Source organism: Ochotona curzoniae, unplaced genomic scaffold, assembly GCF_017591425.1.
Source record: "Ochotona curzoniae isolate NIBS_2020 unplaced genomic scaffold, NIBS_Ocur_1.0 contig_43, whole genome shotgun sequence".
Lineage (NCBI taxonomy): Eukaryota > Metazoa > Chordata > Mammalia > Lagomorpha > Ochotonidae > Ochotona > Ochotona curzoniae.
Window position 1 is genome coordinate 1,967,134 of NW_024466218.1, and position 144,179 is coordinate 2,111,312.

Here is a 144,179-nt window from a genome sequence, read left to right on the forward strand (position 1 = left end):
CTCCTCCCTGGGGACCCGCGGGCACGTGGCTGGGGGCAGAGGTGTCCCTGGCCCCGGCGCTCGCTCACCTGCACGCCGGGCTCGCGGTGCCGACGCGCGGTGGCCTGACCGCGAGGGGCGGAGCGCGGGGCGGTGTCCCTCGGAGGCCCGGCCCCGGTGGACCGCCCCTGGCGTTCCGCTCTGTGAGACGCGCCCGGACCGCGACACCTGGTGGCCGCGCCGCGCCTCGCCGCCGACTCTCCTGCAAAGTTGGCATCGGGAGGTGTCCGGTGAGCGCGCGTGGACTTCTCACAGAAGGCCAGACGCGCAGAGATGAGGCAGAGGCGCGTGCACTTACATACTGCAATTATAATTTTTCTTTTTAACTATTTGCGTTTTTGGTAGCATCTACCTTCAAATGGCATGTGCATCACTCAAAAGCTACAGTCATTTTCATTTTGCAGTTAAAATACAGAGAAGGCTTTCTTTTTCAACGGTGGAGACCGACTTAACATTGAAAAAGAGACTGTCCGTTTGCAACAGTGGTTCAGCCCAGCCGCATATGGGGCAGCCAAGGAGGAGAACTTCCAGGTCCTAGCGTGCGTCACTGTCTGCCTTGTCACTTCGGCAGCCCTGAGATGACCCTGTGGCTGGACCAGCACCGAGAATACAACCATTCCCTCTGCGGGGTCAACCTTAGAGATCTCCCATGCTCGCCTGCTGGCCGCCATTCACCAAACCAGCGAGCAGGCATCTCTAGCAGTGCCTTAAAGCCTGGGAACTGTTTTTAACATAGACGGGCATCTTTTCAAAGAGACATGCTTTTGAGAGACAAATTGAAGGAGTCTTGAAAATTTTCATGAAAAAAAAAATGTAGATATTGAAAAAACTCGAAATGGGTTTAAAAAATGTGCTTGGCCCCTGCAATAGCCTGGTGGCTAAATCCTCACCGTGCATTCACTGGGATCGCACACGGGCTCTCATTTTGACTGCTGCACTTCCCATCCAGCTCCCTGCTAGTGGCCTGGGAAAGCAGTGGAGGACGGCCCCAGGCCTTGGGACCCTGCACCTGCTTGGGAGATCCAGAAGAGGCTCCTGGTTTGGGATCTGCTCAGCTCCAGCTGTTGCAGCCACATGGGAAGTGAGGCAGCAGGTGGAAGATCTATGTTTCCTCTCTGCAAATCTGCCTTTCCAATAGAAATAAATAAATCTTTAGAAAAATACTTCTGTGTTCAATTTATTTTTTTCATTTCGATTTCCATGGGCTAAAGTGATGGAAAATGTGAATATAATACTGCACTTTTAAAAAATATTTATTTATTTTTATTGCAGTCAGATATATAGAGAGAGGAGGAAAGACAGAGAGGAAGATCTTCTGTCTGCTGATTCACTCTCCAATTGGCTGAAACAGCCAAAGCTGAGCTGATCCAAAGCCAGGAGCCAGGAGCTTCTTCCGGGTCTCCCACACAGGTGCAGGGTCCCAAAGCTTTGGGCCATCCTCGACTGCTTTTCCAGGCCACAAGCAGGGAACTGGATGGGAAGCGGGGCTGCCAGGATTAGAACTGGTGCCCATATGGGATCGTGGCACATGCAAGGTGAACTCCTTGGCTGCTACCATGCTGGGCCCCAGTATCTGCTCTTTTAAAAAAAAGATTTATTTATTTTTGTTTGAACGGCAGAGTGACAGAGATGACTTCCATCTGTTGGTTCATTCCTCAGGTTGTTGCAATGGCTGGAGCAGGGCCAATCCAAAGCCAGGAGCCAGGAGCTTCTTCTGGGTTTCTCATGTGGGTGTAAGGACTGAAGCACTTGCTTTTCCAGTCTGTTACCAGGGAACTGGACCAGAAGTGGAGCATGCAGGACTTGAACCAGCTGCTGTATAGGCTTACAGACTGAGGGCTAACTTAACACACCATGGTGCCGGCCACAGCATACACTTTTAAAGCTAGTGGGGCTCCTGCTGTACATTTTTCATCCTGCTTTCTCTAGATTTTAGCAATGTGCTCTTTGACCTCCCCAATTCTGATAGCTGTGTAGGATTTCATGATGTGTGGGTAACAGTTTTGAACCTGGATTCTGGCAGACTAGTCTCAGAAGGGTATCTGGATCAGTTAAATACGGGTTACTGGCAATGAGTATTTCAAAGGAACTCAATTTCCCTGTGAGGGGTGCAGGTGTTCCTGGTAACACCACCTGGGAATTCCTTTCCGTCTTCTTCCTCGTTCCTGAGTTTATCTGGATTCCCCCAGGGCTGTCTCAATGCTGCATGGCAAAAATCTAAAAACTCTTGTATGGTCCCCTGTGGGAGGGGGAGGGGATAGTGGATAAGAGATAAGACAGAGGACAGAACAAGTCAATCAACCACCTCAGCCATATGTTGGCAGTGAAAAACTGGGCAAACAGAGACTCTAAGATGGACTATGTCAATCAGTGGATTCTTCAACGACTTCATTGTACTTAGAGTGGCGAGATTGGCAGCAATTCATAACTGTTGAACTATCAAAACCACTTGAGCAGGACCCTCGGAGCATGCCCCACATCAGGGACCTGGGGTGTGTGGGAGACTGGGTGGGGCTTCTCCTTTAATATCCCCCTTTACCCCAAATACATGAAGGAAACAATATAGAAATAATAGTCTTACCCACTTTTCTGTAGCTCTTGAACCTTTTAAACTATGTAACGATTATCAAAGCTATAATAAAAAAATAAATAAATGTGTTTTTATGACACCAGAAATGAATGTCATAACCATGACACATTTCTTTTTTTCAAATAAAATCCTTTACCTAAAAAAAAAGAGAGAGATAAAATTCTCTTCAGCTGCAAGAAGGAAGAGGAAACCTGCAGGTACTCGAGTTAATGGTTTTTTCTTTTAAAAACCCATTACATATTGCATTTTAGTTCATATATTTTTTAAGATGATTAATTTGTATGTCAGGATTACAGAGAGGGACAGACACACTGAGAGCTTTTCCATCCATTGGTTCACTTCCCAAAAGGCCGCAAAGGCCAGTGCTGGGCCATCTTTTGTTGCTTTTTCCAGGTCATTAAGGATGTCAGTGATACAGGCATTGGCTTAGCTTGCGGTGCCATGACACTAGCCTCCTATAGTTGATGTCTTAGTTGACATTTAGTTGGTCACTTGTTATTGAAAACAGTGATATAATGAATACCCTGTTGCCTGTGTCTTTATTATTTACAGATAGAGCTGTTGGAATTTTTTCTGTTATGGGGGTCACAAGAAAAAATGCATTTAAATCTTGGTGAATGTTGAATTTCTTTTCCTGCAATTTACATGTTTCTCAGCAATGGAGGTTGCCTGATCTCGTTCCTCCCTCCTACCTCCCATGCTGATAATTGAAAAACGGCATCTCTGATTTCATTTCTTAGAGAATATTGGGTCATTATACATCGTATGCATGTATTCAAATAGCACATTGTGTCCCATGACCATGTCAAAGTATTATGTGTCAGAATCAAAATATATTTTAAAAATTGGGGTGCTCTAATGTTTATTTCTTTAATTATATGTAGAATTTATTTTTTATATTCACATGTGACTTTATATCCTCTTCCATTGGGTTGCTTTCAATTTTCTATTGGGTTGCTTTAATTTTCATCTTGATTTGTAAAAACTGTGACAAAAGATGACTTGTTGATTTAGCATATATGCTGGAGATAAACCAGGTTACTAGTTTTGCAGGGTTATAAAATATCATTCCACATTTTCCTGCAAAATCTTGATGAGTTCCAGGCAGGCCACGTGGAGTGACTAATTAAAGCACTACTCAGGGACACCCACACGCCTTATCGGAGGGCCAGTTTGAGTGTGGGCTTCTCTGCTTCCGATCCAGATTCCTGCCAACACATTGTGGTGTAGTGCCAGATTTTGATATCCCCAGAAAATCATCAAGTCTGAAGTTGGCACTAAGGCATAAAGGTGGTTTATTCAGGTTAGCCTAGGTCTCCCAGCCACCTTCCCCAGCCCTGGGCGGGGGAGGGGCAGCCGCAGCTGAGGCTGCTGCAGAATCAGCAGGGAGGGCAAAAGAGGAGGAGAGAGGCCCCCGCCCCTCGCTGAACAGCACAGGGTTCTTACAGATTTTAGGCTATTAATTATTCAGTCATGATTTAGCAGGCTTCTATTGGTGGGTTTGAAGGAAGCAACTTTCAAAAGGTACAAGTTGATGGGCATAGGGCAGTGAATCTTATCAAACACCAGGTACTTCCTTCCTGAGGAGCAGTCTGCCTATATGACCTGCCAGGTGTCCTGCCGGGTGTCACGTATACTATCAGGCCTGGGTTTCATGCAGCCCTCAGCCAAGCCATTAAGGCAGAAGTCACAAAAGCAGAAAACACCTAGGTTCTTCAGTGGGAAGCAAGGGGCAATCAAGTGCCTTGTGTGCTTGAGTCCAGCGCCAACCGAGCTTGGAACTCGAGAAGGGTGCATGGAATAGGTGTAAAGAGAAAAGAAATGGACCACTTCATCATCATAATGAACAATGCAAGAAAGCTGTCCCTTTATTTATACAGAAGCCCTCACAACTCTTGCATAGACTTTTCACATCTGGTCAAGTGGGCATTCCTAAGGATAATTCTGCCAATTGTTTCACCTTAAGGCAGGATATCAACCGTCCTAATCCCGTGGTCAGGAAGTTTTAAATAGACCAATCAATCAGTAACACATTCCTACTGCAATCCTCATTCCACAACTTAATCTTGAATCAGTTAAGGGAGGAAATGCATCCCAGAAAGAGGGACCTTAAGATCAAGGAAAGGATACATCCAGGGACTTAGCACCCTTGATTAGCATAGGGTCAACAGGGACTGCCTAGACAGCATGAATAATAAAAGGCCCTTTTGCAAGGCAAAACTTCCAAGCTCACATTGATAGTAAAAACCAACTCCCGCCAGTGGATTACAGAATTCTCAGCAGGGTGGTCCGGTGTTCCTGCGGAGGGAAGTGGAACTGCCTTCAGGTGGTTGCAGAGACGTCCACCAGGCCCCACCACGCAGCAGGATTCCTTGAGCCTTGTCTGCAGTGGAACAGTTCTCTTCACACCCTCGTGTCCTCCACACACTGCACGGACCCCAGCACTTGGGCTCCTGTCATCCACGTGGGAAACCAAGAAGGAGTGCTGGCTCCTGGCTTCAGCCTGGCTCTGCTCTGGCTGCTGCACGCATGTGGGAAGTGAACTAGCAGATGAAAACACAATCTGTATCCTCCCGTCGAGTAGGTGGAAATGTAAATACATAGGCACCTAAAATTTGTAATACTTTCATGAAAACAGTGGCTACCTGGAATTATTTTGCTGAGGTGTAATGTAGGGTATCCACTCTCCCCCCTCTTTCCTCCACACCTGGGCAGCTGCTCCTACACCTGTTCTTATGCTCATCATGATTTTTGTGTTGCCAAATCCAGCCACAAGTCCTTTGTTTTCATCTCGCTTGACCTCCTTAGCAGCATGCAATGCAGCTGACCCCTGGAAACATTCTTTATGATTCATTCTTCAAGTTGCCTCCTTGGCTAAGCATGGACTATGTTTCATTTTCCAGACACGGGGTATGATTTGAGCAGTGTATTCATGTTCATTGAAAGGAATTTCAAGAGAATAGCTATGATTAATTCTAACATAAAGACTTGGCTCTTTCTGCTGCTGATTCACAGCCTTTAAGGCAACATGCCTCACTGCTGTACAGATTTCAACCTGGCTCATTTCGAATTCAAAGACTCAAACTCAACAACAGGGAATGAGGACAGAGCTGGACCGTCAGGGTCGTAGGATGCTACTAACTTCACTCATGACATCTGAAGCCATTGCTGATGGACCCGACCGCTCTCCACCTTGATTAGGTTTTTGGCTTTTTTTCTTTGTTTTTTGCCATAACCAAATACCATAGACTGGGTGGCTTAAACAATAAGAAGTTATTTCTCCCTTTTCTGGAGGCCAGTCCAGAGGCAGCAGCAGATTCAGCACTTGGTGAGGGCTCGCTCCCTTGTGCCCAGGCGTTGGCCCATTAGGCTCTTAGTGAGAAGGTCTCTTCCTGACTTGCAGACAGCAGTCTTCTCCTTCTTTCTAGAGCGATGCCAATCACATGGGGTTAAATGACCGCATTTAGCTTAATGACCTCCTGAAATTCCTAAATCCAGCCACAGCAGGTGTTAGGCTTTCAACCTATCAATTTTAAGGGGACAGAATTCAGCCCATAACATCCCTCTCCTTTTGCTTAGGCCTGAATTATGACTTCTGGGGCTCACAGTAATAGTTCATCCTTTTTTATTGCTGAGTGTTAATTCATGCTATAAAAATAGCTTGGAGGACATTAGGGTTGTCTCCAGTTTGCACTGCTAAGAAAGGGCTGCACTGAGAATCCTTGTCCTACGTTTCCTATGCGCATCTGGGCTTTGGAGGTTCCACAGTGGACTTGGAAAACCCCTCACTTCAGCAAGTTGAATTTTACAGACATCTTCATTTAGAGGCTCACGGCTCTAACTCCTGACTTCACGACCCATGGTTACTGCTGACTCAGCAATGAGGCACTGTTAGTGACTTCTTCACCCTCAGCAGGGTGCTTCGGCTGGTGATGACCCCAGTCATGGGTTGCAATGGGACTGCCACTCAATGCTACTGCAGCTGGTCAGGGAGGGTCCTGTCACACGACTCCTCCGAAATCAGGGAGTGCAGTTCCAGCCAAATGAAAGCTTTCTAAGACTCTTGTCTGAAGCCTTAACAGTAACGATAACAGCATTTCCTCCTTAAAGATTCGAGGGTTGGGCCTGGTGTGATAGCGTAGTGGCTAAAAGTCCTCGCCTTGCATGTGCCAGGATCCCATATGGTCGCTGGTTTTAATCCCGGCAGTCCTGCTTCCCATCTGGCTCCCTGTTTGTGGCCTGGGAAAGCAGTTGAGGACGACCCAAGGCCTTGGGACCCTGCACCTGTGTGGGAGACCCGGAAGAGCTCCTGGCTCCTGGCTTCGGATTGGCTCAACTCCAGCCGTTGCGCTCACTTGGGGAGTGAATCAGCGGACAGAAGATCTTCCTCTCTGTCTCTCCTCTCTGTATGTCTGATTTTGCAATAAAAATAAATTAAATCTTAAAAAAAGATTGCAGGGTCAAATCCTAATGAGGCAGTGAATAGGGGAAATAATTCCTTGTGTTTATGGAGCTCTCAGGGTATCTGAGCACTGCAGATCTTGCATTGACTTCATTGTTAAAATATACCATTTTTCATGATTTAAAATTATCCTAAAATACATCTATGAATAAGGGCAAGGGCATCAGGAAAAATTTTGAGTTTCCAGACCTGCTACTTCATACAGTACTGAGTACAAATTAGCTTCAACAAGTTTATGGAAAATGGAAGTAAAAGGTGTGCTTATTTTGGTACAGAAAAGTTTTGAAATCCATGTGTAGTTTTTTTCAGTGAACGCCATTTTTTAAAAACTTTTTGAGAACCACTTATACTGATTGCAGAATTTTTTTGCACTAAAATGAACTTTACCTTCTCATGCCATCTGCTATTAACTTTTTGTAGTGCCTCTGTATAGTCAAAGAGCTTGGAGAAAATATCTGTATTACTGGTTACACACTGTGCTGAGTAGGTTAAATAGGGTGAAGGGGCAGGCTGAGCTCTGTTATAGGAAGGTGAAATTTGGTAAACTCATTTGGCCCCGAGTATGGAACTTGGCTTTTGTTTTTGTCTTCCTCCAGGCTTTGAAAAAAGCAAGCACAAGGTCATGAGCTGTTTTGGGACAATGACATGAACAATCTTAACATGGTGTGACAATGTTTTCTCCATGCTCGTATAAGATGGCAATTAATAATAGTGTCTTTTCTAGGGTTGTTGTCAGGAGTAAATGAGAAAACACATGTATACTTTATGAATGCTTACACAAACATTGGCATCATCAGTGTTTTTATGCTCGTAATAAGGCACAGTGGTTAAGACACCTCTTGGAGATAGCTGCATCCCCTATCGCAGTGACTGCGCTTGAGTTCCAACTCTGCTTCCGAGTTCAGTTTCCCATTAACGCAACTGAGGTCTCAGTAGCCCACATGAAAGACCCAAATGGAATTATAAGCGGCTAATAGCAGGGGTTGAGGTTGTGACACTGTGGCTTAAATTATCACTTGTGGTGCCAACAGCCTATATCAGAACCTTGTTCAAGTTCTGGTTGCTGGCCTCCCATTCAGTTCCCTTCCAATGCACCTGGGAAAGCAGAAGAAGATGGTCTGCATGCTTGGGTGGGAACTCCAGATGGAGCTTCTGGCCCATCCCTGGCCATTGAGACCATCTGGGGAGTGAACCAGCAGATGAAAGACTGATTTTTCTCTATGTATCTTCCTTGCTGTCTGCCACAATGCCTTTCAAATACATAGGTAACCTCAAAAGAGTTTTTAAAAACATGGAAAAAAGCAACAGAAAAATGTGGAAAAGGCAAATTCAGTAATATATCAACTTTATTTTGACTTACAACATGGAAAGTGTCAGCAAACAAATATATATATAATGAAAAACTTTACTAGCTCAGTTGAGCCAATGGTTTGCATAGGAATTGCTTATTTTGAATCTTCGGATGTAGGGCCAATGAACTATGAATTAGGTGATCCTAAAACAAAAATCATTTACATGTATGCAAACTAAAAGGCAATTTTTAAAGTATCAGACTCTTTATTCAATCTTGGAAAGATGATCAGTCATCTTTCCTGCTATGGATAAAATCATAATGTAACCTAGATGAAAAGTGACCCTTCTAAGCTCGGCACTCATACCCATACTAAGAAAGACTCCATTAAACAGTATGAAAACAAACAATTGGCTTCATTCCCAGGACTCTGATACTGTTTAGGTCATTATTTACTTAAAAAGTGAACTAAGAACCAAGTCAACCCCACTTTTGTCTTCTAGAACTTAGCGGCACATGAAATACTGTTTGGTTTTATATCAGTAATAAGCAATTGTTTCTTAGCATGAGGACTAAGGGAAAATATGTTAAACAGGTGAGGCCCCATAATTTTCCTTTCCTAAATGAATACTGCTGTTTTCTAATTCCCATAAGGGAAAATGTGTATTTGTACAACTCTGTTGAATACAAGAATGCCAGTGAGGGAATTGACATATTTTTTTAAGCTACCAAAGATTTTCTAGCTGGATGCTACAGTGCTACACAGCTTTGTAATTTCTCATCCTGAAGTTGCATGGCAGGATTTCTGCACAGCCCAGAAGGCTGTAGGCCTCTTGGAGGCTGAGGGCAGCTCATTACTGGTTATGCTGGGATATTGAGCCAAATAAGTCCTCTTTAATGGGATTACTCCTAACACATTTCAAGGGAAGAACTTCTTATTTCAAAAATCATAATATATCATTTACTGAGTTAAAGGCAACACTTTAGTATCAGTGAAAGTTGGTTAGAAATTATGTGGGAATTATGACATTGTCCTCTACTGCAACATGTCTTCACAAAGAACATCAGCTTGAAATAGAAAACAACCTGAGCAAGAAAGCTAAAGATGTGTTCAAGTAACAGAAACGGTCTCTGTTTGTTATGACACAACACAGAAAGGTTCACTTTTGTAGACACTGTTAGGCACTGTCTGAGGCTGCTAGATACTGTTGACCATAAAGTGCTTTGAATGTGAAACTCAACCCTTTCAATGAAGAATTCAGTAACCCTCAGGATTCTTTCTTGGAATCAGTCAACCCAAGAGCATGCATAGATAAATGCTTATTAAACACTAACAGTCTTTTATTACTTGCGCTTCTGCAATTGAACAGCAACACGCAGAAATTGCTGATACTCAAAGTCATTGTATAAAGCGATGCAGTGCTGGAGCTCAAGCCCCCCACAGTACATAAGGTCTACTCCCTTATGGCATGGGAAATACATTCCCAATGTCAGAACCAAAATAAAACCTCAAAGAGGACAAGCTCAAAGACACAGGTTGCTTGCTGAATTTCCAAATTTGCCCCTGGTATCCTAATATACCTATAATATTGATTCTAAGTAATTTTTTTATGTGTCAGGAATACGGTGAAGATCAAATAACAAATGCAGAGTTTGTCTTTTTCTATAGTTCAACAGTCCATCTTTTGATTGGCACATGGTGAAATGTCCAAAGTAGCTTTTTAATAGCGTGTGTTTACACATCATTGACTCACTCTGATTGCAATTTCTGGTCTAGGAGAGCAGAAAACATTCTTCACTAGAGTAACATACATCAATTTATGTCGTGTAGGGTAGACCTTTATGTCTGCAGAATACCCATGTAACACAAACCAAAAGTGCATCAACTTACTCAAGGCCAAGCTTTCAGGCCAAGCTTTCTGCCTCCTTGCCTAGGACCCCAAATTTTGTCCAACTCAGAATTTAACCCAGAGACCCAAATGAGCATAACTTAAAAGAAGTATCGATGGGTCCAGGAATATGCCAGCCTCCCTGCCACCCCGAGATGAATCCCAGAGCATTGTCTAAGAAGCTCACGTTCAGGGAGGGAAATGGAACCCTGAATTGTTCCACTCCTGACCAATGCCCAAAGCACAACTTTTCTTGGCCAGGGACCCACAGGGTGGGCATTTTTTGTTTAGTCTTGTATTCTTTAAAAGAGTCACTGTTTGAAAAGGAACTTCCTGTGGGACCATGTGGTTGAGGTTTCCATCACATATGGTACCATGTTAGTTCTTCCTGTGTCCTTCCTTACTTCGCAGGAGATGTAATATGCGTTCATTTTTGGTTAGTTCTGCGGGGAGTTCATTGGCCTGAAAGAAGCAAAGACAGGTGTTAATGAATTTTTTGCACCTGCGGTAGTTTTTAAGGGACCCCAAAGGCACATCTGACCCACACTTTCTTCTTCACTAATGAAAGAACCCCATGGACTTCCTCTTTAAGCGTTAAACATCTCCTTTAAATGTATACATATCCCATTATTCTCTTATTTCATTCATTGTAAGAGTTACTAATCTGTTCAGCCAAATCCCATACTAAATTATAATCTAGAGACCAACATCCTGCTAATCCTAGTATCTACATTTCCAGCACAAAAATGTCTGTCACATCTAATATATCCCCAATAACACACTGGGCAGTCTGTGATACCTTCAGTTTAATTAGTACATCCTATGAGGTGATTTGTCCAACAGAGATGGTCTGTCAGCAACAGCAATACTGAGCTTGTATATACTGCATATCTCATCCAAGGATCTCAAAGTCAGGAGATTAGCAATGCAAGACAGGTTCTTTTTGTCTTCATAGTCTATATTTTATTATTTTTAATTGATATTTTTAAAAAAGTTATTTGCAAGGAAGCATTAGAGAGAGAGAGAGTCAGTCTTCTATCTGGTTGTTTACTCCCACATGGTCACAACAGCCAGGATTGGGCTGGGCCAAAGCCAACAGTCTGAAACTCCATCCAGGTATCCCATATGGAGGAAGGAGTTTAAGCACTGGGGCCATCTCTCACTGCATTCCCAAGAGCATTAGCAGGGAGTTGGATTGGAAGTGCAGCAGCCAGCACTTGAATGGGTAGTAGCTTATCCATTACACCACAATGCGGACCCCTATTATTATTTTTAAATTGTACACAGTTATTGAGTACATTGTGAATATTTGGTACAAGTATACAATGTATACTAATCACATTGGGTAATTAGCATTTCAACTTTCTTACAAGTTTGTCAGGAGCTTCTTTAGGGTCTCCCCTAGGAGTGCAGGAGCCCAAGGACTTGAGCCATCCTTTGTTGCTTTCCCAGGCCACCAGCAGGGAGCTGAATCAGAAGTGGAGCAGCTGGAACTTGATGGGATGCTGGTGTCACAAGCAGAGGATTAATTTGCTGTGCCACACATCAGCCCCAGGAAGTCAGTTTTTCAGTGTCTACATGTAAATGAAAACATGCAGTACTAGGACAGGTGTCTTCTGATGAGAAGACAGGGTAAAGAAATACCCAAAGCATAAAACAACCTGGAAAGAACTATACATGCCACCCAACTTGATATTACTGTAAGTCATTTCTTTCCATACTACTGCTGAGACACAGTATTCAATGAGCCAGTCCTTACTCTAAGCAATGGGTGCAATGGGGCAGAGGTTCTTGGACTTTTTGGTCTCTAATTAAGGATTGAGCATTTCTGGAATGAGTGTTTGGGACAGAAGTTACAATTCTGTTTGGGAGGAGGTGGCACAGTAGGCTAATTCTTAGCCTTGTGGTGCCACAGCATCACATTTGGGCACCAATTCCTATTCCCCAGCTATTCCACTACTGATCCAGCACCCTGTTAATGGCCTAGGAAAGCAGTGGAGGATGATCCAAGTCTTTGGATCCCTGCACCTATGTGGGAGGTCTAGAAGAAGCTCTGGTTTCCAGCTTTGGAACTGCCCAGCTCTGGCTGTTGGAGCCATTTGGAAAGCGAACCAGGGGATGCAAGATCTCTCTCTTTCTTTTTCCCTCCTCCCTTCTCTCAGTATGTCTGACTATTATCAAGTAAAAAAAAAAAAATCTTAAAAAAAAATTATGAGCCTGGCGCAAGAGCCTAGTGAGTAAAGTCCTCGCCTTCCATCTACCAGGATCCCATATGGGTGCCAGTTTGTGCCCAAGCAACCATGCTTCCTATCCAGTTCTGTGCTTGTGGTCTGGCAAAGCAGTTGAAGACGGCCCAAAGCCTTTGGACCCTGCACCTGTGTGGGAGACCTGGAAGAAGCTCCTGGCTCCTGATTTTGGATGGACTCAGCTCTAGCCATTGCAGCCACTTGGGAGTCAATCAGTGGATGGAAGATCTTCCTCTGTCTCTCCTCTTTGTATAACTGACTTTCCAATAAAAATAAATAAATCTTTAAAAAAATATTCTGTTGGAGATACCTGCACCCCATATTGGAGTGTCTGGGTCCAAGCCCCTGTTCTGCTTCCCATTCCAGTTTCCTGCTCCTGGAGGAATTCCTGGGAGCCAGAGAGGATGGTTCAAGTGGTTGGCTCCCTGCCTCTCTGTGGCAGACCTAGAAGGAGTTCTGGGCTCCTGGCTTTGATTTAGTCTTGCTGTGGCACTGTAGGCATCTGGAGAACGAACCAGAGGGTGAAAGGTCTTCCTTTGTCTCTATCTAACAAAATGAACTAAATATGAATTTATTTATTTATTTGTTTATTTTAAAGATTTATTTATTTATTGGAAAGTCAGATATACAGAGAGGAGGAGAGATAGAGAAGATCTTCTGTCTGATGATTCACTTCCCAAGTGACCGCAACGGCTGATGCTATGCCGATCCAAAGCCAGGATCCAGGAACTTCTTCCAGGTCTCCCACACGGGTGCAGGGTCCCAAAGCATTGGGCCATCCTGGACTGCTTTCCCAGGCCACAGGCAGGGAGCTGGATGGGAAGTGGGTGTGCCGGGATTAGAACTGGTGCCCATATGGGATCCTGGCGTGTTCAAGGCGAGGACTTTAGCTGTTAGGCCATGCCGCCGGGCCCCATCTGAATTTAAACATTATTGCATTCCTCTTGCAGTTTTTAACTTCCTAGAAACTAGAGCATTTCAAAAATACAATTACCTGACATCACTAACGCCCAACTAATTAATGCTAATCCTCAGGGAAACGCGAGGTAAAACCATTGCTGCCACTTCATACTTCTACAGTGGCTGTTCTTGGAAAGAGATTGGTAAAGAGGTGCAGAAAAGACAGCTCTGACTCTTTGTTGGTAGACATGTAAATTAGTGAGGCATCATGGAGAACTGTATGGAGGTGCCTCAGAAATTCAAAATAGAGCTACTGGAAGATCCAGCAATTCCACTACTGGGTAATAGCAAAGACACATGGACAAAACTGTTGAAGAGGCATCTGCACTTCGATGTCTACTGTAATACTAGTCACAACAGCCAAGAATTGAAAACCTAAGTGCCCATGAGTGGCTGGAGGGACAAGGAAAGTATGATGGACATAAAGAGCGAATACTACTTTACCATCCTAGTAAGGTAATATGCTGAAAATCTGTCCTTTTCAACCACAGGCAGGAAAATTGAGGTCATGTTAAAGGTAGTGGACCAGGCACAGAAGACGAGTACTGGACAGCCTCAACTCACATGTGAGTCTAAAAAGTTGGCATGAAAGCACTTTAGAGTAGAATAGAGGATACCAGAGATGGCAGAGCAGCAGAGAGGGAGGGATGAGGCTAAGCCACAGTAGGGGTGGGGGAGCGAAGGTGTGACAGTCCATCATGCTGTCCGGTGATCGGAGGGAACTCTAATGCAGTGTAGAATTACAAAAAACTACAAGAAAGGATTTTGAATGCTTTCTTTTTAATGAGAAACATTTGAGGAGATGAATGTTTATCCTGATTTTACAGTGTATGTATGTCTGTATGTATGTACTGAAAGATCACATGCTGGCTTATAAACATGCATACATTTATGTGTCAATGAAAATAGAAAAGTTTAAATATATGAATTGATTAAAAATGATAAACTCATTACTGGCTAACATAAATATCATATTTACAAAAATCCCCAGGAAAGTCTTAAGAATAAAAAAAATTGTTATAAAAGTTGCACTGGGTTGTTTTGCCTCTTTTTTTTTTTTTAAGATTTATTTTATTTATTTGAAAGGCAGAGTTACAGTGAGAGGTACAGACAGAGAAGTCTTCCATTGACTGGTTCATGCCCCAAATGGCCACAATGGTCAGGGTTGCACCAGGCTGAAGCAAGGAGCCAGGAGCCACCTATGTGGGTACAGGGACCAACCATTTGGGGCACCCTCTGCTTCTTTCCTAGGCACAGTGTCAAGGAACTGGATGGGAAGCACAGCAGCTGCGACTTGAACAGGGCTCTCATTTGGGATGCTGGCACCATTAGTGGCAATTTGAACCACTGTACCACATCATGAGCCCCTGTTGTACTTGTTTCTTTTTTTTTTTTTTTAAGACTTATTTATTTATTGGAAAGTCAGATATACAGAGAGGAGGAGAGACAGAGAGAAAGATCTTCCGTCTGATGATTCACTCCCCAAGTGAGTGCAACAGCAGATGCTATGCCGATCCGAAGCCAGGATCCAGGAACTTCTTCCAGGTCTCCCACATGGGTGCAGGGTCCCAAAGCATTGGGTCATCCTGGACTGCTTTCCCAGGCCACAAGCAGGGAGCTGGATGAGAAGTGGGTGTGCCGGGATTAGAACTGGCGCCCATATGGGATCCTGGCGTGTTCAAGGTGAGGATTTTAGCTGCTGGGCCACGCCGCCAGGCCCTGTACTTGTTTCTTTAACTGTGAATCTTACAAGAAGACAGCTGGATTGTCCTACCTGCTGTTGCATCCAGTCTATTGTGATGAGCTGTTGAAATTGTGATAGGCTACTAAGGCACAGGAAGAATACTAAGCCTCAAGGAGACATGTGGTTAGAACAGGGAAGAGCGTGTTATTAGCTTTAAGGATGCCTGTAGATATTCACTGATGCCATGCCAATCCTTGATAAAGGGTAGTTTCTTTAATTTTTTAAATTTACTTGTTTTATCTATCAGAGATGTAGAGAGAGACACAGAAAGAGATCAAGCACTCTTTAAACACCCACAAAAGCTGGGGTTGGGCCAGGCTAATGCTGGGAGCTGGGAACTCAACTCAGATGGGAGTGGCAGGGAGTCAAGTGCTGCCTCTGAGGGTGCACATGAGCAAGTAGCTGGAGCTGGGAGTGGATCAAGGGGTTGAAGCTAGGCACTCTGATACAAGATACAGCTGTCCCAACCATTGCCTTAACCTTAAGGCCAAACGTGTACCCACAGGGGTGGTTTCCTGAAGGTTAATTTCAGTGTGGGATCTGAAATCACAGCAGGGTGCTTTTTGTACTGTTGCACTGAAATCCACAGCTCTGTCTATGTACGGTTGGATCATGTGCCCATGTCTGACTTCAGCATTGGGTACTGCTCACAGACTTCACTGAGCTACATTTACCTTCCCAATGTTGACACATTCATCTTACAATACCAAAAAGTCACACTCATTAGCATTACCGTTAATTTATTCTCTGGCAGTCAACCCCAGTTGCTCTATCTGGGACCCTGTTCCTAGGTGAAGCTCCTGAAATATCCACGTTCTAGACTGAAGCCAACTCCCCAAGTGCCACCCGCTAGCTAGGATCTTCCTTTTGAGAATTATGCACCTGTCACAGTGATCTGCAATATCACATGGGACCCTACATGTTGCTGCCGGATTAAATCTGAGTGGAAACTGCTATGCTGTGCTATGCTACCACAGATCAGAGGCCCTTGGATGGGGTCAAATTCCACAACTGAAGCAGAGGCTTCACTAATGCAGAGAAATGATCTAGGTAAACAGCCCTAAGCCTACGGAATGACTTATCTGTGGACATAGATCATTGGGCCATGATGAGCAGGTGGCGAGCAGGCAGGAGACAGGAGCTGAGAGGGGTCACTATCAACTGTTAGCTGGCTGCCTTCTGTGACCATCTCCATGAGTGCCCAGATCCTCGACTATCTGATCATAAGCTCTATCCCTTCAAACTGTGTTGTCAAATTTGGATCAATCCCATCACCACTCTGAGTGACACTCATGTAGTTCCAAAGACATGGTCTCCATTCTCTGTATTCACTGAATTCTCAGCACGCTAAGGCTGTGGGTATTGTTCCAATGACGGTGCCCAGGGCTAGCCCCTATTGGTCATCTTGCTTATTGTGTGGCAGGACTAAAGATCCATGCGTGGACAGTGGCAGAGAATCCACTTCCTATTGTCAAGATTTATTTAGCAGTTTCATTGGGAGTCCACCTTTGATGTGGAAATAGAGATGATTATTGCATTGTTTTATCCTCACATCTGGATATGATAATTTCTATTACACAGTTACTATATATCCCCTTAATGAAAAGCCATTAAACAAAATCAATAGCAGGAAGAAAAATAGAAAATGTACAACCATGAAGTTAAATAACATGTTACTAAATGACCAATGTATTGCTGAAAAAAATGAAAAAAATTGTCAAAAGCCTTCTTCAAGCAAACAAGGTCAGAATACACGTAAGCAGCAGAATGATGGACTCGTGACTGTGTACGGAGGACCACAGTACTAGGATAACACAGGGGAAATCAGTGGGGGTGGGAGGAGATTTCAGGAAAGGGAAGGGAAATCCCAGAGTCTGCGGAACTGTATCATAAAATAATAAACAAACAAATAAATAAGTCCATGTGTGAATTTCCTCCTCAGGCCTCTGCCTTGACCCCCAGAACCGAAGTCCTGCATCTCTGGCAGGAGAAAAGGGCTTCCGTGTTAGCTAAGGGGTCACTTTCCCCGGGGAGCCTTGAGAGCCCTGCTCACTCTGTATTGCCATCCCTTGTTTGTCTTTATCTCCCACCCCGCCCCTCATCCACAGTAAAATCTGAGCTCCATGAAAACAGACTGAGAATCTTGGTCACCACTGTGTTCTCAGAATAGAGCACGGTACATGATATCTAGCAGTCTGTTCAGGAAGTATTTGGTGAATGAATGTAGGAATGAAGGACAAAACCATTGGATGGCTTCTGAGTGTGCGGGGCCTTCCTTTGCAGCTACTCCCAGGACTTTAGCAGCTTCTGTTCTATGAGGTTCTATTGTGAATGCCCACACATACATGTTCAAATACTTGTTAGGAGGCACACAAACACCATTGGAAATCTCAACCGTTGTTGCTGATTGTTCTCCCATTGCTCTAGCAGACACACAAGGAACTGCGCTGTTTAGTTCTGGTTTGAAGTTGTCTAGTGTTGCCCCCTTGCCTTCAGTTAGTACTGAACAGCTTACAAACAAGTAGGAAGTTTGTGTACAAGGACTAAAACATGACAAGATCTGAAAGGAAGGCTTATCACTCCACGAGGTCAATGCATGCAGAACAAATCCAAGTATCTCAGGCAGTAACTGAGTGACTGAATGGGAAGTAACACTTCTACATACAATGTAAAATGAGAAGAGCATCTCTTGGCAAGTTGTTTGGCACTTAACACTTTCTTTACCAAATGTCAGTAGCTAACTGCTCTTGTTTTTTTAAAATTATAACATGGCAATAGATGCTTATAAAAATGGAGAGTATATGAAGGTTGCTTTTTCATACCTTTCCTCCTTTTCTTTCTTTTTTTTAAAAGATTTTATTTATTTTTATTCGAAAGGTGGATATACAGAGAGGAGGAGAGACAGAGAGGAAGATCTTCCGTCAAATAGTTCACTCCCCAAGTGGCTGCAATGTATGGAGCTGAGCTGGTGCCCATATGGGATCGTGGCATTCAAGGCAAGGGCCTTAACAACTACACTATTGCACCGGGCCCTCTTTTTTTTTTTTTAAGATTTATTTTATTTGGGTCGGGTGGCATGGCCTAGCAGCTAAGGTCCTGGCCTTGAACGCACTGGGAGACCATATGGGTGCCGGTTCTACTCCTGGCAGCTCCACTTCCCATCCAGCTCCCTGCTTGTGGCCTGGGAAAGCAGTCGAGGACGGCCCAATGCTTTGGGATCCTGCACCTGCATGGGAGACATGGAGGAGGTTCCTGGCTCCTGGCTTTGGATCAGCACAGCACTGGCCATTGCAGTCACTTGGGGAGTGAATCATCAGATGGAAGATCGTCTTCTCTATCTCTCCTCTTCTCTGTATATCTGACTTTGTAATAAAGAATAAATAAATCTTTAAAAATAAAAAATTATTTTACTTGTATTGCAAAATCAGATATACAGAGAGGAGGAGAGACAGAGAGGAAGAGTTTCTGTCTGATGATTCACTCCCCAAGTGACCGCAACAGCTGGTGCTGAGCCAATCCAAAGCCAGGAACCAGGAACTTTCTCCAGGTCTCCTATGCTGGTGCAGTGTCCCAAGGCTTCGGGCTGTCCTCGACTGCTCTCCCAGGCCAAAGGCATGGAGCTGGATTGGAAGCAGGGCTGTTGGGATTAGAACTGGTGCCCATATGGGATCCTGGTGCATTCAAGGTGAGGACTTTAGCTGCTTGGCCACTGCACCAGGCCCCATACCTTCCCTTCTTAATAAGTTCCAGTCCACATCTCCCCACAGTCAGTTGGTGGTTAGATGTCTCCCATCCAAGTACTAACCAGGTCCAACCCTGCTTAGCTTCTGAGATCAGACAGGATCGGGCGCGTTCAGGGTGGTATGGTCGTAGACAGTTGGTGGTTAGATGTATTTTCTCAAGACATTTTTTTTCTAGGCTAGTGTCTTTTCCCCAGTCCATATATTGACAGCTAAAGCAGATATCAAATAGGAGGAAGTGCAATGACAATCTTTTTTTTTTTTTCCTATTGCCACTGTGACTGTCAATTACGAATGTGGAACTAGAATTAAACAGGTTGGTTTTAGAACAGTGGCGTGGACTTCATTCAGCAGAATGAAAGTGACATTTTCCTATAGTTTTCAAAAACAACATGAGTGATTCTGAAGATAGGAATATCCATCCACAGAATGTTTTAGGGAACATGAAAAATGACAGAACAATACTTATTGCCCATAATGATTATTCCCTGGTCTCCCCCCTGCCAGGAGGCTGCCTCACTGTTAAATGAGAACCACTTTGGATACAGGGGTTTTAGTACAGTTCCCTGGGCCCAAATGTACCATGCGCGAGTGCTCTTAGCATGCATAAGAATGAAGAGAGTCTGAGTGTCATCTGAATGTCCCCTAAGGTGTCATATGTTCAGAGTTTGTCTCCATTGGGAGATATGGAAGCACATAAGGCCATGAGGGCAGAGTGCCCACAACTCTGGCACACATTGGGTCCCATGCTCTCTGTCTCTTGACATGTGATGCCCTGGGCTACCCTGGGACTTTTTCAGCAAGGAGGCCACCACTAGCTGAGACTCCGGGACTCTGTGTCTGCCTGAGGTGTTCTGTTGGAGCAGCAAAGAGCTGATGCACGGAGACACAGAGATGCTGATCATTTGACACAGCATGTAGAAGTATTACTTCCCATCCCCCCTTGCGCACAGGGGCCTGGAGGAGGTAAGAGATGCACTGAATGGGTACCTTGTTTCTCAGCGATGGGTCCGCCCCGGCGTCCAGGAGCAGTGCAACTGTTTTGATATTCCCACTGAGCACAGCCGCATGGAGTGCCGATGTCCCGTTCTAGGAGAAAAGTGATATGTGGGTCAGGAGTGAGCTCGCAGCCGGCAGCACTTAGGTTGGCCGCCGTCATGCACCGTCGGAGTAAGCAATCGTCATGTTACAGCCTTACTCTCTGTATCTCCCCTTGTACTTTCCAAAGTCCTGCCTGTGCCTGGGTCAGCGTCCTCAGATACAGAACTGACGCTAGTGTAAACACTGCCCATGTTCTTTTGCAAGTGAAGCCAGGGCTCCGGGCCCAGGGCACCTGTGACTTCATGGTCACACAGAAGTGTGGAGCTGCACACAGAATGGAGCTGCAGAACAAACAGCTACCTTTCCACCTCCAAAGACAATACATATTGTCTCTATACTTCTGGTACCGTTCCAGCAGGGCAGCAGGAAGGGCAAGCTGGCCTAATGGGTCACCCTGTTAGTCCAGCTGCAGGCACCCGGCCCACTCAAGAGGGCAGCTATGCAGTGACTGGGCTTAGGAGGGAAGACCCAAGGGGTGAAGCAACACCCCCAAGAGCTTGAACTGCAGCATTTCTGGGTACAGAAGGCCCTTAGGCTGCTCCTATTCTATAGCATCTGTGTTTGTGGAGATAAGAAAGCAGACACACACGGTATGTGTGGCTGGATCTGGGAAGGGAGGGGCAGATAACAAAATATCTACCATCAGTGGACGTCACAGGGCGTTAGTTCCGTAAGACAGACACATCTTTAATTAGCACATCTTTAACAAGCTTACTTTCCTAAGTATTCACACTTTTTAAAAAAACTCTGACTTTGTTAAAGAGATGATCAAACAAAAAGAAAAAAAAAAAATCCAGCAACGTAGCATTTTTCAACAGTTGCTTTTAGGATATGTCTGATAATTCAGTAATTTGATTAACCCTTTCACTATCTACTTCACCCATTTGCAACATGTCTTAGAATTTAGAAAAATACACTTGATCTTAGCCAAAAGGCTGAGAAGTGATTAGAATTCAGAAAAATAAAGCCTGCTTAAAGTGAGACTACATAATGCCGATCCGTTTCTATACCATGTTCCTTTTGTTCAGAGGTCACTTTCAGAGACAATTTGTTCTTATTTTACAATTTCTTTTCTCTTTTCTTTTTTTCCTTTTTTTTTTTTTTTCCACAAGGGCAGCCTTCTGGCTTTGCAGCTCATGGAAAATTCGAAGCGGCTCATTAGAACAGAAGACAGTCCAATACACTGACGGCAGCACTTCTGACATCAGCTGGCGACAGAAACTCAGTCCAAAAACATAAAAGAGCAGACATAAACTACCCAAAACACTTTTGGGGGTCATTCAAGTCGACTTCATTCTCTGGTAGATCCTGGGTACTGCCCTCAGCCTGCCAAATCTGTATCAATCTGAGGCAGACATTTAAGAAAAGAGCCAATGGCAGCCAGTGAGTCAAATCCAGCCAGCTGCCTATTTAAGTGTGTGTGTGTGTGTGTGTGTGTGTGGCGGAAGCTAAGGATTGTTTTTAAGTTTTTCAATGATTAAAACACAGTAAGCAAGTATTTGGCAGTAAGTGAAAACACAGGATTTCATAGATATGATGTCATAAACAAATAGAGGGTTATGGGCATGCAACCCCCTACTTTTTTCATTTTTTTCTGCCTGTTTTCATGTGATCATGGCAGAACTGAGCCAACTGACATAGGCTATGTGGCTTGCAAAGCCTAAAAGGTTTACTACCTACCTGGTTCTTTACAAATCAAGTGTGTAGACCCTGATATTTACCATGGAGTACTGTTCTTCTAATGCCAAATATTTACAACCTTAAAAAAAAAGAGCCTGGCGTGGTAGCCTAGCAGCTAAAATACTAGCTTTGAAAGGGCCAGGATCCTATAAGGGCATCAGTTCTAATCCTGGCAGCTCCACTTCCCTCCCTGCTCCCTGCTTGTGGCCTGGGAAAGCAGTCCAGGATGGCCCAAAGCCTTGGACCCTGCACCAGCATAGGAGACCTGGAGAAAGTTCCTGGCTTTTGGCTTCGGATCGGCTCAGCACCAGCTGTTTTGTCCTTTGGGGAGTGAACTGTCAGATGGAAGGTCTTCCTCTCTGTCTCTCCTCCTCTCTGTATATCTGACTTTCCAATAAAAATAAATAAATTTTTTTTAAAGGAACCTGGGGGCTCAGGTCTCCAGAATGACATAGTTTCTGAGGCTGCCAGGTGTTCAGGTTTATTTTATCTTGCCAAGAGTGGCAAAAGCTGAGTAGGAATGCAAGCACCTGCTCTTCCTTGATTTCACAAAGCTTCCATACGGTGTCTGCTTTACTTCCCACTCGAGTCACTTAAATTCGTATGTCTCTTTTTTCTTTTTCAGGAGAACTCGGGACTGCTGGCTCTGGTTTCCTCCTTCGTCCTCTTCTTTATGGTGGCCAGTGCTCATGAGCCTCCAGCACCAGGAAGCTGCAGTTGTGTTGTTCAAGGATACAAACTAGCCAGGCTGATTACACCTCCAATTGTACTGAGCCCCCAAGTGTGGACTTCCGGCTCCCAACCTCTCCTGCCTACACACTGGTGTCATTTCTCTGTTGGTCTTACCTTCAAAATACCGAGAGTAGGTGAGAACTTCAGCAATTCCTCAATGACGTCATTGTACCCTTTGTTGGCTGCTTTCAAAAGTGCTGTTGTACCATCCTGTGCCGCCGGGGAGGGGGGGAGGGAGACAGGCTGATAAATAATGTGTGTCGTGTGGGTTGAGAACTCAGGGATGGCTGAGGATTGGGAAGAGCACACTTGTCAGAAATGGGCAGGATTGGCAATCAAGCACAGGTCAGTCCTGTCTTAATCTAGGGGCATTTTGGAGCACATAGATCCCAGACAGCTTATATTGTCTTTGAACTCTGCCATCTGGGAATTCGTATGTAAAACACTGGGTAAAGGACAAGAAGAACTGCAAGAGCATATTTACCGGGCCACTGATGAGCAAAAAGTCACCCTCATGACTTGGCAGAAACAGTCTTCTCTTTAGTGATTTAAATACCTGTGGAACTGTAGTCACTGTTTTAAAAATGTATAGCCACTTGTGCTAGTCTTCCCCCTGTCCCAACCCCTAGATAAGATATCTATCTCTTCCCAGGAGCGGGGCATGGCGCTAAGACTACAGTCTGCTCAACAAGAATGTTACACCAACATTGAGCTTCTGCCGCTAGCGCAAGAGGAGACTTTTCAAATCTCTCTTTCTTTTAACAAATCAATGGCTCTGTTTGAGGATTAGCCCACAGTGCTCTGAGGAGCCTCTGGATGCCCTTAGGACTCACCTGGCATCAGGAAGAAGGAAGGTGGGGTTTTCCTTCAGTGGCTTTAGCCATTGTGGGAAGAAGGAAAAGAGGGTGGGAGCTAGGACAGTGCAGTGTGCCTCGATCTCCCCTTTCTGGTCTCCAATTAGGAGAGGGGCAGGTGGGTGACATCATCCAAGCTCTATGTAAGGGCATGGAGCCCATACACAGCAAATACCCCAGGCAAACAGGATGGTGCTGAGATGGGGGTGAGGGTGCGGACAGAGGGCCTGTTGTTTGGAGGGCACTCAGGCCAAGTTGGGTAACACCAGCAGGGGCTCCTGGAGACATCAGGTGGGTGGGGGACATGCTGGGGATGCTTGAGTGGGAGCCAGTGGGATGCAATGCTTTGCCTAACACCCAGAGGCCAGCAGGAGGCATGCCACCACCCAGGGGATTACCCCTGACTCCCAAGGTCAGCCTGAAGCCAAGACTCCAACCTTTCCCAGTGTGCCCACAAGTCATGTCAGGAGGAGGGGAAGAGAGGGCCAGCAGCACCTGCTGTTTCCACTGAGTGGGACTTTGCTTTCCTGCTTCAGGGCAGGGGGAGGTGGAGAGGAAACCCGGTGATTGGCATGCTGCACTGGGGTCTGGAGGGTGGGCAGTGCTACTCACGTTGCGTGTTGCATCCCGGTCAGCCCCGCGTAGCAACATCACACGTACCACCTCGCTGTGGCCCATTTGGGATGCAATCCACAGGGGTGCAGTGCCGTCCTATGGGGAGGAAAGAGAAGACTCTGGGTCACAGTTGCCCAAACTGAAAGTTGAATCCCTATGTGCTCGCTAGGCACTGAAGGGAGAAGAGGTGTTTTAACCCTTTGCTGGAGACTGGCATCCTTCCATGCCGCAGACAGCTTGAATAAGTGCCAGCTCTTGGCTCAAGAAGCAGCTATTTTGGGGCTGGATCTTTGGCCAGAGTTCCAGGGAAGGCAGTGTGGGCCCCTGATATGCACCTGAAGGCACAATTTCACAAACCCAGAGAGGAGGAGCCACCCCTCGCAACTTCCCTACTCTCCGAGGGGTCACACCATGACCTTGACAGAATACACTCTGCTTAGTAGCGTCCTGTCATTCCCACAGAAAAGTGCGTGGGGCCCATTGCCTTGGAGTCGGAGGACAGAGAACTTGGGATTTTTCTCCTAGTCCTCTGTTTCGGTATCCAGAGGCATATCCCCACCCCTCTCCACCTTCAAGGGAGCTTAAATTCTACGCGAAATGTGATGTTGCCTCTTTCGAGGAAATGCCATGCATTAGGTCAGAGCATTTTTGATCTGATTTCCTGTATAGCATTCTCCAACCACTCTTTTGTCATGGGCCCCAGGTCACAAAGCTAAGGACTGGTGCTCCAGAGAGGAACAGGTGAACTCTCCAAGGCATGGGCAGGAGGCACCAGAAGTGGAGGTCAGCCCCGAGTGTCCACATGTCCTTGTTCCTCCTGAGTTGAATCTGGGCATGAGAGTGGTGGTGGGGTGTTTCCAGATGGAGAGGAGTTCTCGCTTCTTGGGATTAAACCCCTTAGAGAAGCTCTACTCTGGGCTGGTGCTGAGACCCCCACCGCCCGCCCACAACCATCTGGCAAATGTGCATCCAGGAGTCTGACACAGTGGAGAAAGGGCAGGAGAAGGCACAGGATCCAGAAATGGTTCAACTTCATGTCTAAAGTTCTTATGGTAATTGGCCTGATGAGATGCTTTAGCCAGGTGAGGTAGAGTTCCCATAGTAGATGGGAAGGATACAGGATACAGAGTGACATTTTTGAGTTACATTTTGTACTGTCTCAGGCCATCCGACTCTAGACTCTAGCCTTCAAGGCAAGGCAGGCGCGGCACTGCTGCCCTTGGCTGTGCTGGGAAAGGGAGAGAGGACAGAGCTGTTTGCCTGGGGCGGTGGATGTCAGGAAAGGTGAAGGAGGAAGGCAGATGATACTTCTGTCTCATACTTTCCCAGGGCCTCTGACTATCATAACACCTTGGTTGGTACTTTTAGTTTACAAGGCATTTCCACATTCTTTATTTCTCTTAGATTTCTGATTCCCTTAAATTCTAGATTTAATGACTTACTCATTCATATAAGCAAGCAGCCATGGATTTAAGTACCTTTGGAGTCTCAGGCCAAGGACTGAAAATTAGCAGTGGAGAAGAGACATTGAAATTTCAATGCTGCAAAAGAGTCCGCACAGGATAAGCCTGGAGAGGGGTCCTGTCATCCTTACAGGGTTAACTTCACAAATAGGGTGACAGTGGACGTGGGGCTTGAAGGAGGACCTGGATATTGCCAGAGGGGAGAGGCCATTCTGGTTACTAGAATGAACAACTGTGGTTATGGCGGTTTGGACAGGCAGGGTGGGAAAGCAAGCTGCCGAGGTCCAGGGTATGAGGCGTTCCTGGAGAGGCATGGGCCGGCGGCTGGAACCACCCTCCACCCCCAGCTTGTGTGGGCGAGCTTTCTGTGATGATGCCCCAGGTGGCTTTTGTGCTTTGCTCATATCTCCACTAGAGGGCAGGCAGGGACAAGCAGCCAGAGACGACGGGCCCTGGTTCCAGGTACTTTTCAAGGGCTTGGTTGCTATGAATAAAACTATTGATGGATAAAGTGAAACAACAATGAAAACCCAAAAAACCCAAACTAAAAACAATTGCTGAGAGGTGCTGCATTGGGAATTGCTGTCAACATTAGCAGTTTATAACAATAATCCTAACACTGAAGTCACCTTAACTGGAGCAATCCTGTTAGGGGTAGAAGCAGTGACACCTATGCCCATGGCTCTCTGCCTCAGTGTCCCTTACTGTAAAAAAGGACTCCGTTCAGAGATTACTGAATGGAAAGGTATGCACAAGCTCGCAGGTGCCAGCACCAGATAATGGAAGCCTAGGAATGTTAACTGGATCTATCACTTCTCCTGAAAAACACTAAGCACCCTCCTTCGTACTTCTTTTCACAAAGTACTGCACATGCTTTATTGAGTGTGATTATCCCGCAACCCTGTTGGACAACTGATTGGCCAGCAGGTGCAAACAGCTGCTAACACGAGTTTTGGGAAGGGTCAGTCTCGTGTCTTCATCACTGGTAATATTGGAACAGCCTTAGTTTCTGGTGGGTTTTCCATTCCACTAAGGCCTGGATGGGTTAGAAACAGGCATAGAGGGCCCAGCGTGATAGCGTAGTGGTTAAAATCCTCACCTTGCATACCTGGGATCCCATATGGGCGCCGGTTCTAATCCCAGCAGCCCCAATTCCCATCCAGCTCCCTGCCTGTGGCCTGAGAAAGCAGTCCAGGATGGCTCAAAGCCTTGGGACCCTGCACCAGTGTGGGAGACCTGGAAGAAGCTCCTGGCTTTGGATTGGCTCAGCTCTGGCCGTTGCGGCTTCTTGTGGAGTGAATCATCGGACAGAAGATTTTCCTCTCTGTCTCTCCTGCTTTCTGTATATCTGACTTTCCAATTAAAAAAATCTTAAAAAAAAAAAAAGAAACAGTCATAGAAATGCTTAGTATTTTGTAAGTGCCTGGCATGTATTAGCCATTGCATTAACAACCTTGTTGGGAGTATTTCATTTTCCAAAATAGCCTTGTGATAAAGGTACCATTAATAGTCTGGCTTAATAGGTGAAAAAAGAAATCTTGAGATTCAGGGAAAGTGACTGGCTCATGGTCATGAGATTAATAACCAACGCCGGGACAGTGTTTAACTTCCTCAAATGGCCATCTTGCGTAACCACCAAGCTGCTCCCCAGTGAAAGGTCTAGGCTGGCTCCCTGGCTGCCCTGTAGTCTTCTTGGATTGGTGTCTGTCTGTGACAACCCAGACAACAGGAAATGGTGACAGTAAAGCTCAGTCTTCTGAAACATTTCCAGGATGCGTCCATAACCTGACCTTTGCCATAACCTTGGGTTCTTGGAAAGTCCCGAAAGGGGAGTAGGAGGGCTAATTGCAAGGGAATATCTCATTTTGGGATGAGATCTTGCTTTGGTTTCTGTGCATGGAAGAACCTGTTTGCCTAGTTCTGCTGTTCCAACTAGGTGGGATGTAGCTCTTACTGATTAGATAATGAGAAGGCAGGGTGCCTAAACTGATTGGGAATCTGTGTTCCACATCATGACAGCTGATTAGATCATTTGTACTATGCACTGATGCAAGCTGAGTTGACTGAATGATTTCCATCATGAGCCAGTGCCCTCTTAGTTGACTGGATGATCACTGCTTAGGACTCTTTAAACACAGCTGATTAGGGCTGCTCCCCTCCTCCACGTGGGGTGAAATGGGGCAGTCCGCTGGTCGGTGCCAGCCAGTGAATAAAGACTCCTGAGCTTCTAAAAGTCTGCCTCCGACTCATTTGTGGGATAGGTTTGCTCATCTTGAGACACACCCGTGTTCCTGGGTCCTGTGTCTGGAGCCCTTTCTGGTTCCCAGTCACTGATCACTTCGTGTCTGGGCTTCCAGGCCTGACTGGAGCTCCACCTAAGACACAGGGTGGCCCCCTGTGTAGTCGACACACCTTCCCTGAGTGTCTACCATGTGCAGAGGGAAGAAAAATAGCCTTCCTCTAACTGGGTGCTCCCCTCTCCAAACCCTCAGGACACGATGCCTATCTGTTGATTGTGCTTTCTGCCACTGTCCTTCCGGCCTGTGACCTGGAGGACATGGGCCTTCTGCAACTGCACCCATGCACCTTGGGAATTCATCCTGCCCACAAGGCTGCTGTTAGAGCAGGCCTTTTGATCAAGCTTCTGATTAGCATGGGAAAAAGAGATGCAAAGGAACAGGCCAACTTTAGCTCTGGGCAGACAGGGTCAGACTTTGACAAGGTCATATTGAATGAAGTGGATAAGTTGAATTGGGAAAATTTATGTCAAGGCATTTTGTTGACAGAAGAGAGACCACACAGCTATCTCAGCTGGTGATGAAGACGGCTTGATTATTCTCGACTTGGTAAGGAACATATGGAAAGACAAGAACATGAGCTTCCAGCCTGCCTCCCGCCCCCTTCCACTGCTAGTTCACCATTCCAATGTCTGATTGTGGCTTGGAACTATGATTCCTCACCACATGGTGCTAGGAAGGGTTGATTTTAGTTCTCAGTAATAGAGTTACAATGAGAAGTCATTCCTACCATCGTTCACATTCCCTGCAGCTCAGGTCAGACGTCAGCTGAGTAAGGCCAGCACCATTTGATTAACATCCCAGCAAGTACACCATAAAAGTCAGGACTCCACAGAAAGGCAGGGCAAACACTGCAAGTCAAATGTATCTCAAAACATGAAGAAATCAAGTCAGGGAAACAGCCATGTCCTTATTTTGCAAATTCAGGAAATTTTCTAGTGAGAACTCAACATGCTAGTTTCTTAGAAGAAAACACTGACTTTCAGACACTCTACATAATTCACTACTGTGTAGGGTATTTTAATGGAAAATTAAAAAAAAAAAACAACAACTTTATTACAAGTAATGACAAAGCTGGCCAGAACTGATATCATTTAGCGATATTTATGACACTGTTTTCTTGGAACAGAATATGTAAAATTTCCACTTTCATAGAAGTCAGAACTTGGCTTAGTCTGACCCTATTAGATAACAGCCAATCAAGTGCATATCAAGTAGTAAAACTGATCCATTGTGTTTGAGAGCACAATGGGGTGAGTATACTCTATGAAAAGGAGAAACTCCATTGCTTTTGTTCCTCACAGTAATTATTTAACAAACCCTCCTCCCAAACAGCAACCTTTGCTGTGGTAGCTGGACTCCTACAACCCCAAACGAATGCAAAAGACACTGTCTCTGGCAGGGTGTGTCGCTCACTCCTTGACCAGGAGACAGGAGTCCACACTCACTGACCAGGCCCACCCTGAGCAGCGTGTCTTCGCCCATGAGGAATGCCAAACAGCTGGGGCGTGCGGCAGCTCCAACTGCAACACTGGTTACTCTTTAACGTCTTGGCTCCACCATCACCGTATGGTTCTAAATTGGGCTTAAGTGGACACACCCACATAACATTTCTATCAGTGTGGTTTCTTTACAAACAGGTTGTTTGGCATGTGAGTCATAAAGTCAAATAGGCTTGTCAAGGTGCCAGAAGTTATTTTGGAACAATGTCCTGACAATCTCTATGATCTCTGATTTCCTAAGTTCACAGTGGGACCTTCAGCAGCAGCCTCCAATTTTGTGCCATTTAAGAATCGCTTATTTCTTTCTGTTAGTTTTGGTAACATGAGGCCCAGATTCAGAATCAGTCAACATTTTCAAACAAGGAGGACAAACAGGCAGATAATAAACTCTGTCCACAAAAGGCCAATGGTGGCAGCTGTAGAATGATCACTTTTCCCAAACTGTTCCCTTTCCAAGGGCACCTGCTAGGGCCATCTATAGATCACTGTACGTTGTCAGCAGTGTCTGGCACATGATAAGCACTCAGGAAATACCAACTGAACCTTGAGCAAAACAATTGGCAAAACCGTAAGAATGGGGTAGAGATTATAGCACAGCGGGTTAAGCTACTGATGACATCATTTTAAAAATTATTATTATTATTGTTTTATGATACAGTTCCATAGGCTTTGGGATTTCCTGTCCTACTCCCCAAGTTCTCCCCCTTCCCCCATTGATTTTCCCTCTAGTATTACAATGGTACTGAGGCATCCTATATGAGCACAAGTTCATGGCTCTGGCTGCTCCATTTCCAACCCATCTCCCTACACCTGGGAAAGCAGTGAGAGATGGTCTAACTACTTGGGCCCCTGCCACACACACAGGAGACCCGGACAGAGTTCTAGGCTCTCTGAAGCTCTGGAGGAGTCTCAGTTATTGTGGACATTTGAGAACTGAAAAAGTAGACAGATCTCTCACTTCCTTTTTCCCTCTCCCTCTCCGTAACTTTGCTTTTCAAATATTAAAAAAAAAATTTTGTTGTTGTTGTTATTTGAAAGGCAGAGCTACTGAGAAAGGGAGAGACAGAGATCTCTTCCATTTGCTGGTTCACTTCTTAGATGACCTCAATGGCCAGCACTGGGCCAGACAAAAGTCGGCACCAGGAGCTCCATGGGGTCTCCCACATGGCTGTAGGGGCTCAAACACTGGCCTGTCTTCTGCTGTTTTTTCCAAGGCTGTTAGCAGGGAGCTGGATCAGAAGTGAAGTAGCCAGAGCACAAAGCAATGCCTATAGGGGATGCCAGCATTGCAGGTGGCAGCTTTAGCTACTATGCCACCCACCATGACACCAGTTTCTCAAATAAATCTTAAAAAAATATGTAGGAGTGGGGAAAACTTGTCAACCTCATCCTGCTTAGCCTCCTAATTTTCAGAATGAATAAAGAGAGGTCTAGAGACATTAATCTGCTTTTTGTAAATCACACAAGTTATAGGCAGAGTTGGATTTAGAACTCAGGATTCCTGACCTTAAACCCACTCTACCCAACAGCTCTTTTCTCAGATTCCTTATGTATTTAGGGCTCCAAACACCCAAGAACCTGTGGCCAAAGGTTCAGAACCATCTTAAATTTCCCCATAGCATTCATTATGCTCATATATAGGCATTCCTGTGTCTGCCAATACTAGATGGAAACCTGCCTGGAGTCATTATTGGTAACAAACCAGCTTGACTTTCTCCCTAGCAAATTAATTCTCTTAGGATCCTGTTTCCTTAATCTGGACTGTTTTGTTAAAAGGAAATTAATTAGGACAGAAATAATCCCTATAGGAGAGCAACTAATTGGAATGACTTGTGTTTACATTGTTCTCTATCCTGCTTTGATATCTTGCAATTCTGTGCCTTTAAGAGCCAGCTCATTGACTTGCTTTGCAGATGTTAGCTCAATAGTGCTTGGCTGTGAGAGATGAAGGTGCAGGACCTGCCAGGGACTCCAGTGGCACAGGGTTCCTCTTTGGCTTGGAAGAGGAAGTAGCAGGTAGGAGCATATGAACAGAGGGACCTGGTAGGGACAAGGCCACCTGACTCATCTCTGCCTTCCATGTTGGTTCCAGGCCAGCCTGTACTCCTTAGCTCAGCGCAGCCATAGTTTATTTGAACAGGAGATGGTAAAAATGTACACTTGACCTCAGACACCAAACACTCAAGTCTTCAAAGCACTGAATGGAGACGTCGGCTTGAGTTCACAGACATTCAGGAGGAGCCCATACACAGCACAGGGCAGGAAGAATCCTAATCAAAGATCTACTTGATGTGGCAGGGACAAAGCGTTTTTAAGAATGCTGAGAGCTGGGTGGGGATCTTAGGTATGTGCCGCCAGAGGCCGCCAACCCTCCTTGCCTCATGCCCCCAACACTCAGGCCCAATGTCAGCCAGTGACATTACCTGCCTTGGCTGGTTGACTTTAGCTCCGGAAGACAGCAATAATCGGATCACATCCAAGTAACCACCTTGGGCGGCAAGGAACAGGGCCGTGGCTCCATCCTGAGAGACAAGAGAATGTGAAAAAGATCATCTTTCATAATTATTCTAAAAGACAGATTACAAAATTACACATGCTTAATATAATTTGTCTCAGGTTTTCATTCTTTCGTCAATGAAGAATCAGGTGTTAGGTGAGCAAGCACTATCTTGTATGCTTTTATGAATCAGATGTAAATGGTATTCTAATTAGATTTTTTTCCTATGCTTTTCTCTTTCTCATTAAATTGTGTTTCTCCAACATGACGTTTCTGCAGGCATTAAGATTCAGAAACTTGCAGAAAAAAAAGTTCTGGAAAGAACATGCATGAGGTTTCTCCTTGCCAGGGTCTCAGACATCAGGACCCATAGATACACAAACCAATCATGTGCAAAGCACAAAACATTGCTTCATTTCCAATGTTCTTTAGTTTCTCTCCCTATCCTGCCCCCTGGCAAAGTGAATGTCCGTATCATCCAGACATTTGGCTTTGCTTGGGAACAAGTCCCTTGGTTATTTGAGCAATGCACCTGCTGGCCAGCAGCTTGCATTCTCCCTGAGGCACACTTGGGCCGGGCGAGCATTGCTAGTTTGGGACCGCAGTGGAACACCTGAGCACGCTGCAATGGAAAACACCCTGGGAATGCTGCTGATTAGCTCACTGCCGCTGGAAGGCTAACCGCAAGCTGCCACACACAGCATCTTTTCTTGCAGGTCTAAGGGAGTGGGTCACATGGAGCGGACTGGATTTCCAGTGGGCGTTGGCTGAGCTTCCAGACGGCCCTCAAGGCAATCATTAAAAATTAATCACCCCGTACAGATTCCTGAGCAGCTGCTTGATAGGGGAGTAAAATAGCAGCTGCTCCTTAATATGTGGTTTAACGAGCTTCTGCCAAGCCCTTAGTAGCTAACTTGGGAACTACCTGAAACGCACTGTAGAGTTGAAATAAAAATGGAGTAAACACGGCTCAGCAATAACTGCAATACTTTTCGCTGTTGTAACTTCTGCTTTGCTTGCTTGGCTAAGAAACCGTATGAGCTCGCAGGCCTAACAGGCTACATGACCTTTAGCACTGAAGGCTCTGAATCCCCATGAATCAAGGCCCCAGCCTAATTAACCCACAGACAACTCCAAGGCAGAGTCTGGTTATCTTATAGGCGGCTTCAAGGCTGGAGTCTGGTTACCTTAATTACTGGACCAGAGAAGAGCCAGGATGGGCTGCCTAGCCGAGATAGGCAGGGAATGTGTGGCCTTCCCTCCCTCAGCTTACAAGCTATCGTAAATTGCCCCCTTCAGAGCTGTTATATACTGCCTCTATAAAAATTTTCTAAATGTACTGCTAGAGGCCACACTCCAGCAGGGGCTGTCGGTCCTGGCTGGTTGTCTTGCCTCTCATTTATTTTTAAATTTTAAAAAAAAATTTATTTATTTTTTATTTTTTAAAAAAGATTTATTTTATTTTTATTGCAAAGTCAGATATACAGAGAGGAGGAGAGACAGAAAGAAATATCTTCTGTCCGCTGATTCACTCCCCAAGTGACCACAACGGCAGGTGCTGAGCCAATCCGAAGCCAGGAGCCAGGAGCCCGGAGCTATTCGGGGTCTCCCACATTGGTGCCCAGGCTTTGGGCTGTCCTTGACTGCTTTCCCAGGGCACAAGCAGGGAGCTGGGTGGGAAGTGGGGCCACCTATTTTAGAACCGGATTATGGGATCCTGGTACGTTCAAGGCGAGGACTTTGGCTGCTAGGCCACGACACCGGGCCCCTTTTCTCTCATTTATAATAAAACTTTGTTGTGACTGTCACTGGTGAATGTAACATTCTGTTTCAGTGGTCAAATGGATGCTCCATGACTAAGCACGTACTGAGTTTTCCATGAAGTATGAGAAGTTTCAGTTTCTAGGAGTTTTCTTTGCCCTCCGCATACTTCAGTGGTTTATCATGGAAACATCTGTACTGTTTGAATAAAGCTCTTCACATAAGATGAAAAAGTTCAGATGCGGAAATGGAGTCATTTTGATCAGGGAGAAATCGCTATGGGTAGAGGTAGGGTTCTCTTCAAACCCTACATTCATGTTATTTTTTCCTTTAAGGGTTTATTTTATTTGAAAGTTAGAGTTAACGAGAGAGATTTTTTATCTACTGGGTCATTCCCCAGATGGCTGCAACAGCCCACCTGAGACAGGCCAAATCTAAGAGCCAGGATTTGTTTGGATCTTCTACATGAGTGGCAGGTGCCCAAAGACTTGGGCCAGCTTCTAGTGCTTTCCTAGGCCATTAGCAGGGAGCTGGCTTTCAAGGAGAGCAGAAGGAACATGAACTGGTACCTGTATGGGATGCTGGTATGACAGGTGGTGGCTTAACTTGCTATGCCACAATGCTGGCCCCCAAAACTTTACATTTCTAAGCTAAGTCTTGGGGAGAGTGTTATCTAATATGAACAAATTCTATATCCACAATTTGTGTTGCTGATGACTGATACGCATGAGTATTGAAATCAGACTCATCCTATTCAATGTACACACACAGGTATACTGCCAGATACACCCTACCTATATCCAAGTATAGCCGAAGAAATGCCCAGAACTTTAGAGCCATGTTCCCTATACTTGGCCTCACATCAGAACCACCTGTAGCCCAAGCTGTGTCCTCAGAGACTCTGGCTTGGATGGTCTGAGGTAGAACTGGGAACTGGGAGTTTCTAAAGCTCCCAGGTATTTCTACTGGACAGAGTTGAGTTTTAGTCTTGGGTCCTTATTGGTTCATCCAGCATTCCACTGGTAATGCTGCAGGCTCAAAGACTTTGAAGTTCCAGGTAAGAGTAAGCTTGGTTGCTATGGCTACAAAGAGGCCTAGGATTTGTTAATTTTTCTTCTTCTTCTTTTTTTTTTTTAGATTTATTTGTTTTTATTGAAAAAGAAAGATTTACAGTGAGAAAGATCTTCCATCTGCTGGTTCACTCCCCAAATGGTCACAATGGCTGGAGCTGAGTGGATCAGGAGCTAGGAGCTTCTTCTTGGTCTCCCCTGTGGATGCAAGGGCCCAGGGTTTTAAGCCATACTCTACTGGTTCCCATGCCAAAAGCTGGGAGCTGGATGGGAAGTGGAGCAGCCAGGACACGAACCGGTGCCTATATGGGATCCTGGTGCTTGGAGGTGGAAGATTAGCCAATTGAGCCATTGTATTGGCCCAATTTATTAGAGTTTAACCAGGTAACTGTGAAGAGGGTGTTAAAATCAGAAAGTTCACACCTACACAGCTCATTACACATCCATGGGTGTGTTGTGCCCTAGGCAGAAGTGTTCGATATTTAGTTGTAGGATAGCCTAACATCTGGTTCCTAGACAACGTCTTCCTCTCTGCCTAATGGAATTCTGGCAAATTATTTCATTTCCTATATATATTTTTTCCTACAAAATCAGAATAACACTTGCCATATATCCTATGGAATTATAGTGACAATCAAAAGTGTCTTGGTTATATGCAAATTGCCACTTAGCTACAAATAGATAGCAATGGATGTTTTTCAAAATCAGTGTGTATATGTTTTTCACAGATCTTCATCCATTCAATCTTCTTTTTTCTTCTCCACCAATACCTTGATTTCTCTACTTTGTATCTTTTTTCACAAATAGAATATATTTTGACTTTGATGTTTTAGCTTCCGTGGTTTGTCATGGCTTCAGAACTACATATCATATGATTTTTAAATGTTAATGTCACCGATACTTGAAGTGTCTCAGTGTCCAATAGATTCAAAAAGGAGAATAAAGATGGATCAATAAGATGATGGGGTTTCCATTCAGAAAAAGCTCATCTAGTCTATTATATCTTTTCCCCTTGATGTCTCTGATTAAAATCCCACCATTCAGCCAGCTTTTTGAAGCTGGCATTTCTGGTGTTCAAACTTAGACCTCAGTGTTATGTGAATGAGCAGGTGCCCATGCAGTGCCCTCCTGAAATGCACTCACATAAAGTTGGTCATGAATATTGGCTCCATGCTTCAACAAGGTCTCCACCACCTGCATGTGCCCGTACTGACTGGCAGCCAACAGGGCTGTGCCCCCATCCTGTGGACAGATAAAACAGAAACAGACACAATGCTGGTTCTTATTTTACCAACGTGACCCTCCTCAACAGAATGCTTGGAGAGAATTTTCCTGAAGATCCTAAGAAACTCACTTAGTTTTGAGCATCTCCTTTTCTTTCTTTAGTATCATGATGTAGTTTCTTTTCAGAAATATTATGTTGCATTTTTGGATGACTTACTAGAGGTAAATTTTAGTTACCTGACCAAGTTCTTAAAATTGATTTAGAAATTTCCCATGATAACTGCTTAATCATCTATTTGCCTCTCAGTATGGGAAATACAGAACAAAAAGTCTTGTCATTTCTGCCTGGGAATGAACAGAAGGCCCCACCTCCTGCACTCCGATGTCCTGATGACAAATACTGGCTTTTCCTTGGGGTGCTACCCACTGACAGCCTCTAGGGTTAAGGAGCTTTGGTAGAGTGACCCTGTGGGATATCATTGCTCTCATGAGAAGATTAGAAGACTTTAGCATATTCCAGGTGCTTCTCACTCTCCTAGCCAGTGTTTACCTCTGAACGTGTCCCAGTTTTTCCAGGTTTCTTACATGATGGGCCCTAATATGAAACAGAGCATTGTAAAGTGGATGTACTCTCATGTGTAATGGGACATTTCGTCCACTCTACTTTTGCGTCTGCTCCCTGCATTAGAATGAGCTTTTATGTCAACCACATCACACCACATTCTGACTCACTGAGTCTGTGGTCAACCCAAACCTTCAAGCGCTGAGCTAGGACATGATCTTTTCCCATCTAGTGTCGTTGAGTTGCCTGCCTCTCAAATGGATGTAGATATTTAAGCTAAATATAAATAATTTTAGAACATGTAATCCGGTTTACAAATATGAATCACACATATGAAAGAACTTCAAAAGGTTTGTGGAAAAATGACATTAAAAGTTTTTATTTTATTTTGAAGCAAAAAGCTTTGAAATTTCATGAAGTTTTCTCAAAATACTTGTTTTTCATGAACTTTTGGAAGAGTCCAGATTTCCATATTTGGACATAGAGAGTTTGTTCAAAAAACACCTGCCTTTGGGACTGGTGTTGGAACCAGTGGGTAAGCTGCAGGTCAGGATGCCTGCATCTCTCACCACAGTGCTGGGTTCAAGCTTAGGTTTCAGTCTTCGTTACATTTTCCGGGTAATGTGAACCCACTCACAGGAGAGACCTGGATTGAGCTCCCACTCCCGGCTCTGGCCTTGCTCAGCTGATTATGAAACCCAAGTTCTCCCAGCATCTTATCCAGAATCCTATTTGCTAGGTTAACTGCCTGGCCATGTATTGAGATTTATGAAAACAAATGAAACAATCTGTTGAAACAACATCAGTTTATCTGACAGGATCATTTGAACATTCAAAGTGTCCTGGAGTTCTTTTCCTTGCTTGGGAAGCTCTGGGACACCTGCAGTTGACCTAATGGAAACAAGGTTGTCTCAGGTTGCACGGACTGACTCACATACAAAGACTATCTGCCAGTATTAACTGGTTAGCCAAGGAAAGACTGAGGCAGCCACATGGTCATGATCATCCCGACTTAGTTCAAACAGTTGAGATTTAGGTCTCTAGAACTTTATTGTTTTGAGCTGCACTGATTTCATAATGAAAAATAAAACAATACAAATGCCACACATATATTTTATATGAGTATATGTTATATTCAATAGGTCTGGAGGTATAAACCAACTTTGCATCAGGTTTCAGAAAAGTCAAAGACTCTGTGTGAGCCCCAAGCCTGTTTAATAGTTAGCACTTTAACTGGAAACTCCCTTGATATGTGAACATCTCTTATTATGACATAAAAAAGCCTAAAAGTTTCCAACATGGGCAGATTTTCAGCCATTTCTTATTACAAAATTAGGCCAGGAATGAGATATTTATTACAAAAACATATGGCAGTTCAAATTCTTCTACTACAAAACATTATGTAAAACCATATTGTGAAAACAAAACTGATATTTTGTAGATAACATTTCTTATCTGTAAGCCATACATGAAAATGAATAACTTAAAAGAGTTCATCTACTTGTTTCAAAGGCATCGTAATATAGTGACAGAGAGAGGGAGAGAGAGAAAAACAGAGTTTCCATCCTGTTGGTTCACTCTCCAAATGACCACAACGGCTAGAGCTGTCCCAGGAGCCTGGAAACCCCTCCAAACTCTCCCCCGTGGGTGCCAGGGGTGCTTGAGCCATCACCTGCTGTGTTCCCAGGCACATTAACAGGAAGCTGGATAGGAAGTGGAGCAGCTGGGACTCAAACTGGTACTCATTTAGGATGCCAGTGTCAATGCCAGCCCCCTGAATCATTTTATAAAAGAAGAACCATAACTCCTCACTCACTTTATGAACTGTTAATTATGTCATACAGCTCTCTGACCGTAGCGCATGTAAGGAAGCTATCTGCCACAGTTCCCTCTTCAGCAATCCCTTGGGCTTACGAGGATCAGACTAATACTTCCAGCAATTCCTAGCATAGGATCTGAATTCCTTTTGAGGTAAAACAAGCACATAAAAACAGAAAAACTTAGAAAGCCATCTGCCTTCCTGGTTACAAAACTTAGAGTTTCTGAGTAGGAAGTCTCTAGTGAAAGAGTCTTAATCCTTACAAAAGTTTCCAATGGTGGGTCTAGAGTAAACATTTGATGCTTTGAATAGAATCCCAGTGCTTACTCCTGAACTGCCATAGTTCAGCAGGCTGTGACAGCCACTTCCTTAGGCCTGAGAATCCCCTAGACAGAGTAACAGAAATTCTTACTACAGGGGAAGAGAAAACCACCATCCCTGGTGGCTGAAATTCTTCAGCAGGGTATGAAATCAAGAACATTCTCTTACTTTGGTCCTGAATTCAGTGGATGCTCCAAATCCAAAGAGAAATCTCACAACATCGTTATGGCCTTGCTGGGCAGCAAAGAACAGGGCAGTTGTACCTGACTGGGAGAGACAGAGAGAAAGGCTGGCTTTAGAAGGCATTAGGTTACATTCCACTTAATACACACATCTGCAAAGAAAACAAAACCATATCCTCACACAGCCACCTTCCAGTGTAGGAAGGGTTTGCATTGGAATTGATACTATTCCTTGGTTAGGGGAGTGATATGAAGAAAATAAAGCTTTATTCTTGGTGTAGCGGGATGAATGTGGGCTCCCCAAAGGACACATCTGCAAGTTTATTCATAGAACTTGTGAATATGATCTTATTGGGCAAAATATATGATTAAGTTAAAGGTTTGGGGAGAAGAGTGGCTATATGGGTGGGCCCTAAATCTGGAGATGAATGTAAGAGTGAAGCCTGTGGAAGTGGGAAGTGGGGCAGCAGTGAGGCCCAGCATGCGGGTGGAATATATATATACTCTTGGGGTTCAATAAATCTGAGTGATTCCAAGGCCAGTGAGATGATTTTAATTTCTAGTCCAAGGGGCAACCTCTTGCCATACGTAAGAAGAGCCCTGAACGAAACAATCATGGGATTTTTATAGTAAGAGAATCAAAAGCTACGTGACAGTGAGCAAGTACATGATTAGGGGCTAACAGTGACACAAAACAGAAAGCATGCAACAGGAATTCACAGTATAGGCTAGGGGGTCCTGATCATATCACTTCAATGCACACAGTAATAAAACAGCATGCCTTGAAGGTAGCTGTCTTTCCAAAAACTCCAAGATTATCCCTGTCTCTTGTCTGTCTCCTGGTCTTTCAGGAAACAAGAGCTTTTCTCGTAACAGGACGCAGGCGTCTCTTTGGAGATTCCAGACTTCCAGGAGTACCGTCACCTTTACAATTATCCCTTTCACTATCTCGGTTCTAACAGGAGCCTTTAGCTCATGCTACGCCCAGGGGCACAGGTGCCATGGCCAGCCATGGAGACTTCCTATCTGTAGATGCCTCTTCCACTGCTCTCGACAGGGGAGCATGATGGGTACCAGAAATCTTACAGCATACACAAGATCTGGATGAGGAAACTTGCCTTAGTAGTAAAACTCACCTTAACACACTTTACACTTCAGGGACTCGCAAGGTTCCTTTCCAGGAATTGTTTGTTTATTGAGAAAAAGACTTTTTACAATAAGATTTCTTGACACATTGATTATAAAAACCATACTGATGGCAGTTTTAGGCAATTTTGAAGCATATATACTTCTAACCATTACTTACGTTAAGGCAGTGATCTACAGACAATAGGAGCTAGATGTTAGTGAGTTAAGGTCTTCAGCTGTGCTCTCACTACTGAAACCCAGGGCTTCCTGCCAATTACACTTGCAATTCCTAAGCTTCAAGATTGTAATCCGCTAATATTGCAATTCTCTAAGGTAATGTTTTTTTTTCAGCACTGTTAACTTCCACTCTGGAAGCATGCTCCGCGCATTGAGACAGTCAACCAAAGCTAACATCAGCAGGGGCATCTTTGGGAAACACATGTTTTGATTTTGTCAAATGAATTAATAGTGGACCAAGAGTAAGCCTGATTGAAGACTAAGTTTCAGAGCACAGGAAGACACTCTTACTGAAGCAGGTTGGGGTTTTTCAGTGAGTTCTATTGCACAGACTGGCACAGTCCCAAAAAATCTGGTATACTACCCAAAGTTTACTTAGCCTCAGCATTTCTGCCAAATAGCTCATGTCTAAATGGAGTACACTTTGCTAAAAATTCTCAAAGGCTTCCATTCTTAAAGCAAAAGAGTTATCACCTTCAAGCTTAGTTGAGCCACTGGAACCAGATTAAAATAAAACCATAAAAATCATTGTTGGCTGGAAATAAAATATTTCTCTTTTCTCCGCACTGCTTTGCTCAGCTGTTCTAAACAGATACTTGTGCATGTTGAACCTGCCTTTCAGAATAAAGTGCTGTGAGCAAGCATGTCTGGAACCATATTTTCTTTAAAGCTGTAACAAACAAAGGCTTTAAAGCAGCAAGGAAAAATAAAACTGTTAGGGTGATTTTAAGCTATAATACTAAGCATTCTCATTTCAGGTTCAAACACTCTCACATTTTCATTTCAAAAGAAATGGAGTGCAGAAGTGAATATGTCCTACAACGATTGAGTGCTATGGAAGTATCTGAAATGAACTGGTGAGAAGGTTGATTGGATTTGATTAGCTGTCTCACTCAACTGCTAATTTCCTTAGACCAGGCTTGTTGAGCAAGGGTGGTGGGGATCCAGGCGCCAATCAACTGTCAGTCTAGCATCACTCACAATTCATAGCTTCTCTGACATAGTTATTAGACCTGTGACAGCTTAATTTGCTCCAGGTTGGTGGTCCACATGGGAAGAGTAGGGTGTACTGGTTCTGGGTTGGTGGTCCAGACGAGAAGAATAGAGTGTATTGGTTCTATGAAAGGTTTGGCTGATGAATTAACTTTATCCAACAGCTGTGCCAGGACAGGACTGGATCTGGGAAAACCAAGCATCCCAGGCTGGCCTGGGGCTTTCCAAAGATGTTTACCACAGGTCAGGGTGAGCTAAGAGGTCAGACTCTGTCTAGGAATGACCTGAGCACGTGTGTCCAGGAAGGACAGGCCATCAGATCCTGGGTTGCCCTGCAAAGATATGAGGTCCCTTCAGATTTATCCAAGAGTATGTTACAATGCCCTAGCTCCTTATGGCTTCCCTAGGTTGGACCAAGAATGGACAGTCTGGCCAGACGAAAGCTCCCTTCGTTCATGATTGCAACTGAGTGAAGCATGGAACAGTCTCATGTATTAGCCCAGTGTTCACCCACACTGCCACTCAGAGAAGTGTCTGGAAAATGTGGTTGAGTGAGTATAGTTGAGAAGTCCCAGAAGGTGGGCCTCATTACCAGTAAGTTAGTGGTTCTAACCTTCTAAAACCATATCTTGTGAAAATTCATTAAATCCAGGAGCACCTCATAGCAAAGAAGAAAGAATGATTTCAGTTTGAGACCAAGGATTTTTGTGTGTGTTTAAGGACTAAAGGTAAGACATCTGGTGACTGCAGATGTACCCAATGATGCCCCACCCAAGGCACAGAATTTCAAGCACAGAACACGCCCTTGTGGACTTTAATGGAAAGCAATGAAGACTCTTGTCTTCTTTACTAGTTCACTGTTTAACAAACATCCAATTCTCAGGCCATTTTTATTCACTTACAAACCTGACCCACCTCTCTCTGGAGGTTGATGTCTGCTCCTTGCAGAACCAGTTCCTTCACGCAGTCTATGTGGCCAGCATAGGAGGCGACCATGAGGAGGGTGGTGCCGTGCTGCATGGAGAGAGATAATGAACAGTTAGGCCACTGTTACGTTACAGAGAGGGGTCCTGGAATGGAGACAACACAGATGCCAGCTCCACTCAGAACATGATTGCGTACAAATCTCCCTGTTGTCAAAAAAGTGCTTCATTGATCATCTTAGGTGCAGATGCCATGGGAGAACAAAGTGACAAACTGCTGAGGCTGGAATTTCACAGGTCAGGGTGAGCTGAGACAGAGTCCAAAACAGCCACAAGTATTGCAACAGTCATGTAACATCTCACTTTATGGTTCCTATTAGATGATTCCTGAGCCACAACCCTGCCATTAATGCCAATGCTGGTTTTCTGTGGTTAGAAGGCTTTGCCTTCAGAGAGATCTGGGCAAAGATGAAAGGGGAGTCGGGGGCCAAAGGGCTAAATCTTCCTTTGTCACCCACTGTGGAACCTGTGGTGAGCTGCTAATGGTACCAGGGAGCCATTTACTTTGTCCTGAAAATCAGTGGAAATGATGATAGTTAAGGTGTCTTTCAGCTTTAAGATTCAAGGACTTGAAGTATACAGTGGATATGGACTCTTCCAATTAAAACTGGCAATTGAGGGCCTGGTGTGGTAGCCTAGTGGCTAAAAGTCCTCGCCTTGCATGAGCTGGGATCCCATATAGACACTGGTTCTAATCCTGGGGGTCCTGTTTCCCTTCCGGCTCCCTGCTTGTGGCTTGGGAAAGCAGTCGAGGATGGCCCAAAGCCTTGGGACCCTGCACCCACATGGGAGACCCAGAAGAGGTTCTGGGCTCCTGGTTTTGGATTGGCTCAGTTCTGGCTGTTGTGGTCACTTGGGGAGTGAATCAGCAGATGGAAGCTCTTCCTCTCTGTCTCTCTTTTCTGTATAACTGACTTTCCAATAAAAATAAATCTTTAAAAAAAAAAGTTGGCTATTGAAGTTTAATTTAGCCATCTACCTCTCAGGAGTGGATGACAAGGGAGCCAAATGGATCTGCAAATGAGCAGGGCTCAGCAGGTACACGGTGGCTAAGGCAATCTTGCAGGTTTTGGGATCTGTCTGTGGGATTTCACAGGAAGGTAGTTTAGCTGGATGGTCAGACAGGATCATCTTGGGCATGTTCTGTAACCCTCCAGGTTTCACTCTCTTCCTATGTAGAATGGGGCATAAAAAAAGTATCCGTCTGAGTGAACTAGTGAATAAGCTAATCCAAGGAATGTAATTAATGGTGATTTGTTCAGTAACTATTAAATTAATTTGCCAGTAGTTCAATCAATGTTATTTTATCATCTGATTTTTGGCTGACTTCTGCGAATGATCATGCTAGTTTTGGGAAGAGTCTTGTTCACTTGACACAAAAATACAGATAGAGTCAAGAAAAGCGAACATTTTACAGCAGTGCTCCATGAAACTTGTATGTGAGCATACTTCATATTTGGATGTAAGCCCTTTACACAAGCTGTGCCACCCATTATTTGGCTGAAGTTCTCTGCATTCCCTTCACTGGAGTGCAGAATGTACTGGCACCTTGGTCTTGGGTTTTCCAGCCTTCAGAACTCTGAGCAATACACTTCTACACTTCTGTGGTTTATAAACTTCCCAGTCTAGGGTATTTTGTTTGTAGCAACCCGGCTGGGCAAAAACCAAAGTCACTGGACAAACTATGATGACATCCTTTAATACGGAAGAGTGCCATGTTCATTCAGTGGTTACCCTGGTCTCAAAAGCCAATTGTGAGCCAGAGAAACTACAAAGTACTTAGCTTCGAGAATCTTAAACTCATCTGTTTTAAGAAAGATGAATGAAAGAAAAATACTTCATTGCAGACTGTATTTCAATTCTATATCATGGCCAACTGAGAAAATGAGGGATTGAAAGCCAGGAGAACCAGCTTAGAGAAATGTAACATTTAGCCACATGAAAATGTTTCCACCGTGCTTAAAAGCTGTTAGAATGGCTGATTTTAGTTTTCTAAAGATCAAAGTTATTTCATGGAATGACATTAAAATGCATCTTTTTCAAAAAACTGATTTTGAATTGGACATACTTATTTACATAGTACAAAACAGCAACAAAAAGACTTTTGTTAATACATCTAAACAGGCTAAATGACCCTTGTCAGTGTACATCCTTGCGTCAAAAAGATAAGCAAAGTAAAAAATGTAAACATTATGTAAAGACAGGAAGTGAAGATGGAGTGTGGGCAAACCCAAGCTTTGGTGTATAGTGGGTGGTCCAGAGAAGAACTGTCCCTTGCAGAGCTGCATGTTGGCAGGCTTTGATGATGTTCCTCCTTGAGGTTAGGAACAATCCATGTTACAGCCCAGGTGTTCTCTCCTTGCATCTTGAGGTCTCCCATAGCTTCTGAGGGGGATCCTGGGGCTTGGCCTCCTAAGGGAGAGACACCAGTGCAGGCCTGGAGGTTGGTCACCAGCATTTGGAAGTCATCCTGGAACTGGCTTCTGTTCTCAGTTGCACAAGGAGGAGACGAGGGCTCAGCTAGTTGTGTACCTGGGGGAGGAAAGGCTGGCTGCACTGCTCCCTAACACTTCCGGGCAGTCTGACCCACTAAACTCAGGGGCGCTTTCAAAACGCACAAGATGTCTGAAGTGGTCATTGTCTGGAATTGTCCCTTCAGCTTATGGCACCATCTCTTCAGAATGCTCCTGATGAAATGACTTCATTTTAAGTGAGCAGGGGTAACCTAAAAGCCTACTAGTGTTCACTCAGGGAAACAAAACTTTTTTGTCAGATAGTTACTGGTGGCTCAGCAGATACACACAGCATGTTCTGAAGGGACAGAGTGTGGCACAGATGACCTCTGATGTGGAACAGGTCCGAAAAGGCCAAGAGGGATTGATATTGTAGTGTAGTATTGTGGGTTAAGCCCCTTGTGACCAGCACTTGATATCCGAATGCTGGGTCAAGTCCCCACTGCTCCACTTTCCATGCAGCTCCATGCTGATGCACGTGGGAAGGCAGCAGAAGTCCCTGGGCCCCTGTTACCCACAGGAGAGACTCAGATGGAGATCCTGGCTTTTGTTTGGCTCAGCCCTGGCCATTGTGACCGTTTAGGGAATGAACCAAGGGATGGAAGGAAACTCTCTATATCTTTCAAATAAATCTTTAAAGGAAAAAGCAAAGCTGCTTGCGTGTGTGTGGTGTGTGGCCCTGGGAAGCTACAAGCCAGCAGGAAGTCAGCAGTGTCTGAAAAAGGGGTGACTTCAAGAACAAGTAGTCATCAGAGTGGTCAGTGGGGGAGACTGCAATGCAATCTGGCCTTGTGAAGTGGCTCACCAGAAAGGTCAGCTCACAGATGCCCCAGCCCCTTGTCAGTCTGGGTTCTGTCAGGGAGAAGCTGGTGCATATACACCCTGGACACTGGAACAAAGTTCCATAAAGAGATTACTGATACCACTGTGGCCCAGAGATTAGGGAACTGCAAAGAACAGTGTAGTGCTGGGATCCAGGAATGACAGGGCTCTGCGATGCACAGGCAGGCCTGAAGGTTCAGGGGAAGGCAGTGGCTCCTAGGAAGCAGATTCCACTACCGGAAGACCAGGATGGCAACATTGGCCCCTCTCTCCCCACCATCTGATTGCAGCCTATGCTCCTAATGGCTGCACCCTGGAGGGCTGGAGGTCAGAGGGAAGCAAGGCCACAGGGCCATTTCATGTTGTTCAGACTTTGGGGTGTGGAAGCAGATGGGGAGGGAGGCAGAGTGGATCTGGCAGTGTGACTGGAAGTGATCCTGTTTCGATGCCCTACTGGGTCACCTGCAGCAAACCGCTACTCTGCTTTTTTTCCTCATCCAAGGACCTCCTTCGCTCCAGGGTGGTGCTGAAGTCCTGCTGGGCACAAAGAAACCATGGGCTCCAGCTGGAGAGGAGCCGGGGTTCTGGAGCCTGCCAGCAGCAGCAACATCTATTTTTAGTCCTCCTTCTAATTGCCAATTAGTATCTGTGTCTGCAAAAGGCCATGAAAAGAACAAGAAACTGGGAGGAAGCTTCCTCAGTTTTCTCATTCTTTGTAGAAAAAACAGACCGCCTACATCCACAGCAGCCCACGTGTGTTCTAGATCATCTTCATCTTTCCATGGAGGGGGAGGTTTGAATTCGTCTACTGGACAGGCTCCTGTCCTTGGCACCTGCCACTTCTGACACCTAGGGACGTGACCATGCCCTGACAGTGGCAACCCTCTGTCTCTTGTGTGAAACTGTTTCCTTCCCCACCACAAAACCCTGGATTGACAAGTGAGCAATTGAGCCTGGCAAAGGAAATGACAGCAAGGGCCCTGTCGCCACTCCAGGGGGTGTGGGGTGGGGACAAAGTGCCAAGGGCATGCATTTATCACATCCATGTGCTTACACTGTCTCTGCAGTCCACATCCACCCGGCCGCTGTTCAGCAGCAGTTTCAGCAGAGCCAGGTTTCCTCTCCGTGCTGCCCAGAAGGCGGCGTTGGCCAGCGGAGTTTCCTTCTGCAAAGAGCCAAACGGGACAGGAGCTTAGACTCAGCGACACCGCTTCCACACCAAGGGGAGGCTTTCCAGATGTGGTCCCCTGCTGCTCCTCTGAGCAGAGGGGACTGTCAGGTGCTTGGGGATGAGAACTCTGCCACCCAGCATTGGCGCCATAGGTTGTTAGGCAGAGTGGTGTTACGACAATACAACGCTTTTGACTCTCCTTTTTCCCATCAATGTCTTCACTTTCCTGCCTCAGGCCACATCATTCTACAACCTCGTATGGACCCTCCATCCCAGTGCTGAGTCCTTTTACAGCTGTGAAGTTAAAGCTGTAACCACAGTGACAGTCTCCATAGCGGATCCTGGTGCTTGCAAGGTGAGGATTTAGCCACTGACCAACACCTTTTCTTTTCTCTGTAGCAAATTGGGTTGGGTTTGCAGAAGACAGCCCATAATAGGGAGGGGGTTTGGCTTGGGGACCAGATACCTCTGGATCTGGTTGCTTTGGGAAGGTGACCTGATCCTTGGCAGTCTTGGTTTCCTTTGGCTTGGCACAGGACTACCTGGAAGTGTAAGCAAGAACTAAATGATGTACAGTCATTGCCTAACATGGTATTCTACAGAACTGTAAATGCTTTAATTGCCTACAGTCCAGTGATTATTGAAAAATCAAAATCATCTCTCTCTCAATCAGGTCCTTGTGTTGGCAAGATGGACAAGTGCCGTGGCCTCCGCACAGCCAGGAAGCTGTGAAGCCATCAGCAGGTCCAGAAGTGGCACGATAAGCAGTACAAGAAGATGTACCTGGGCACAGCCCTCAAGGCCAACACATTTGGGGGCGCCTCCCACGCCAAGGGGATCGTGCTAGAGAAAGTGGGAGTGAAGCCAAGCAACCCAGCCCAGCCATCAGGAAGTGTGTCCAGGTGCAGCAGATCAAAAACAGCAAGAAGATTCTGGCCTTCATGCCCAACAGAAGCTGCCTGAACTTCATTGATGAAAATGACGAATTTCTGATGGCTGGATTTGGTTGAAAAGGGCATGCCACCATGAGTGACATTCCTGGAGTCTGCTTGGAGGCGGTCAGTCAAAGCAGCAAAGGCTTCTCTCTTGGACTTGTACAAAGGCAAGAAACAGAGACCAAGATCATAAATATTGATATCAGAAGTATAGTAGCAAATTTTCATATTCACAAAAAACAGGATGAACAGGCAAAATTAAATCCAGCCTATTAGTATCAATAAGGGATTGTGTTAATCTCAGGAAGTTAATAACATTGACTTTGTTTAATGAAAGCACATGATTTGCTGGCTTCTTTTTTTAAAAAAGATTTATTTATTTTTATTGGTAAGGAAGATCAGATTTATGGAGAAAAAGAGAAACAGACTCATCTTCCAACCACTGGATTACTTTCCAAATGGCTGTAATGGCTAGAGCTGAGCCGGTATGAAGCTAGGAGTTTCTTTCGGGTCTCCCACAAAGGTGCAGAGTCCCAAGGCTTTGGGCCATCCTCTTCTGCTTTCTCAGCCATAAGCCAAGAACTGGACAGGAACCTATATGGGATCCTGGCATTTGCAAGGTGAGGATTTATCCATTGAGCCATTGCATCAAGGCCTTTGGTGGCTTTCAAACACAGAGCTGACCCACAGGCCTTTTTCCTATTGTCTTTCGAGTACCTGTAGGTTGACAAAGTAGTTCTCCATGATCTGCAGTTTCACTTGATTTCAATTATTTGCAGTCAGCTACCATCCAAAAACACTACACAGAAAATTCTAGAAAGAAGTAATTTCTAAGATTCCAACAGTGTGCGGTCTCAGCAGCATGATGAAATCTCATGCCATCCCCACGTAAGCCTGCCTGAGATGCATATCATCCTTTACACAGGCATCTCTACAGCATACACCATCTGCCCCCAGGTCTCATAGGAGTTGTCTCATAGAAGTTTGTAGAAGTATGGCAGTGCTGTGTTCCAAGAATTCTTATTTTATGGCCCCTTATTTGAGAGTGGGTTCCTGTCCTGCATCAAATACATAAAATACCAGCAATTTCTACTATTCAACAAAGCCCTCTAGAATGGAAGCACTGTGATAGTAGAGTGACATTAACATGAGGAAAAGCTGCCTTACCATCACTTCGCTCAGTAACTAACAACTCAAAAGTTACACCCATCTCAGTACAAATACAGGAAGTGCTGGGTGTGAACACTATGGTTGCAATCCAGCTAGAAATGGAAAAATTTACCCCTTCAGGGAAGGCAGATGGTTCATCTGGAATTGGAGGTGATTCTTTTCTCCAAAATGAGCCAGAAAGCTCTTTGAGCCTGTTTATGGCTTAGCAATCCTGCCTTGGCTGTTTTCCCATCCAGGTCTGCACATGAACACCAGTTGAAATAACATCCTTGTACCAACAGTGCTATGTGGTGCTGTTCGGACTGGCAGCCTCTAGCACCGAATGAACCCAGTCTCTGGTGTTTTGCCACTGCAGCACAGACAGACAAATGTACAAGCTTTGTGAAGAGCTGTCATTTCATTTTTCTTTCAAGAGCCTGATGTACTGACAGGTGGAGGCATCTGGGGGCAGGGAGAGCTGAGTTCAGGTCCTGACCCTACCACTTCCCAGCTCAGGTCTCTAAGTAACTTCTGTTGCCTACGGTCAAACAGCGATGCTAATTAGAACCTCTGCTATGTGTTGTTGGAGGATTCATTGAGACAATAGGCATAAACGCACTTAGGGTTGCTACACGCGCAGAGCCCTCCCAGCTCTGTGCAGCAAGTGTCCAGGTGACTATTTACTTGGTGACTAACGTGAGGCATTGCCCAGGGACCAAGGCTAGAGGGACCAGTCAAGTTGGATCTCTGCCCCAAATGGCTCTAGACCCTCTAGGAAAGTAAGCCATGTGAATGGACACCATCACTCATTCCACGGCCAGAGAAGGAACTCTTAAGGCAGGCACTTGTGATAAGAGCACAAACCAGAAACTAGTTCTTCCAGAGGAGGAGGACTGGGAACACCTCGAGGAAAACATTTCTTGAAATGAGTTTTTAAAGATGAGGAAGGGCTTAGGTGAACAAGGGTGAGTTGTCTTCCAGGTAGAGGGGGTTGTGCAGGCAAAGACACTGAGGCTTGCCCAGGGACCTGGGAGCTACCACCTGCTCCATGTGGCTGAAGCCAAGGGTGTGGAGGTAGCGGCGGTATGGGCTGCTGGCAGCGGGCAGGGAGTCAGGGCTGCATTCTCCACTCCCTGGTGCCAGGTTGGAGTGTACTTTCAGTGGCATGAGGAAGTCAAGGGTGCATGGATTTTCTTCCCCCCATATTTTATGAGAGGGAGAGAATTCTTTTGCTCTCTGGTTCTCTTTCCTCCTGAAATACCTGCAACAGCTATCGCTGAACCAGGCAGAAGCTGGAAGCTAAGAAATCTGGGTCTCCCAGATGAGTAGCAGGGAAGCAAGCACTGGAGCACTGCATCAGTGGAAAGTTCTATGGGAAGCAGAACAACAGGGTCTCGACACTGATGGGATCTGGGATGCAGAATCCCAAAGGTGTTTTTATCTGCTGTATCAACTGCACTGCCGAAGGGTGTATGTTAAGATGGGGAGATGCTGTCAGTTCTGTGTTTCAGCAAGGTCCCTGCGGGCAGCTGCAGGTGAATGGATTGAGCAGCTGGACAGAGCTCAATGTGTACCAGGGTTAGGGACTGCTGCTTAGATGGGCACGAACTAAGAGGGGCTGAATGGGGTCACCACCGTGGGAATGAGAGGATGAGGCAGACTGCAGTCCTTGTAAGGGGTTAATCGCAATAGTGCTGCTGTGTGACTGCATGTGCCAGAGAGGTGGGAAGAGGGCAGTGGATCCACTCCTAGCTTCCTGGTTCTGTGCCTGGTCACTGTAGTTCTATTGGCTAAAATCAGAAATGCCTCATCTGGGACAGGCTTTGGCTAAAAAGTGAGTTTGGCTTTGAGCATGCTGAGTGTTGGGTGCCTTTGGGACGTCTTGGTGGAAATGTCTAGCAACAAAATGGGCAAATGCTACTGTCACACTGTGGTCACATACTTACTGCAGGCCAGGGACCTCCAGCTACTTACTGGCCTGCATGGTATGACCTTGGCATACACTAGCTTGCTCATTCCTCATGATAACGCAGTGACAAGGTCTCTATCCCTGGGCCATTTTCCAGATAAGGTAGGTGAGGAACAAACGGCATGTCAGGTTTCAGCACCAAACAGCTCTTGGGTTGATCTTTAAGTCATGACACTGCCCTGCCCCCTGTCTGCAGACAGCGAGAAATAAGGAAGTGGTCCAGCCCCTCTGTGCCCCTGCTTGCCCCCACTCTGAGCTCCTCTCCTGCCAAGGTGGAAAGCCCTCAGGCCTTCCTTCTGTCTGGGATTCAGAGAAACCACACTCCCTGCATACCTCTCCAATCTTTGTGTACAACGTGCTCACAATCGAGATGATGTGGTGTGGGACGGGGCAATTCCGTAGCCTTTAAAGATGATGCATGTGTGAGTACATTTGGCACAAACAGCAAGGTACAAAGGTATTAGACAGCCTTACTGCTTGTCCAGGTCTCCACAGTAGGCTAGTAAGCCAGGCTGGCTGTGCCATGAGTCACAGCAACACAACCCAAGGCTGAGACCATGCTCTGTCTCTGGCAGTACGCTAAGCATGTCAACTGCTTCAACCTGTTTACATCCTGGAGCAACCCTGCATGTTGGTGCTACTCCCACTTTTAACAACAAAGGCAACTGAGTCACATAAGTGAATGACTCAACGTCACTGGAATAGGAGCTTAGCTGATCCAGGTAACAGAGGCAGAACTGAAACCCAAGTCTGGTACTGAGTCCAAGAGGTTGCCTATGAGATGCTGTGACAGAAACTGAGTGTCAACTTCCACCTTTGTCAAATCCCTTTGACAGCTGGAATTCTGTATCATTGTGGCTAATGCACTGCTCATTGGCACACCAACAGCAATCAAGAGCAGGAAGAGGAACAGAAGACACACTGTGCAGAACAGAATTCTGATTAAAAGCCTGGAGGGAATACAGATGTAGACAATTAATTTTTAAAAAATATTGATTTACTTATCTTGAAAGAGAAATAGAAACAGAGGGAGAAACAGAGACAGATTGTCCATCCCCTGGCTCACCACCCAGATCGCTGCAATGGCTAGGGCTGGTAAAGGCTGGAGTGAGCCAGGAGCTTCATCCAGGTATCTCATGGGGGTTGCAGGGGCTCAACACTTGGGGCCTTGCTCTGCTGCTTTTCCAGGTGCACGGACATGAACGGGATCAGCAGTGGAGCAGCCAGGACATGAACTGACACTCAGATATGGAATGCTGCTGTCACAAGCAGTGGCTTCATCAACTGCACCAAAGTTAGTTGTTGTCCTTGGATATCTTCTTAATTTATTGTCTAACTTCATATTCTGTATTAAAATCTTCAGAATGCTTAATAAACACTGAGCTCAGCCCTGTATGTTCACTATTGTCATGCTTCTGCCAGTGATAGCAAACTGGAGAGAAAAAGTAATTTGCCCTGGCAACTCTGCTTTCCAGGCTGGTGCCTTTAACACGGGCATTTCCCAACTCAGAAGTTCAGACAATGTGCAGAGTCTGTGCAAAACATACACATCTTGAACAGGAAAATCCATAGGGACAGAAAGAAAGCAGATGAGCAGCTGGTGGAAGCCAGCAAGTCTGAGGTAACAGTGACTGCTAGCAAGAGGGAAGCATCTTTTTGGAGTGATTAAAACGTTCTTAAATGGACTCTGCTGGTGACTGTACAATTCCGTGAATTTATAACAAACAGCTGACATGAACACTTCAGCTGGGTGAATTACATGGTATAGTTGCATCTCAGGGTTTTTTTATTATTATTTTTATTACAAAGTCAGATATACAGAGAGGAGGAGAGACAGTGAGAAAGATCTTCCATCCAATGATTCACTCCTCAAGTGAGCACAATGGCTGATGCTATGCCGATCCGAAGCCAGGATCCAGGAACCTCCTCCAGGTATCCCACAGGGGTGCAGGGTCCCAAGGCCTTGGGCTGTCCTCGACTGCTTTCCCAGGTCACAAGCAGGGAGCTGGATGGAAAGTGGAGCTGCCGGGATTAGAATCAGTGCCCATATGGGATCCTGGTGCTTTCAAAGTGAGGATTTTAGCCTCTAGGCCATGCTGCCTGGCCCCTGCATCTCAGTTTTAAAACAACATACACATGGTTATGTTCATTTACTTTCTATGGCTCATCCAACTAATCATTGAATTATGAGATAATTTACATACTCTCAGACCAATGATAGAAGCTTCCAGATTTCTGCTACTTCTGCTCAGGTTCGATCTATACTCTACCTCCCTGGGTAAAGCCTGATCAGGAAGGACGCAGGTGTTTTCAGCAATGGCTACTTCCTTTAATGGTTGACCCCCTTACCCTCCACTTCAGAGAGTGGCAGCAGTCCTGAAGAACAGGTCCTGAGCAGGTGAAATTGCTGCTAGGAAGTAGAGTCCATGAACCAAAATTTCATTTGTTTGAATTCCCAGAAAGGCTCAGGTTTTTAAAAATAATATATTTTTATTGTGAATTCTGAATTATGTGGTATAATTTCGTATAGGCTGGGATTCCCCCCCAAACTCCCACGCCCCTTCAGATTTTTCCCATTTTACTACAGTAGTGTAGTCCTTCATAAGGAATAATAATTCTACTAGACTCTTATTTAAGTGTATCCCGACATTGTTGGTATAGACAATGTCAGACAGTCCAGCTTCCCATTGTCTACACATGTCTAACAGTTTCATTGGGAATCTATCTTTCATCTGAAAGCAGGGATGCATGTTCCATTATTCCCCTGCATCTGTATATGACAGACCCCAGTACTCCATCACTATACATTTCCATAATTGAGAAGCCATGAAACCAGGTCAACAACTGGTATGAGTTAGAACAGCCACAACAACAACAACAACATCATCAACAACAAATTACAGCACCATGAAAAAATGCAACACATGAGTGACAAAAAGGAAACACAAAAGTCTCTTGGGAAAAATGATGCCACTGTGTAATCCATGAGAAAGGCTCAGATTTTGAAACTTGGTGGGAAATGCGGACTTTCTGTTGACTTTCAGAAACAAGAATTCTAGCTAACATGTGTTTGTTTTCCCAACTGGAACAAATCCAGAGTTGTCAGTCATGAAGGGGAAGTTGACTAGCAGAACGATACTGCTGAGAAGTGGTGAGTGGGGAAGAGCATGCTGGGGAAGCCACAGAGACACAAGGGCCCCTCCAGGTTGGGATGCCAACAGCCCAATGTGCTGTGAATCTGCAACCTCAAGAAGGGCCTGAGATGTGACTTACAAGACTGTGTACTTTCTTTCTTTTCTTTTTTTTTTTTTTTAAAGATTTATTTATTTATTGGAAAGTCAGATATACAGAGAGGAGGAGAGACAGAGAGGAAGATCTTCCGTCCGATGATTCACTCTCCAAGTGAGCACAACGGCTGATGCTATGCCGATCCGAAGCCAGGATCCAGGAACTTCTTCCAGGTCTCCCACAGGGGTGCAGGGTCCCAAAGCCTTGGGCTGTCCTCGACTGCTTTCCCAGGCCACAAGCAGGGAGCTGGATGGAAAGTGGAGCTGCCGGGATTAGAATCAGTGCCCATATGGGATCCCGGGGCGTTCAAGGCGAGGACTTTAGCAGCTAGGCCACGCTGCTGGGCCCAAGACTGTTTACTTTCCCACAGACTCGGCCAATGTTGCTGGGCCTCTCTCCACTAAGGTTTTAGGGACATAAAACCGAAGGCTACTGAGTCTTTCAGCGGCCTGCAAAAATGGACATGTGCCTGACTCCCAAATCTTCAATCAGGTAGCTATGAAATATAATACCCAATGTAGTATTCAGAAAACACTGATGACACGGTGAAGGTGATGTGCAGATCTGATGTTCTTGCTATGTGGGAGTTAATCTATATGGTTACAGAAAAATTTTGGACAAAAGAAAAATGAGTTAATTACAGCTAACTAGTACTAAGAGCAATATCACACAAAGCCCTTCAAAAATGTTACAATACTGGGGCCAGTGAGTTGTGGCGTGCTGGATAAAACTACCACCTGTGACACCAGCATCCCAACAGGTGCTGCTTCATATCTTGGCCATTCCATTTCTGGTGCAGCTCCCTGCTCATCACAGCCTGGGTAAAGCAATGGAGGGTAGCCCAAGTGTTTAGGTCCCTGCTGGCCACATGGGACATGCAGACGAGACTCCTAGTATCTGGCTTTAGCCTGGCCCAGCGTCAGCCACTGTGGCCATCTGTAAGTATTCTCTTTCTCTCTGTGTGTAATGCAAATAAATACATGAATCTTTAAAGCAAGCAAGCAAGCAAGCAAACAGCCTCATTATTGTGTGCAGGCTGTGGGTGCATACTGTTGTGTCTGCTGTGATGGGAGGTGGTTGACTGGACTCACTGTGTCCACACTCCAGAGGAGTTCACTAATTTAGCTTAGAATCCCTTCTGCTCCCAAGTCTTCCCAACAGTCACTACTGCCATTTCTAAAACACTGTGAAACATGTTGTTATAAATCTAAACACTAAACAGGTATTTTTTGGTGACCAAAATTTTATTCCCAAAGGATGGCAGCACGAAAAAAAAAATCTTGTACAGTAACTTGAAGTCCAGCTCTACAATGTACCCTTAAGCTTGCAGGACAGTGGTATTTTTTGAAATCTCAAATTCATAAAAACTGGTATAGAACAGCTATATATTCTACATTGCAATTACATAAGCAGCTTAGGACCTAATTGAAGGTAAACTCTTTGAAAACTTGTCAGATTCTATAACAAGGAGACAACCTCTGCCCAGGATAACGGTAGCTAGGTTTTTCTAGAACCTCTCTAACTTACTTTAATATGCAGCTTTTATTTTTACCTGTTGGCTTGCATCACAAGCTTTGAAAGACTGCTTGTTTATCTAATGCCGCATACTATATACCAGCTATGAGACCGTGTTTGTAATTTTTGACAGTTTTACAAAAAATTTTAATTTTGCTTTTAATATTCTTTCCATAGTTGAGAGGGATGCACATCCACATGGGCTTCCAATTAGGGTGGGGAGAGTAGAGGTATGGAGAGAGGTGGGTAGGACGAATATTTTTTTTCCTCTTTTGTCCACTGGGGGCTGCTCCATGCTGTCAAAGTACATCAGCTCCTGGGGATGGGGGTGGTCACTTGACTTTAAAGACCCTGATGTGGGGAACAGTGTTCCGAGGGTGTTGCTTGAGTGGTTTTGATACTTCTGAGAGATTGTTGGCTTCATTGCACTAGGTTGAGAAAATCTTTCCAAGGTCTATTGGCTGACCAAGTCCACCTTAGTGCATCCACAGATCCAGGAACATGTTGCAAAGCTTGGCCTGGGACATGTCATGTCCCCCTGGGACATGTCATGTGCATCTGGGCCTGCTGTCCACTGCGCAGGCATCAGTGAGTGAGCAGGCCCAGTTTTGATACATGTACACTAAGGTCAAACCACATATTTTGTGATTTTCCCTGTGGCTTTGGTTTGAGTCTAGTGGTCTTGTTGGGGAGTCCCCCCAAGAAACCTCACCTGGGGTGGTCTCACTTGACTATGATTTGGGTCAGTGCAGGGTCAAGTTTGGTCTATCACCCGCACCAGCCAATGTATATACTGGTGGATACAGCTGCCTTATCAGTCCTGCCCCCAGTTTCATCTTTCATGTGATGGGTTCCATGACCCAGCCCAGCCCAACCTACCACAGGCCTGGTCTTCATGTACACCAGTAGGTGTCATGGACTAGTCTGGATGACCCCCAAAAATCCCTATTAGGTCCATATCCAGCCTTGGGTTTTGCACATGCCAGCCTCTGCAGTGGCTAGAGCCTAGTCTGTCCTGCATCATATGTGGCTCTTGAGCATACATATGTGGCACTTGAGCATACATATCTGCAGCTTAGCTGAGCCTCACCTGCCCCTAGATGTGGCCCATACCTATGCTAACGGTGCTACTGCCTTGACCAGCCTGGCCTGCCCCCAGTCTTGGCTCTCATGCTCACCAGTGGGAACTGCTGCCCAGAAGGGGAGTGCCCAGAGTTTCCCTATAAGGCCTACTTCCAGTCCCGGATCTTGCTTCCAGCCCTGAATCTTGCCAGGGGATATTGCAGTCCAACCTGACAGGATTCACACCTAGTCCTGACACTTGCCAGCAGATACACTCATGCTCACCAGTGGAAGTATTGTCCCAGAGGGGATTACCTAAAGTTTCCCTACCAAGCCTGCTCCCAGCCCCAGGTCTTGTGCATGCCAGTGGTGGTACAGCCCAGTCTGGGATGGCCCACCCTACTCAGCACACACCAGTAGGTGTTACAGTTCGACTCAACCTGACCTGCTCCCAAATCAGCTTCTGCTAGCAGGTGTAGCAGCATAGCCCAGCCTGGTTCACCCTTGGCCCTCATGTGAATTGGTAAGTACTTTGGTCCAGCCTGGTTCAATCCCCAGTCCTGACTCACACATATGCTAGCAGGTACAGCAACACAGCCTGTCCTGTACAACACCCATTCTGGTTCTTGTGAGTACCAAGAGGTGCTGCAGGCTTGCCCAGTTTGGTCTACCCCCAGTCTCAGTTCTTGCACTTATAAGCCAAGCAGAAGAGTCCCTAAAGTTCCTCTACCAGGCCCATTCCCAACACCAGATCTTGTGCATGCTGGTAGATGCTTCAACCCAGCCTGGCATGGCCCATCCTCAGTCTCAGCTTTCACTGGCAGATGTTATAGCCTAGCCTAGCTAGGTGTGGCTCACACCCTGTCCTGGCTCTCATGCATGCAGGTAGGTGCTATGGCCTGGTCCAGCTTAGCCTGCCCTCAGACCTGGCTCACACAAATTTTTATGATTTCTGCAGCCATGCCTTGCTTAGCCCTCCCCAAGCCTCAGCTATTGTGCGTCTCAGCAGAAGGTGTGGCCTAGCAGGAGAATTCCCTAAGTTCCCCTACCAGGCTTGCTCCCACACCTGGATCTCACACTTGCTGGTGGGTGCCACGGCTCTGCTTGGCATGGTCTGCCTTCAATATTGGCCTTTGCATGCATTGGCATGTATGCAGGCTGGCCCAGCCTGGTCCAGCCTGGCCCAACCCCCAGGATCCTGCTCCTATAAGTGTCAGGTGAATTTTGCAGCTCAGTCTGGCTTACTCCTTCACCACCCCTAGATCTCCACACAAACTGACAGGTGTTGTAGTCTCACAGAGGCAAGCCCGTAAGTCTCCTACAGAATCTGTCCCCAGATCTGGTTTTCTTGTGTTCTGGTGGGTGCGAAGGCCCAGTCTGATGTGGTCTATTTCCTGCTCCAACACTGGAGGGCAGATGCTATAGCCTAGCCCAACCATGTGTGCCCCCTTACCCCAGCTTTTGGGTGTATCCATGGGTGGTAAGTGATGCTATTTAGCCCAGCCCAGGTCTCTCACACAGGCTGGTGCCACTATCAAACTCAGAAATGCTTACTTTCCCCCCCTCTAAATCACTCTGTCTCAGCTCCCTCCCTTACCGGTCACTGCAGTGGTTTCGTCCACGGAAGCTGCCAAAGTCATTGCTACCCATGCCCTCAGGCTCTCCCACCTGAACTCATCACCACAATTTTCTCATCGGGCAATGTACATCCCCTATGCCTGGAGCCTAGGATGTCCCAGTTTGGTGTTCCCAGCCTTCCCCACATATTAAACAACAAACACAAACAAAGAAACAAACAAAAAATAAAACAGGGAGCCATGCTGGCACACTGATTTAGTTAACACAAACTTGGCATTAATCAGGCCCAGATTGCCCAACAGCTATTGGCTGTTTTTCTCCCAGCAGTGTAACACTCATCTAGACACAAGGCAATCTAGGCAGTGCCTGGAGCTGGGGAACTTTTGACAGTATTGTTTAGCTGGGCAGGGTTTAGAGGTCAGTCTATGCAAGACTAAAGCTCAAAACTAAATTCAATTTTGCTTAAGTGAACGTTATAAAGTAATAATCTTGGTATTACATGCCTCATAAGATCCATTTCAAACCATACAGAATTACATCTTTTTGTGTGTCACTATTTCCACAAACACATCTGAACAGCTAAAACATCAAATCATCTTAAAAAATGCACCAAGTTTACGAAGTCTCAAAAACCAAACTGAATTTTCTGCATACTCTCCCATCAAATGAAATTATTTCCTGTATACCACTTATCTTGCAATCTGATCTTCTATTTCCTAAAATACTATAAAACATTGAGATATAATGTTTACATAAAATCCATTCTTTTAAAGCATACAATTTACTGAATTTTGATATGTTTGTGCGTGTAACCATCACCACGATCACTTCACAGTGTTTTCATCATCCCCAAAACAGAAACTCCACACCAATTCCCAATCACATCCCATCTCCTTTCCCCATGCCCTGGCCACCACTCATCCACTTTCTGCCTCTATGAACTGTCCTATTTGGGATATTTCATACAAACAGAATCACACACTATGCAGCCTTTTGTGTCTGGCTTACTGCACTTAACCTGATGATTTCAAGGCTCATCTATGTTGTAGCAATTAGTGCTTCGTTCCTTTCTATGGCTCAATGATATGCCATCGTGTGGAGATGGCAGGCTATACACTGAATGTGGACCTCCCACCTCTGCCTCAAATCCATGCACTGAAGCTCTTAAGGATGGAATCCCTGTCCTAGATGGCCCAGAAAATACAGCACTGAATCAGAGAGGGGGTGCTGGTGCTGCTGTGCAGAGGGTTAAGCCCCTGCTTGGTATAGCAGCATGTCATATCAGAGCACCGATCGCTCCACTTCCAGCCCAGCTCCGTGCTAATGCGCCAGGGAAGGCAGCAGAGGATGACTCAAGTACTTGGGCCCATGCCTTCCACACAGGAGACCTGGACAGAGTTCCAGACTTCTGGCTTCATTGTGGCCATTTGGGGAGAGAGCTAAAAATCATCCGTTATCTTTTCCTCCATCTCTCCCTTTTCCTCTTCTCTTGCTCTGTTTCTCTGCCTTTAACATACATAAAATATATATTTTTTAAATGAACCAAAGGGCTGGCATGGTAGTTTATCAGGCTAATCTTTCACCCTGTGATTCCAGCATCCTATATGAATGCCATTTCATGTCCTGGCTGCTCCACTTCTCATCCAGCTCTTTGCCTGTGGCCTGGGAGAGCAGCAGGGGATGGCCCACATTCTTGGGTCCCTCCATGGGGGAGTCTTGGAAGAAGCTCCTGGCTGCTGGATTTGGATCAGCTTAGCTCTGGCCATTGCAGACATTTAGGGAATGAACCAGTAGCTGGAAGACCTTTTTTCTCTGTCCTTCTCTCTTGGTAAATTCTACCTTTCAAATAAAAATAAATAAATCTTTAAAAAATAATGGTATTTGCCTTGCCAGGGTTTGGACTTGCTTGGGATCCAATTCCTATTACTTCCTTTCAGTTTTTCTCTTGCAGTTGGAAATCTCTGCAGTCAACTGTTTTACCCCTAGGTTCCACAACCTCGTGGAGGGGAAATCTGTCCTGTGCCTTTCCCACCTTGGTATTTCAGATGCTTTCGACTTGCTTGATGCACAGGCTCACACCAGCACAGTGATTCACCGCAGGATGGACTGTACCTCCAGCCTCGCCCCTATGCAGTTTACTTGCTATGGAGATGGGACTCTGGGTTTGGATTTCAGAGTTGATGCTGAAGTGAGGATTTCAGGGACTGTTGGGATGGAATGAATACCTTTGGCATGCAAGAAGGACAAAGATTTGACAGGGGGAAGAATGCTATGGGTTGAACATTTGTACCCTCGAAAAATCCATACACTGGAGCACTAGCCCAACGATGTGTGAGTACCCCATGACGGCACTCATGTTCTTGAAACAAGATAGAGAGAAACCAGAGATTTCTCCCTCCAGCAGGTGACAAGGAGTAGGCCTGCAAGTCAGGGGCTCCTGCCAGATGCTGTATCTGCTGGCATTATTTTCTTGGGCTTTTTGGCCTTTTAAATTGTGAGAAATAAGCACCTGTTGCTTAGGCCCCTCCATCTGTGTGCATATGTTTAAGATTTATTTATTTTTATTGGAAAGTCAGATTTAGGGAGAGAAGAAGAAACAGAAAGATCTTCCTGTCTGCTGGTTCACTCCCCCAGTGGCCACAACGATCAGGGCTAAGTCAATCCGAAGCCAAGAGCCAGGTTTCCACATGGGTGCAGGGTCCCAAGGCTTTGGCCCATATTCAACTGTTTTCCCAGGCCACAAGCAGGGAGCTGGATGGGAAGTGGGGTCGCCAGGACAAAAACCAGTGTCCATTAGGGATCCCGATGTATGCAAGGCGAGGACTTTGGCCCATAGGCTATTGCACCAGGCTTCTGTGGTTTTTATGATGTACATTGTATTTTCCTTATAATTAGTTGAGGAACTTTTGGGTTGTTCCCAGGCTTTGGCCATTATGAAGACTACTGCTGTGAATATCAGCATTCATGTTTTCATGTGAACATATATTTTCATATCTCTTAGGTATATACCAAGAAGTAGAATTGCTAGGTCACGTGGCAACTGCATACTTAACCTTTGAAGAAAGACCTGACATTTTTAAAAAAATGACTGCATCATCTTGCAGTCCTATCAACAATATATGTGGGCTACAATTTCTCTATTTCCTGCCAACACTTGCTACTGTCTATCTTACAGATTACAGTAACCCTTGTGAGTGGAAATGCCAGCTTATTATGGTTTTCATTGACATTCCCCTGACGGGTAAAGATGTTAAGCATCTTTTCAGGTACTTTCTGGCTACTTGCAGATCTGCTAGGGAGAAATGTCCCTTCAGAGGCCTCCATTCCTTTTAGAATTGGGATATTTGCCTTTTGATTGCTGATATGCCAGTCTTCAGCCCTTCAGCAGTATGGGATCCTGTTGTTGCCACTTCCTCTTGGCAAATCCCACTGTCCTGCAGCTGTTCTTCAAAGCTCCTGCACACCAAGGTTTTTATCCACTCTCCTCCTAAATGACTGCCATCTGGTTCCTGCCCCTAACACTTTACAGGAACTGGTCTGGGCAAGGTGCCCAGTGGCCAATCTGTCAGCCAACGCGATGGCCCTTTCAATTCCCAGCTTGATTTCCCTGCGCGATGTACCACCACGGCCCCCTTCACCTTCAAGCCTGGGGATCTCCGGCTCATGTGCACATGACTGAAGGCCCATGTGTCTGCCACCTTCCATCCTTGTCTGGCTGCTGCTTCTCAACGGGTGTCTCCCATTCTGCTCACTCTCAGCGTTTTTGCTCTTCCTTGTCAACACTGTGTCCTCAACACTGGGCTGTGACATTCATTCCTGCACAGGGCGGAGTACTGCTGATTCCCAAATACCTCTACCCGTCCTTCCTTGCACTTCCTGGCAATGGGGGAGGGTGGCTCTTTGTTTACCCATCTGTTGAATGAACACCCCTCTTTAGATCCCCATTCATTATCAAACTTTACCCCAAACCGTATTTTATCTTCAGCCCTCTTACCTTCCTGACTCAGTGCATAATATCCAATGCTGATTCTTGCAGATTGAAAATGTGTAAGTCATTCACATTGGCCTATTGCCTTCCATTCTCTCTGCCCTACCATTGTGGACCAGGATGACCACAACATCCTCTGGATTGGTCTTCCAGCTCTGCACCTTCTGCACTCTGCGGCCAGGGCTTATTAACATGCGGTCTCCCACGTCATTCCGCTGCTTGCACGCCAGCTCGGGTAACAGGACAGTGGGTTGGGAGCCTGATACACTGAGTTGCTGTCTTAACTGTCTTCACTGACTGGCTACCAGACTGCAGGGAGAGTTATTGAACTTCACCAATTTTAGTTTTCTCAAGAACAAACAAAACGCCAGGCAGGGATATCTCATGGGTCTTGGAGGGGGCTGAGACAACACACACACACACAGGATTCCTTTTAAGGGTTCCGCCCCTTGGCATTTTTTTCTTTTTAAACTATAACCTCTTTATCATGGAAATCAGTTAACCTCATTTGCAGCCTCAGGGATTAAATGCAGCGACTGCAACACACTCGGGTTCCCAAGCTTCCTAAGGGACGGCAGCTCCATTCTACTACTCACTCAGATTCCGCCCTGCGGACCTGGGACGCCCAGCAGTGCCAGCGGAGCGGAGTCCTGCGGCTGCAGCAAAGCATTGACCTCGGGCTTCCTCCCGCCCCTGCCGGGACCTGTTACCCTGGTGACAGCAGCCACTGCGGCCGCCGCCCCTTCGCCCGGGAACCGCAACCCTAAGTGCCCACATTCCAGCGAGCCGAGCAAAGCGGATGCAGGCAAACCACAACCCCACCGGACTGCCTCAGCCTCCTGCCGCTTCCTGGTCTGACCGGTCCGTAGCCGGGGCTGGAGGCCGGCGTCCCACCTCTCCATGCCGGGCTGGCCCCGCCGCCCAGGGCCGGGACAGTCGCTGGTCGAGCCCACGGTGCTCACCTTGAAGGACATCCTGCACATGTCCGCGGCCTCCCAGCCGAGCCGACGTGCTCGGGTCCCACTCCCGCTTCCCGGGCTCCGCTTCTCCCTCCGCCTTCCGCAGAGACCGGCAGCCGGGGCGGCGACGCGCGCGCATCCAGAGCGGGGCGCGTCCCATCCGCCCGCCCGGCCACGGCCACGCGCTCCGCTCGCGCGCGCGCCGGAGCACCGGGTGCCGCGAGGACACGCGTCCGGCTGCGCGCGCACGCACGCCACGCTCCGCACACCCGGCCGTCTCCACTCTGTCCACACTCACGCACACAGCCCTTCACCCCGCCTCGCAAACTGTCCACATTCACACAACTTTTAACAGGACACACTTATTACTGTGTCCACACACACAAACACGTCCAGGGTCTCAACGCTGTCTGCACTGTCACATTACGCATACCTCATCCACACTTCTCGCACAACCCTCTTGGCACTCACGTAGTTGTATTTCCCACTGAAGTGTTTGCTGGCCACATTACACACAGGGCACACACATCCTTCCCTCAAGGCCCACGTACACAGAGTCTTCCTCATGTTCACGCACACACAGCCTCATCCATGCTTTACCCAAATCCACATTTCTCACACATTCACTGTTCACACCCAAGGCCTAACCTTGACACACACACACACACACACACACACACACACACACACACACACACACCACACACACACACACACACAGTTCCACAGAAAACTCCACACTCTATCCTCACACACATCTACTCTCCGAAATCCACACACACTGTGAGCACACACAGCGTTCTTCACACTCCGCACCCCTCACACACACTTTCCGGACAAGCGCCTGAACCAGCCCGGGGCCTCAGCCTTCCTCAGGCACAGTAAGTCAGGTCTGAGGCTCACTGCCGCAGACCCACGTTCTCTCAAGTAGCTCTCGCGTTTCCCATTTCTCTCTTTCTGGTTTTATGTTACGCTTTCTTTCCTTTTCTAATACTCTGGCTTTTTGTTTGTTTGTTTCCATTCTGGGAAGTCATTCCTTCTGTTGGCGTGAGTAATAAACAGCTTTTCCTCTTTGAAGGAGAAAGGCAAACTATGAAAGAAATAAGCCTTAGCCCGCGCCTCTTGACTACAACAGTCACTTCCTCTTGACCTTACAGCCCCTCACAGGCCGCTGCCTGCCCAGGCATGGTCTGGGGAACTAGAAGCAAGTGAGTTATCTGTTTTTTTTTTTTAAATCAATTTTATTTATTTGAGAGTGTTACAAAGAAAGAGGGAGAGAACCCTTCCATGTGCTGGCTCACTCTCCAGATGGCTGCCATGGCTGGGGCTGGGCCAGGCCAAAGCCAGGAGAGCATCTTCCAGGTATCCCTTGTGGGTACAGGGGCTCAAGCAGTTGGCCATTCTCCGCCACCTTCCCAGACCATAAGCAGAGAGCTGAATAGCAAGTAGTAGCCGGGACATCAACCAGTGCCTCTATGAGTACTGGCCCTGCAGACATCAGGTCACCTACTATTCCACAATAATGGCCCTGTGGATTATCCATCTTAAAAAAATTAATATACCTGTTGTTATGAAATAAAGAAGTAATAATATCTTTGCTACAAAAATGCTAAAGTAAGGGCCCCTGAGTTTGTGCTCTGTGGCGAGCAACTGTCATGCAGGCTAGCTGCTGGCGGGGCGTGGACTTGGGGCTCGTGGGACCTGGGGTGTGGGCTTTTGGGGAGATGGGGGATGGTGCTTGGCAGAGGCGTGGCTTCATGTTCAGGCAAGTGGAGCGAGCTTGGGGATCTCCCCACATGTGTGGTCTGTGGATTGATCAGGGAGGGTGGGAAGGAGATGTGTGGGAGAGAAGATCCCTGAGGGAGTGTGTTGCAGGCAAGGAATGACTTCTAAGGGACTCCCACTGACAAAGGCACTGTACTTGCAAGTAAACAAGTGGGCTGAGACCAAGCAGTTTGGAGGTAGGGAGCTGCAGGAGTTTATGGGTCAGACAGATACACTAGTCCACCTGGGAGACCTCAGCTGGGCTAGTTAGCATGGATCACAGCTAACCACCATCCATTGTTGCATACTAAAGCTAGAGCTGGAGACCTGCCTGGCAGGGCTAAATCTAGTACCCCCAGTGATAGCCAGAATGGGGGCAGGTAATGTTAGTCATGATGCTAAGGAGCACATGAGAGAACCAGGTCCAGAGAAAGATTCTCTGGGGGATATGTTGGCTTACCCCTGTGGAACTTCAATTTCCATTGGCTTGCTTAAGAGCTGGGGTGGTGACAGGCTGAGTCAGGCATGGCCATGGAACCCTTCGACACTCATGGGTACTGGAGTTGGAACAGGCTGGGCAGGTCCAGTGCTTCAGCACCTATAGACGCAACCAAGAATAGGGCGTGGGGGTGGGCCAGCCACAACACCCACCAGCTCATACAAATGCTGGGAAGGAGGGCACAGACTATACCTGGTAAGGACCTAGTGCCTGCTGCCACATGTGAGCTCTGGGTCTGGGTCTGGTAGGGAAACTTGGGAAACCTCTCTGGTGGAACATAGCTCCTGCTGGTGAGCATGTGATTCTGGTCTGGGTGTTGGTTAGGCCAGGCAAGTGTGTGGGTTGGTTCTGGAGAGTGCGGATTGGGCGGGATCAGACCAACCTTAACTCTCTTGCATGTTCATGCCAGACTAGGCTATCACACATTTTGGTTTGCTTGAGCCAGGGATGGGAGCAGACTGGATGTGGCTGAGCTGCAGCATACACCAGCAAGAGTTGGCACTGGGGGCAGGCTGAATTAGGCCAGGCTGTAGCATCCAATGGCAAAGGCCAAGATGGAGGATGGACTATGCAGAGCTGGGTCGGAGTAACCACTGGCATATACAAGATCTGTGGCTGGGAACAGGCCTGGTTGGGGAGCTAAGGGGATGCCCTGGCTGGGTTGTGGTTCCCATGAGTGAGTGTGAGTGCCAAAACAGGAAAAGCATTCTAGCCTGGACATGACTGCAGTATACTTCATGGGTGTGGATTAGACCTGGGGTGTGCCAAGCTGGGCTAGGCTCCAGCATTCATTGATGCTCATGAGAGCCAGAGTGGGTATAGGATGCACTGGGCTAGTTTTTGGCATCCACTAAACCACGTGAGAGCTATATCCATGGGCCAGGGTTGACTGAGCTGTAACACCCAATAGTAAGAACCGAAACAGGTGTTGGCTGGTTGGGGAAGGCCACTGTTCCTGCTAGGACAGGAGGTGGACTAAATCAGTCTTGGCAAAGGATCCACCAGTGTGTGCAAAATCTGCCACTGGGAGGAGATCTAATAGAGGAGCTTGGTGAACCCCTTTGTCAGGTCACAGTCCCTGCAGGTGAGCATAAGGACCGAGGCTGGGTACTTGCCAGCATACGTGTGGCTCAGATGTGGGGACAGGTCAGGGTGGTCCAGTTCATAACACTCACTGGCAGAGCTGAGAAACAGGATGGGATGCAGGATATGCCGCGTCAGGCCACAACACAAGCCAGGCCACAGTAGGGCCAAGACTGGGGGCTGGCTGGGCTGGGTTTGGTGGTGGTTTTGAGTTGGGTGGGTTTGGTGAGCCGGAACTGGAGGCAGGCCAGACTGGGCCAGGCTACAGTATCCGCCAGCAAGTGCTGAGGTGAGGTGGCCCATGCCAGACTGGGCCTCAGTACCTACCAGCACATGTGAAACCCAGAGGGAAGGGTGTAAGCCCAGTAGGGGGACAGGCTGGGCTGCTCTGCTGGGCCACTGCTCCCAAGGTGAGTGTGAGTACTGGAACCAGGGGCGGACCAGGCCAGGCAGGGCTACAAACCTATTGACCTGCATGTGAGCTGGGCTAGAGGGTGAGCCAGGCTGGACTAACTGACTGTAGCCTCTGGTGCATACATGAGCCAGAGTAGGTGCAGGCTGGTTAGTCTTTGCCGTAGCATCACTGGCAAGTGCTAGGATGGGAGCAAGTCCTTGACAAATGCAAGATCTGGGGCTGGGAATGGGCCTGCTAGGGAAACTGTGGGCACCTCCCTGATGGGATGCAACTCCCAGTGATGAGCATTATAATTAGGTCTAAAGGTGGGCTTGGTCAGACAGGTGGTGGCACCCTTTGGCATGAGTGTAGGTTGGATAGGGGGGTCTGTTTGGTTGAGCTAAGTTTCACTGCCGATTGATGCATATGACAGCTGAATGGAATGTAGGACAGACTGGGCCTGTCTGCTGCATATTCTGGTGAGCATAGGAACTAGGGCTGGGGGGTGGACCTGGTGGAAGTTATTGGGGGGTCACCCAACTAGACTGCAGTTGTGCTGGTGTACATGAGTGCCAAGTGTGTGGTGGGCAGGGTTGGGTTGGGCCGCAGCATCCATTGGTTTACCTAACTGATGGAGCTGGAGACAAAACTGACCAAGCAATTACAACTACCAGTGTGTGTGTAGGCTGACATGGGCAACAGACTGAGTGAGACCCCGTACTGGCAACCCCACACAACAGTCAGGTCTGGGATCTCCTCTGACAAGATTTCCATGGGGATCCTCCCAAGTGAACTGCTGGACTCAGAACTCCAACCATGGGGAGAATTGCAGGATTTGTCTTCTAACTGTGGAGTTGAGTGCATGTGTTAGAACGGGGCCTACTCAGTGGCTTAGACATAGCAGTGGATGGCATGCCCAGATGCACATATGGGATTTGGCAGTCCATTGGGGCCTGCAGAGGGCATCTGGTACCATAAGAAGGAGAGTAGAAAAACTCCCCAGCCAAGCATTGACAGCAAATATCTGGGTGGATGGAGACTCTGGGTGACTTGTGTCAGTAGATGGACCTTGGAAGGATTTCCTCATCCTTGGATTGGTAAGATTGCTAGCATTTTAGAACTATGGAAATCACTTGAGTAGAACACTTGGAGCAGACTCCACATCGGGAACTCTGGGGTGGCATTGGATGGTTGTTTCCCATCCTTGGGTACTGGAGTAGTGGGAAGGCTGGGTGTAGCTTCTCCCCTAATTTCCTCCTATTCCTCATTTACAAGAGGAAGAGTGTGAAAAATTTGGAAGCAATGGTCTTACCAATAGTCAACTATGTAAGCATCATTAAAAAAAAATCCCTCAAAATACAAGTGAAAAATTCTGAAGGAGTGACCCTACCTGTCACCCTATAGGAATCCAATCCTTTATTCTCTTACTTGCCTCTGTTGGTGTCACCTTCCCTCTTCTCAGCTGAATATGCAATGACTATTTAATTTATAAATCAACATATAATTGAAAGTTAGGATTCATGATGAAATACAAAGTCTTTATCCCTCATAGAGAAAGTATATTGTTTTGTGCTTAGGACATTCTGAACTTTCATAGAAAGCACAAATCAAAAAAAGGTTTTTTATTATTTTTTATTTGACAAGCAGAGAGAATATAGGGAGAGAGAGAAAGAGAGAGAGAGAGAGACTGCTCTGATTTTCTCGTTAACTCTGCAAGACTGGCAGGTATAGAGGGAGACCAAGCCTCAGCTGGGAGCCAGGAACTGGAGCCTGGTCTCCCACATGTGTAGGCAGGGACCCAACTAGCTGAGCTATGACACATTGCTTCCCAGGAAGCTAGACTTGGGAGTGGATATCCACCCCAGTTTTTTCATCTTTTTTTTTTCTCTTGAGTGGCAAACAAACATACCAGACAGCCAAAAATTCTGGCTTTTGAATCAAGAAAAACTCAGAACTTTGTCCTTGTCTTGGCTGTCTATAGAGGAGACAATTTTTACATTCTCTGCAACATTTGTGCTATGAGATTGGAGAGCTTGCTTTAATGATGAACAAAAAGGGATGGGAGACAACAAATAGTGACTGCTTTCTGGGTGCTGGCAATGGCATTGGGTGGGCTGTTAGCCTGTTGCACAGATGAAAGCCCCGAGGCCCTGAGAATTCAGTGATTTGCTAATGAGCCCAGGGCTAGACCTTCACTCTGCTCCAGGCTCCAAATTAGTGCATTGCTTGCCCATGCTTGTTGCTCAGAGCTCCTGTTGGCAGTGTCTGCTCAGGGTGATGACATTCTTGTGGGTCTACAGAAAGAATGTGCTCAGCACACCATCCCACACACATGGCTAAGCTGAGCTTCCCAGAAAGGCTCCCGAACAGCACAAAACCTTTGTGGGATCACACCAAGACACTTTCTAAAGTAGCTCACTCCAAACTTTAGCAGTGGCCCTCTGAGTCTAACACAACATTAAAGCTGTATGATCTATCCCTCCTCACTCAAATAATTTCTCTCTATACCAACCTTGTCACTCACTCTATTCTTGCCATTCTTGCCTTATCATGACTCCCTCCTATACCTGTGGCTCCCTTCCTTTTTTTCTCTCCCCTAAGTTATACCCTATGACAGGTTGAGTTCCCCTTGCTCCATCTGCCCCTCTGTCAGCTCATTTCTAATCTCTCTGAGCTCCTGCCACAGTTCTAGTCTGTATCACGCCCCTTAACCCATGATCCCCCAGCATCTGGAGTTTGGCTTCTATTACTGAGCTTTGCTTCTATTACTTTTGACTCTGTCATTTGAGTTTAAATTCTTCAAGGTCAGACGCTGTGTCTTTTATTTTCTTTAGGGGCTAATTTACAACCAGAGATACAGTAAGTAGCCAAACCTCTATGAATTATTTTAAAATTTTACTTATTTTATTTATTTGAGAGAGACGGCGAGAAAGCCTTCAGCTACTTGTTCGCTTCTTTTCTTCCCTGGGGTACCTGTCTCATGCTTCCAACAGCCAGTTCTGGACCAAGCTGAAGTCAGGAACCAGGTGTTCAATCTAGGAATACCACATACTTGAGCCATCAGCTACTGCCTCCTCATTTGCACATTGGCAGGAAGTAAAGACTGAAATCTGGGCTAACACGTGGGCCCAGCTGCTCTGATATGGGATGGGATGTGGATATTCCAAGCAGCATCGTAACTGCTGTGTCAGATGCCTGCTGTAACTTATGAGCTACTGATGCAGTAAAAAAGCTCAAGGGAGTTGAATTCTGCCTGTTTGCCCAGTCAGAAGTTCCCCCAGTATGTCCACATACCACTCAAATGCTCATTTATGTCCATCTCAAATGAGAGCATGGACATTTTTACCTTTTGTTCATACCAGCACTGATTGTAATGCACTTGGCCTCAATTTGCATTGACCCAGCTAATGCTTCAGCAAGACTAGCCCTAAACAGATTGTGAAGCAGATTGTACTGGTCTACCAAGGGGAGGTTGACCTCCCCTTTTTGTAGTTCCCTCCAGCTGAGTCCATCCTGGGCATCTTGCCTGTCTGTATTCCCTGTATCCTTTGCCATCCAAGCTCTGCCAGCTAGTTAGCTTAGACTCTCTTCTCACCAACTGGAATTAAATCAGATGAGGCTTCCTGTGGGGAGGAGTGAAGAGACAGTGAGGAGTAATCCTCCCAACATCCATTCCCTCGTTTGCTTTCTATATCAGTACTCCAGTTTTGCTCAGATGTCTGCCATACTTCCTGTGAGATGTGTTGAAAGGGAGCTGCTATGGGTTGAGCATGCCTCCTACAAATGTGTTGGAACCTTAATCCCAAAATATGTATGCCAATGGTATTGGGAAGTGGGGAGTTTGTGAGCGATTCGGATTGGCTGAGGCCTTGGAGGTGGGGCTGTATAGGTTGTTTACAAACAGGAGACAGAGCTACACCTTGCTTTCTTGCCATGTGATGCCTTCCATCCAGCAGTGATGCAGCAAGTCAACCCTTATCACCAGGTGCTGGTGCTGAGCTAATGGAATTTGAGTCTAGTCCCTGGGTCTGTCATTGTAAAACCACAAGTGTCCTCAAAGGGGGCTCCGTATCCAGACTGGTGGTGGTATCTGTGTTAGGTGTGGGCATGCATGTGACAAATTCTGGTTTCTGAGTCATTAGTGGAGGTGTGCTAGGGGCTTCTGAGGGAAGTTTTCCTGATTCTAAAATATCAACAGAAGATGGTCTTTACTTTCTTGGGACATTGTCCTGTATTCATATGATGGCTGGAATTACTGCAGCCATTTTGTGCCCACAAGGGGGAACTGGTAGCAGAGTAGAACAGGGATATCACTAATGCCCTGGATTGGCCAATCAGAGTTGTTCTGTGGTTTAAGCCACTTCAGTTAGATTCTCTCTTAGTATCCATTGAATATACTTATGTACAGGTGAGACAAGAAGTGAGGAGGTAGGGTTCAACTCAAGTCCTCACTGGCTCCTGTCTACTCTGTGCTTCCAATTTGAATATGTCACTTAATTTTCTTCTCATTGGAACAGTAAGTGAAAGCATAGGTGACATTGAGAGTGGGCAGGTGACCTGTTGATGATCACAGGTGCCAAACCCAGGCTGATCTGCCTCCAAGGCCCCTGCTCTCTCCACCATATTCTGTCAGTTGGTTTGCTTGTAAATAGTTGATTAATAAAAGTCAGGATGAACTCACCTGGTCTGCACTCTGTTGCCCTAAGGTTATAGATGATGCTGTTGAGCATGTGACACCGGCTGCCTGTCAGGAGTAGAATTTGGAGCCTTCTGCCTGCTGCACATTGGCACTGGGGGTCACCGGGAAGACAGCATGACCCAGGCCTAGAGGGAAGAAATAATAAGATCAATTTGATCAGTAGACACTGGAATCCTGGTGAGCGAGTGGGCTCCTCCCAGTAGCCAAATTAGGGCAACTGGTTTGCAGTGGAAGGATCCTCCGTCCCTTCAGAGGATAGGCCATGTGTCCTGTGGTGTGTGTATTTAAGCAGAATCAAGTCACACAGTGAGTCAGCAACAAGGAAATATTTCCCCACCCATTTTCCAAGTTCAGCAAAGCTGTGAGGATTTTCTTCCTCTTGGTAAAGACTCTTTCTCTTATTCTTATGTGGCCAAGGGGTGTTGAAAGACTGAACACTTGGGGCTACCTTTCTCCACAATGTCTCTCGGAGTAAACGTGTTGAAGACAGGGTGCATAAGAAAGGGCTGCATATAAACCCAAGTGGTTCACATGGATCAGCACTGTTCCACTGGGTTTGCTGCCTACTCAACAAATTCTTTTCAAAAGATTTCATTTATTTGAAAGGCAGAGAGAGGCAGAGCTATAACGGTACACACACATCTACACATCCACGGGGTGTTCCTATCTGCTGATTCACTCCCCAAATGCCTGCCATAGCATGGGCTGGGCCAGACTGAAGCCAGATGTCGGAAACTTCATCTGGGTCTCCTATATGGCTTGCAGAGATCCAAGTTTCCTTGAGCCGTCATCTGCTGCCTCCCAGGATGCATGTGAACAGGGAGCTGGAATGGTAAGCATTGCTGGGACTCCAGTATAGGCACTCAGATACAGGACTTGAGTCCTAAATGACGTCATAATTGCTGTGCCAACTTTTCTTTATTTGTGCCAGCATTCATTTTATTTTTGAAAGTCAGAGTTACACAGAGAGGGAGAGATGGGAAGCTTCCATGTACTGATTCAATCCCCGAAGGGGTGCAGTGGCTGGTGCTGAGCCAGGCTAATGCCAGGAGCCAAGAATTTCATTGATATCTCTCACATGGATATAGGGATCTAAAACCATCTTCTGCGGCCTTCCCAGGCATATTAGCAGGGAACTGGATTGCAAGTAGAGTAGTTGGGAGTCAAACTGGTGCCTATGTGATATACTGATGTCACAGGTGGTGGCTTAATCCAATATGCCACAAGGCCAATTCCAATAAAAATTCTTAAAGTCGATATTTCAGTTTAGCAAAACTTGCTATCAACTGAAACTAGAATGAAGATATGCAACCTATAATATCACTTCTCAGAGTTTCCATTTTGTAAAATATACTCCCAATCTTGTCCACAAGCATATGAAAGCACAATTGGAAACACATGTGTTCTATCATTTTATTAACATGATAATATGAACATTTTTCCTAGGGTTCACAGTTCTTTGGGGGCTGGTGTTGTGTTGCAGCCAGTTAAGCTGCCATCTGTGACGGGAAAGCAGAGCAAGATGGTCCAATTGCTTGGTTCTCTGTCACCCACATGGGAGACCAGAACATTGCTTCTGACTTTGGCCTGGGCCAGCCCAAATCATCGCAGCTGGTTGGGGGGAATAAATGAGTTGATGGGAGATCTCTTTCTCCTGCTTGTCTTTCAAATATATGAAATGTATTTTAAAAATTAACAGTAATATAAAGGTTCTTTGAAAGAAATGCTTCTTCTAATGGCTGCATTTAAGTGGAATATACTGAGGTTTTTTAAATAAACTTTTTATTTGTATAAGACCCTTTGGTCGATGTTCAATTTTATCACTAAAAATAGTGTTACAGTAATTGTTATACTGTATATAATAATTATATAACAATTATAACAATATAACAATATATACTGTGGTCTGAATTTTCAATTATTTTTCCAGGATAAATTTCTAGAATTTCAAAGTCAGAATAAAAGAATTGCAAAGGATGCTGATTTGTGCATACAAACCTCTTCTCAGGATTGTTCTGCTAATCCCATGCTTCCATCCAGATGGATGAAGTTATTGTTTAGGATTCTTCTGAATGCTTCCAGTGGCATGGTATAGCTAGATACTGCATGTCTTGGCATTCTATGGATCTGTTAGCTTATTTTGACTCCTGTAAAGCACTGTTTAAAGCCTCTGGTGTATAGCATTAATAGGGTTAAAATAAAACAAGAAATAAAGAAAATAGGACAGAGAAATTGAAAAAAAGCAAAGATCGTTTGAATCCAGGAGTGAGGTAGAACATAGGATAGGAGAGTCACAGAGGTGGTTTTAAGTTTCGTGGTAATGACCACTGCATGGGAGGGATGTGGGCATTTTTGTGTTTTATGCATGTTTATAAGATCAGAACACTCCGTGGCATGTGAAAAGCTCAGCAATTATAAAGAGCACTGAAACTGTTTTGAATGATGAACAGCTTTCTCAATACTCTCTATACATAGCATCTAAGTGAATTTCACAGAGCTTTTACTAGGGCATTTCTGTATGTAGGTCACCCTACAAATGCCACAGGAATTCAGAAGGACTTAAAGTAGGGTAAGGTAAGAACAGCAACTGCTGGGCTGGCTTGCAGAAGGATGAATGAACTACTGACCTCTAACTATTCCTCCACAAGTACTTTCCTTGCTGTGCTCTCAAGACTGCTGTGCTCCAAATTCTTATGTTGACACCTAATTCCTGATGCAATAGCTTTTTAAATTAATTAATTTTTATTTGAAATGCAAGAAGGAGAGAGGGAGAGACAGAGAGGAGAGAGAGAAAGATGTTCCAACCACTGATTCACTCCCTAATGGCCACAATGACTGGAGATGAACCAATCTGAAACCAGCAGCCACGAGCTTCTGGGTCTTCCATGTGGGTGCAGGGTTCCAAGGCTTTGGGTCATTCTCTTCTGCCTTCTTAGGCCATAAGCAGAGAGCTGAATAGGAAATAGTGCAGCCTGGATGTGAACTGGTGCCCGCATGGGATGCTAGGGCTTGCAGGTGGAGGATTAGCCTGTTGAGCTACTGTGTCAGCATCCACTAATAGAATAGTTTTAAGAGGAGAGGCTTTTTAGACTTCTTTAGAGAATGCACTATCCCTGAACGAAAGCATGAGCCTTCACCCAAAGGTGAGTCTGGTGATGCTTTGATTGAGGATTCCCCAGGCTCTAGAGAAGGAGGAATATGTATCTGTTGTTTTTCAGACATTTGCTTTACAGTCATTTGCTACAGCAGCTTAAGCACACTGAACTAGCTCTCCTCAAAGCCCTGAGTGGCTAAACTTCAGAGCTGTTCTCCAGCTGAAGCCCAGAGCATTTACTGGAAAGACAGATTTATGGAGAGAAGGAGACACAGAGAGGAAGATCTTCATTCTGCTGATTTACTCCTCAAGGAGCCACAATGGCCAGAGCTGAGCTGATGCAAAGCCAGGAGCCAGGAGCTTCTTCTGGGCCTCCTGCATGGGTGCAAAATCACAAGGCTTTGGGCCATCCTCTGCTGCTTTCCTAAGCCATAAGCAGGGAGCTGGGTGGGAAGTGGAGAAGCAGAGACATGAACTGATACGCTATGGGATCCTGGTGCTTGGAGGTGCTTGGAGGTGGAGCATTAGCTCTTGAACTGATGTGCCAGGCCTGATACTCCCCTTTTATAAAAGTTTGGGCATTTGGCATCAGTTTTAGTGGGAGATCACCTTCATAATCTGAGAGTGGTACCCAGAAAGACACCAACGCAGAATGTCTCCAAGCCATGTTGAAGACAATGTCGGATTAGGTAACTACTGCCCATGTGGCTATGAGGTGGGTTCTGTAGTAGGCCATGCAAGCCTAGCAGTCATCCTCCATAAGGTGGAGGTGGCACATTTGGAGCCATGTCTGAGCTGATCCGAGGGTGTACCTGCAGACCAGCCTGTGACCTCAGGCTGAGCAGTACAGCGAGCTCACCAGCCAGGCCAGGCCTTCACTCTGAAAGGCTTCCTTGGCCATAGGTTTTCCAACAGTGGCTTGTTCTTCCTTTACAGTCTCATCAGGATGTCTGCACATGTTGACATTAGCCCTGACTTTCTCTGGTTCCCCACAGGAGTTGGTTCCATGACTGCATAGAGCTTCCTAGGAGAGCATCTGCCATGTGAGGCCCGCTGAGTGAGCTCTCTTGTTGTTGCTTGTATGACAACATCTGCACAGTGCAAGGAAAGCCATGTGAGCAGGTCAACACAGATGCCTCTTTAAGAGGCTGGTGGTCAGCTCTGGGATCAGTAACCACCCCTAGACACAATTCTGGAAGGTTGCTTGGATCTGGTTAGTAAAGCTTCAGGTGTGAAGCCACCAGCAATAGGAGTGACCCCACTGGCAGCAGCGAAGTTCATTGCAGCCCATTGACCAGCATTCCTGGAGGATGACACTGAAAACCAGCTCTCAGCAGAAGCTTCTCCCAGGTTTTTTTCAGATTCACCATAGAAGATCTCATCACTTCTTCATAGATGGGCTGTTCTATTTGGAAGTCAAAGTTGGTATCACCCAAGTGGGCTCCTGCTGCTGGGCATTTGAAGATAGCTTCATTTGCAAGATATGGACATTTCTCTTAAGTGACAACAGAGTGATGCTGTCTGGACCTCCCTCTGGGCTTCACAAAAAAAGGCACAAGATATGAGTTTATTTTAAATTCAAGCAATCTCAACATAGTAAGAACACAGGTCTACAAATCATATAATAGAAACAGGAGTGGTGCCACTTACTGTTACTCACCACTACCTTCTTGTGCTTTCTGTCCCTGTACCATAGGCTCTGCCAGTTTAGAGTCTTGGTTCCAAAGAAGAACACTTTCTATGCCAGGATATAGCAATTTTCCCATGGAAGTATGCCCTGGAATGGATAGTTGGAGGTGCAAGCTGATGACTTATTTGCGGTCGTAAGATTAGCCTCAGCAATGTGGCCTATAAAGCATCAACCAACGGTTTCCTCTTCTATGTTAGCCTCGTGAAGAGGGGCTCACCAGAGTCCTGGAGGAGCTACCCTTGCAGCTGTAGGAAGTGGTTCTGAAGGTAAAAAGGGAAGGCCCTGGAGTCACTGGATCCTATGGACCAGATCTTCCTTCAGAAGGCCTTGTCCCCCAGCTGCTCTTGGCAGGGAATCATCGGTTCCTGGTGCACCTGGGATTGCCTCAGCTCACACAAGGTCATGGTGTTTTCCCAGGGCATACATCCAAGGATTGGTTGAGTTGGGAGTATAAAGTCCCAGTCTTGTTGTTTCCACTCAACACTATGATGAAGTGTCAGGATAGTTCCAGAGTCCATCCAGGGACATCTGCAGCTGTCATTGGGCGTATACCACATCCTGGTTCTCTAAGCCTGAAGCTGCTGCCTTCATCTCATGTCTCCAGTGTGAATGTCAACAGCAAGCTCTAGTCAGTGAGTTGCATGCCAAGTTATGCTTCAGGGTCGGCTTGCCCGGGAACTTAGCCTACAACAAGTTCTTTCTGGTAACTAGTTAAATCTGTCAAGTGTAGGCCTCACTGTGGATTGGATCTGCATGTTCTAGATTTTCTTTAATAAAAATGACTATATGATTTTAAAGATTTATTTTTATTATTTTTTTGTATTGGAAAGGCGGATATACAGAGAGGAGAGACAGAGAGGAAGATCTTCCATCCGATGATTCACTCCCCAAGTGAGCCGCAATGGGCCGATACTATGCCGATCCGAAGCCAGGAGCCTCTTCCGGGTCTCCCACGCGGGTCCCAAAGCTTTGGGCTGTCCTCGACTGCTTTCCCGGGCCACAGGCAGGGAGCTGGAAGGGAAGCGGGGCTGCCGGGATTAGAACCAGCGCCCATATGGGATCCCGGGCGTGCAAGGCGAGGACTTAACCACTTGCGCCACCGCGCCGGGCCCGACTATATGATTTTAAAGTTTAGATAAAATCATCTATACTCTAGGACTCTCCAAGGCATTAAAAAATACTCAAAATAACATTATTTCTTTAATAACAGAAATGTGTGTCTTTTGAGAAGGCCAAGGGTCACAAAACAAGGAAGCTTGACAGTCGTACGCTTTGAGTCCCTAAGACTGGCATGCAATGTAATGTTGGCCTCAGCATGCCTTCTGCTCTGGAAACTGAGCATGACTCAGCCTCCAAAGAGAAGGCCAAATCTGGTTTAACAGGCTGCAGTGGTTAATTTTATGTGTCAACTTGGCTAGGCCACAGTTGGCTAAGCATTATTCTAGATGTTTCTATGGTGTATGATTTCAGAGGAGATTGGCAATGAAGTCAGACTTTGAGTCCAGCAGGTGTCCCTTCATATTGTAGGTGGGCCTCATACAAAAAGGAGAAGATCTGGAGAGAAGACTGAGCTCCCTGGAAGAAGAGTGAATTCTGTCAGGGGAAGGATGGACTTGGGCTGCAGCACTGTCACTCCCCTTTTGCCTGCAGCCTCCTGTCTTACCCTGTGGACCTGGGACTTGCCAACCTTCACAGTTCTGTGAGTCAACTCCTTGATATAACTCTATGTTTGTGTCAGTCTGTTGTCTTTGTTTCTCTGGAGAGCATATGTGAGCCCATATCACAAAGTAGTAGAACAAGACACCAATACGACTTTCTTGGTGTCACACACACACACAAGCAAGAAGCATCTGAAAGCACAGTGTTTGTTCTAGTTTGGAGTTGGATGTGCTTTAGACAGGAGCAAGAATGAGTTGAGCAAAGCTAGCAGCAATAGCTGCAGCAGGAATTATAACCACCACAGCAAAATGCAGAGCAATCTACCTAGTGACAAAACAAATGTAGTGTGGGAGCATCTTGATGCGTCATCATTGTTTTTATTTTCTTTAGGAAGTATTTATTCACTCATTTATTTGAGAGGTGGACAGAGCTCCCATGTACTAGTTCATTCCCCAGATGTCGGTGATAGCTGGATCTAGGCCAAAGCTGTGTTGAAGTTGGGAACTGGGAACTCAACCTAGTCCTCCCATGTGGGTAGCAGGAACCCAATTACTTGAGTTTTTACCTGTTGCCTCTCAGCTATGTATTAACAGGAAGGTGGAATTTGGAGGAGAGCCAGGAGAGCCAAGCACTCTGGTGTGGATGTCTTAACTACTAGGTCAGTGATGACCCTACACATTGCTATGTCATTATGCTTAATCACACAGTAATTGATACGATGTACAAAGACATGGGAGAATAATCATAGAAATATGATCAATATGTCTTAAAAGCATGATGTAGAGATGTTTAACAACCATCAAAATAAACTATTCCATGTTTATATTCCTAGAACCTGCCATGGTTTTTGTTACATGGAATTGCTGAGTTGGCAAGAGCATAAACTTGACTCTCATCTACTGAGTACAATCTAGCTAATCTTGGGAAAGCTTTCAGACTGGACTATGTAAAATTATCAATTTTCCAGTTCAAAATCATGGGGCAATATCAATAATCTAATGATTAAACCAATCCCTAATCTCTTCAAACTCTGCCTTCTCTGTAAAATAGAGATAATCTAATAATAATTCTTACTGGATTATTATTATGACTGAATGTAATGCATGTGAAATATAGTGCTTTGTATTTGGCATTCGGTGACTATTTTTAAGCAACTTTATACATACTTATATAGCATTTTAAATAATTGATGTATAGTAATTATTTGCATTTATGAATTTTAGTGTGATGATTAGATGCCTATCTATAGTGTGATGATCAAATGAAGATTAAATCACATATGGTGATTATTATGCCAAAATGTTAATTGAATGAATCCGTGCATACATGAATGGACAATAATTTTGAATTAATTCAGTTTTTCTTCTGATGCAAGTAATTCTTAAAATTTGGAGTCTGTTATTGAAGGATGACATGGAAACTATTGTTATGCAGTTCTATTCTCTGGGGTCTTATAATTGTAATTTTGGTGCATTGCAAATATTTCAGTTAATTCTGCTATTTTTCCTTTGATAACTAATTTCATTTCTTCAGAGATTTCTCCTTTGATAGTCTATTCTATCACATCTTATGAGATGTATATCCTTTGGGGTCTCATTTGTTCACAAATTTTCCTTATTGGTTGAGATTGTTAACAGTTGAGTGGACCCTCTACCTGCTCCCTGAAGTGAGCTCTTTTCTTGTGGGTATGGTACCTGGCAAATAGAGTGATGATCTTGGCTTGGTTTCCTGTGAATTACTGTCTTTACTCCCTAGCTCCAGGGAAAAGTTCACATTGACTTAAAAGGACTTCATGAAATGGCTCAAGTATCCCCAAATGGCCAATAACCATCAACTCCTTTTTTATTTTCTGCTTTTTAATAAACGGTCCTATTAATCTTGCTTTTATTATTCCTCCCATTAGTGAACAAAGTGTTGAGTATCTTTCACTTTAGTGATGGAATGGATGACTTTCCCTTGGAGGTCAGTGGTCTTTGTCACTGCTCTATCAACTACAATTTCACTGCTGAAATTGTAGTTTCAGGTGGGGTTGGCATTGTAGTGTAGCAGGTAAAACTGCTACCTGCAACATCAGCATCATATGGGTGCCAGTTCAAGTCCTAGCTGTTCAACTTCTGCTAATGGCCTGGGAAAAACAGCAGAAGATTGCCCAAGTGTTTGGGTCCCTGCCAACCACATAAGTGACCTGGATGAGGCTTCTGGTTGCAGTACTAGCTGTTGTAGGCATCTGAGGAGTGGAGGAAAGGTCTCTCTCTGTCTCTTCCCTTCTCTGTGTAACTCTTTCAAGATAGTGAAATTTTTTAGGTGTTAAATTTGAGATGGTCATATCCCATATCTGAGGAATGCTGGGTTCAAGTCCCAGCTCTGCTTCTGAATCTGGCTACTTGCAAATGCACACCTTTGGAGATAACAGACAATGATCCAAGTACTTGGGTCTCCACCACCCACGTGAGAGACCCAGACTGAATTCTGCACTCCTGCCTCTGACTAGGCCTTTGCAGCCATTTGGGGAAGTGTAGCAGCCAATTTAAGGTTAATCACAATCTGTGTTGTCTCTATCTGCCTTTCAAATAAATAAAAAATATGAATAAAAAGGAATTTAAAAAACATTTACTGATAAGCTGTGAGCTATATAAGGCAGCTCAAAAACTTACGGAGAAATTGGATTAAAAGATCAGTTTATTTTGATGCAAAATGTTTTTTGAATTTCATGCATTTTTTTCATAATACTTGTGTTCCCCTCAACTTGTTGAAAAGATTCTTTGTATGCCTAAGTTTCAAAATTCCTTGGAACAATATAACTTTTATCTTTTAATTCCATCTTGTATGCACTTTTTGAAGTGCTCTTGTCGACAACAACATTTCTGAGAGCTTCATCTGTCACCCAGTGAACCAAATAAGCATGGGGGAAGAAATGCCAGATCTATCTGGGGAGATTTCAGTCCCTGGTCAGACATCTAGATTTTTCCCTCAAGTGTTTGATTTTCCTTTGGATGTTTAACATTATTGTGTAACTCTCTCTGTTTCCTTGGCTTCTAGCATTTGTTTGAGAAGAGTCTGGGTTAATGGTTGGAAAGTACCCGGTCACTAATATGGCCCTTGGGAATGAAAAAGGCATCTGTTATGAATGGACCCCAGAGAGGTGCCTTCCAAGCAAAGCTGCCCTCAGCACTCCATGGAGACCTCAGACTAGCCACACAAGAGCATTATTGATCTTGTAATGCACTGGGCACTCGGGAAGCTATCCAATTGAACTTCCAGCCCTTAGGTTTTTCTCTGCTGCGGAACTAGCAAGGTGGCAGACATGGACATGCAGATTTAATGCTGAATTGCTTGTCATGTTGGCACTTGTTCATTCCATCTTTAATGGTGCCAAAACAATTAAAGGCAATCCAGAAGAGCTGAGTTCAGTCCTTAGGGAAAATAAACTAGGAAACTCCCATGTGATGGAAAGTCTCAGGGCTATACATGAGAGCAAGCATGGAATTCAAATTTAATTCTCTTTGTGGAAAAATAGATTTTTTTCCCCCATGGTAGAAATGCTATTTTTACTAGCATTTTTACTAGCATTTAATTTTTGGGATCCATTTGGCAATTATGTGAAGGCTCTTCAGAGAATTAACGAAAAACAACATATTATGAAAAAACTGCATGGATTTCAAAATTTTCTAAATCAAAATAAACTTTTAGTTCTGCTTCTCCCATTTTTTTTTTTGAAATATAGTTAAAAGTACCCAAGTAGAGCTTGGAGTGTATACATACTTAATGCACTGAATAAGAGATACCAGCATGACATATTGGACTGCTTGTGTTTGGATCCCTGGGAGGCAGCCTGTGATGGTTCAGATAAGCAGATTACTATCTAATTCCTGCCTACTACTCAAGTGTTAGGCGCTCTGGGGTCTTAGAATAAATGGGTGAATTCTCAAAGATTATGTTGGGTTCCATGAGCCTCACAAGTATGGAAACTGAGCTTCTGGTGCTCTTTTCTCCTCTGAACTTATGCCCTGAGAGCTTCCACAGGGCTCCTCAAAGACTCTCCAACACACCAGAACCCTGGCTAGGTCAGCAGGTGGTCTCTCTCTCTCTGTAACTTTTAAATACTTTATCATTATCATCATCATCTATCAGGGCCTGATGTTGTGCTATGGTAGGTAAGTCCACCTAAGATGCTGGTGTCTCCTGACAGTACGAGTTCATGTCCTGGGACAGCAGTAGAGTGGCCAGAGTGATTGGATTGCTACAGCCCACATGGGAGGACTAGATGAAGTTTTTGGCTCCTGGCTTCAGCCTGGCTCAACCTGGTAACTACTTGGAGAAAGAACAGAGAATGGGAGATTTCATTATTTCTGTTTCTCTTTCTCTCTCTCTCTGATTTCTGAATAAATAAATCCGCCCCCCAAATGAGGTCAATAGACAGCTCCATCTAGCTATAAGAGAAGTGTAAATACAAATAATATTGAGGTTTCACCTAACTCCAGTGAGAATGGCTTACGTATAGAAACCTACAGACTGTAACTGCTTGCAAAATGTGGGTAAAGAGACACCCTCCTTCACTGTTGGTAGGAATGTAGGCAAGTGTAACAACTATGCAAGACAATATGGAGAGTGTGCAGACAACTGAGAATTGATCTAACGTATGACTCAGTTGTCCCAGTCCTGGGAATATACCCAAAGGAAATGAAATTTGTATATGATAAAGTGACCTGCAATCCTGTATTTACAGCAGCACAATCCATAATAGCAAAGACATACAAACAACCCAGAAACTCATCAACAGATAAATGAAAGGAAACTGTGGGACATTGACTTTGTGGAATACTACAAAGCTGTAAAAAGAGATGAAATCTTGCCAACTGCCTGAACATGCAATGCCATGATACAATTAAATAGCAGAAAGTTCAACTTGTAACTGTTACTAAGGGATTATAATACTGTGATAATATGGGGGAAAATGGTGGGAGGAGAACTTGGGGAGGGAGGAAAAAGAAGGAGGGAAGAACCCCTTTATCTATAGAACTGTATCAATACTAATACTAATATTGATACTAATACTAAATAATACACCAAGAGGGCTCAATCTAGTAAAGGTATCCAGCAAGTGGAAGTAGAAATGCAAACCCTATAGACTTTTGTTTCACCACAAGCACGAAGATGCTTCCAGGTTCCAAGAAATTTGGATGGAAATTTTGGCACAGTGCTTCAAGACTTGTGCTTATAACCAGACGATAAAAAGGAATAGCTAATTCTAATAGGAGGAATACCATGTGTTGGCATCGTGTTAGGCCATCTATGATTATTCTTGCAATATTCACACATCTGGAGTAGGCATTTGACCTGGCAGTGAAGATATCTGTTAAGATGCCTGCATCCTGTATTGGAATGTTGAAATTCAACACCTGCTTCTGGCTCCTGGTTCCAGCTTCCTACTAATTCAGATCCACAGTAGCAGAAGTGATGTCTCAGTTACATGGGTTTCTGTCACCCATACGGGAGTTTTGAACTGAGTTCTGGATCCTGAGTTTATCCTGTTTCAGCCCCAGTCATTGATATCATTTTGGAAATGAATTTTCAGATGGGAGCATTCACTGTAGCCCAAAGAAATTTTTAAAACATATAAATATATTTCTAAGACTTATTTGAAAGGCATTAGGACCAGGGGTTGGGGGGGAGAGAGAGAGAGAGAGAGAGAGAGAGAGAGAGAGAGAGAGAGAGAATTTCTTAAGTGGCAACAACATCTAAGTTTGGGCCAGGCTTAAGCTAGGAGGCAGGAACTCCATCTTGGTCTCTCATGTGGCTGGCATGCTCTCAAGTACTTCTAATGCTTTCTGCTACCTTCCAAGGTACAATAGCAGGAAGCTGGATATGGAATGGAGTAGTTAGAACTTGAACTAGTGATCCAGTAGGGGATATTACAAATAGCAATCTAATGTGCTATGCTACAATGCTGATGCCCTCACAAAAGTCACAAATGTTATGTCGTGGATGAAACATTTCAGATGAAGAAACTTACATATCTAAATAATATTTAATTAATAAAAAGATTAAACATATTTAAGATGTGTATGTGATTATGTGGTACACATTATATAATTATTACCACAGCCAAAATTAACTAGCACATCACCACCAATCATGCTGAGCATTAGATACTCAGAGGTTGTTCATCTTTTAGGTGCAAGTCAGTACCCTTTGGTCAGCATCCCTGCATTTCTCCTAACACTCCACTTTCACATATGTTAGGTCATTCAGCCAGCACAATATCCTGGTTTTCATTTTTTATTTTAGATGAGGGATCTGAAGCTCATAGATACTAAGTGCCTTGCTTGCAATCCTCCAGGAATGAGGAAATCACCCAGCTAATGGGACTGGGGCACATAACAGCAAAACCAGTAGCAGGACTGCCCAGAGGCCCATATGCTGTGGAGGAGGAAGAGACCTAGGATTAAGAATGTAGTATATTCTGCACATTCTACAATCTATACCCTGAGTAGTAAGACAGAGGGCAATTCTGAAGTCATACAACTTCAAGGAATTGGGCTCTGAGTACAGAGTATAGGGGATGACTTTTACTTGAAACAACCCAAGCGATGTATTTATCTTTTGTAAAGGATGTGTTATAAATTAAAACTTTATACTGAGCTCACATTAACAAAATAATCACCTTACACTCATGTGTCTGTGCAGAGGTGGCTGAATCAGTAGGTGTTATTATGGAATAAGTGAAGCTAATTTTAACTTTAACATATGGATCATTTCTTTTGAGTTGTCTAAACTCGGGTACAGTACTCACACTGAGCCTGGAGAATTATGCAGGTTATTTCATGCCCTTTTTAAATAGGTTGCCCGACTCCAATTTTTTATCTTTGTTGGCATATAATTCACTGACTGTTAAAGATTTAATACAACATTAGAGCATGAGGGGATTAGAAATGATCTATCATCGCATAATCAATAATCCACAAACGTCTTTTGAGCACCAATTTGGAGTCCCACACTTCCAGAGTCCTAGAGAAACAGAAGTGGGGATCTTTTTTTCTGTCATTAGGATATTTGACATAATTTGTGAATCATACAAAATTATTAATCTAAACATTAATCTGCTGTAGGTTTCTCTCTCTCCCTTTCTTTCTTTCTTTCTTTCTTTCTTTCTTTCTTTCTTTCTTTCTTTCTTTCTTTCTTTCTTTCTTTCTTCCTTCCTTCCTTCCTTCCTTTCTTTCTTTCTTTCTTTCTTTCTTTCTTTCTTTCTTTCTTTCTTTCTTTCTTTCTTTCTTTCTTTCTTTCTTTCTTTCTTTCTTTCTTTCTTTCTTGATCTTTACATAGTTGATTAGAGTGCAAAGGGTCAAAGGCTCTAGGAAAGTGGTAAGACCACTGTTTCCACATTCTCTTTTTTCCTTCCTGTATCTGGGGGAAGGGGAGACAAAGGGAGAAGTCACATCCAGCCTCTCAACCATCCCAGGGCCCCCAATGAGGGCCATTCTGCAAGGGTACTGCTCAAGTGCTTTTGATAGTTCAACAGTTCTGAATTGCTGCCAATCTCGCTATTCCAAGCACGGTGAAATCTTTTCAGAATCCACTGGTTGACACAGTCTACCTTGGCTTCTCTGTTTTCCCAGATTTTCACTGCCAACACTGGGCTGGGGCAGTTGATCAATTTGTTCTGTTCTCCATCCTCTGTTATAGTACTAGGTGTGCTCTGCAGGTTATAATGTATCATCGTATCCTCCATGTACAACTGGGGATACTGTCCATTGTTCCATTTAAGCCACTGAAGAGGTCCAGCTCTGACAAAAGCACTCCACAGTCAGACCATGGAACTTGCAATTTTCTAAATGGTTGGAGTTTTGAGTCCAGCAGTTCAGTTTGAGGGATTCCTGAAGAAACCTCATCTGAGGTGATACCAGACCTAATTCTTGTGCTTGCCAATACAGGTTTGACACAGTCCATCACCTCAATCAGTCTGCCCACACACTGGTAATTGCAATTGCTGGGTCAGTTCTGTTTCCAGCCTTGTACTGTACACAAGCCAATGGGTGTTGCAGCCCAGTCCAGTACTGTCCACCACATACTTGACCACATAAACCAGTGAGAATTGCAGCCTAGTTGGGGCAACCCACAACAACCACCCCCTCGCCCCAGGCTTGACCCCTGCACTGGTTTCCATGCTTGCCAATATGTACAGTAGACTGGTCCCATCTGTCCCACATTCCATTCAGCTCTCGTGCATGTCAGTGGGCACGGAAGACTAGTTCAACCCAACCAGTCCTGCTATTCAATCCACACTGGTGCTGGCAGGTGCCACTCTCTGTCTGAGAGCCGTGTCTGCCCGTAGTTCTGGTTTCCGTGCTCACCAGTGGGAGTGGCATCCTAAGAGTGAGGTGCCCACTGTGTCCTTCCTGGGCCCACTCCCAAATCCTGTACTCTCCAGATGGTTCTGCAGTTTAGCTTAACAGAATTAGCCCCCTGTGCCAGTACCTGCCAGCTGATGCTTAGGCAAAGCCCAATCAACCCGCACCCACTCTGGCTTATGTTTGCACCAGTAAGAACAGTCAACCCAGACTGACTATTCCCTGATCCAGCTCACATGAGGCCAACAGGTATAGCCCTGCCCAACCTGGTCTTCCCCCAACCCCAGTTCTCACACTAATCAGTGGGAGTGGTGGTCCTGCAAGGGAGCTCCATGCAGCCCCTTAGCATGTTCAGTCCCTACCCCCCAGGTCTTGCATGTGCTGGTTGAGTGCTGCGGCCCATTTGGCATGACCTGCCTCACCTTGGTATTTGCCAGGGGATACTGTAGCCTGGCGTGGCCCGGCTCACCCCCAGTTCCAGCTCATGCTAGAAGAGGCTACAGCCTAGCTCAGCCTACCCCAGGTAAGCACCAGTCTAGGCCCTAATGTAAACTGGCTGGTATTGCAGCCCAACTTGGCTTGACCCACAGACCATTATGATTCTTGGATTTGCCAATAGGTGATATAAACTGGCCTAGCCTGGCTCACCCCAGACCTGAGCCAAATGTTTGCTGGTGGATACCATTAATGGCCTGGTCTGGGCTGCTCCTTATCTTGGTTTTTGTGTTCACCTGAAGGGACTGTCTTCCAATAGAGGAGTTGCCAAGCTCCTCCATCAGAACCTCTCTCAAAGCCAGATCTTGCACACTCTAGTGGGTCCATGCACCAACCCTACTTAGTCTACCTCCTGTCCTAGCAGGACAGACCCTCAACTTTTCTAGTTCTTACTGTTTGGTGCTACAGCCCAGCCAAGCTTGGTCCACACCCAGACACTTGGCTCAGCAGGAACAGAGACCTAGCCCAGGCAGTCTTACACCCATCCTGGTTCTCATGAGCTCCGGTGGGGTGCTGGAAGCTAGCTCAGTCTTGCACACCCCAGACCGCGTCCACACCCATGCTGAGGGAGACTGTAGCCATGTCCAGACCAGAACACAGCCTCCACTCCAGCCCTTGTACTCACCATGGGAACCACAACCCAGCCAGGGTGTCCCCTTAGCTCCCCAACCAGGCCTGTTCCCAGCCACAGATATCATGCATGCTAGTGGATGCTTAGCATAGCCCCTCACCTGTCTTGGTCTTTGCCCTTGGATACTGCAGCCTGACCTGACTAGGTCCACCCCCCAGTGCCAACTCGCACTGGTAGGTGCTGCAACCTGGCCCTGATCAGTCTTCTCCCATCTCTGGCTCTTGCAAACTGGCAGGTGTGGCAGCCTAGCCTGGAATAACCCACACTCCAGCCTGGTTTCTGCACTTGCCAGTGGGCTAAGGTCTGCTCAGCTTTGCCCCATTCACCCCCTTCCAAAACCAGCTCACACACTTGCCCAGTCTGCCTAGCACCCAGGCCTGGATCATGTACTTGCAAGTGGGAGCTATGATCCAGTGGGGGAGTTGTCCAGGTCCCCTCACTTGGCTCATTCTCAGACCCAGATCTCATACATGCCAGTGGGTGCCAGGCCCCACCCAGCACAGCTTGCCCTCTCTGTACCAACCTTTGTATGAGTTGGTGGATGATCCAACCTGGCCTGTCCCACACTCTGTTTTAGGGTGAGCATGCAGGTGCTGCAGCCTGAATCTGTCCAGCCTGTTCCCAGCCCCAGTACCTGTTAGTGTTGGCAGATTCCATGGTCATACCTAGCTCAGCCCCTGACCATCCCGACTCTTAAGCTATTCAGTGTGACTTGTATTTCCACAGGGTTAGGCCCACATATCACCCACAGGATCTACCTCCAGACCTGGTTCTCTTGCATGCTGATTGGTGTCATGGCCCAGCAAATTGTGACCTGTCCACTGTTCCAACACTCACTGTCATGTACTGGGATCTAGCCCTGACAGACAGGCCCCCACTCCTAGCTTTCATGTGGGCTGGCGTGTGATGGGCAGAAATGTTTTGTACTAACAAGCCCAGCTCAGAACTCCCACGTGGGCTGGAACATTGGTCTGACCCATAAAGGTCTTCTGGTCTCTCCCTTATTAGTCCCCAGGTCTTAGTCCTTTCACTTATCTGCAAGTACAGTGGGCTTGTGGTTGGGAATCCTTCTGGAGTCATTGCTCATCTGCATTTATGGTGGCTTTTTCCAGGGCTGTACCTCATCAGTAATTCTTCACCTGGGCATGAATCCACAGGTCATTGCTCTCCCTCATCTGTGCAGTCCTCCAATCTTCCTGCAATCTTCAAACTCAAGTTCCCAGAGTACGCCACAGGTGGCCTGAGGGTTGCAATAGTGCTGTTGGCATCCAGGCTGCACAGCCCAGAGCCACTGCTGCCACTGCCAGCTGGGTGGGAGCAAAAAGATCCCAGCAGGCCCCTGAAGACACCTGTGGCTTCTGAGGAACGTGTGAGATCAAGGTGACTCTTGCTATAGGTTTCTGAAATTTTGAGTTGCCTTGGCAAGACAAGACCAAGTGATTTCATAGGGCTTGTCCAACTTGACTGGATGTTTCCCTACCCTGAGACGTCACCTGGGGTTGACAAGACTAGAGCTTCTTTATCTGTGAGCAAAGCTAATTTAAGTCAATTCCTGGGTGGGCTTTATGGCCTGGCTGTTGAGATGCTGGTGATGACTTTGGTAGCCCACTGTAGGAGTACCTAGATTTGCTCCCTGACTCCTGCTGGCTCCTGACACCAGCTTCCAGTTAATGCAGACTCTGAGATGCAGGGATGATGGCTCAAGGAGCTGGGCCTCTGTCACCCATGTGGGAGGCCTGAAGTGAGTTCCTGTCTCTGGCTTCTGCCTTGCTCACCCTCAACCACTGCACTGAGAGTGAACTAGTAGATGGCGCCACTCTGTCTCTGTTTCTCTCGTTTGCTTTGTCTTAAGTAAAAATAAAATAAAATCAAGACATTTTAATTTTCTTATTTTTGATTTTAAAGATATTCATTTTATTTATTTGCTAGAGTTACAGAGAGAGTGAGAGAGAGGGCTAGAGGAAGGAAGGGAGGGAGGAAGGGAGGGAGAAAGGGAGGGAGGGAGGGAGAGAGGGAGAGAGAGAGAGATCTTCTATCCACTGGTTCACTCCCCACATGGCTACAATGGCTGAGTCTGGGCCACAATAAAGCCAGTAGCCAAGAGTTTCATCTGGATCTCTCGTTCAGGGGCCCAAGGACTTGGGCGATCTTTGATTGCTTTCCCAGGCTTTGATTGCTCTCTCACTCTCTCAGGCTTCTACTGATTTTTCTTCTGATTTTCCATTATTTTTGCTTATTATGTTTGTGGTCTGCCTAATACCTAATGAAATTATTAAAGAAACTTAGATGGGACCTGGTTTGGAAGTAAAGCAGCTAGGACTCAAACCAGCACTCATACGGGATGCTGGTGTTGCAGGTGGGTGCTTAACCTATTATGCCACAACACTGGACCCAATAAAATGAAATTAAAAGGAATTCCAATCTGCTACTGATCAATATGTAGTAATATGTAATATAATAGTAATATGTAATATAATATCAGGAGAGAACCCACACAGTTGAATGCTATGGCAGACAAGTATCACTTTGGTTTCTGAAGTTTATAACTACTCTCACTTTTTATTCTTTTCTCGTTACGACAGTAGCTCACGGACTGCCACTAGCTGACAGGCCATGCTTGGGATAGCACCAAGTCAGTAAGTCAGGATTGCGCTGAGGCACCTCAGCAACTGGGCAATGAGCTTCTACTGATTTTTCTTCTGATTTTCCATTATTTTTGCTTATTATGTTTGTGGTCTGCCTAATACCTAATGAAATTATTAAAGAAACTCTTCAATTTTAAGGAAAACCAAAAATTCCCAATTTATACATAAAGGAAAAATACCGGCTTTAAAGAAGAGGTTATTGAAAGTATGTAAGAAATGAAAAGAGAAAATGAAAAAAACAACTTGCAGCTGGGAGGAAAAAGAGGTCTGGACAGTTATTTTAAAAACATATATATTTTTATTAGAAAGATTTTATAGAGAGGATAGGCAGAGAAAAAGATTCTCCATCTGCTGGCTTACTCACTAAGTGGCTCCAATGGCCGGAGCTGAGCCATCTGAAACCAGGAGCCAGGAGCTTCCTCCGGGTCTTCCATGTGGGTATAGGGTCCAAGGCTTTGGGCCATCCTCAACTGCTTTCCCAGGCCACAAGCAAGGAGCTGAGTAGGAAGTGGAGTAGGTGGGACACGAATTGGCACCCATGTGGGATCCCGGCACTTGAAAGGGGAGGATTAGCCAGTTAAGCCACTGTGCTGAGTCCCAGACAGGGACTCAGGAAGGGTTACAAAGGTTCAAAATGCATTCTACAAAAAACTACCACATTCACAAGAGAGCCACAAAAGCAGTTCCTGACTGGTAAGAGCCATAAGGACACAGACGAAGAACTCCGCTTTTTTTTTGAATTGTCTTTTCTGGCATCATTTGTGATGCCTTGGCAAGCAGTATTGTTAACAAGAACATTTTTTTTTTAAAAAAAAACTTGAGATAAAGTTAACAGAACTCTGGCAAGAGCAAAAAACAGGGCATGAGACTCAAGAGATCAAATTTTGCTTTTCCCTAGATACTTACCCAGAAGCAAATGTCAGAGAAGAAGAAAAAGAAGACCAAATCAGAGATCCAGCTCATTTAATTGTCTTAAAAACATTAACATCATAGAGAAAAATGTTAAATGCAAAAGTCAAACTCTGAAATATTCATTTTTTCCGGAAGAAAAATTCCTCACCCAAACAGGAGTGTTCTGTATTCCACCTCCACTGCTTCATAAACCAAGGCATTTAAGAATGGAACGCGCATACAGTAAGCGGCATCAGCTCCTGTTGGCTGGGAGTGGAAACGAGCTTCTGAGTGTTTGGGCTGTCTTCTGTGTAACAGATTGGCACCAAAGCCACGGGCTGAAGAAACAACTGCTTGTTCACGCGTCTGGGCCGAGATCAGTCGGACGGCTCTGCTGGTTTCACCTGGGGTCTTATGCAAGTACTTAAGGCTCCATTAGTAACAGCCACGGTGATGGTACTCTGCCAAGCCTGGCTAGACGTTGGGCCTCTTTTCTCTAGCGTTCTTTTGGCTTTCCTACAGCTTGGAAGATGAGTAAACCTCTTTCTGCACTCTGTTTTGCTGAGTCCCCATTTGCCAAAACCATGTGGGTATCCCGTAATCAAGCTGAGACTCAATTGATAGAAACAACGGAAGGACTCTTAAAACGTGGTGTTCATCATGGGCCCGGCGCGGTGGCGCAAGTGGTTAAGTCCTCGCCTTGCAACCCCGGGATCCCATATGGGCGCCGGTTCTGGTCCCGGCAGCCCCGCTTCCCTTCCAGCTCCCTGCTTGTGGCCTGGGAAAGCAGTGGAGGACGGCCCAAAGCTTTGGGAACCTGCACCCGTGCGGGAGACCCGGAAGAGGCTCCTGGCTTCGGATCGGCATAGTATCGGCCCGTTGCGCTCACTTTGGGAGTGAATCATCGGACTCTCTCTCTCCTCTCTCTGTATATCCGCCTTTCCAATGAAAAAATAATAAAAATAAATCTTAAAAAAAAAAAACAAAAAAACGTGGTGTTCATCACCTGCCTAGCAGTATTAAAGTTTATCATACTGATTATCTAATCAAGGCTATATAAATGCAACTTTGAAAAAATGAGGCAGTATTAGGTTACCTAGAAAATTAGCTGATGTTTTTGCATTTCATAGGACAGCGCTGGTATTTGGGCATTTTTAAAAATTATTATTTGTGGGGTCACAGTGAAGATATATTTTTATATCCAGGATACATGCAATCTTCCAATTAAAATTGAGGATGTAAGTAGTCAAAACAATATTGAAAAGAGTGTAAGGCGTAATAAAATTAATTAATTGTACTATCTAAATATAGAGTTACACAGAATCTCAGAGTTTTCATCATGTTGTATTCTGCTGAGGCTTTCACCCCACAGAGACATGGCATTATAGTAAGAATAAGAAGAATTGGGCCCGATGCAGTAGCCTAGTGGCTGAAGTCCTGGGCTTGCACACGGTAGGATCCCATATGGGTGCTGGTTTGTGTGCTGGTTGGTGTCCCGGTTGCTCCACTTCCCATCCAGCTCCCTGCCTATGGCCTAGGAAAGCAGTCGAGGATGGCCCAAACCCTTGGGACCCTGCACCCGCATGGGAGACCTGGAAGAAGTTCCTGGCTCATGGCTTTGGATTGTCTCAGTTCTGGCCATTGTGGCCACTTTGGGAGTGAATCTTTGGATGGAAGATCTTCCTCTCTGTCTCTCATCCTGTCTGTATATCTGACTTTGTAATAAAAATAAATAAATCTTAGGAAAAAAAAAGAATAAGAAGAATTGTGGTAATCTATTAATGACCCAACTAGGAGCACACAGGCTTCACTACAGCGATCATCTGGGCTTCCTGAGCCTCCTCTCTGGGCTGGGGGTGGGGAAGACATCACCCTCACGGCCTCATGCATGCGGAATCAGGCATAATAAAATATGCTGCGCTGAGAAAAACGATCAGACCCTAAGAAACTTGAATGTGCAAATCCTGGCCCCATTCTTTTTTTTAAAAAAAAGATTTATTTTTTTAATTAATTTTTATTGGAAAATCAGATGTACAGACGAGATATACAGAAAGATCTTCTGTCAGCTGATTCACTCCCCAAGTGGCTGCAGGAGCTGGAGCTGAGCTGATCCGAAGCAAGGAGTCAGGAGTCTTCTTCTGGTCTTCCACGTGGGTGTAGGTTTCTGTGAGATGGCAGCTTTCCTTCAAGTCAGTTTCTTGACATACGCTCTGTCCTGTTTGTTTATAGTAGATCATCTGTCCACGTGACAGTGTTCAACTGCACTGGGAGGGAGGGACAAGGGGAACAGATGTGTCAGGGAGCAGGGAGCAAGATGGCTTGTGGAGCAGCAAGTCCTTCCAGATGCGGGCTCTGAAGGCAAGCTAGGGGAAGGCTGCTGCATTCATCTGGATTCTCCAGAGAAACAGAACCACATGGGTGCAGGGTCCCCAGGCTTTGGGCTGTCCTCGACTGGTTTCCTAGACCATAAGCAGGGAGCTGGATGGGTCCCATGTGGGGCCCGGGGTGTGCAAGGTGAGCACTTTAGCCACCAGGCTATTGTGCCTGGCTCCTGGCACTATTCTTGACACAAACGTCCTGCTAATGCAGACCCCAGAAGATGGCTGAGGTGGTTGGTTACCTGCAGCCCAAATGGAACACCTGGACTGTGTTCCTTGGTCCTGAAATGTGAAAATTTGGAAAGTGAACCAGCAGATGGGAGTTCTCCATCTGTCTCTCTCTGTTTCATACATACATGTAGTAAGCTTACCTGTTTATAGATGAAGAAGAAGAAAAAGAAAAAACCTAGAAGTTTTCCAAGAGCTATGATCAAAATTATATCTGAGTTTCAGAACCTTGGTTGGCTTTCTTCTTCTTTTTTTTTTTTTTAAGATTTATTTATTTATTGGAAAGTCAGATATACAGAGAGGAGGAGAGACAGAGAGGAAGATCTTCCGTCCAATGATTCACTCCCCAAGTAAGCGCAACGGCTAGTGCTGCACCGATCCGAAGCCAGGATCCAGGAACTTCTTCCAGGTCTCCCACACGGGTGCAGGTTCCCAAAGCTTTGGGCCGTCCTCGACTGTTCTCCCAGGCCACAAGCAGGGAGCTGGATGGGAAGTGGAGCAACCGGGATTAGAACTGGCGCCCATATGGGATCCCGGCGCATACTAGGTGAGGACTTTAGCCGCTAGGCCATGCCGCTGGGCCCGTGGTTGGCTTTCTCGAACATTTAATTGTGAGGCTCTACTTTCTGTTTTCACTTATGCAAAAATAGTTTAACTAGATGTATTAGCAAAGATATCATTAACTACTTTTGTAGATAATCTTGCAACCTTTGGTAGTTTTATTTAATGAAGGCCTATTTATCATTTATATATGAGAGCCTGGTGCAGGTAAGTGTGGGGCAAGCATCTGTATGATGACTTGGGAACCCAGGGCACTTCTGTCTTGTAGATCTGCCATTTTCCAGTGCCCTGAAATTATTTGCCTTCAGGCAAGAATAGAGATAATACTGATGAATTACACAAGCGTTTTTTTTTTTTTAAGATTTTATTTATTTTTATTGGAAAGGCGGATATACAGAGAGGAGAGACAGGAAGATCTTCCATCCGATGATTCACTCCCCAAGTGGCCACAATGGCCGATACTATGCCGATCCGAAGCCGATCCAAAGCCGATCCGAAGCCAGGAGCCTCTTCCGGGTCTCCCACGTGGGTGCGGGGTCCCAAAGCTTTGGGCCGTCCTCAACTGCTTTCCCAGGCCACAGGCAGGGAGCTGGAAGGGAAGCAGGGCCGCTGGGATTAGAACCGGCGCCCATATGGGATCCTGGGGCATACAAGGCGAGGACCTTAACCACTGCGCCATCGCGCCGGGCCCCACAAGAGGTTTTAAAATACACATTTTATTTGAGTGGCAGAAAGAAAGGGAGAGAGCCCGCATCACCCATATGGTGCAATGGTCATTTCAAAGGTGTTCCAGGTCAAAGCCGGGAACTCAGTTCAGGTCTCCTGTGTGGGTGATAGGAACCCAATTACCTGAGTGATCACTGCTATCTCCCAGGCTGAGCACTGACAGGAAACTGGAGTCAGGAGCCAGAGACAGGAACTGAAACCAGGCACTCTTATATGTGACATGGGCATCTTATTGCTAAGCCAAACACTACCCCACCACATACAAGAGGTATTTAATGAACTACTTCTGAGCACTTTTCATCGGCTCAAGAATTAGTCATATGATCCTTCCTTAGACGCAAGCAAAACTGGGCAATGTGGTCTCAGAATAGGCAGCTCCATCCTCAGGAGTTGTACTGTTGAACACTCCAGCTGGACTTGGAGGGCCTTTTGTTCACTCTGTCTTACTTTCCTTTCCCTCATCTCCCAGAGCCACAGATAGAGTGCGCTCATAATTTCCAGCTGTTTCACATGCCAGGGCAACCTGCCTCTTTAACCAGCTCCTAGCCTCAAAGAATTTGTAGGTTTTATTGCTAAGTAGGCCTTTATTGAGTCTCTTTGACAAGTTCTTACAGCATACTTTGAATTTAGAGACAAATTGCAACATAGCTGAACACTAGGTGGTGACATATTTTTTCCTGACTGGTGGCATTAACTTGTGTGGTCACAGACTATTCAGTGGGATTCAAATCCTTCAACGCAGGTTGACCAACAAGAGGAAGACATGACAATGATGCAAGAGGGTGTTTCAGAGAATGGATTCTTACTTTCGCTCAAAATCTGTGCCAGATCAATTACTAACCCACCTGTCAAGACAATGAAGTCTCCGTTCGTTAAATCTCTGCTAAGTCTGAGAAAATTGCTTCATTACTCACTACTTTATTTTTACTCATCTACAAAGGAGAATGGTCTCCACCCATTTCTGCAGGGTAGCTGTGGCATGTTAAGAAAAAAAATGTCATTGTAAAGAAAAGGTACTGTTACATAGGTGTAGACTTTCTTTTATCCCAGAACTGTTGCTTGTAGTAACACACACCTAAGGTGGAAAAAAAAAGAATCCTCCTTAATAACAAATGGGTAAAATTACCTGCTCTGTCCACCTGCATATTTCACCCAAGGACCAAACTGGAGGGTATGAAACAAGAACTGGAGGGAAATTCATGCATTGGATTATGAGTTTTTCATAGGGCAGGGAGCACCAGGGAATGCTCTAACTGGAGGAACCATTATCAAGGTTGCAGTCAACGCTGCCATCTGCCTACTGTATGTGATCTAGAGGAGAAGTATACTCTGGTTGGTTTAACTATGGGGATTTGGAGTTTGGCAGATAAACCAGGCACAGGTGATGGGCCAAGAGGGCAATACCACTTTCTGAGTAGCCCTATGGCTGGTGTCCCTGGAGCAGCGAGGGCTGCACCTTAAAAGCAAGGCTAAGGAGTACTGTGACCCCAGGCAGCCGTATGGTTGGGTTCTGGAGATGATTTCATGGGAATGAGGACTTGGATAAGTTTGTTGACCTGGACTTCCTTATCTATAAACAAAAATGATGTGCTAGATTTGTGATTTCTGATGCCCTGGGGGCAACTTTCAGTTCTCAGAATGGCTAACATAAGCCCTTCCTTTGTGTAGATTCTATTTGGCATTGAGGGCTAATGGAAGCACTTTTTTTTTTCCCCACTTTGAGCTAGAATGATCCTTAACTCAGTGCAGTCATGATTTTACACTAATTAAACATCAACGTTTGCAATTGGGTGGATCTTTAATAACATGAAAGAATAGTTAAGAAATATAGTTGATGAAATTCTGTCAATGTAGGGGGTTGTGAGAGGAGAATAAAAGGCTATTATTGTTTTAATACAATGATTGGGTTTGGGAACATACTTTCTGTCTTAGAGATTGATATAAAGCTAACCATCATGAAACTTTGCTCATTGTTGAGTTCCTTTTGCTTTGCCAAGGGGAGGCCTCCCCAAGTGTTGGGAATTATATGTAGAAATTCCTCTGGCTTTCCCATTTGGTTTGTATTCTTGTTGTTACTGGTACTCCATGTACTGCTATGGACCTTCAATGACATCATGATTTTCTCTGTGAAGTGACAATGTAAGAGGGGAAACTTCTGCCGCCAACTCATTAAGCAAAACCAAGTTGATGACAAGCTGTTGTAGTTAATAATATAATTTAAAGAAGAATGAAAGAACATAACCTAGGTTTGGTCATAGTTCATATTCCAAGAAGGACTTGGCAGGACAGAAGGAAAAAGTTGATATATTGGGGAAAGGAATACAAAAAGATGAAGAAGAAAACCTAGGCTTTGACTTAAAGGAATGTAAACCATAATGACAATGTTGGGTCAATCACTGGGCATTACTAACTAGTCACTAAGGAGTTGGACATTTCCTTGCAAGACTCACTGGCTTTATCACAGTTGCATGCCTACATTCTTGACTCTAGGGAAATTCTTTCCAACAATGGAATGACAAGTTGTGTTTCCCTCTTAAGATCTGAAGAACCTAGCAAGGCATCAATCACTTCTGAAGAATTGGGAGGGCAGCCAAACTCCAACTCACTTGTGTCATTTTGATTTTGTTTAGACTTTACTGTGCAAGTCTGTCTCCCTACCCCCTCCAAAGGCAAGCAATGCAGAAGTTGCTCTTGTGTTGGGACACTTCATGCTGAAGATGGTCCCACTCAGGAGCCTTTTCTTTGGTCCTTCCAGGAGCATTAACTTGGATTCTAAATTCCTAGAGCCCACTGATTATGCCCATAGGCAAGTCATTGTTTACATTAAAACATAACAGCTCAATATTGCCTTAAAAACACAAGTATGTTTTCTTCTGTGTTTAAAAGCACTTGCTCACACATTCCTTTGCTTGAACTTTAGGACAGGGAATGGGTATTTGGTCTATTAAGAAACTGCTTGCAATGTCTACATCCCATATCAGAGTTCAGGAATTCAAGTCTGCCTTTGGTTGCAGCTTCCTGATTATGCACAGCTTTAAGAGGCAGCAGATGACAATTCCAGTAGTTGAATGCTAGCCTGGCCCAGCCCTGCCATTGGAGGAGCAAATAAAAGATGGGAGATTCTCTCTTTTTTTCTCCCTCCAACAGATAAATAAACAAATAAAAAATGAAAAAAAATAACTTCTTAAAAATGATAGGATCTGGCACCATGGCTCAATAGGCTAATCCCCCTTCAAGTGCCAGCATCCCATAATGGGTGGCCTGTGTCACTGTCCCAGCTGCTTACTTCCAACCCAACTTCCAGCTCACGGGATTGCCCAGGTCCTTGAGACCCCATGCTCATATGGCAGACCTAGAGGAAGTTCTTGGCTTTAGATCGGTTCAACTTTGGCCTTTGTGATCATTTGGGGAGTGAACCAGAAGATGGAAGATCTTCCTGTCTGTCATTTCATCTCCCTGTAACTCTACCTTTCATATTAAAAGTAAATAAGTCATTAAAAAAATTTAGGATAGTGTTCATCTCCGTAGTTTCCCTAAGGTATCATTATTCACCTTTCTATCCCTGGCATCCAGACCTGTTGAGGGGTGGTGCTCCCTGGATGTTCGCTTTGGATACATAATCTTTGCAGAGATAATTTTACTAGCAGATATTAACTTTAGATTCGTAGCTTTCATTTGAGTCTCATGAAAGCTGTTCTCTGCAGGCAAACACACTTGCTGCACTTTGACATCACAGTTATTTTAAAAGTGTGATGACAATATGAGATCAATCGTATTACTTAGCCTCAACTGTGGAATGCAGTGACACACATGAAAGAAATATCATCACTCTACCGTATAATAAATTTTATGTCATGCATTAAATGCTGTCTTTTATAGCAAAGTAGGAGGTATTTTGAGAGCAAAGCCTTGATTTGAAGTCACTTCCTCTGAGGTTCCTGGTAGCTCAGGACGCCACAGGGAAGTGAGCTGGCAGGTGGAAGAGTTCCAGACTTCTGTAGAGTCTGTTAACTTCTCCAACATAGACTTTGCTTTCACATTTGCATTGTGATACAATAATCTAGAGATCTTTGCCATTTGTTGAGTGTTTTATTTCAAATAATCTTGTGTTGGAAAGAATGCTCAAAAATATGTAAAAATCTATCCTTCTCTCATCAGGTGAATCACATCACCAGCATAAGACAGTTCCAGGCAGGGAGAGACATGTATTTAATTGATTTCTTAGAATATTTAGAAGTCCTTATTAGGACAAAAATAATACAGGTTCATTAATGGAAAAAATTAAATATATGCAGATAAAAAAGAAAATCAATGTTAAAAATACTCTCTCCCCATCCCATCTATGCAGTCTTGAATAACCTATTATAGTTTTTTTTTGCTTCTTTTTAAAATTATAGTAGTTATTTTTATGATACAGTTCTATAGGGATTTCCCTTACCCTATTCCCAAGTCCCCTCTTCAGCCCATTGAGTTCCCCTGTATTATTACTATAGTACAGTTCTTCATAAGCAGTCATATGTCCATCTTTGTGGGCATGGACAATGGCAAAGAGTACAGTATCTTATTGTCAAGATATAGTTAACAGTTTCACTGGGAGTCCATCTTTGATCTGGAAGTAGAGATGCATACTGCATTGTATCCTCACATCTGGATATGATAGTCTCTGTTACACAGTTACCGTACATCCCGTTAAATGAAACACCACAATACAAAATCAACAACAGGAAGAAAAATAGAAATTTACAACACCGTGAAGTTAAATAACATGTTACTGGATATGGACCGTCTCCATTGCAGTTACTACACATCCCAGGTATATAGACACACACACACACACACACACACTCTTCACTTTTTGGTTCACTTCCCAAATGAACACAGTGATCAAGACTGATAAAGAGGTACCATGGCATAGTAGTTTAAGCCTCCACCCGTGGTGCTGGCATCCCATTAGGACTCCATTGGCACATCTCCAGCCATTACGGTCGCTTGGGGAGAGAATCAATGGACGGAAGATCTTCCTCTCTGTCTCTCCTCCTCTCTGCATATTTGTCTTTCCAATAAAAATAAAATCAATCTTAAGAAAATGCTCAAATGTGAAACTCATCAGTCCCACACCGTGTATGGTGTTCAGGGTTTTTTTTTCTTGTCATTTGCTTTCTATTTCTATTTAGTTAGGATATTTTCAGATGTGAACGTTTTCATTTTTAATTTTAAAGCAATCAACCCCGCTAGTATTGCTCAGATTTATTCCCCTTCTTTCTACTTTCAAAGAACAAGTACAGACGATTCCTTTCTCCTATCATATATTCCAGCATTTACTAACTATACCAGGTAGTTGTCTTTCTGTTATCTTAATTCCTTCCAGCTGCTACAACGAACGTTGAAAAGCAGCAGAGTTTATTTCCCGCTGTTCATGATGAAGGCTTCAGCAGGTTCCCTGTCTGGGGAGGGCTGGTTCGTGCTCAGCCTGGTCACTTCCTCCATCCTTCTGTGCCGAAGGTGCCAAGCAGGTTGGCTCTCTGAGCTCCTTCGTGTGGGCATTAATCCATAGAACTCTGCTCTCCTGACCCAGTCACCCCCAGAGGCTCCGCCTGCTAAAACCATCGCTCTGAGTCAGGATTCCAACATTTGCATGTTAGCAAGTGGGGAGGAGGGGGGGGGATCACTGTGTGTTTCAGCTGTGCGTTTGAGTCCCTGCTCCGGGACCTGGCTAAGACTTGCCCCTCTTGCCTCTTCTTTCTACGGCTTTCTAGTCCTCCCTCTTGAGCGTCCCTTCGCCATGGCCCTGGGCCCGCAGCCAGGGCACCCTTCCCCAATTGGTTAGAGGGCCCACATGCATGTTGGTGAGGCGGCCGGCAATGATTTCCCCACCTCAACTCGGAGAGTCTCTTGTGTCCGGAGACCCCCGTTACAGCTTGAGCAGTTCACACAAAGTCTCATCGATTCAGCATACTGTGCAGGCAAAAGATTTCCTTCAATGCGTCCACACCTGTGGGTTAAATATGTGCGTCCCAGCACGCCTAATTCGGGCAGCTCCTTCCATCCGCCACTCAGCTTTGGCTCCAGTCCCAAAGACTAGATGCACAAGTTTGCAAAAAGGACGACGGATCAATAGTCCGGTAAATAACAGAAAGTTCTGCTGGCGGTGGCAGTTTTCTGCACTCATGTCACTCAACGTGGGCTGCAAGCCTCTTGACTAGAAACTATTCTTGTTTTTAAACTTTGCTCCTAGATCGTGGCTCTCCGGGCAGGAGAACTATGTGATTTCGGCCCTGGCTCCGCTGCCGCCACCTTGCTGGAAATTGGAGCCTGGGAACGCCTCTCCCAGTCCCCGCCCGCGAAGCTCGCAGCGCGCCCGGAGCCTGCAGAGACAACGCAGGCTGGCCCGAGGCCGGGCGCTGTCAGCTCCTGATCGCCGGGCTGGTGGTCCGGGCTGCTGCACGCTCCGGAGCAGAGAAGCCGCCCCCACGTGGCTGGCTCCACGCGGAGTGCGGCTTCGGCACCGCCCATACCCGAGGCTGCGCTCGCCCTTAGCGCTGCAGGCTCAGCGAGAGGCGGGCACTGAGAGGCGGACGCCGGGACCTCCGTGCCCAGGAGTCCCTCGGCCGGCGGCTGCGGCAGGCGGGCCCTGTGCAGCGGGATGGCAACTGCCGCGGGTGTGCAAGCCAGGACACCTCGGCCACTCCGGTTGCTGCTGCTTCTATTACGGGTGCTGCCCGCTTGGTGTGCTACCGCTTGGGACACGGGAGCCACGCCACGGCGCAGCTTGGATCCGCCTTATTTCAACCTGGCCGAGGCGGCGAGGATTTGGGCCACTGCCACCTGTGGGGAGCGCGGACGGGGCGACGGTGGCGGGCGACCGACGCCCGAGCTCTACTGCAAGTTGGTAGGGGGTCCTACAGCCCAGGGCAGCGGCCACGCCATTCAGGTAAGTTTCCCCTCAGAGAGCAGGCCTGGGCAAGGGGGCAGCGGTTGCCGATGGTGGGCCAGTCAACCGGGGCTAAGGGTCCATTCCCCGCGCGCTAGCGACTACGGGCACAAGGAAGGACTGCGCGACGCGAGCCAGGGACACCGGGGAGTGGGAGCGGTGTCCTCGTGAGCAATGCTGAGGAACAGTCGCCTGAGGCGTGCTGGCAATGCGCACCAGGTGAGTGAAGGCTGAGGTCAGGTCCTGGCACGCAGAGGAGATGGTCCGCAGGATGCCGGCCGGCGTGGGCACGTCTTGCGTGCTCACCTGGGTAGGCTTCACCTGCACGCCTGGGCCCAGCCCCTTCAGCTTCCTCACCTTGCTGGGAAGAGCTGGCGGCAGTTAGCGTTTGTTAGTGGTGCATTTCAAAAGACAACGTTGAGATTCTGTCACTCCGAAGTCACTGAGAGACTTCGCCTGGCAGCTCGAGGTGCCACAGCCAGCCACAGGACAAAAGGCTGTGCCCGTGCGCATCTGATGAGGACAATCCCGCTTGGTCAGCGGCACACACGTGCTGGGAGATGTTTTGAGGAGGAGGCAGAGAATAGGCCTGTATCATCACGTAAGGGTGGTGGCCTTGGAACTTGGTCCTTACCCCAAGTCCGTTAAACCAAGCCATCCCCTTGAGATCCTGGGAAGTCTGGTTGAGGACTCAAAGTGTTGCTAGGAGAGGAAGTCATTTTTGGACCTTCAATGTTGTAGAAACTGCTGCCACCGTGCACATGGCTGAATGATCAGCTGTTTGTTCACATTCTTATTTCTTCATAAGCCATTTGCATGCATTACCCTGTTGGTATATCCTGTATTTAGCACTTAAGGAGAAAATAAAAGGAAAATGACAGTCAAAAAAGTACTTTTACATTTGTTTAATTACCCTCTCCCCAATAATTTTGCTTTCTCTGGCTATTTTGCCATTGTGTATAACTATATGTACGTATAAAAGTATAATTGTGGATATCATTATTTTAACACATTTACATTAGCACTTATTAAGACTATCTTTTCAAAAATCTGACAAGCAAAAAGAGAGTCCTACCCACTTCTCATGTCTTCTTTTGGAGCTGGACAGGCTGGACAGGCCAGGACAAGGAGTCAAGGGCTCCATGCCATCTCCCACAGGAGAGGAAGCGACCTGAGTATTCAAATTCCACCTGCCATCTCTCAGGGCGAACATTAGCAGGGAGCTAGGATGGGAGCAGAACTGGATATGCAACCCAGGACTATTCAAGCTTCCTGTCATGTGCTAGCCCAAATACACACCCCATTTACAACAATGCAAAAATTTGTACTGTATTAACACTTGATTTGGGTAGTTATCATAACTGAAAATACTTAAATGCCTTAAAACAATGTGGGACCTAATGTATGAGCTATGATTTCTGAGTTCAGGAACCAGCTATAGAATTTGAAGACGTCGTTTGAAAAGCATGACAAGTGTCCGATGCAGAGGGCAGAGTCTCGTTACACTGAGTGGAAGCTGCTATGGGGCTGCCTGGTTCTCACGCCACCTGAGACCACTGCATCTCGGCCCTGAGCTCAACCCTTCCTCCAGTTACACTGACAAATGTGTAAAGTGGAAATTTACCTAATAATCCTCTCCTTTGCTCATGGTATTCCAGTCCTTCCTGCAAGGAAGGTGTTGTGTTTTGAATGTTTTAAACCATAGATTCAAGACTCACCACACTTTTCCTATTGAAAAAATATGAGGATACATGGGACTTTTCCCCCCATGTTTTTGGAGTTTCCCATTTCCATCTTTTGTTGCCAAAGAGATGAAAAGTGTGCCAAACATCTATTTTTCGAAATCTCTTTCCAAAGCTTACAGTTCCTTGGAACAATGTTTACTTTGCCACACGTTGTGAAAACAATCCCTGTATTTTTTTTTTCAGCAGAGAGTGCGTGTTTTATTGTTCTGTAAATATCTCTCAGGAAGTGTAGCACGGGCAGCCACTTTTCATCCCAACTGAGGTCAGCAAATTTGGAATGGTATCTCTAAGTTTACAAAAACCTTTTAAGTATTTTACCATGAGATCATCTGTGAGCCATGGGGAGTCAAAAAGTCCTTATTTCCATGCAGGCTTTGTAGCTTTGTAACTTTTCTGCTATCTAGAGCAGAATCCACATGTGCACTTAACCAGACCCATGTAAACTGCCATATGTCGTGGTTAGGTGCTAGCCTGGTGGGGACTAGATGAAGGCTCCCGACTCCATCTAGAGTAAATAAGGATACATGTTGCTTGATTTGCCTGTAAGCAGCAGACGTCATACATGATGGTGGTCCCATAAGATGCACTTTTGTGTAGAGTCATTGTAGCTGTGTGACCTTGTGAAGTATACTCTGTGATATTGGCACAAGGTTGACATTTCTCAGGCTGTATCCTCAATGTTCAAAGACACATGACTGCACTAGCAAAACTGGACTTTTCCATTTTTAAGTAAAATAAGGACAGACAGAATGTAAGATATTCCTTTTGCATCCCTCTGGGTGGCTATCACACGCAGCTTTGGAGTGTACTGGCTTCGTTGTGGGCAGGGTGGGTGCCAGGTGGAAGTTGTCTGCAGCCATCTCCTCCCCCCAAATCCTCCAAGGACACTAACTTCGTTTCTCCCCAGTTAGCAGTCTTCATTTATTGCTGCTAGGTTAACACAACCATTCCAGAGACTCCGAAAAGTCCTATGTCCTGTTTCAAATTGCATTTCAAGCAAAGTGCATTCAACAGGAGCTCACAGTCCTAGTTAGAGTAGACAGTAGCTTTCTGAAGTCACCCAGCTGACTGTAGTTTGCAGAGAATGCTGTCTGGTGTGATGTGTGAAAGTCGAGAACAGACAAACCCCTGCCGACAGGTGCTTTCTGCCCTCACAGCTGAGGACTTGGGAAGGCATGCTAATTACTGATTTGAGAGTGGTGTGTTTGGAGTGAGTGCTTCAGAGAACCGGGCTTTAGCCTGGCGTTGGCAACAGGTGGTGCAGACTGACTTTTGGAGAAGAGAGTGGTGATGAGAGACTGGCGGGAGAAGGGAAGACACTGGTTGTGGGGCTAGTGCTGTTGGAATAGCAGGTAATGTGGTGCCGGCATCCCATATGCACATTGGTTTAAGTCTCCGCTTCTTATCTAGCTTCCTGCTAATGGCCTGGGAAGGCAGCAGAGCAGGGCCCAAGTGCTTGGACCCTTGAACCCAAGTGGGAGACCTCTCTCTCTCCTGTAAGTCTGCCTTTAAATTTTTTTTTTTTTTTAAGAAACATTGGTTGTGTCTGTGTGATGCCTGTCTTGAGTTGCTCATACATAGCTTGAGATGGAAACTAGAGAAGAGTTAGCTAAAGCATTTCGACTTCATTGAACTCCCTAAAAATAATCTTTGGTAAATAACCTAGATTTAGAGAGCGGGAGGAGAGGAAGCATGGTTATTTTCTTAGAATTGTACTTATGGAATACATTAAACATGTTCTGTTTATATTAGCATACATTTTAAAAAATTACAAATTTCAGGTTAAAAGGATTTTGGAGGAAATGTAAGGAAAGGTCATAGGATAAAACCTGGCTTTACAGATTCTTTTGGGGGGATACTGGCTTTATGGGTTTTTGTTTTGTTTTTGATAGAAAGTCTGTGAGAAAAATGCTGATGCTTGAATGGCAACTTGGGTCTACAGGCAGGAAGCTTTGAAACTCTGAACTGTGTCATGTGCACGATCTTCACGGTAGTTTGGAAACATGTTGCCTGTGGATCGTGCTCAGCCGTGGAGTTTTTGGTGCGTAAGGGCCCTGGGACTCAGGAGTACTGTTTGTGAGTTCACGGTGCTATCCTCACTGATTGAGCACGGAGTCTGGACCAGTGTGAGGACTCAGGAAGCGCTGAATGTAGGGGCGGTGGTGTGAAGATAGAACCAGAGGTTGTAAGGAATTGACACAGAGGGTAAATATGAAAAACACACGAATTCTATTCTGTGGAGAAGTAATTACAGCTGAAAGATGTCACACTTTGTCCTTTAGTTTTTTTTTTTTTCTAAAGATTTATTTTATTTTAATTGGAAAGGCAGATATACAGAGAGGAGAGACAGAGAGGAAGATCTTCCATCCGATGATTCACTCCCCAAGTGGCCACAATGGCCAATGCTCTGCCGATCCGAAGCCAGGAGCCTCTTCCAGGTCTCCCACATGGGTGCAGGGTCCCAAAGCCTTGGGCCGTCCTCGACTGCTTTCCCAGGCCACAGGCAGGGAGCTGGAAGGGAAGCGGGGCTGCCGGGATTAGAACTGGCACCCATATGGGATCCCGGGCGTGCAAGGTGAGGACTTTAACCACTGCGCCACTGTGCCACTGCGCCACCGCGCCGGGCCCTGTCCTTTAGTTTTAAAATTTTCTTATGCATGGAATCTAAGAGCATTGCTACTCATCTAGACATCCGACACAGGTGTTGATAAGAGGGAAGTGCAAGGTCATGTTGAAAGGTCAGGTATAGCTTAGTCTATATCACTACAAGCTTATACTCATGAGGGATGAAATGTACACATTTGCCAAACATAATCTGGTATATTCTGCATATTTACAGTTCAACACATTTTATATAATTTAGTGATGTGTAGTTATCTGAATAATATTGCCAGAGAAAAGCACGCAAATACATGGAGCATGCTGTATGTCACAAGAGCCTTGGCCATGTGTTTGTGTAACTTGGGCTAATGGTCATAAACAGGAAATTCAACTTCATGAAGGCTGTTATAGAACTATTGTGAGTGGAAATCATTTAACTTCCTAGGCCTTTTCCTTTTTGAAACAAATACAAAAATCTTTAGTGGGAAATCTAAAACACTTATAATGGTCGTTGACATATCTGTAATATTAATAATAATGACAAAAGTTATTTTAAGGCTCCAGTCAAATGACTAGAATCAGATAAATACTTATTTAGTAAAAAAAATTATTTAGGAAAATCATTTATTCCACATTTGTGGGTACTAATCAGCATTCAGCAGTGAAAATTAAGCACAAAGCTCTTGGAAAACACATCAGTGTTTTCCTTGGGAGAGGTAAAGTCTCTCACCAGCCCAAAACCAGCTTCCAGACCCCAGCGTTGCAGTAATTCGGATTTATTCGATAGTAAGTCACAGACTGCTGGGGTTCATGGATCTTTAGTGTTGTCGGGGAGGGTGGGAGCTGCAAATGCTGAATCCTTGAATTGAAATGTCCGTTTCGTGCTCTGAACTACTGCTGTCATTGGGAGTCTGAATCAATCAATGAAAGAAATATAGAAATGGGAAGGGACACAAGAACTCCATCCCCTCACATGTAGCTAAACCTAACAAAAATATTGTGTTGTATATCTTAAGTATGCATATGAATGTGAAAGCCACACATCTCTTTTTTTCTCCTTCCTTTTTTCCTTCCTTCCTCCCTCCCTCCCTCCCCCTCTCCCTCCCTCCCCTCCTCCCTTCATCCTTCCCTCCTTCCTTTTTTCAAAGGCAGTTACAGAAACGGAGAGAAGGAGGGAGGGAGAGTTTTTAAGAAGCAGCCTATTAAGCTACTAAAGTCCTTTCTGTTTCTGTCTTCAATTTTGTCAATTTTTGCTTCATGTATATTTGGGGCTCTGTTGTTTGGTATTTATAATTATTGTATCTTGTTGCTAAATTGACCCTTTCATCCATATATAGTGTTTATCTTTTTCCTCTTGTACCAATTTTTGACTTGAAGTTCATTTTGTTTGTTACACTGCAGTTCTCTTTTGGTTATAATATTCCTGAAGTGTTTTGCTATTCTTTCACTTTCCACCACCTTGTGTCTTTGGATACAAAATGGGTTGCTTACAGATGATGTATATTTGGGTTATAAAGCAAACAAACATTATACTAATCTCTGCCTTTTAGTTGGGGATTTCTAAAAAGTGACTGCTGTTAAAGAAGAGCTCCTCTCATTTTATCCTTGACTTTCTATGTCTTTTTTTCTTCTATTGCCTACTTGGGTGTTTAATTAACTTTTTGTGTAGCAGTTTCATTCCTCTTTCACTTCATTTTCTGTGTGTATTTTAAAAGTTGTTTCTTAAGTGTTTATTCTGTAGGTTAGTGTTCTGAATTTGTAACAATCCAGTTTGTGTTGATACAATGTAACTTTAGTAGCATCCAAACTTTTTCTTCTATCCAGCTGTTTTCTATGCTTTCTATTGTTAATACTGAAAATTACACCTTTAGATGTTGTTGTCTGCTGACATAAATTTACAATTTTAATGCACATGTCTTAGGAAAAAATAGGAGTTACAAACCCAAAATATAGTCATCAATTTTTATATGAGAAAACCTCTGAAAGTTCATGGAAAATGTACATTATGAAAAAAATAGGCATGGAGTTAAAGATTTTTAAATATCAGAATAAATTTAAAAACATGAACATTTTAAAACATTTTAAAACATCCTGAAATATGTACAACTATGTTTCCTGTTGTGATGAAGTCACTTGTACTATCCTTATCACACAATTCTGGAGACATTGGCCTGGAAAGGACTTCTTGGCTGACACTTGTGTGACTTCGGTTAATGGCACTGCCTGTGGTTGTCCGCATGCCGGGGCTCCTGGACAAGGTGCAGGAGAGCGGGACTAAAGTCCCTTGTATGCCAGCTTATGTTTGCTCAGAAACTCTTCATTTGCTTTACCAAAAAGAGCTCCCAGCATGCTGATTGAACCTATCAGGCCAACTAGCTGGAAATTGCCCTGGAGAAACCCAGCTTATGGAGTCCCATATGTCCTGCCCGTTTCTCAGTGCTACAAGTGTATTGTGTTCCTTCAGTGGTTTTTGCTACCCTAGATGAGCAGAAAATACAAATAGAATTAGTTAATACTAGTATTAATAGTAATACTAATACTAATATTAGTTAATTAGTTAATACTAGCTAGAGTAACATGGGGCTTACGTGATTATTTACATACAGCTTCAAGAAGTCATTTCTCCATTCCTTTCAAGTTGTACCACGTAAGACATATTCTTCTATGGAATGGGTACCAAATACGGGGCAGAATGGTGAGGTGAGAGAACAGTGTGGGAACTATGGATCCGTGTTTCACAAAAGCGGGGAGGAACTGAACACATACTTAGGTAACACTGACTGATGCCCTGTCTGTCCTAAAGCACTAGATCCATATTGACTCCTTCAGCGCAGCCATTTATGAACTGATGAAGGAGCTACCCTGGGCAGGCTCATTTTACAGATGCGGTACCCAAAGCACAGAGAGGGTAAGTGATTTATATGAGATCACACAGTATGTGATGAAGCCAGGATTCAAACCCAGCAACTCTGGCTGCAGAGTTCACACTCTTATCACTCTGCAATGCCACCACTGCTGAGCTGACTACTCCTGCCTCCAGAGTTCCAGCTCCACTCTGCTCCATCTTCCTAATTCCACTCCTGGCCCTGGAGCCATTCATTGTTCTATTTCCTTATTAGCGCATGTGCTTCCTGAAGGGTGGCCAAGACCCTGCTCCTGTTTCCCGTGTGACACCTTGTCTTAAATGCTTCAGGATACTGTGTGTGAAGAAATGTTTAAAGGGCAACACCAGTGTTGAATTCTGAGGAAGCAAAACCCTGATGGAAGTGCTGCTGGGAACACACACGCACGCATCAAAACTCTGAATTTCAGTAAGTTATCTTTTGGCAGAAAGATCTGACCCTGTTGTGTTCAGTTTCAAAGTGGAGGTGTTGGATGCAGTGGTCATGTCCAGTGCTTGGAAGAGGCCAGATGGCATCCTTCTCTGGCAGGTGTTAGAAGGAGCATGGCCCTCCTGGTGTCTGGATTTCAGACTTCTGGCCTTCGTAGCAGTGAGGCTGGAGCTCTCTGCCATCCTGAGGGACCATGCTTGTACCCCTCTGAATGGAAGCCCAGGTAATGAATGTTTGGCTGTTATGCACTTAGCAGTTCGTACTGACATTGCAGCACGGCAGTGTTGTCTGTGTGGGAGAGTGGAGAATAGGGATACTGCCTGGGTGGTTCCAGGTTCTTGGTGAGACTTTGTGATCAGGTAACTCAAAATGCATTTTTCTAACCAGGATGAGGCAAGGTTGAAGCTGAATAACTCAGGTATTAGGGCCATGAGAGTTACCCTTACTTAAGGAGATCACGTCGTGCTGGCCTATTGCAAGCAGCAGATCTGTGTCTCCCTGGAGCGTGATCTGAACGCTTGATAGTCTCACTGGATGTGATGTGATGTGATGTATGGAGCTGGTCTCGGGAAGTCAGGCCAGTGTCAGATGTCAAAAGTGCACTGAACATTCTGTCACCCCTACTTTGACCCTCATCCAATTTCTAAAAATATATTTATTTCAAAGGCAAAGTTACAGGGTGAATGGGATGGAGAGACAGAGAGACAGAGAGAGAGAGAGAATTGATTGGTTCTATGCATTGGTTCACTTTTTTTTAAGATTTATTTATTTTTATTACAAAGTCAGATATACAGTGAGGAGGAGAGACAGAGAGGAAGAACTTCTGTCTGATGATTCACTCTCCAAGTGACTGAAATGGTCAGTGCTGTGCCAATCTGAAGCCGGGAACCAGGAACCTCTCCCGGGTCTCCCACCAGGTGCAGGTTCCCAAAGCTTTGGGCAGTCCTCGACTGCTTTCCCAGGTCACAAGCAGGGAGCTGGATGGGAAGTGGAGCTGCCAGGATTTAGAACCGGCGCCCATATGGGATCCTGGTGCATTCAAGGTGAACACTTAAGCTGCTAGGCCATGCCGCCGGGCCCACATTGGTTCACTTTCAATGGCTAAATGGTAGGGGGTGGGCCAGGCCAAAGCTGGGAGCCAAGAACTGCATCTGGGCCTTCCACACAAGTGGCAATGGCTCAGGTTCTTGGGCCACTGCTGATTGCTTATGTGCATTCATTAGTATGGAGCTGGGCCAGAAGCAGAGTAGCCAGGACTTGAGTGACACTTTGATATGGGATGTTGGTGTTGGAAGTGGTGGCTTAACATGTTGCATCACAACTCTGGCCCTCATCCAGCATCTTAGCATGGGCAGTATCAGCAGAAAATAGCATCCCAGTCAGCTGTTCTGTGCAGTGATGCTTGAATCACAATAACCAAGGGCAGAAAAAACCCCAAGGGTCCATCAGCAAAGGAAAGGTGAAGAAATTGTAGTATACAGAAGGAATATTCAAGAAGTTCCCAGAAAATGTATCCTGTGAAGAAAGTATGCATGCATTTCAGAGTTTGTGGTCCCAAATGAACTTCAAGTTCATTTTTCTACCAACGTTTTGTAGAACCTTCATGTGTTACAAGAGAATGTTGTTTAACCTGAAGGAAGGGAATTCTCCCACTGTGGCAGCATCCTGGAGGACTTGAGGCTGATTGACCAAGACAGGATGGAAACACAAGTATCGTGTGCTATCACTGAGTGTCAGAACTCCAGGCTATGGAATACGAAAAACTGAGAGATAGTTACCAGAGACAGGCTGGGGGGATGGGGAAATGCTGCCCCCGGGAACAAAGGAGCAGTTTGGGCACAGAGCAGATTGCAGGTGCTTCCTCTCTCTTACACACAGAAAGCTAACTATGTGAGGAGATACCTTAATTTGCATGACTAATAAATTTGCGATATGTGTATGTATACCATAATATCATGTACATGTTACATAGAATTAAAAAGGAGCAATCTGTGCTGTAGCATATCAGGTTATGCCACTGTGTGCAGTGTGGGCATTCAATGTGGGTACCAGTTCGAGTCCTGGCTGCTCCACTTCCCACCCAGCTCTCTGCTAATGTGTCTGGGATGGCAGCAGAAGATGACCCAAATGCTTGGATCCCCGTATGCACATGGAAGAGGCTCCTAGCTTTGGATTGGCCCAGCTCCATTATGGCCATTTGGGCAGTAAACCAATAGATGGAAGATCTCTCTCTCTCTCTGTGTCTCTCCTTTTCTTTCTCCCTCTCCAAATTTCTCCAGATTTATTTCAGATAAAGAAATACATCTTTATAGAAATAACCAAATGCCAAAGGAAAAAAGGAAAGTAGCTATTAGTAATCAACCTGAGGGGCTACAAGTGACTGCTGCTGATGGATGAGCATGGCTCAGTGCTTGTCTTGCTTGGTTTACTCCATCTGCTCTTGGGGCATACATCTGGGCTTCTGTCAGGTGCTGGGTCTCTTCCCACACATCAGGCTTTTGGCTGTAGCTCCCAGAGCAGCTTGGCCAGGCTGGGAAGCAACCTGTGGCCCAGAGGATGTCACTCAAACCCCACCAGGTCCTGGTCCCAACCCAACCTTGGACTATGTGGTATGAGGCAAGAAGCTTGAATTTCTTTGAAACTTTGCTTCTTTATCTGTTTATTTGAATGTTTATTTGCTTCTTTGACAGGCAGAGTTAGAGAGATGAAAGAGGCAGAGAGAGATCGTCCATCCTCTGGTTCTTTCTCTGAATGGCTGAAATGACTGGGGCTGGGCCACAATGATGCTGGGAGCCAGGAGCTTCATCCAGGTGTCTCCTATTTGGGTGACTTGGGTTCAAGCACTTGGGCCAATCTCTGCTGCTTTTTTCAGGCTGCTAGCAGAGAGCTGGGTGGGAACTGGAACAGCCAGTACTTAAACAGTCACCCCCAGGGGTTGTTGGTGCTGCAGGCAGCAGCTTCACCCATGTGGCACAGCATAGCCCCTGCTTCTCCATTTTAAAATTTTAATATTTTAACCAATGCATGCCTTCAAGTGTTGTGCAAACTAAGCAAGGTGAAGTGTTGCTTGCCTTTATGGTAATCTCACTCTGGTGTTGTCCTGACTTCAGCTCCTCACCTTTTTAATGTAGTGATTGAGTTACTTATCTAGTTGTCTTGTCTAGCTTTCTGGAGGGCTAGATCCAACTCTGTGTTTGTCTGCCAGCTCCCCACAGAGTACTGTACACAGTGCACATGGTTAGGATGAGTTGCATAGATGAATGAATTTTCGAAGAATAGAACAAAAGTTCTGTGAGGGAGCACTGCAATGATAATGCAATATTTACACTGCAAGTTCAGCTACAAAGTATCACAGGTGAGCTTTCTGGTTAAGGAGAAATCATCAAAAACTGTTAGAAAGTAGGAGAGATTCTATCCATCTTTCGGAAAAATTGTAAGTCATTCCATGGACCTCTGGGCACGCATTGGTTTATCCCCTGGGCATTCCCAACTCGGGCACTGAACTCTGTTCAGTAGTTTGATTCAACAATCCTGTCTCCTTTCTTTCTGGTCCTTCTCATTGTATTTTTCTCCACCTCCCTGCTTTTTGTCTCATCTAAAGGGCAGAGAGACAGAAAGATGGAGGTATATATATATAGATATATAGATATAGATATAGACATATAGATATATATAGATATATAGATATAGGTGCATATATATAGATATATAGATATAGATATAGACATATAAGTTGGAGGGATATATATATATATAGATATATAGATATATAGATATAGATATAGACATATAAGTTGGAGGGATATTGGAGGGATATATATATAGATATATGTCTATATCTATATAGACAGAGTTATATATATCTATATATATAACTATATCTATATATATATAGATATAGTCTATATATATAGTCTATATCTATATATATATATCCCTCCATCTTTCTGTCTCTCTGCCCTTTAGTGCAGGAGGCTGGAGTTGGACATTAGCCCCAGGTACTCTGCTGTGGGACCCAGGTCTAACCTTCACTGTGACCCCTAGGCTAAAGGGCTGCTTCTCTTGCCCCCATCGCAGTGCTGATTTCCCACAGGACCAGACAGTTCAGTGATTTCCTTGTCGGTTTACCTTTTGGGGTTCTCACCTTGGCTCCTTGTTTTTGCTCTAACCCCATATCCTCTGGTTTCTGTCAGTTTTTGTTCTGCATTAAAAAAATGTCTGATTATGGGGTCAGTGTGATGGCTCAACAGGCTGATTCTCTTCTCTAGGGTGCTGGCATCCCATATGGCTGCAGTTCATGTTCAGAGCAACTAAAATGAAAGGCATTTCTTTGAAACACATGTAGATGTGATCAAGGTGAAATAAAAAAGAAAGAAAAATAATAGTTAATCGGGATCCAGGTTGATGGTTTCTTTAGACCAGGAGACAGAGGGAAATGGAGGTTGAAGGGACCACAAGATAACACAGGTTGGGGCTGACATGGTGGCATAGCACACTAAGCCCCCACCTGTGGTGCCAGCATCCCATATGGGCACAGGTTTGTGACCGGCTACTCTACTGCTGAGCCAGCTCCCTGCTCATGATCTGGGAACACAACAGAAGATGCCCCAGTCTTTGGATCCTTGTACCCACGTAGGAGATCTGGAAGAGGCTGCTAGCTCCTGACTTCAAATTGGCTCAGTTCTGGCCGTTGCAGCCATTTGGGGAGCAAGCCAGGGGACGGAGGACCTTCTCTCTGTGTCTCTGTCTCCTCTCTCTGTAAAATCTGACTTTCAAGTAAAAACAAATAAATTAAAAAAAAAATGTATCATTTAATCAACATTGAGCCTCAGACTCAGAGCTGTGAATTAGTTATTACCCGCTATAGAATACACATGTATGAGCTTGCCACCAACACCAGAAATAAACCTTGGTAATAACCTGTGTGAATCTTAAAATGTTTTATTTATATATATTTATTTATTTGTGTGAAAGGCAGATTTATCTAAAGTTCACTCCCCACATAGCTGCAAATGCCAGGACTGGGCTAGGCTGAAGATGGAGCCAGGAATTCCACAAGTGGATGGAATGTTCCCAGTAATTACAGCAGTAATCTGCTATCTTCCAAGATGCATTAGAGGGAAGCTGGATGTGAAGCAGAGCAGCCAAGACTCTAACTGGCCTTCCCAGATGGGATGCTGCGGTAGTAAGTGGTAGCTTAACCAACCATCCCACATGCTGGCTCTGAGTTTTTCACATTTTAAATTATAAAGTGCTTTTGTTTGTTTTATTTTACTCCATTGCCTTATTTTTTTTCCAGGATATTACTGAATCACTTTTTTTTTTTATTCTTTAGCTAAGTTGATTTGTGGAAGAAGTCACTAAAAGTTCAAAAATAAATCAAATGGAAAAGGAGGAATATTTTAATAAAAGTATTAGAAGGGGCCCGGCGCGGTGGTGCAAGTGGTTAAAGGTCCTCACCTTGCATGCCCCGGGATCCCACATGGGCGCCGGTTCTAATCCCGGCAGCCCTGCTTCCCTTCCAGCTCCCTGCCTGTGGCCTGGGAAAGCAGTCGAGGACGGCCCAAAGCCTTGGGAACCTGCACCTGGTGGGAGACCCGGAAGAGGCTCCTGGCTTCAGATCGGCATAGTATCGGCCCGTTGCGCTTACTTGGGGAGTGAATCATCGGACGGAAGATCTTCCTCTCTGTCTCTCCTCTCTGTATATCCGCCTTTCCAATAAAAAAAAATAATAATAAAAATAAATCTTTAAAAAAAAAATAAAAGTATTAGAAGAAAAATACTTCAGTCTGGTCATTTTAGAATAGCTTAAACAAGCAAGACTTTCTATTACATGTATTATTAATTTTTAGGATAATTTTTAAAAAGAGATGTTACAGTTTTGCTCATTAATATTTGTTTAAGTTAAAACTTATTTCATGTGGCACAAGACAGTATCACCTAAGTAATTAATCTAGAGAAACCTGGCATATTGATTTGCTGTTATATTTTTAGACTCATTGCTGTCAAGGGGTTTTGTTTTCCTAATGTTATGTGTGGAAATATACCAAAAATTTGGCTTATTTTTATTATCCAGGCAAAGTTTACTGCCAGGAATTCACCTGTAACTTCTGTGTCAGTCATTCTTCTAAGTGGCAACACTGGCATATGCATCGTTGGGGTGCTGTTTTCCTGTAAAATTATTTCCTTTTAAGACCATCTTTTTTTTTAAAAAAAAAAGAGCCATCTTTTACAGCATTTCTTGCTTGTGAGTGGTGAAGTCCACATGGCGGCGTTAGCCCTTCCACCCAGAAGGTGTCTGTTCTTTCCAGTCTCCTCAGTGGCCCCAGGACTTTCCCTTGGGGCACGAGAAGGGCCAGGGGACCAAAGTGTTGTGTTTGTGTGCTTTATGCTGCTGTACCACAGTACCATGGACTGGGACCTATTTATAAAAGGTAGAATCTTGTTTGGCTTACAGTTCTGGAGGCTGGGAATTCCAAGAGCTTGGAGCTGCCATCTGGCAACCGGCTTCACGTTACATGGCAACATAGTGGAAGGACAAGTGAGCATGCACCAGACAGACAAAATAGGCTAAACTCTTTTTTTTCTTATCAGGAATCCACTCTTAGACTATGAAACCTGCTCTCCAAAGAACTATGTGAATTCACTCACCGCATTTCTCATCACCTCTCATGAGTGCTACCTCTTTAATACTGTTAGAATGGCCATTACATTTCAGCTTGAGTTTAGAAGCAACATTTGCACCAACGCAAACAGGAAAGATGAGATGATTCGCCATGAAAGAAACTTTGGAACCATAGCTCTGAGGCCGTCCTGCAGGCTGCCACTCAACACTGATTATAGGTGGCAAGGCGGGTTACTGAATATCCTTGAATAAGCTGGGGCTATGGCTGTTGGAGTCACAGCATCATGACTATCACGTGTCTCTGGGATTCTGACTTCCCCATTTATCAGCTGTGTGGATGTGGAAAAATGGAGCTTGTATGAGCCCGTGAGGGGTGGTGCCCAGTACATAATAGGCATCCTATCAATGTCTTTTTAAGCTTTATTATGACTTTAAAATTGACAATTCTGGGTGCAGGTTCATGTCCTTGCTGCTTTACTTCCCATCCAGCTCCCTGACGGTGGCGTGTAAAAGCAGTAAAGGATGACCTAAAGCCTCGGGACTCTGTACCCATGTGGGAGACCCAGAAGAATACTGACACCTGGTTTTGGATGAGGTCAGCTCAACTATGGCTTTTCAGGCCACTTGGAGAGTGAACCAACAGAAGGAAGATCTTTGTATTTCCTTCTCTCTGTGAAATCTGCATTTCAAATAAAAATAAATAAATCTTTAAAAAAATTGACAGTTCCCATAATAGTGTAGAATGCTCCATCTGGTTAGAAGAAATTTGCTTCTAATAGATATAATTTTTTTAAACCTCAAATAAAGATGGTTTAATTCCCTCATCCAGTAATTAGTAAAATTTTTCTCTAGTAGGAAAATGTGAAAAAGATCATTGAAGGGAAAATATGTACCAATAATAAACATTTAGGTGTCCTATCTTTATTTTTATTTATTTATTATTTTATTAATTACATTGTATTATGTGACACAGTTTTATAGGTACTGGGATTTTCCCCCACCCCTCCTGAAACCCTTCCCCCATGGTGAATTCCTCCACCTTGCTGCATTACCACAGTTCAAGTTCAGTTGAGATTCTTTCATTGCAAGCATATACCAAGCATAGAGTCCAGTATCTTATTGCCCAGATAAGTTCAATAGCTTCTAGGGGAGACCATCTCTGGTCTGAAGGTAGAGCCGGCAGAGTATTATCCCAATAAATTAAAAGCCCCAACATAACATCAGCAACAATTTATAACGTTATGGAATTAGTGGACATAGTATTGAGTAACCAATATGTTAAAAAAAAATGCAAGTTCTTAACCACATCCTGTGACTTCTTCATTGACATTTCGATTTTAGTTTATATACAACCGGGTTCTATTAGGTGTCCTATCTTTAAAAAGTTGTTAATGAAACCCCTGATTAGGGTACATTTTTAGAAGTAACTCAACCTGTTTTTGAAGAATTACTGATGGATCATTCCTTTGTTGAGCTTCTGTGCTAGGCAGTGTATTGAGTGAAGTGAGAGAGTAGAAAGCAGGACAGGTGTGACCTCTGACCTTGTGGTCCCCAGGTGCCTCTTCTGAGTTATATAAGTGTCATGATATAATGTCAAAAGGGAAAGAGCTGCACAAATAGCTCATCAGGTATGGAAGAATGCCAGTCACACATAAGATGAAAACATTTGATCACACGTCTTTGGTTGTTTATCAGGATTGAGTTCCTTTCTTTTGATTTAGCTCTTGGAAAAGCAGAGTTATTGAGAGAAAGGGGGAGGGGAAGAGAGAGAGAGAGAGAGAGAGATTCATATACCATTCGATGATTCACTCCCCAAAAGGCTGCAAAGGCTGAGCCAGGTGGAAAAAATGGACTTGGAACTCCGTCTGGGTCTCTTGTGTTCTGCTGTCTTCCCAGACATATTAGGAGGAAGCTGGATCAGAAGTGGAACAGCTGAGACTGGAACTGCCACTTCCAAATGGGATGCCAGTATTGCAAGCAGTAATATGGCGCTGCTGTGCCATGATGCTGGCCTTTGAATATATCTTTGAACATTTAGGGATGAACTTTTAAAATGCTGGCCAGGATCAGAACTGCCCCATTTTGTCACAGTACTTTTGGAGGAACGTCTATAGGTCTTTGTTTGCTTCCTTGTTCACATGTATTGGTTGTACACTGAGATATTTGGTTTGGGAGCAGAGCTGTTCAGAATGGAAAATCCATCTCTGAGTGAGCATGATTCTCTTACTCAGTTAAAAATAATCAACATAGAAGAAAGCCCTAGGTTCAGCTTTTCATACAGTAAATATCCACAAACTTTTGTCTTGCAAAGGACAACCCGAACAAAATCTAGATTTAAAAGATTCTGCCTACCGAAAGTGAGTAAATTGGTAAGGAATGAAATACTATGATGCTAACCAGGTGTCACTCAGGTGGAAATGGATCTCTATTTACCTACCAAATTCATTATCTCCTTCTTGGTCTGGAGTTCACAGCCAACCGCATCTCTTCCTTTTACCAGTCAAGCCTTGTCTATCAACACTTACATCAGATGCAGGCAGCTGGCTCTGCACTTGTGCTCATGGCTAGTGGCTGCACCTGCTGTGTCTGGCTGTTGCTCACCACCACTGACCAGAGGTCTGCCCATTCTCTGCCCCCAGCAGCTAGAATACCATTGCTTCCAAGGGGAATATTCACTACCTTTAACCCCAGTACTGAGAGCTCTGCCAGACTCCGCCTCCTTAGGGTCACTTGTGCCCTAACCACCTGGGCTGGGGCTGTGTCAGAGCTCCCCTTTGTACTTCTGGCAGAAGAATAACAGGGTAAGATGAAAATGCCTCTGTTCCCAAACACCATAGGCTCTTTGCGAAGTGTTGCATGGGCCCAGAAGGACATAGTTAGGAATCTAATCTATATCCACTAAGCAGATGAGGGTGCTTACGATTAGAAACAAAAACAGCCTTTCTACTGTATTTGAAACCTGATAATGAATGTCAGTAGCTGGCATTTCTGAGCTATTGAATAGTCTTTGGTTTCCATTTCTATAACACTGATAGGAAAAATTACTTGGGCAAGCATAATTTATCAAAGAAAACTACAGAAATCCTTATGTAATTGACAAAAGTAAAGAAAAAAATTACTTAAATAAAAATGCCTTCTCACCCTCCAGGGTCAATTCTGTGACTACTGCAATTCAGAGGACCCCAGGAAGGCCCACCCGGCCACCAATGCCATCGACGGTTCTGAGCGTTGGTGGCAAAGCCCCCCTCTCTCCTCGGGCGCACAGTACAACAGAGTCAACCTCACCCTAGACCTGGGTCAGGTAAGTCACACTTGTAACTGGAAGGGGAGCATTTGTGTGCATTGTGAACTTTTGTGTTTCCATGGTGATCTCTGCACTAACAAGAATCACGGTATTGAATTTGAATCCTCTAATGGGGTGAAATTTGTCAATAAAAATTTGTCTCCCTTAAAACAGAAAAATGCCAGTGACAATACGAATCCCTATCCTTGTAAAGTTTCATTGGCAAAGATTTTTTTGTTAATAGTTGCGATTGTGGTAAAATGTACATAACCTGATTTTTCATTTTAACCATTTTAAATGTGCAATTTGGTGGTGTCCAACATATTAAATCCTTATACAGTGAACAGCATCATCCACTTTGTTTTACCTTATAAAACTGCAACTCTGAACCCAATAAGCCTCATCGTCCCTGTCTACCACTACTGGCGATCACCACCCTATCTTCTATGGATGATGAACCAAACATTGTCTTCTTGTGACTGATTTATTACACCTAGTCGAATGCTTAGAGTTCATCTGTGTTGTACTGTGTGTCAGAATTTTTAAAATCCTTTTAAAGGCTGGGTAATATTTCATCACATAACTATGTCGTATTGTATTCATGCCGCACGTGGGTTGCTTCCACCTGTTGGCTATTGTGAATAATGTGTGTTGAGCTTGTGTGCAGCAAAGATACAATAAGGTCTTCCCTTTCCTGTAAACCCTGATGTATATGAGCTTTAACTATCATGACCAGCTGGTCAATGAGGGAACTGGGCTTCAGGTCCATCCTATTTGAGAGGGGCTGAGAAGACTCTTGGTGAATACATCCGGTACAGTCTCCGCTCCACGGAATACTTTTACCATAAGTTTATACCTGATGCAGTTCAGAGATCCTTCCTGATTCAAGACTCTGCAACTCTAATTTCAACCATGAAATAGTCTTAGCCATCTAACAGCTAACCTCTAACATTACTTTAATAGATGCTGTCTATAGCAACCAAAATGTACTTGTGACATTGCTTATTTAACTGGGGGTTTCTGTACCTAACAGTTTTCATTTCTATGCATTTATTCAATTCTGAAAGGCAGAGACAAACACAGACAGACTTTTCCCATCTGTTGATTCAATCTCCAGAGACTAAAACATCTAGGGATGGGTTAGACCAAGGCCAAGTGCCAGGCAATCAGCCTGGGTTTCCTACTTGGATGGCAGGGACCCAGCTGCTTCAGCTACCACCCTTGCCTCTCATGGTGCACGTTCGCAGGAGGCTGCCAGAAACTGTAACCCATCAAAACAACCTATGTGAATATCCCATGCCTGCTGGGCTTACTTTTTTCCTATTAAGTTTTTTTTTGGGGGGGGGGATATGTATTTTAAAGCATTCTTTTTGTATACTGAGAAGCCCCTAATTAAGATAGTTAAGAAGCATCAACATGGAAACCATTTAGTAATTTGCTGATTACTAAAGACATGCATCATCGCATGGATATTCATGAAAGCCTGCATCCGCCACATCCTTCGTGAGGTGCCCAAGAGTTAGCTAACCTCAGTCCAGGCCTGACCACACTGCCCACTCACTTAAGAGACCATGTACAAGCTGCTTCACTGCTCACTGCCTCAGTTGCCTCGTCTATGAGGTGATTGTGCAGGCTTCATGGGATTGGGGCAAGGCTTAAGTGAGTTAACTGCTTCTTGTAAAAATCTCTTTAGAGGCATGGTAATAATTTGTATTTCATAGAATAAGCTTCAGTAAGCACTCACTATTAAGAAGAATGTAGCTACAACTTTTGGGCTTCTACAACTGTAGAAAACGCTGGGTATAAATCTAGGAACAGGAAAAGCAATATAAATGGATATAAGATGAGTAAGACAGGTCCTTCGTTTTCTATGTTGGAGCAACATATGTTGTAAACAAGTGTAGTCTTGTAGGATTCCATTTTATGCCCTATTGCTAAGAGCTGTGTTTTCTTTGCTGCAGTGAACTGTGAGAATGTCATTGGGAGTTTAATTTTAATTGTTTAATATTGGCATAAGACTTGGAGTTAGGAAGTGTGAATTTTGATGCATGACTGGGAAATAAAATACAGGTTATAAACTGGCTATGAACAATTGAGAGCTGGAATTTGATTGATGTGCTACCGTGAATTTGACGGCTTATGTTGCTTGGAAGAGGTTGCCTCTTCCTCTCCTTTTGGACCATTTGCTGGTATTTATGGTTGTTTTTCTTGGCCCACACAGTTTGACAAGTAATGACTCTACCTTCAGACTTGATCTTGAAAGCCAAGTTTTTCCTTACAAGGTGGCAAATATAGGACAGGGCTGTGACTCACTAGAGTCATGGTATTAGCTGGTTCAAGCTCAAGTTCATTTGCTTAGTATTGTTTGTCAGTTTCAGACTATAGACCAAGAACATAATGTCTTGCCGGAGGATTTCATATTATCTGTCCCAGTGTAATATTAATATATATTTATATATATCTGTCCCAGTGTTATATAGATAGATAGATAGAGAGAGAGGTCAAGTATCTAAGAGGAGAATCATTGGAATATGGGGCCTTGGGGCTCTTCCTGTTCTCCTGGTTGGGCATGAACTTGCCCCAGGAGAGCCCTCCCCTGGGAGGAAGAAGGACGTGCGATGGGTTCTGCACAGGCACTCTGAACTTCCTGCTCTCAATGGGAATCTGGTCTTCACTCCGTGGGTTCCCTGCATTCACCTTCACGCTCCCTGCCTGAAGGTGGAGCATATGGCAGAATATGTGGAGGGAGTGTGGCAGGTCTCCAAGCCCTTGAAATCAAGGGGAGTGTAGGATGTGGTTAAGAGAGGAGTCACATGGAGCATGCTCTTCCTGTGTTCTGTGGAACAGCAGGGAAAAATCATCTGGAAATGAACTTGATAGCTTTTACCCGATTTCTAATGTCCCAGAAGTATTATTTTTAATTGTTTTAAAACAGACTTCCTTATTTTCTGGAAAGGCAGAGTGATGAGAGGGAGAAAGGAAGAGACATACACACACACACACAGAGACAGATCTTCCATGCACTGATTCACTCCCCAAATGCCTGCAGCAAGCAGGGCTATGCAGGCTGAAGTCAGGAGCCAGCAACTCTGTTCAGATATCCCACGTAGTGGCAGGAGCCAAGTATTTGGGCCGCCATCACCTGTCTCCCAGCCTCAACAGCAGAAGCTGGGTCAGAAGCTTGGAATAGCTGGGACTCAACTTGGCACTTCAGTGTGGTAGACATGCATCCCTAACAGTAGTACATCCCAGACAGCCCTTGCCCCATGAGCACTAAAAATAAAAAAGTAAAAATTAAAACACTCCAAACCCCCACTCCCAAAATGAAGACCTTGAAGGACTGAGTGTCTGCTTCTGAAATAGGAGGTGTAAAGGGATGGGGATAATGCTGCTTGCGGTTTTGCCTGGCTGCTGAAGACAGAGGCCGGCTGGGACAGATGGCAGCCACAGGAAGAGCTGCTGGGACAGTCCTTAGGGATTCACAGAGCTGCTGGGTGTCACGCCCACAGCATCTGGTCCCTGGGAGGGGCAGCCCCAGGAGAGAGTTCCTGTGCCTCCTAACTCATCCCATCTCAAGGACCTGTATCTGACTTGCTGCTTCTTGCTTGAAGGTTCTCTCTGGCATCCTTGTTTGCTTTAAAACAGCATAGAAAGAAGCCTGGGATGTTTAGTATTTAATTCCTCTAAGGGCATGCTTGATAGGCAGGAGTTGATGGGATAACAGCCCTGTGCCCTTCTTCTTAGTGGGCCCAATCAGGATGCATGATTCCGAGTCCCTGGTGGGACTTGCCTCAGTTGCCTGTCTCAGTCATCTGCTTGGGAACACACCAGTCATTGTGGCTTGTCTCTCCCCTGCATCCTAGTCTGGCCCTGTCTGTTGTGGACATCTGGGGAATAAACCAGTGGATAGAAGATTTCTTTGTGTATATATCTTCTTCTATCTCTCTCTCACATTACACTACTGTTTAAACAAACATGCAAAATAAGCAAGTCTTTTGTAACCACTCCTGTTCACATTTTTAAAAATTGGAAACACAGATATACAGAGAGGGGGAGACACAGAGAGGATCTTCCTTTCACTGATTCACTCCCCAAGTGGCCACAACAGCTAGAGCTGAGCCAATCTGAAGCCAGGAGTCTGGATCCTCCTCCGGGTCTCCCACGTAGGTACAGGGTCCCAAGGCTTTGTGCTGTCCTCTACTGCTTTCCAAGGCCATAAGCAAGGAGCTGGATGGGAAGCAGGGATGCTGGGATACGAACCAGTGCCCATATGGGATCCTGGCGTGTGCAAAGCAAGGACTTTAGCCACTAGGCTACCGTGCCGGGCCCTCTTGTTCACAATTTGTCAGCATCTTTTCTTTTAAAAAATATTTTTACAAAAAACCATTTGACGGGCCCGGCGCGGTGGCGCAAGTGGTTAAAGGTCCTCGCCTTGCACGCCCAGGATCCCATATGGGCGCTGGTTCTAATCCCGGCAGCACCACTTCCCTTCCAGCTCCCTGCCTTGGCCCGGGAAAGCAGTCGAGGACAGCCCAAAGCTTTGGGACCCTGCACCTGCGTGGGAGACCCGGAAGAGGCTCCTGGCTTCGGATCGGCATAGTATCATGGCCCGTTGCACTCACTTGGGGAGTGAATCATCGGACGGAAGATCTTCCTCTCTGTCTCTCCTCTCTGTATATCCGCCTTTCCAATAAAAAAATAATAATAAAAATAAATCTTTAAAAAAAAGAACCATTTGACAACCAGTGTCTGTCTCTCTTTTACACACACACACACACACACACACACACACACACACACACACACACACACACAGTAGGTGGGAGGCAAAGCAATGAGAAAGAGAGAAAGAATTCTTCCGTTTACTGTTTCAACACTCCCCCGATGCTCTCAAGAGCTGGGTCCAGGCCAGGCAAAAGTCAGGATTTCAGGACTCTGTCCTGGTGTCCCACGTGGATACCAGGGATTCTTGACATTGAACTACCATCACCTGTCACCCCCTAGGGTATGCATTAACAGGAGGTGGCTTGGAAGCAGAATCAGGGCTTGAACCAAGGCGCTCCAACACATCATGGGGGAGGTCCAAACAGTGACTTCTAAGCTGAATGCCTGCCCCGAGATAAACTAAATAAACTACCTGTACCCAAGTGTTCATCTTACAGTTTAGAGAAGAGCCAAGTTCAGATAAAAGCAAGAGGAAAGCCTGGGCTGAGACCCCATGCTTACACAAGCAAACACTATGACTAACTCACTTACAATGCAGAGTAGAAAACAGAAAAGTTTCCTGATGCTCTAAGATTGAGAGTAACAAAGGAAACAGCATTCTTTCAAGGAGAATTGGGTCACAGCAGACGTTCGCCATCCCTCTTTCTTTCTGTTTTGTCTTGAGCCCACCAGGGACAGTGACCACCACAGGGGCCAGATGCAAACGCAGACTCAGGCCGTCTGAATGACTGCAACGTGGAGATGCCTAACCGGGGCCTTTTGCTACTGTTTGCAGATCTGCTTCACTTTCTCTGAGACATTGGTGGATGAATCCAAACCATTGTTTGCCCATAGACAGATGTAAAAGGAAGGCTGGGCAAGGTTTCTCCTTCTTGGGCCTTTAGAAATGAAATTGATTCTAGAGATGTTGGCTGATGCTGTCACGGAAGAGTCTGACTCGGCTGGGTCCCTGAGTGGAAACAGCTCCATCCAGAAAGCAGATGGTTTTAACTCGGACTTTCTAGATCACTTAGGAACTGTGTAGGCATCACGGATTGAGGGTCAGGGACTTTGCCTTTAGTTCACCGTATGGCAGTTTGCTCTTAATATGTTGTGCAATTTTAGCCTAGAGTGGATGCTCAATACACAATTGCTGAGTTAATGTAGAATGAGCCAAAGTTGACCCAGTGGCAGGCTAACATTCTTAGGGCTCAGTGGTAGTGGAAACAATGCCAAGGGTGAGAGTGGATCACTTATAGCTCTGCAATTAATTAGGTAGTTGGTTCCACATATGATGCCCAGGTCTCTTTGAAATGTTTTTGAAGTGTTGTGTAGCCATAATTAGAAGGTATGGAATATTCTATGAGGGGTCTTCAAAGGGTTCACATTAAAAAAATGAAATTGAAAAGATAAAAGCAAAAATTATTTTGGAGTGAGTTTGGCGTAACAGTTGAGGTGCTACTTGGAATGCCCTTATTGCATATCAGAGTACTTACATTCAAGTAGTAAGCTGCTGGACCAACCCTCATCTTACAGATGTCTCATGAAAGAAGAATATGATGCCTAACACAATAGCTCAATGGCTAAATCCACACCTCACAAGCACCAGGATCCCATATGGGTGCCAGTTTGTGTTCCAGCTGTTCCACTTCCCATCCAGCTCCCAGCTTGTAGCCTGGGAAAGCAGTCAAGGATGGCCCAAAGCTTTGGGACCCTGCACCCACGTGAGAGACCCAGAAGAAGCTCCTGGCTTCTGGCTTTGGATCAGCTTAGTTCCAGTGATTGCAGCCATTTGGAGGGTGAAGCAGTGGATGGAAGATCTTTCTCTGTATCTTTCCTTCCCTCTGTAAATCTGATCTGCCTTTTCAATGAAAATAAAAACAAAAAAGAAGAAACTAGAGTGTGGACTTGCCAACAGTACTCGATTCCTAAGAACTCCCTGACCATGACTCAGACTGATGAGAGAAAATAAATAGGAACAAAGCCCTGCTGCCCTTTACGAAAAGTTGATCCTGCTTCTCTGAGGGTTGTCTATGCAGCTAGGCATGCAGAGGAAGATGGTGGGTTGTGGCACCGATGATGGTTTTCTTTGGCCAGGGAGCTGACCTGGAGGGAAACCACTGTCTTCTTGAGAAGGACCCAGGCTGCTGGCCCAACATTTGGTTTTATGGAAATGACCAAGGTCAGAGAGACACAGGCAGGCTGGGGCAAGGGCACACCCAGGGGTCTGGTGGTGGGCTTGGCAGACAGGGGAAGGGTCCCTGCTGTGGCTGGAGACTCCTGTGAGAGTATAAAAATGTTCTCTGGCTACTGTAAAGCACTAGACAAACATGGAATATGATTATTACACCTAAAGAAATCATCCCTGCTCCCCTTTCTTCCCCTCCTAGGCCTCTAGGGGGATAAGGTACCTTATCTCTTGGGAGTGAGATGTCTATAGACATGTTTACTTTATGGTTCTGGGAGCTCACTGCTGCCATTACACCATCCAAAGATGTTTGCCTCTTTAAAGGCTTCTATCTATCTTTGACATGGAACTACTGCTTCCTGGAATTTATCCTACAGAAAGAATAGGATTAATGCTCAAATATGATCTAGGATAGCTCATTGGTGCATTGTCCACAATAGCGCAAAGTGGGATACAATCTCATGCCCAATTAAAGAACAATGATCTCATGCCCATGGATTAAGTGGATTCATGGATCAAGGGTTTTGATGTAATAGACAAGTCACTGCTTGGGATGCCTTCATGTCATAATGGGACGTCAACTTCCAGTTATTCCACTTCTGGTCCAGCTTCTTGCTAATATACATATCCTGAGAAGAAACGATGGTACTCAAGTAGTTGGGTACTTGTCACCCATGAGTGACTACATTTTATGTAAAAATAACATGCATATATGAAGCAACTTCAGAAAATCCATGGAAAAAATAGAATTGAAAGATAAATTTATGTTGTTGGTGAAAAAATTTGACATCTGTATAAAGTTTCTTTTTATATAAGATTAATTAATTTATTTGAAAGGCTGAGTTATATAGAGAGAAGGCTGAAGGAAGTGAGTGAGAGATCTTCTATCCCCTGGTTCACTTTCCAAATGGCCACAGTGTTTGGGGCTGGGCAGAGCCAAACCAAGGGCCCAGAACATCCAGGTCTCCTCATGAGGCAGGGACCCAAGGACTTGAGCCATTTTCTGCTTCTTTCACAGGAGCATTAGTGAGCAGGTGGGTCACAAATGGAGCTGCCAGGACTCTGACAGGTGCCCCCTGGGTAGCTGCAATCCCATGTGTTAGTTTAATGTGCTGCCTCACAGTGCCATCATCCACATAGGTTTTTGTTGTTGTTGTTTTTTTTTTTTTAAAGATTTATTTTTATTATTTTTTCATTGGAAAGGCGGATATACAGAGAGGAGAGACAGAGAGGAAGATCTTCCGTCCGATGATTCACTCCCCAAGTGAGCGCAACGGGCCGATTCTATGCCGATCCGAAGCCAGGAGCCTCTTCCGGGTCTCCCACGCGGGTGCAGGTTCCCAAAGCTTTGGGCCGTCCTCGACTGCTTTCCCAGGCCACAGGCAGGGAGCTGGAAGGGAAGCGGGGCTGTCGGGATTAGAACCGGCGCCCATATGGGATCCCGGGCGTGCAAGGCGAGGACCTTTAACCACTTGCGTATTGTTGTTGTTTTTACAGCGTCAAGTTCCCATAAACTCTCTAAAGACTCCTCATATGTGTGCATTTAAAAACTTTTCACCAAATTAAACTTCCATTTTTCAAAAAGGTTTCTTTATTTTTCAGTATTGAAAGACTAAGAAAGAGGGAAGGATAGAAAATGAGAGAGCCATTCTATCCACTAACTCACTCTCCAAATACCTGCACAACTCAGGCTGGGCCAGGTCAAAGCCGGGAGTCTGGAAGGCTATCTGGGTCTCTTGTGTGGGTGGCGGTGACCCAAGGACTCACCCGTCAACTGCTGCTTCTCAGGATGAGCATAAGCAGGAAGCTGGGTTAGAAGTGGAAGTGGGACTCAAATCAGACATTCTAATTTGGGATGTGAGTGTTCGTAATGGCAGGTCAGCCAGCTTTGACACCGCACCTGTTCCAGACTTGTCTTTTTATTCAATTTCCCCTCAGCTTTTTAAGTGCCTCATATAAAAAAAAAAGAAAGAAAGAAAATCAGGAAAGAGAACTCTTACAATGCTGTGTGTGCTTCTCCTAAAGGGTGAGTGATTTCTGCTTTCATAATCCTCAAGTAGCGCCTAGCTCAGATTGTTGGCTCTGGCTTATTACCTAGGAATCACTGGCCCCTTGGCTTTCTCATCTTGTGTGCCCTCTAGCTAATGTCATAGGGCCAATTTCTTCCTGTAAAATAAGGACAGGAATCTAGCACCAATCTTGGAGGATTGTTGGGAGGAGTTAGTAAGACCATTTTGGAAAGGCTTTTTGGAATAGTACCTTGCAAGGTACAATAACTCCATCCACGTTTCCTAGTACATCTGTGTTATCTGTCATGGGCATGCATTGGTGTTAGAGTTAGGAAAGCAATCAAGTGATTTTTGTTCACTAGAAAGAGGGCTGTAGCCCAAAGCTTGCTAGTAGGATGTAGGAGATCCATGGGAAAGCTTTGCCACCCTTTCCTGGTGCTTGTGGCGCCCCAAGGGGTCATCTGACCCTGCTGTTTTAGGATGAGACTGGCCCCGAGAGAGTTTTAAATGCTAATAGAACAAGGAAAAATACCCAGGAAATGGAAACCAGCATTTTTTGGTAGCGTTTTTTCCTTTTTTCCCCTTAGCTAATCATTTTTTGTGCTTCTTCCCTTGTGAAACTATTGAGATTTTGGGCATATTTTGGCTTTCAATCATGGTATCTTAGCTACTGTTATTAGTGGCAGGCAGATACAAGGAAAACCTACTTTTACTAATTCCTCGCAATGATTCTGATGAAATCTGGAGCTAAATATGGAGTCTTTGGCTTTATCCTCTCTTCTGCTTTCTGTCTTCCAGGGCACCTGCCCTGCCCCCACACAGTCCCTGCTGCCACATGTGACTGGGTGTCCTGGAGCCTTGCTCCACCACCGAGCTATCTTCCCATTTCTGTGATTGTCTTCTTCTTCCTTTTCATTCTCTTACTTCATTTTCTTCTTCTCAGGAAAAATCAAAGCCAAACCACATATAACTCACCCTTCTTTGTGATCACTGTCTATCTTGGGGCAGAAAGTGATGCTGTGCACCCTGATGGCAGACACACGATGCTGAGCCCAGGGCCTGGTGGAGCAGGCTCTCCAAGGAGGTTGTCCCCACCAGACCTAGGCTCCCTGCCTGCCTTCTTACAGGTGTACCTGTTACCCATGAGCCCAGATGAGCTTGCAGGGAAGAGTGTGGTGCTTCCGGCTTTTCAGATGACAGAAGCCAGTCTGTGATGCCTGTCAACAGCTCCTGCCATTCTTCCCCACTACTTTGCCCTCCAGCCTAGTGAGGGAGTACTTATGTTCACATCTCTTACTTGTAAGCTGCTGCCCTCCTCTCTTTAACTCTCATCCCACAGATGCAAAGGATTCTGGGCTTTCAGAATCACAGATGTACTACATGTACTCTGGTCCTTGTGTCTTAAGCTCTCTGAGCAGTGTCTCCCTTTATCGTTCCTCAACATCACAGAACAATCAGAACAGATTATCCAGTTCTTTCTGCCACTTCCTAATAGAATAAAGTCACCCAGCCTAAACAGCCTGCAAGGAGATGATGGCGAATTGGGCTAGGGAGCCCAGAGTTGGGAAACACCACCCATTCTTTCCTGTTTCAGGGTCAGTGTTAAACTGCAGGTCCAGGCAGGTGCAGGCAGCTGGGTGCAGGCTGGAGTTTCCAGCAGCGGGTCTGGGATGGGCACAGCAGCTAGCACAGTTCATGTAAAGGTGAGAGGGCACATTCCGGTGCCTGGCCAGGGTGAGGTAAGCGAAGCCCAGAATCCTTGTACGGAAGACTGTGCCAAGGGAGCTGCTTTGGGAATGCCTGTGGTTCAGAGGAGGGCATGGTGCTGTCTCTTGGCTCAGGCCCCAGGCAGGGCTGGGACTGAAGGTACCTGGTACAGTTATCTGATATGCACAAAAGACTGTATTTTCCACCAGTCCTCAAATCTGTCGATGCTCCAGTCTCCAATGCCAGCTGACACAGTGGTGACATGTAACCAAATACACTTCTTCCTGTATACTTTGAATCATCTACTAGAAGTCCAACAAAATCTAGTACTGTGTTAAGATCATGTAAATAATTGTCACACTGTATTGCTCAGGGAATAATGAAGAGAAAAAATTATGTATATGTTCAGTACAGGTGCATTTTCAATCATGTGCCTGGGGAAGTAGAAACAGATGGTACCAATGTTTCGGTCCACATGGGAGATTTGGATGGAGTCCCAGGACTTTTACCTGACCCATTGCAGCCATTTGGAGAGTGAACCAAGAGATGGAAGACCTCTTTATCCCTCTGCTTCCCCTTCTCTTTCCATAACTTTGCCTTTCAAATAAATATATCTTTACAAAAAAATGTAAAATTTTGGGGATGGGCTTTGGGTTTCCCATCACTTCCTCTCAACTTGTGTCTGTTTGCTGGTGGTTGAGCAACCTCCAGGCCCAGCCTATACTTAGAGTAACTTCCCTCCAAGCTACTAGTACCCTGTGCCTCATCTGGGATACTCAGCCTATCCCATCTGTCCCTACAGATATCTCCTCTGGCTTGGATTTGGTTGTTCAGTTCAACATATCTTTGCTAGTTATTTCCAACCTTAAATAGCTCTGAGTCCCTGTGACCATGGAGCTCTCATTTGCCTCCTCTGTCTGCTTTTTACCCTTCTCTGATCAGCACTCCAGATGCTGGCCTTCGCTTGGCAGCAGCAGGGTGTGGTCCCAGGAAGTATGCACAAGTGCAGAGAACAGAGGAGACTGAGTGTGGGCATCCATTGTGGGTGTCCCTGCTGGCCCAGAGCTTGCAGTGTCTCCATTATAATCAGGGTCTTGGCTCTCACACCTGCTCTGTCTTCTTCCCTCACAGGCTTGGGGAGGGTAAGTTGCTTCACCATTATGAGAAGGCTTTGCTGCCCCTGCTTGCTCCGTTACAATAGTTGCTGTGTTAGATTCTTTCCTAGTATCTGTGTTCTTGTTGGATATCTGTCTTTCATTGCACCTCTGAATGGCATCTCACTCCCTGCCTTGCAAAGGATGCTTTAAAAATGATTTTGTTTATTTGAAATGCAAGTTACAAAGAGCTCTATTGATCAATCTTATGTCATCTATCTATCTATCTATCTATCTATCTATCTATCTATCTATCTATCTATCTATCTATCTATCTATCACTTCTGGTATATTCTCCAAATGACCACAACAGCCAGGGCTGGGTCAGGCCAAAGCCAGGAGGCAGGAATTCTATCCAGGACTCAACATGGGTGTCCGGGGCCCAAGGGCTTGGGACATCTTCTGTTGCTGTCCCAGATGCTTTAGCAGGGAGCTAGATTGGAAGTGGAGCACAAACTGATTCAGGTAGTTCAGGTGTAGCAGGCTGTGGCTTACCACGCTGTGACACAACATCATCCACCAAAGGATACTTCTCTATTGGTTGGAATTTACCAGAACTCCCTATTGTCACCTCTGAAAGAATGAAAGGAAATTATTTAGGAAGTGACTAAATGGAAATTTAGAAAATACAATGTGTGTTTACATGCTTTATATTTCCTCTTCTTCAACTATTTTTGATTTCTGGTGTTTCAAATTGCCATTTTCTTTGTATCCTTACAGCCATAAATCACTCCACATCCCATTTTCTTAAACAAAATGGGGTAGATGTAGATAAATACGAGGCACAAACTGATGAAACAGTAAAAATACAATTATTCTTTTCAATTTATTCATGTGTTTTGCTCTGACTTGGAATAAACATTTGACTTTTTTTTTTTTATTAATTACATTGCATTATGTGACACAGTTTTATAGGTACTGGGATTCCCCCTATCCCTCCCCAAAACCTCCCTCCATGGTAACATTTGACTTTAAGGTTGTGCTAAGTGTGACATCTTTGTATATCCCTTAAGAAATAGGTATTATTATATAGTGGTGAATATTTCCTATTTCTGGAAATTTAGTACACTTCTTTGGAAAACACCCAAGCTTTATAGCTGGCTGGGCCACAATTTTTCACTTTTGCTCCTTTTGCAGCTCTGTGGGCAGTAGGATAACCAAGCATCAGAGGCAGACACAGGGGCCAGCTGGCAATTTTCCTTTTGAAATGCACAATAGAGAGAACCTGCTTTCATCCAGCTGGTTCCCGTTCACATGGATTTGTCATTTATTCCTCCTATAGCAAGCCCATCACCTAACCACAGGACCTCATTAGCTGTTTTTGTTTTTGGTCCCATTTATTTTCTTTTGCTCCTACGTGTTCCCAGGGGCGGTAGGATAATCATATGTGTGTTGATAGCTGAGAGCGGGTTTGTTTCTAAATACACAACAGGATTCATGCAGAACCTTTTCATCACAGCCCACATGGTGTCTCAGTGCGTTCTGTTAAACCCCTTCCCACCCACATTCCCATGTTGCACCTCTTCCTTAGCCATGCTATCTCGTTTTGTTAACAGTGATTGCTTACCATGGAGGACATTTTAGGGCTAAGTCAAGCATATTCTACATAGAAGGACAAGTGCTGGCCATGTGCTGCTGATGGAAGACAAACACTTCTCAAAAGTTAGTTAATGTGCATGGGGATGGTCTGTTAGAATGGTTCTGATGCAAAGGTGTGCAGGTGTGCCCATGCCTCCTGTATCTCCATGCTGATCCCTGGGGAGACTAAAGCTGCTGAGTGGCAAGAGGTTAGCAGGACTCTCTGTAAAAAGAGTTGAGGTGGGCCCGGCGCGGTGGCGCAGTGGTTAAGGTCCTCACCTTGCACACCTGGGATCCCATATGGGCACCAGTTCTTGCCGGAGACCAGCTCCAGCTGACTGAGAGCTTGCAAAGGATGCGTGGATCGGCGAGATGATAGGAAGAGATAAGACACGGACCACTATGGCTTGATGCTCATAATGGACAACTCAGAAAAGTTGCCTTCTTTATTTATACATAAATCATCACAAGTTTTTTCACAACATCCAATTGTTTCATTTTTACTTCATAGTTAAGAGAATACAAAAAACAATCCTAAGGAAAATATTTTCAACAAACCATTACTCATTGAAACCTGCAGTCACCTGGCTGAAGCCAGGAACTCCACGGTTGGCAGCGCATGTGGTTACATAGTGACAAGTAGTTTACTTATACTCAAAATCAATTTTTACTAAACACAATCAAACTAATATTGCTAAAATATTAAGAGTACAGAATTAAAAGATCATAAATGAAAGGATTTTATAAAAGCATGTAACATAGATTCTTTGCTAAATCTTATAATCAAATCATGCATTAATTACGGTCACCATCACCTAGTGCTGATTCAATTGTTTTTTATTCTTTTGTTAAAGGGCAGTGAAAGGGATCAAGGCAATTCAGCTAATCTACAAACAGAGGGCCTTTACAAGAAACTTTCTTTAAACTATTTTCTTTCCCTAAATATAAGTGCCAATATAAGATAAAGATTTTTATAAACTGTTTTCTTTCCCTAAATATAAGTGCCAATATAAGATTGAGATTTTAAGCCAATTTGACGGGGTTCACATTTATTTCCTTATAAAAGATGCCCCATATACTTTTGCTTTCTGTGGTAAGAAACTAAAATGCGTCATATCATGTGTTGTAACAGTTCGAGGTGCATGGTAAACAAACTCTTTGTACCTCCATGATTGCCATCTGTTGCAAGATATTATCAAGCCATTTCTTAAGGAAAATATTACTTATACTAGGGCAAACTTTAGGACAAAAGTGGGCACATAGCAGGATGTTTGGAAGCATAGTGGGCTCAATTGTATTATTGTATACTTTTAACTGTGTGTCATAGCCTTACGTTACTACAGGTGTTTTTATCATAACATGATAGATCAATTTGAGGTGTCATATCAGTTACAGGAATCACTTCACATTAGCAGAAAAACAACAACAACACCCTCAGAAGAATTTTATGAAATATCAGAGAGGTGATTGAGTTCCATACAATGGGTGAGGCAGCAATGAGGTGACCAGAGACATTCTGCCGGGCCTTGCCACGCAGCTAGAAACTCCTCGCAGCCTTGCTAACTGAGGAGCGGTGTTCATCACACACCCATGCCATCCGACCCAACTGCACGGCTCCCCACAAGTTCTAATCCCGGCAGCCCTGCTTCCCTTCCAGCTCCCTGCCTGTGGCCCAGGAAAGCAGTCGAGGACGGCCCAAAGCTTTGGGACCCTGCACCCATGTGGGAGACCCGGAAGAGTCTCCTGGCTTTGGATCAGCATAATATTGGCCATTGCGCTCACTTGGGGAGTGAATCATCGGATGGAAGATCTTCCTCTCTGTATATCTGCCTTTCCAATTAAAAAAAAATAGAATTCTAAAAAAAAAAAAAAAAAAAGAAGAGTTGAGGCAATGTCTGGGGCAGCAGTAAGTTGGGCAGTGGAAAGGAGGCGAAAACTTTGGAGCAGGAGGAGGTCCAGGGCAAGAAGTGGGCCAAGTTTAACAAATGGCCATGAGAGTGATCATGAATGTGGTGTTCCAGGGACACTCAGTCCCAGGGATGGGGACAAATCATCTCTCATATGCAGGGAGCTCTTTATAGTCTTGCTCTTAAAATTTTTGGGGCATAGGGCTGGGAAGTTCAACTGTGTAACAATTCCCAGCACTGACAGAAGGACCCAGAAAGGAAAGTGTCCCTGAATAAGGGACTATACAAACTCCTCCACCATGACCTGGTTTGGAATTCCAGAATGGTTAATTCTGGAATAAAGCACCATCTTTGGAATTAGAGAGATGTGGGATTGAGTCCATGCTTTGTTATCAACTAGTAGACACTAGAAGACATATTATAGGTCTTCTCCAATCATCAGTTTCTACATCCAAAAATAGGATAATAATAGTATAAGGGCCTTAGAAACCTATAATATCTGGCACATAGAAATCCTCAATAAATGCTAGCTCTCCTCATCCTTTTCCTCCTTCATCCCCTTCTATCATTTCAGTAATCCTGCTGGACTAATCTTTCTTGCAGGTGTCACCTTTTTGTCCTTGCCCTGGCTCCTGCAACCGCTCCCATTATCTTTTCCCTTGAGCCTGCATTTCCCAGCTGATAAGAGCTCCAGATTCTGAGACTAACCAAGTGCGATACTCTATCCTCAACTTCTTAATCATAGTGCAAGAGACAGGTGTGTAGAACTTTCTAGAGTGAGTCTTTGGAACAAGACAGAAAAAAAGCCAAGATTTCTATTTATGCCTTCTTGAACCAAAATGCAAATTCTGACCAAGCTGTAAGTGTGAGGTAGCCCTAGGTGACAATCTGTAGACCTCTGTGCCTTTGCACCAGAAGTTTCAAGAAGTAGTCAATCCTGAGCAACTTGGTTTATGGAACCATCTTGCCAGGCCACAGAAGGAAGAAGCCAGAGGTCATGGAAATACAAGGCAGAGTCAAGTCATCCAAATAGATACTTCCAAGCTCCAAGAGATTTGGGATGTATTTATTTCCTGGGGCCTAGCCATTGAATTGCAATTGAAGTTGAAGCTATTCCACCTCTTTACAAGTCAGGCAGTGAATGTATCTATTTTTGTTAGCCAGCAAGAAATAGGCAAAGAAGGAACATTTCAGTGATGGGCAGCCAACACCATGAGAAGATGCTGATTCCTCCCCAAGTCCTGTGCTTACTTGTGTCTGTGCTCATAAGGCTCTTCCCTCCATCCTCAAAAAGAGCGTCTCCTCTATCATATCGAGAAGTGGAGATACATTGCAGTATGCATCTCTACTTCCGAATAAAAGATGGACTCCCAATGAAGCTGTTAAATATATCTTGACAATAGGATGATAGATTTTCTACCATTGTCTATACCTACAATGTCACAACACACTTAAATAGCAGAAAGATGGACTTGTGACTGTTGTTGAAGTACTACACTGTTGTTATAGGGAAAATCAGTTGGGGGGGGGAATGGGGACAGGAGAAGGGGAAATCTCTGAGACCATAGAACTGTATCATAAAAATAAATAAATAGGTATATAGATAGATAAACAAATACAATGTTGACTCCAGCTGGCCTGGGACCAGGAAAAGGTGCTGAAAGACATTTGGGATTTTTGCCAAGTCACTGGATCAGTACATGCCTAAGCAACATGGCCTAAGTCTTTGGACTCCTGCAGCTACATGGGAAACCCAGAAGAGGCTCGTGGCTTTGGACTAGGTCAGCTCCAGCCATTGTGCCATTTGGGAAGTGAACTTGTGGATGGGAGATCTTTCTGTGTAAATCTGCCTTTCTATAAAGCAAAAATAAATCTTAAAAAATATTATTTGTAAGAATTATTCTGTAAGCTGCATCTTTCACTGGTTCCTCCCAGTGAAATCCCAGAGCAGGATTCAAGTACCAAGGCTTGGGAAGTTCAACCGACTCAGGCAAGATCACCTGACTCCCGGTGGAGGCTGAGCTGAACAAAGAACCCATCCTGCTGTCTGTCCACTGGAGTCTGTGCACACTCCACCCCCTCCACCACTGCACCCACTCCTGGCTCAACTTCCTGCATCCATTCTGCTGGGATCCTTCATACCCAGGGCATCTTTCTTTTCCACCTTTTCGCTGTCACATAGGTTGCCTGTTGGGGGTCCTTGCATGAGTCAGAGCATTTAGGCAGGAGCCTGTGCAACACAAGGAAGCTTGAGGATCCAGACCTCCAAGTTCAACTTGGGACATAGCTTTTCATCATGATGAGGATGACTCTGTGCAGCCCTCCGTTAAGTACTGCCCTTGAGGGTTGGGCTACCTGCCAGTATGCAGCCCTGGCCCAGCCTCCAGCCTCAGATAGCCATGCATTCCTGTTCAGCTTGTGAGTGAGTAAGGTCATGTTTTCGCAAGGCCATGTGCCCTCTGCTCAGAGACACTCTGTTAGAAATGTATGTGAGGAGCATCTTAAAAGAAAAGCAAATAAAGTACTAACTCTGAGTGCAATGTGAACAGGGAGTATGTAGGCTCCTGGGGCTAGGATTAAGTTTTGGTATGAGTCACACTGAGTCAAGGGCAGAGTGAGGTACCTCCAAGGGGAGCTGTCAAGGACGCAGTTGAAAATCTGTGTCTGAAGTTGGTGTGGGAAGTCTGGGCTAGAGAGCCCATGGTCAGGGGTGTAAGATGGAAATCATGTGGGGTGAGCGAGAACCGTCGCTGTGATCCCTGATGGAGACTGGGAGTGACGGGAGGCAGCAGGGTGAGTGACCACATGGGGAGGAGGTGTGGCTGTGACCGGAAGAAGGGAGGGTAGAGCTAGCACAAGATTTTGTTTTTTTAAAGAACTTTCAATTTTAAATACATTTATTTGAAAGGCAGAATGTTCATGAGAGATACAGAGAGAGAACTGCCACCTGCTGTTTTAGGCCCCAAATGCCACAGTCTGGGTCTCCTACATGGGAAGCAGGAACCCAACCTCTTGGAGCATCCCTGTTGCTTTCCAGAGCAGGTGTTATCAGGAAGCTGGAAGTGGAGCTGAGACTGCAGCCAGTTATTCTGCCCTGGGAGGCGGGCATCCCAAGCCATGACTTAACCACTTGCCAGTGGAAGAGGATTTGGAAGGAAGAGAGAGGGCTGTTTGCAGAAGCTGAGTTGGCAGGGTTGGAGAAAGGCCAGGCATGCATGGATGCAAATGTGTCTAGAGGTTTAGGAAAGTAAGGGGAAGGATTCCTTACTTGAGATTTGGTAGAGAAAAAACAACCTTCCAGGGTGGAAGCAGCAGCCAAGGGGGATCCAGCTCACACTAGACCGAAGCAGAGGAGAGTGCAGACAGAACAACTCAGCCTAAGTCCAAATTGGTGTGCAAGGATACTGCTGCTGACCATGGTGGAGGCTGAGCATGGGTGGTAGCGGGGGTGGGGTGGGGTAGGGGCTGACAGCACAGTCGGCCCTGGGTGACCAGCCAGTGCCCTCAGAAGCCAGATAGCACTACATCCTCTGCTGCATCTGCAGAGAATTCCTCAGTATCCCGGACTGTGTGTTTGCTTACTTCCATATGCAGAATCTTGGAAGGGAAGCTCTGCTTCACTGTGCAGCTGCTCATGGGCTGCCTCCCCTACCAGCAGAGCTGCAGAAATGGATGCTTTCAGCTTCTCAAGCTGGAGTTTGTGCCTAGCAAGACTCGGATGATAGGATGGGTTTTCATATCTGTGGAAGTGAAGCAAACATAAAACAAACACCTCCAACATAGCCCCCCATCCAGTCACAGCCTGGCCAGTCCCTTGTGTTGGCCCTGAGCATCCCAAAAGCAACCTCCTGATTCTTGAACTGGGCTGTAACCCTTCTCCCATGCAGGTGATTGCCCTACAGGTTATGGTCTCTTCCTTTATTTAGGCTTGTCGATTTTCCAGGCTCCACAATCGAGAACTACCATTTTTAAAAAAATGAATGTTCATGGAGTAAATGTAGCTTTTGGCCAAAGCACAACATTTAAGAAGACTGTTTGATCAGTTTTCTGATGGTGCGAAATGATATATCAGCTCTTAGTCCATCCTCAAAGAAATTGTTCTAACTGATAAAAGTCAGTGTGCAGGGCTGGGCATTTGGCATAGGAGTTCAGGTACTGCTCGGTGCACTCTCACCCCACACAGGAGTCCCTGGGCTTGAGTCTCGGCTCCACTCTTGATTCCAATTTCCTGAGAGGCAGCAGGTGATGTCTCAAGTCGTTGGGTCCCTGCCACCCATGTGGAGACCTGACTTGAGTTCCTGACTCCCAGTGCTGGCCTGGTCCAGTCCTGGCTGTAGAAGGCTTTTGAGGATTCTGTCTGCCTCTCAAATAAGTCAAACCAATGAATTAATTTTTAAAAATATAGAATTTAAAAGGAAAAGTGACTGTCGTACCCTCCAAATGTATACTGATGTCATCATACAGATTTCCGTCACTAGTGAGGATGTGGACAACACAGTCAAAAATGGTCATGTTTAGCTTTAGGTAAAGTTCTGAGATAGCCAAGGATGCAGAGCCTAAAAGATGTAACAGAATGAGACAGGAATAGCTCTGACAGTTAAACTAGGAAAGGAACATTGTGAGCGAAGATCAGATGTTAATAATCCTTAGCCAGAAACACTGGCTAAAAGAAGACTGGAACATTATGGATAAGGACTTACTTATGGAAAATGCAATGAAATCAGTTGGAACTTGGTTAGGACAAGGCAGCTTCACTGAGAAATAGTCTATTGAGGCTTGCCCTGATGTAAGCCATTTATAGAAGTCAGTTTCTGTTTTTGGAGCTGTTTCATCTCAAAAATAAAAAATTCAAAGTGGATTTTGATGTTATTCTGCTAATTAAATCACTTTGCCTTGGAAAAAACGTAACTGTATCACTTCCCTTTTTCTGTTTCATTTATCAGACAAGCTGTTGACTAAATTCCTAATTTTCTTTGCAGCTTAAAAATGAATGAGGAAAAGTGAGTTTTACAAGGACAAGCAGGTCCAGACAGAAGGTGAGAGTGGGTATAGAGAGCAGATAAAAGCATGACCTAGTCAGGAACCTAGCAGTAGACAGAAAATCCAAGTGCACATGGAGGATATAGCATTGGAACCTGCAGAGGACACCTGGAGTATGTCCACCACACAGAGGCTGGAAGACAGAACATATGGATCAACTATCCCAATCAAGCACTGGCACTGAAAATCTGGGCTATTGGAGACTCTAAGGTGGACTATGTCAGCCAGTATATTCTGGAGAGATTTCATCATACTTGGAATGGCAAAATCAACAGAATTCAGAACTGTTGAACTATCAAAACCACTTGAGCAGTGTCCTGGGAGTATGCCTCACATCGGGGACCCTGGGATGGGTGGGAGGCTGGGTGGGGCTTCTCCCTTTATCTCCCTCCTTGTCCCACTCCTAGAAAAAAAATAATAATGGTCTTACCCACTTTCCTGTAGCCCTTGACCCTTTGTGCCCTAATCAACTATGTCAAGATTATCAAAATAAAATAATAAATAATTTTTAAAAACCTTAAAAATGTGCCTGCTATACACTTGATAAATTTTGAGTCCCTCCTGTGGTTGTCTACACAGGGCCAGATCAAACTATTTCATGGGTCTTATATAGCCTGAGGGCAGGCATTCTCTACTCTTGTCCTCAAGGATATTACATGGGAATAAGATGAGGTTGAGCAAAAAGAGGTTCCTTGGTAATTTTTTTTTAATGTAAAGGAATCCTGAGACCATAAAATTCAACAAACGTTGTCATGGAGATTCTGGCTCCTATTTGGTGTTTGGAATGTTTACATTAGCGAATAGCTCTCAGACTTTTTTTTTTATGTATGACTTTTACTATTTGCTGGTATGTATTAAATAAGGAAAGATGACATTCCTTTATTCCTGAGAATTTCCAGGAAACCCAAGGATCTCACATGGTACAAGTGTGTGCCTGCCCCTGCCTAGCAGAGCTCCTTGCTCAAGTGGCTCCAAGCATCTGGCTGGGGAGGTTGGGAATCCTCCTTAGAAAGTTACCCTGAGATCTGATACTGGGGTCCTAGGGCTTTGGATGAATGGATCATCTTTGCTCACTAACATGTTGATAAAGGTTTGTTTAACACCCTCCATTCCTTGTCTTCCCAGGCCCTTTGGGAAGCCTGAAATCTCAGGGTTCAAAATTTAAGCCAGCTGAGTTTCAAGGGAAAGGGATGGGAGAAGAACTGCTAGGAGCCCTGTGTGGTCCCCGAGGAGGCACATTGGAGTTCAAGACTGGGAGATAAAGAAAGCAAGACTCAAGCTCCATGTCATCTCTTTTTTGTACCTTTACCTCGTTCTGACCATGAAGAAGGGAGTGGTGAGGGAGAAGAAGAAAATTGGGAAAAGTGAGAGCAACTGGGAAAAGGAAGACCAGTGGAAGAAGCACAAGGGAGGAGGTGCCACCGCCTCACCAAGCCGCTGCTCAGGTCTCAGTCAGCTGTTACATCTCCAGCACCCGGAGCTGAGGGTTATGACATCCCCAAGAGACACTCTGGGCTGTACTATTGACTCTTGACCTTGGAAGGGTTCACACATGATTACCATTGCTTGCCATCAGACATCTCTATGTATAAACTTGAAGATGCTGTGTAGGAGGGTTGAAATTCAAGGGCATATTGGTTAAGATGTGACAAAGTTGGTGTGTATTTAGTGAACACACATGCATGATGAGTTTAGTTTTGAATGTGATAAACTTGGAAGCACCCAGGAAGAGCTGTTCAATGGACAGAAATAATGTCCTAGAGTGAAAATTTAGCCTAACAATGAAGACATTCCTTGGGTTTCCCAAAAAGAAAGAAAGGATATAGGACTGGCTCTTGGTACAACAAGCTAATCCTCTACCCTATGGCATTGGCATCTGAAATGGGTGCTGGCTTGTCTTCCAGCTGCTCCACTTTTGGTACAGCTCCCTGCTAATGACCTGAGAGAGCAGCAGAGTATGGCCCCAGACCTTGGGACCTTGCACCTACATGGGAGACTCAGAAGCTCCTGGATCCAAGTTTGGGATCCAGCTCAGCTCTGGCTGTTGCAACCATTTGGAGAGTGAACCAGCAGATGGAAGACCTTTTCTCTCTCTCTTTCTCTCTCTCTAAAATTTGACTTAAACGAAAAAAAAAATCTTAAAAAGGAAGGAAGGAAAGGGAGGAAGGAAAAAGGGAGGAAAGGAGGAGGAAAGGAAAGAGGGAAGAAGGGAAGGAAGGGAGAAAAGGAGGGAGGCTTGGATCTTGGGAGAGGGGTTAGCTCTGGATGTGTTGTTTTGGGAGTTAACGTCACTGAGAGATGATTGAAGCTGTGACTGCTGGGACTTTGCTAATGGTATCTCTTTCGTTTATCAGCTCTTCCAAGTGGCCTATGTCTTAATCAAATTTGCAAATTCTCCTCGTCCTGATCTCTGGGTCTTGGAAAGATCTGTGGACTTTGGAAACACATACTCACCTTGGCAATATTTTGCTCGTAAGTAATGCTGGGGCTTTAACTCTGCCACAAATCAAGACCATGGATTTAATTAGAAAATTAGGCTCTGACTGTGGCTAGTTAGGGTTGATTTTAAACCCCCCCCCCCCCCCCCCCCCCGTCTGCAAGTTACTCTCAGAGCATGCTAATTTCTCAAGAATGTGCTAAATAATTCCAAGGATACCAAGAGCAGAACTGAGATGAAAACTTCTATTGTTTGTAACAATTCTTGCCAATATTGCAGGAAAGCAAGGTAGCTAGCACTGAGTCATAACTCCAGTCCCTTTTTTTGTTTGTTTAAAAAAGTTTTATGTATTTATTTATTCCAAAAGCAGAGTGACCGAGAAGGAGAGACGCAGATCTTCAATTAGGTAGCTCCCCAAATGTCTACCACAGCCAAGGCTGGGTTAAGTTGAAGCCAGGAATTCCGTCTGAGTTTCTCACATGGCGGCAGGGGTCCACGTATTTGTGACATTCTATGCCGCCTCCCAGGTGTAGCAGCAGAAAGCTGGATCAGAATCAGAGGCAAGACTTGATCCCCGGCATGCTAATATGGGATGAAGGTGTTTTGCCTGGCAGCTAAACCTGCTGCACTGGCCCACTCCCAGTTCCCCCTCATTTATGTAATTAGGTGCTAAGCTCCATCTTTACAGATCTTGCATTGGGCCTTTCTTATCGTGACTCTTGTTACCTTCCTGAGAGAAGAATGTCAGGGTCTTGGAACTCCGAGGAACAGGAATTTTGCTTCCAAAGGCATTGGCATAGGACTTTTCCACAAAGATTCCTTAGAGGGTAAATTTCCTTCAAAAGAGGGGAGTGGAATTAGCACTGCCTGTCCAGAGTTTGCTGCTGAAGGTCGAATTGCTTGGGATGATTTAGTATGTAGAAGAAAAACTTCCTTCTTAGCATTTGTTTAAAAGTTTTAAATGCTTCTTTCTTTTCTTGTTACATATTTTCTTAAGAAAACCTAGACTTTAAAAAAGAGATTTATAATAAAAGATAATATTGAATTTTATGATATTAAAGTATGTTCTTCCTAGATTCTAAGAGAGACTGTTTGGAACAATTTGGAAAGGAGGCAAATGCAGGTCTCACCCAGGACGATGATGTACTCTGCACGACGGACTACTCGCGAATTGTGCCTTTGGAAAACGGTGAGGTGAGGAGGTTTAAAAGACTCAGGGGGATGAACATGAACACATCCATTTTTACATAATTGTGAAACTTGTAGTTTCAAAAAGATCTAACATAGGACAGGATGGAACCCATGCAAAGGCTGGACCATTAAACAATCACAGGTTGGATTCTCTGAGAATTGAATTGAATTCTCTCAAGAAATTGGGATTCAGGGTTGCAGGTCTAGATTTTAAGATCACCTTTTAGGAAATGGGTCTCCCACCTCTTCATCCATCCTTCCCGGATATAGTGAGGGGTGAGAGGTGATGGTAGCACTAATTCCCAGGCCCTTTCTGCAAGGCTGAGTGACATCTGTCTCCTGGGGGGCGGTCTGAAGTCAGCATGGCTGTGGATAGACAGGTAAGGGAAAGATAATAGATTTCCATGGAACTTGTGTAGCCATAATCAGGGTGAACTCTCGAATTCCCATCAAGGTGGTCACCTTGCTGTCTCGGTTGTGAGATCTCACAGGAACACCCAGATCCACGGTGGACAGCCAGTAGGTCATGTGTCAAACAGCTGACACATGTCTAGCTGTGAAAACCGACTTCTATGTAAATTCTTGCCCCTTCATCACTGCCAAATCTACCCCAAGAGAGTTCCTTCTTCTTTTTAAGACTTATTTTATTTTTTATTGGGAAGGCAAATATACAGAGAAAAGGAGAGACAAAGAGAAAGATCTTCCATCTGCTGGTTCACTCTCCAAGTGGTGGCAACAGCTGGAGCTGAGCCAATCCAAAGCCAAGAGACATGAGCCTTTCCTCGCTTTCCATACAGTTATAGGATGCCAAGACTTTGGATCACCCTCCACTGCTTTCCCAGGCTACAGGCACGGAGCTGGATGTTAAGTGAAGTAGTCAGGACATGAATACACTGTTTGGACTGTTTCATGCAGTTATAACTCCACAGCTAATGGAACAAAGGACTTGCCAATGACACCATACCAGCCGGGAGCCTATGTGCCAGGGCCATTGCTACCACTACTTGGGGCTAGAAAGTGAGAGGGAAAAG

At 45.1% G+C, this 144,179-nt stretch overlaps 1 protein-coding gene and 1 pseudogene across 1 annotated transcript; one reads left to right on the plus strand and one right to left on the minus strand.

Annotated features, from left to right (window-relative positions):
* Positions 1-10,649: 10,649 nt before the first annotated feature.
* ANKRD29 (ankyrin repeat domain 29) lies at positions 10,650-63,009 on the minus strand. Its single transcript, XM_040984679.1, has 10 exons — positions 62,935-63,009; positions 46,372-46,482; positions 41,915-42,013; positions 38,628-38,726; positions 35,677-35,775; positions 31,629-31,727; positions 23,941-24,039; positions 22,589-22,684; positions 19,952-20,050; positions 10,650-10,733 (listed from the first exon to the last, which is right to left on the minus strand). The coding sequence occupies exons 1-10, from the start codon at positions 62,953-62,955 to the stop codon at positions 10,650-10,652; spliced, it is 906 nt and encodes a 301-aa protein (XP_040840613.1). The 5' UTR covers positions 62,956-63,009.
* On the plus strand, positions 47,179-47,616 carry LOC121159527 (annotated as a pseudogene).
* Positions 63,010-144,179: the final 81,170 nt, after the last annotated feature.

Coding starts and splice junctions, on each gene's coding strand:
- ANKRD29 (XM_040984679.1), bottom strand. CDS start 62,955: ATGTGCAGGATGTCCTTCAAG. Junction 31,728..35,676: donor ATATTCATGACCAACTTTAT/GTGAGTGCATTT, acceptor CTTGTCTCTCAG/GATGGAGCCACGGCCCTGTT. Junction 20,051..22,588: donor CTACTCTCGGTATTTTGAAG/GTAAGACCAACA, acceptor CTTTTCTCCTAG/AACGGGACATCGGCACTCCA.